At 41.1% G+C, this 144,179-nt stretch overlaps 1 protein-coding gene and 1 long non-coding RNA gene across 4 annotated transcripts; one reads left to right on the top strand and one right to left on the bottom strand.

Moving 5' to 3' along the window:
* Nucleotides 1-40,886: 40,886 nt before the first annotated feature.
* Nucleotides 40,887-130,473, bottom strand: LOC124290082 (ras-related and estrogen-regulated growth inhibitor-like). 3 transcript variants are annotated; one of them, XM_046726769.1, is made up of 6 exons: nt 130,441-130,473; nt 76,010-76,204; nt 48,064-48,120; nt 45,361-45,434; nt 43,330-44,159; nt 40,887-41,653 (listed from the first exon to the last, which is right to left on the bottom strand). In XM_046726769.1, exons 1-5 carry the CDS (start codon nt 130,448-130,450, stop codon nt 43,719-43,721), a joined length of 777 nt encoding a protein of 258 aa, XP_046582725.1. In that variant the 5' UTR covers nt 130,451-130,473; the 3' UTR covers nt 40,887-41,653; nt 43,330-43,718. The 3 variants fall into 3 exon arrangements, with proteins under 3 accessions (XP_046582725.1, XP_046582726.1, XP_046582724.1); XM_046726770.1 differs by lacking the exon at nt 130,441-130,473 and adding an exon at nt 97,856-98,091; XM_046726768.1 differs by lacking the exon at nt 130,441-130,473 and adding an exon at nt 97,918-98,091.
* Nucleotides 130,474-140,554: 10,081 nt separating this feature from the next.
* On the top strand, nt 140,555-143,268 carry LOC124290068. Its single transcript, XR_006901822.1, has 2 exons — nt 140,555-140,660; nt 142,906-143,268. It is a non-coding gene; the product is annotated as an uncharacterized LOC124290068 (long non-coding RNA).
* The last annotated feature ends 911 nt before the right edge of the window (nt 143,269-144,179 follow it).

Raw genomic sequence — 144,179 nt, 5'->3', positions numbered from 1 at the left:
GTGTTATCAAATACTACGCATCATAAAATGATTTAGATGTACGATTTCTAGCTGACATTAAAACACTCGAACTAGCATCCACATCTGTGTAGATACATTGTATTTCTAATGCCAAGATTTGATTTACTATAGTATTAATATTGTTTATCCTTCAATACATCGGATTCACTTCGACAATAAAGCCAGGTACATATAAGAACTCTCCGTTAACACGTAGGTGTTGAGCTAGGATCGAAATGTGTCTCACTTAATCTATAAAGATAGATAAAGAACGGGTATATTACTTCCTGTTGAAATCTCTTCACGACAAAGAGACAATACCCAGATCGGTTATATCACATTTCTGGTCTATGATTGGGATTGAAAACCGGTTCTTGACGATACGGAACGAGTTGCTTGAAATGTCAACCTGTCAGTCATCTCGCGATTCCTCAAAAGAAGTCTAGACGTGCTTGCCGCTGACATGCGCAATGGTGTACAAAAGGTGAATCTGACCTTTCGTAATGGCATGTGAAGATGCGCATGTAAATGTAATAAAATCGTCTTGTGGACTTGATCAAATCATCTCCTGAACACGATGAAATATTGCATTAATTGTACCTATTGACGACATGATATGAAATCAGAAATACTGCAATCGTCGCCGGGGAGAGACCCATGATCAAATTTGAGAATACATTTCTTGGAAATGCTGTAAATGAATCGATCTTGTATATGCCAGCTCACTGTCCATCTTGCAATATGACCATCTCAGTATCATCAGCCGCCGTACAGTGGATTTCTTATTGCAAATTAAAAAATGGGTCCTTTGTCTTCGACAATAGTTTACACAATTACGCACGTATAAAATACATCTCCATCGATTGTTGACCATTTTGTTTTTGTTTTGTTTTTTGCAAATATCAAACGTAGGTTTATCCCTTCAGACATTTCAAATTTCGATGAAACACCGTAATATTGGATCTCGTAAGATCATCTGATTTTCAGGAAGTTTGTAAAAATAAACCATTTGTACCATTAAGTAAATTTGCTCAAGTTTTACCAAAGAGAAAGAAGAGAAAGAAAATTGTAAAATTACCGTGAGAAAGTATTCAGAGAATCTCACCCATGTGTCTACTGATATAAATTATATCAACACGAGTTGATAAAGTTACAAATATCCGAGGCTTGGCGTATTTGGATATGACTGATACAGTAGACACGAGAGTGAGATTCTATTTATCATCACAAGTCACTCTTCATTAGTTTTCAATGAAAAATGTACATCTCTGAACACGGTACTGACATTAGACTTGCAGTGCAGCGATAACATCACAAGTTTACGTCATCAAGTTTTACGACGTCATAGCATTGTGAGTCATGTAATTGATGATGTCAGTGCATTGTACAAAATCTACTGTCAAAACGAAATATCCTAGGTGTGTGATCTCACACAAGCAATATCTCCAGTGGAACACAGTTTTGGGTGATAAATTCGTATATTCCTTTTGCAGACAATGAGTAATGTATGGTAAAGCAGAGAGCAGCGATCGGTACACTGTTACCCGTCCCGAAACATGAAAGACAGTTTCATTAAACTTAGTCCGGTAGTGGATGAGATTGGTTTCCGCCCACTTTTAACAATATTACTTTAGAGGGAGGGACACCAACAATGAACCTAACATACTGTACCCGTTTGTAGAATCAAACCCGGGGTTTCGGTATGACGAATGAACACTTTAACCTTTCGCCTTAATGCCGCTTGAAACCTGTGCTTAATTTTGAGAGGCTTTGCATATTATAGGAAGTTATTTGGTTGTTTATCTGCTGGGTTTCGGATGGAATGTATTTTATGTATTTTACCAACGTAAACGTAGTCGAAAATTATATGATATAATTAGTAAATTATATAATTCAGAGAGAATAGCTGGAATATGACCTTCGTCAAACTGGTTGTACAGAATGTCCATCAATGTTTCGCCTTTTACGTGAAATCCACACATACCAAAAATCATCTTAGTATCTGAAATCAAAACTGGTGCCAAAGTCGTAAATGGATTAAGAGTGAGTGAGTGAGTTTAGTTTTACGCCGCATTCAGCAATATTCCAGCTATATGGCGGCGGTCTGTAAATAATCGAGTCTGGACCAGACAATCCAGACAATCAACAGCATGAGCATCGATCTGAGCAATTGGGAACCGATGACATGTGTCAACCAAGTCAGCGAGCCTGACCACCCGATCCCGTTAGTCGCCTCTTACGACAAGCATAGTCGCCTTTTGTGGCAAGCATGGGTTGCTGAAAACCTCTTTTATCCCCGATCTTCACGGGTCAAAATGACGTTTAAATCAATCACTCCCCGTCTTTTTGAAAAGGTTAAAGATATGAATGATAATGCTACATGATTAAACACACACACGCTGTTAGGTAATTTTTATTAATCAGCGAAATATGGCGAACTGGCCTGCTTTGTGTGCCAGAATATTTTGGAAAAGTACATACATTGTATTTCTTTAACTCCCTTTAAGCCTGCCGGGCTGAGTGGTAACCTAATGGTTCGCTCGTCACTCCGAAGACCCGGGTTCGATTCCCCACATGGGTACATTGTGTGAAGCCCATTTCTGGTGTCCCCTGGCGTCCCCCGCCGTGACATTGCTGGAATATTGCTAAACACGACGTGCAACTATACCACAGTCACTCACTATTAACCTGCCATTGTCCTATTCCCTGAATCTTATGCCCCGAGGTATGGTTTCCATGCCCGATCTATCACAGCTATATCTGCAGTCGTCAGTCCATCTCACGACAAGTAAATAGCCTGTTGTTCGACATAACTCTCAACTTTAGGCAAAGATTACGAACACATTTCATGTTAGTTTAATGTCTACTGTTCGTTTGAGTTGATCCTCTCCCAATCGATTGCCACTGGTCTCGTGGGGAGTAGTACCCAGACCTTAGCCTCGTTCTGAAAGAGCTAAATCCATGGCAAGTAACCAATCAGCGAATAGGTGTTTACACGAGTGAAACGTGCAAATAGACACACTCCCAGTTCGGAGCCGTTGCAAAGGGGTGTTTGGATAAATTGGCAAGTGGTTTAAGCTATCCATTAAGAAGAAAATTTCGTATAAATTGTGAATAAGGCTACCGCAATCCCTGGGTTTAGTTTCAGGAGTTCATTTGCATTCTCAGCAAATGCAGCCATTTTGCGACATATCTTGTTATCAGCAAGACACACATGACTTTTGCAATGTTGAGTGACGCTTGGCATGAAACGACTTCAGTCCTACTCGCATAAATCGATATCTATAATAGTGTTTAAAGAAACCCTTTAAACAGCCTTTCTGATGTGAGTGCTCTCGGAGTTGATTGAAACTTGGATTGAGACTGAAAGAGCCCAATTAGTCCAATTTTGAAGGATAATGCACAAGGATCATAAATCAAACGAAGCGCCGTTGATGGCTTTGTATTTTAAACTGTTTAATAGGGAAATCTTATAGGGCCTTGTTCACGTCAAAGGTTCCAAACTAAGCACAATTTATCTTCAGACAAAATTTCAACTAACGGCACTTAAGATGAAAAAAATATGTCTTTGGCGCATGTGTTTCAAACATGTCTGATTCTACTTACAGACATCTGGGGACCCTCCATTAAGGATTTTATGCATACAGTGTACTGGTTTTGGATGTTGTGATCTTTACCAACACACTGTACTAATAGTTATGTGAATCCTGTAAACTAATTTTGAAGAAAGTAGATCTTTACCAGAAGCTTAACAGTGGAATGGTTTATTTTGTTGAGTGTGTTTAGAAATATTGATCGCTTGAACTCCACATGATATTATGATTAGCATCAGTTGGGATTTTATTAATCGATTCGCAACCGTTACGGCACTGTGTCATTAATAATCCATATAGCTTTATATCGGTAAAAAATTCCAACTATACCTAAAATCACCTGCTAGAGTGAGGTTCTGTTTGTAATGAACACCTGGTGTCAGTACATGATTTCCACTATTCACAGTTCAAATTGCTTGTACCCGCTTTACCTTCCATATTCCATAGTCAAGGCCACCTTCTAGTCTCCGCTTCTGTTTGTATTGAACAACTGGTGTCAGTACATGGTTTCCACTATTCACAGTTCAAATTGCTTTTAACCGCTTTACCTTCCATATTCCACAGTCAAGGCCACCTTCTAGTATCAGCTTCTGTTTGTATTGAACACCTGGTGTCAGTACATGATTTCCACTATTAACAGTTCAAATTGCTTGTACCCGCTTTACCTTCCATAGTCCATAGTCAATGCCACCTTCTAGTCTCACCTTCTGTTTGTATTGAACACCGGGTGTCATCACTCACTGTCACTGACCCCTTTGTTTAATTATGGCCACAGCTGTCTCTTTTACGCTCCATGGAATGCGTTCACATTGTTCTTTGGAGTTCAAATTATAAATGTTCCTATGCTCCAGTAAATATTTGGTAGATTTGGCCAATAAAACGCTTGAAACGGTATATTGCATCAATAAAGACAGTGTTATTTAATTAGGAGTAGTCAATCTGTTATTTAATTAGGAGTAGTGTCTTCTGAAATATATGTAATACTAGTTACTATTACATATTGTTTAGTTGACATGGCAGTTTATACATGGGTCTGGAGTATAAACAGGCGGATTATGTTTAAATGTAAGTATTCAGAAAGTGTGACGGGAATATCATTGATAAGTGCTTACATATTTATCAGCACGTCTGGTTGGACGTAAGCTTGCTCCAAGGATGTACTGAATGCTAAATCAATGAATGTTTCGTAATTCGATCCAGCCTGTTATTTATATTTTTTGAAATTATCATTTCAACTATTAATTATTACCTTAGAGACTTGTGCAAGTCTAGGTGCGATATAACAGTCACAAAATTATTACAGAATTGGTAATAATGCTAGCAAGAAAGGGAAAAAAGTCAAAATGCTAAAAACTGATGATAGATGTCTGAATAAAACCAGTATGAATGATCCATTGTATCCAGCAAGTACATCGTTCCATTGGCGACAGTGTCGCTATGGAAACTTCACTACAGTAAAAATATCTTGTTTTTACACTTATGAATATGACTGAAAAAATATACTGTTGTCATTCTGAGATTGATTGTACGATTGCAATCTTCTTCTTTCATTTCCTTTAAATAGGCTAAAGGACGTTAGAGGCTGTGTGGAAGACGCCATCAATGGAAAAAAAGCAAGACCTATTAAGTTCAACTCAGATTGAAGTCCATCAAATATATATTTGAACTGGAACCTCTCCTTGGTCATTTCAGCACAATGCAAAGTATCGCATTGCTGAACACAAACTATTTCAAGAGCCTTGTGTTGAAAACACATGACTTAACACCATATTAAGTACTGTCATCTCTCTGATCTGGAAACATCGCCTTCCATGTACGCGACAAGTCCAACTAATACACTGATTTGTTTTATTCAGCAGTCCATTGTACCACTCTTTTTGCATGGTTATGGGTGTGTCAAAGGACACCCGGTGTCCCTTGCAGTTACTGTATCTATCATCCGGTCATCATTTGGTACCAGTGGGTTAACGAAAGCTAACATTGAATAATGATTCCACATTGCGAATAGGGCTTTTGCATAAAGGATGACCTCATCACGAAATACGCCTTTCTCAGTTTTCGGTCCGATGTCCTAATTCAAACCTTTTAACTTATGTAAAATATGTAGAACTTCATCGCGTCATCAGGTTCCAAGATCTGATGACATTCAATCATTTTTAGCATCCGGTGTAATAAAGAAACATATTTGCAGGTATTATAAGTAATTAAGTAATTAATGCCAAAAGCAAGTCTTAGTGAGGACTTCATCAACAACGCGTCATCAGGGTCCAAGATCTGAGATTCAACCATTTTTTGACTGGTGGCTTGTTATATTTGTGTTTAACTGTCTGTATATCACCATCTCGGGACGTCGTCAATACGTCACAGCCACCCACAGCCATGGAGAATCAATGGTTGACAGCACCAGTGAGGATCAGCTGTCATGGCTGTCCGGCACCCGTCGCTGTGGAGACCTGTAGCCTGACACTCTGACATAGACACGAGATCCCTGTTCGCGAACAGCAGTTACCTGACGTCGTGGTGTCCTAATCCCTCCGTCAGTGATGGGGCAACTGGGACGTGCAGATACCATCAAGCACCGACAACGACGATGTAGACGTCTCCTTAGATTGTAGTTACTGACGTTCATGGTGTTTCTTAGTATCGATCGTGATACTGGCATCTGGAAGACGAAGCCTCCTTGCTCTGATGTGAGATTCACGTCTTGTCAGATTAATGTTGCAGCATAAGCCCAAGTGATGCAGGTGTGAAACGTGTATCCTCTTGATGAAACCCACCAGCACAGGGCTGACCAATGATCAGGATACGAAGCAGTGGTCAGAGGATCATGGCACTCCCAAGGGACGTAACTCTTCACTAGAATTCCGGCGTCGTAGATCACCGAGCCAGCTGTACATCTAAAGTAGCTCTGTAGTTTCTTCAACATTGTTCGTCACTCAGCGGATTTGTTAATCTCAGAGAGACTTGTACACTAGTATTTGGTAGAATAGTAGAAAATATAATAATAATAATAATAATGAGAGAATTTGTAACGCCAATCTCCACGCCAGCTGGTATGCTCATGGCTACAAGTAAAGTTATTTGGGCGAGAGTCTAGACAAAGTACTTCTTAAATAAAAACGTTTTGAGTAGAGTTTTGGGGAGGGCACACACGTTGTGCAAGCATCAAAGCTTTGGCACATTACAACAGCATCCAGTGATAGCGCATGTGTATGTATGTATATGTGTATGTATTCCCAAGCCAACTGAAAATGTACATAATTATACGAAGCAGTACCTTTAAGAGTATTATAGTTTTACATACATATCAGTGACGTTTTCGTTCGTTAAAGTTATCATTTCCTGTATTATTTTTGGCAATTACACTTGTATTATATTTTGAATGGTATGAATAACTGTAAACACCGTTTAAGCAGTAGATGGTCAGTTGAACACTGTGGTACCAGTCAAATTGTCAGTCATACTGTTAAAGTTTAGTTCTTCCTTAGAGATGCAAGAGCATATATTTAACAAAACAATCACCCCATTCCATTCCAGGTCCACTTAGTTTATGGTAAAAGATTTGAGGCACCTTAATACTGGAGGAATCCCTACAGAATCATTTCTGTTGAACTGTGTGCGTGACTTAATTACAGGAACAAAGTCTTACTTTAAGGGAAGGGTTATGTACACGAATTGAGGCTCCTCAATAATGAATGGAAGGGTTCCCTATTGAATCATTTCTGTTGAACTATGCCCGTGGCTTATTACACGGACACGATCTTAGTTTCAGGTAATTGTTTTGTGTGAAAGATTTGAGGCACCTTAGTACAGAAGGGTTAATTTATTAGTTTTGAACAATGTGCTTGACTTTATTTCACGTGCTACAGATTGGTCTACGGTCAGATGTACCTACAAGAAACACAACAAATCCCTCCTGATTGGCTAAAATAGCTGCTGACCAGCTTTGGATACCTTCGGACATGAATGCCAGTTGCATTGCACATTTGATAGTGCTGAACAAAACTGACCCAGATTCTACGTCCTCAGCTCACAAAGCAGATTGTTTTCAACGAGCTTTCGACAGGTCAATCCAACAAAACATCAAAGCAGTCGTCTCGTGTTCCGGTCAACATGTACAGAGGGAAGTGCTCCAGGTGTTCCAGACTCCGACACACTGACCAATACCTGCCAGTAATGCAACAGCCTACTCCAGCTGAGACTGACAGGGCAAAGCAGGTCATCAGGTCGAGGTGAGGATGGAGCTATGGGCTGTGGGCGCGTGCTGTAACGGTAAACATATCGGTATCAACAGGTGGATGTCAGGTAGAGAGATGAATAGACAGTCTAGCAATTAGCTGCAGTTATTGACGCCTGGTGAGCAAGACATGCTGCTACGGAGCACAGTACGGGAGTACCTGGAGAGTATCGTGTATTTGTAATATGTAATTTATGTTCTCGCCAAGCTTTTGCATGAAAGACTGGATTCACGCTTAGTGTCTGAAAATACATAATATTGACAGAACGAAATATCTCTTTTGAAATTGGAAAGGAGACCAGTGACATGGAGATTTAGAACCAGCACTGGGAAAATCTCGACTCGTTTCATGTTTTAAGGGTATTTGTAAAAAAAAATTTAGGATGAAGGGAAAATATAATGGATCTGGGATTCTGAGATAGACTGTGAAAGAATATGATTAGTATGTATTGATATTCTATTGTTGCCAGGGACAAATAGTGAGAGCGAGGGTCAGGTTTCGTGATTTCAGTTAATTCATACTGACGTCGCTGGTGCGCCATTACTGGTGCGGCCGTAAAACAACATTCGCTCACTTACACGTTCATTGCCAAACTGCAAAGACTGATCAGAGAACATACAACGTTCTCTGTACATGGTGGCTGGCCTGTGGGCTGACCTTCAATCTGACCAAACACCGCTCTAGGATATTCTTCAAGCCGGACTCTCAAGTCGATCACATTGTCAGAACCCTCGTCTTTCTGTCCACTTACAGAGTTCTTGAAAAATGGCTAGTACTTTAAATAAATTAATCACGGTCTGGTCTGTTCACATCCTGAGAACAAGAGGGTGTTGCATGTTACAAAACCTACTGTACGTGAGGGTATTTCTTTTATGTATGAGATATTTTAACTATTTACGAGTCCAGGTTGAAATGAATCAATTGAAATTAGAAAGTGAAATTTTGATGCACGTGTACATTTACGAGACAATGACGTAATTTGTCGTTCGGATGGCGTAAATTACAACAATAAAATCACTTATGATTTTTTCTTAAGTTTGAATAAGCAAACTTTGTAGGTTAATTTTTTTACATACATGTATGTTACAAAGTTTAATATTTCTCCTTTAAAGCATGTTGCATGTTCTGGAGTGGTTAATCATACCCGAGTGTGAGTTTCGCCATATCTACCATTTAGACGATGGGGGTGGTCGTGTGTTGGAGGATGGGGGACGGCAGAGAGACTGCACCATCTGCACAATGCATTCCTACGCATCTAAGTAAGTGTTTACATAGACGCAGAGAAATACATCAAAGTGCTAATTATTGCCATCTTCTAAGCGCGGAGCCGATTAACGATGTGTATAAAGATTACATGTGGAGGTGAAAGGTCAAGGCAAGTGGATGATTACTATTTAGTCCCTAAATATACAAATCGTATTTTATATCTTCGACTGAGAAGTACACGGTATATTTCCAGATGGGTGAATGACTTCCAGAGTTCAATATCAGTGGATAAAGTAATTACATGCTAATCACACGCGGCATGGAAGGGGAGAAAATAGATAATATAATATCGACTGCAGGTGAAGCAAAATAATCAAATAGACGCTCGTTATCAAAACAGTTGCTGAAGCACAACAAACTTTGGGTCCAAAACACAACTGGATACCCGCATGTAATACATCTCTTTCCCAGTTTAAAACGGATACATCATCCGACACAGTATGGGGCGGTGGGGTAGCCTAGTGGTTAAAGCGTTCGCTCCTCACACCGAAGAACCGGGTTCGATCCCCCACATGGGTATAACGTGTGCAGCCTATTTCTGGTGTCCCCCGCCGTGATATTGCTGGAATATTGGTAAAAGTGGTATAAAATTAACTCACTCACTTACTCATACACAATATACTGACTGCGATCTAGTTTTATCCTTTGAATGAGCAGCACTCTCACTCATGATCAAGAAGAAGTATCATCTGATGATATCACTGAGTGAGTGAGTAAGGGTGTGAGTGAGTGGTCCATGTTGGAAATCCTTGGACGTACATAGCGAACGCTTTACCCACGAAGGGACGGTTGGGAAGGAAACCCGGCTCTGGGGTAACTTGGGCCCTTGGGTCAAGAGGTAATTCAATCAGTGAACACAACAGTGTGTATACAACCATGCGCTATAATTGACAGTAAGTGCTGTAAGCCGACTCTCAAACTTAAGACATGCAGAGGGAGAAATATATCAACCAAAATGTTTAATAAAAAACAACGCATTTAATTAGTTCGGTGTTATTTTATCCATTATGCCATTAAATAGCGTCTGTTTGTTTTGCGTGCCAAATTGTTCCACATTTCTTCCGCCAGATTCGCGGAGGAATACAAAGGTGTGCTTTTCTCGCCATGCACATGGTCGTTATGAACGCAACGTATACCTCTTGAAGCCGTTACAGATGTATAAAAATGGCTGACAACTTTATTGCCGCCATGATTTTACCCATTTGAGTCGTAATCCCCGCAGCTTTGCACAGAGATAATAGAATCTTAATACAATAAACAAACAATTTATTTTCAGCGTCGTAAACCACATTTAAGTGGAAGCTAGTTGGAGAAAAGAGGAGTCTTTGATCTCGTTTTCGTTGGATAAAAAGAGTCCGTTTCTTGATGACGTCATTGGTTCATTTAAAAAGAGTTCAAGGTCAAATTGGCGGTATACCCCGTGTGTTTGTGATACCAGATTCTTAGGAACTGCCTGGAAGCTTGTGCCAGGTGTTAGGGTTTTCACAGCTGTGAGGGGAGATAACTCGGGTTTGTGGAATCATCGGTGCTAATTAGTAGCGGTATTCGTTGACGTGTGTTATATTTCTGACGGTAATCTACACCCTGTGGCAAGTGAATCTGCTACAGCGTTAAGCTCGGGCTTGTTGATGTTTGTCTGAAATCTAGCCCGATGTGGTAAGGAGTTGGTTTAATCTTCACAGAAACCATACTACAGTCGCTGGGTTTTCACAAACACCACGCGGAGATCAAAAGAAGTGGAATTCAATAGAGATGCCTGAGGTGTTTGTGGTGGTCCTGCGTTAGACGCAGTAGAGGCCCTTGTACTGTCACTGTAGCCTGTAGATGAGGATTCAAACCGTTTAGACGAACACTTAGACTCTGAAACTATCTACTTGTGATAGCAACAAGAGAGATGAAGGATTCAGAACCCGTGGAAGATCTAGACTTTAGATTTAGGAATGTGTTGCAGACTTGTGTCTGGTGCACGTGGTTTTTGCGTCTTGTGGAAGGATCTACCGGTGTAAGCTTTTCGGGGCCAATAATCAACGAACGCTCTCAAGGATCTTTTTATCACTGTGTGCGTGCTCGTGTGCATGAGTGAGTGAGTGAGTGAGTTTAGTTTTACGCCACACTCAGCAATATTTCTGCTATATGGCGGCGGTCTGTAAATAATCGAGTATGGACCAGATAATCCAGTGATCAACAGCATGAGCATCGATCTGCGCAATTGGGAACCGATGATATGTGTCAACCAAGTCAGCGAGCCTGACCACCCGACCCCGTTAGTCGCCTCTTACGACAAGCATAGTCGCCTCTTACGACAAGCATGGGTTACTGAAGACCAATTCTAACCCGGGACCTTCACGGGTCCATGTGCATGAGGGCTTGTTGAATGCCAGTTTACAGTTTAATACAAAGTATACTGGTATAGGAGGTCGTAGGTCGTGACCTCCATAGAGAACGTTAAAGCAAGACCTTGCTGACCACGGTGCGCTGCTGCATGCACTGTAGCTTGTCCCCGAGTCCACGATGAAAATTATTAATTTTCCTTTCCGCTCAGCATAAAATGCATTACGCTCTAATCCCAAATGAAGTAAGTCTAATTTTTTCACATCACTGGGGCTCCTTTTCAACTTTCATTTCGAACCCTTGATCGCAGGTTTCTGGTACGGCAAGGGTACGCAACTGTACAGAGATGCGCAGTCTTACCTGAGTCAGACAGGAGTATAGGGCCCCGTTTCAGAATGCAGTAGTGCTACGACTGCCGTAAGTCTATGTTAAAGTAAGGGAGTTACGATCGCCTTCCCTGGCCCCGTTCCTCAAAGCGATCGTAGTGCTACGACTGCCGTAAGTCTATGTTAAAGTAAGGGAGTTACGATCGCCTTCCCTGGCCCCGTTCCTCAAAGCGATCGTAGTGCTACGACTGCCGTAAGTCTATGTTAAAGTAAGGGAGTTACGATCGCCTTCCCTGGCCCCGTTCCTCAAAGCGATCGTAGTGCTACGACTGCCGTAAGTCTATGTTAAAGTAAGGGAGTTACGATCGCCTTCCCTGGCCCCGTTCCTCAAAGCAATCGTAGTGCTACGACTGCCGTAAGTCTATGTTAAAGTAAGGGAGTTACGGTCGCCATCCCTGGCCCCGTTCCTCAAAGCGATCGTGGTGCTACGACAGTCGTAACTCTATGTTAAAGTAAGGGAGTTACGGTCGTCTTAGCGCTACGATCGCTTTGAGGAACGGGGAACAGATCAACTCGATGAGTTGTTCACCATAAATCTGCGGGGTACCGAGTTAAAGAGTGAGTGAGTCAGTGCGTGAATGATGAGTAACACAACTGCCATCAATATTCCATCAATCCCAGCGTGAACTATCCACCGCACCATGGATACTGTATAGTAGTATATACTGTATATATACCGCTCACAAGAAAACAAGAACATAACACAGCAGTGATTTGTGTATCATATTTATGGATATCACAGATAGATTTACATCACAGACGGGTGCGATGCTACAGATGGGTGTGATCACATGATCTGGTCACATGATACATCACGTGATCAAGTGTTGATGACCAAGTACATGACGGTGAACATTAACGTACACCACGATGGTGCTGCAACAGTGACGTCATCGTCCTGTATGTCACGTGTGGACTACTCCCGTGTATTCAAGCGTCGTTACCAAATAACTACACAGTCGAGATTAAAATACAAACAAATGTGTTTCGTATACACTATAGGCGTCAGAGCGTGACCCTCCGCTGCTCGAGCCTTGATGCTTGAATTGCTACACCCAGATACTGCAGGATTACCATTAAGCTTAAGAAAACAATGTTAATGATACCAATAGATAGATACCGATATCTGAAATAGGTCTCCGCTGTGAACGTTTCCTATCGATAGAGAGAGAGAGAGAGAGAGAGAGAGAGAGAGAGAGAGAGAGAGAGAGAGAGAGAGAGAAAAGAGAAAGAGAGAGAGAGAGAGAGAGAGAGAGAGAGAAAGAGAGAGTTGAGAGAGAGAGAGAGTAAAGAGAGTAGAGAGAGAGAGAGAGAGAGAGGGAGAGAGCAGAGAGAGAGAGTAGAGAGAGAGAGAGTGAGGAGAGAGAGTAGAGGAGAGAGTAGAGAGAGAGAGTAGAGAGAGAGAGAGACCAAAGAGAGTAGACAGAGAGGAGGAGGGAGAGAGACAGCAGAGGGGTGGGGTCGAGAGAGAGTGGTAGGGAGACCGAGAGAGAGAGAGAGAGAGAGAGAGAGAGAGAGAGAGAGAGAGAGAGAGAGAGAGAGAGAGAGAGAGAGAGAGAGAGATAGAGGGGGAGAGAGAGGAGGAGGAGGCAGAGAGACAGCAGAAGGGTGGGGGTGAGAGAGAGTGGTAGGGAGACCGAGAGAGAGAGAGAGAGAGAGAGAGAGGGGAGAGAGAGAGACACACACAGAGAGAGACAGAGAGAGAGGAAGAAGAAATGGCCTGTGTTATGGTAGACTCATCTCGGACTTTGAAATGTGAAGATTCAATTTCTATGAACGTTAACATATACATAAATGCAGTTCGAAAATTCGGCCTCGTATCAACACTTACCAGCACTGATAGCAATAGATTGGACGAGTTATCATTTGGACGAGACGCCCAAGATGTCTGACTGGCCACAAAACAAGAGCTCGAGACAGCGGACCAACACGTGTTGCGTGTGATGGAAAGTTAGCAATCAGAACTAAACGTGAAAATATTGAACAATTAGAAACGTACCTCAACGCTGAATGGGCGTGGTGTGTTCAGCGTAGAATATTCGAATCGATATGTGCATTCTGAGTTAGCAGAATTTCATGCATCTGATTATTTCGGAACGCACTTTTCAAGAAGATTACTACAAATTACTAACACAGTGATTATCAAAACATAATTCCTAGGCTGATCAATATTTTGTTGTTGATAATTTCGAATATATGAAAAGAAAGAATAAATTAATGTTAACCAAGACAGCGCACAAAATGCCATGAAACGCATCTAGGTTAAACCGCTTAACAATTCAGTCACACCGAAATGCCACAATTTACAGGCAATATTTATTTAGATAACAATTCTGTGGAAATCAGTATCCAAAGAAACGTAGTCACAGACATGATGTCCTGTTATTACGTTTAAACAACTAATTTCTGTGGGAAAATGATATTATGATTAAAATAAGGGAGATTTCCTTAGTTTACTTAAACCAGTCTATATATACAGAAAATATGAAATTATAATACTATAATAAAAAGCTATCATTTTTCCTTTTGAGTTAATGTTTAATAAGTAACATAATTATAGATACATAAAAAATAGTTTACACAGCACCATTCAGGAAGAGCACTATTCACTGTCGAGAAGAGTAGTCAAGTGGTTAAAGCTTTCTCCCGTCACGCCGAAAACCCGGGTTCGAGTTCCCACATGGGTACAATGTGTGAAGCCCATGTCTGGTGTCCCCCGCCGTGATATTGCGGGAATATTGCTAAAAGCGGCGTAAAACTAAACTCACTCACTCACTGTCGAGAAGACCTGTATTCACTTGCAGGACAGCAATCAACATCAAATACGGACATGTCGTTGTCATATGCTAATTGTAACGAAATATACATCTATTCAAGGTGTCCTCAAAAAGAAACATGTAAAATTCGTGATCGGACTTCATGTTACCAAAGAATCAGTGCTAAATAAAGTTTTGCACTGAGTGTTTTCATTTTCTGTGAAAGGAAACATAATACACATATGTGAATCATCGATGTGAAATATTCTGTGCAATACAGTTCGTATTTTGATTGATGTGATCAGCTGATGTATGGCTGACCAAAAAGTGGACGTGACAGAAACATACACTAAAACACAACATCTACTGTTCCAGTCGATGTCGGTGGCCAAGACAGGCGTTCATGACGCTGCCTTCATTTACAATATGTCGAAGGATGGTACAATGCTTGTTAACCATGGAAGACAAGACCGCCTACCTTCCCTCATAAAAAACAGACAATATACAGTGTACAAACATTGCCCAAAATTTACACCAGATAACACTTTCGATATATACACATAGGTATTTGGGATGAAATCCGTATAATCTTCATGACAATTAACGAATATTGAGGAGCATTTGGACGGATACCCATCCATTTCGTACGTTAACAGAACTGAATACAAAGGTAACCGGATTCTCAACATTGTCCACCACTGACTGGACTGAAAACAATTGAACACTGCAATTCAAGGTCCAAATATATCAAATACATCATCATCGAACCACAGGGGCTTGTAACGCTAAAAACTGCCATCAAGGTATATTCTGTCACTGACGGGGTCTTAGTACTATATAAAAGGAAAGGGATGTAACGAGGTCAACACACCAGGTTCGTTTCGAGGCAAATTCAACAATACTCACTGTATTTATCCATTTAAAGTATGTACACATTTCAAGCCAATAGATTTACCTACAAAATGAGACATACAGCATAAAAATCGAAGCAGTACTTTGGGAGCTAGGGTCTTCGGAAGCTCGACAAATCGTGATTTCTCGATTCCCAGCCAAAATCTCTGCTCAGAATTTGTAGTGGTAACTCATCCATTTTTTGTTTATTTCACAGTATACACAAACGACATGCACTAAAACATGTTGAACTGATGGCGCCTGCCAGCGCGCTAGTCGCCATTCTTTCGGAGACACGTCCATCTCACTGTCATAATGAGTTTACGTACATTTATTCATCGCAAACAGAATTGTGTCGTGCCCGTTCGCCATTCACGACCTTGGCCTTAACCTGCAGAAACACGTACTTGTCGTAAGAGGCGACTAACGGGATCGTGTGGTCAGGCTCTCTGACTTGGTTGACACATGTAAACGTATCCGAATTGCGTAGATTGGTGCTCATGTTGTTGATCACTGGACATAATCATGGGCAGGTTTTACGTTGGAACAAAAGCCTTTAGTGACGTCATGTCTTGGAGGGAAGCTTTCATAAACGTGCTGTAATGATTCAGTCTGAATCGTTTAATTTACAGGCATTTCCTGTGATAATATGGTAAAAGTGATATCATATATGTTAGCTGCACATATGAAAAATTTCTTTAGTGATATTACATTAAAGTGTTTACCTTAATATATAAAATCAGGTGATATCACGAAGTATTGATCTAACGTTATAGAATATCAAGACTTAATTGCTTTTGTTCACAATTTCAAGATACATTGGAAGCTGTTATTTCTAGTTGAGCTCGTTTATACGCAAATATATGTCATCAAACAATCTGGAAACAGCCGGGTACAATAATGAAAACAAAACATTTTTGGGGGTTGCCATAGAGCCACGTGTTTTGCCACAAAATATTAATTTTACTTTATGCTCGAGCAAAGAAGAAAAATAAAAAATAATATAAACTTTATTGTCATTTTCACAAACTGAAAAACTTCACCCTACTGTCCTCTCGGGGACAAGAGAGAACATGACCACACAGAGATGGAAAAAGGTCCAAAACTCCTTGCTTCCAATCCCTTCTGTCACAGACAAGTCTGCTTCCTCCCATTGTTTCTGCATGGTTTGTCATCACCCGCCGGGAACGTCCCCACGTTCACATCGTCAAGGACGTCGCTTCCAAGTAATCAGTCAGACACGAGCGCCCGGGGCCAGAAGACGAACAGACATCAAAGCAAAGAGGGCACTGTGTTGCAAAACATGTACATGTCGTGATGTTAGGAGATGATGCCGTGAGAATGTCACTGTCGCCTCCTGGGGGGAATATTTTGGTGAACAAAGAAATTGTAACGGTTTTTGTAATGATGGGAAGTTTTGTTGCATGAGCAAGGAAAGTGATTTTGTTTGTTTGGGGGATTTAAATGTCAGATTGTTTACCGTTATAACGGTATATGACGTTGAGAATTCATCATTTTCATTGCGTGGGTACCCACGTGGTTTAGGTGGTCGACAATCACACTTTCCTTGGTAATTGTCACAAAAGTTGTGGAGCCCATTTATTGTTTCACCCAATGTGACCTCGTCAGGATGCTGAAAGCAGCTTAAAATCAAACCAATCACTAATCCCGATGCAGTCTTGTCGATTTCCTTAAGCTGTATCAGGTTTTTGTATTTTCTCTGTCATCAATGCTTCACATTTTTATATTTCACAGTCAGTACTTACGTCTTTTGTATTCTCTATCATCAATATTTCAAATTTGTATATTTCACAGTCAGTACTTACGGTTTTTGTATTCTCTATCATCAATGCTTCACATTTTTATATTTCAGTCAGTACTTACTGTTTTTGCATTTTCTATCATCAATGCTTCACATTTTTATATTTCAGTCAGTACTTACTGTTTTTGTATTCTCTATCATCAATGCATCACATTTTTATATTTCACAGTCAGTATAGTACTTACCGTTTTTGTATTCTCTATCATCAATACTTCACATTTTTATATTTCAGTCAGTACTTACGGTTTTTGTATTCTCTATCATCAATGCTTCACATTTTTATATTTCACAGTCAGTACTTACGGTTTTTGTATTCTCTATCATCAATATTTCAAATTTGTATATTTCACAGTCAGTACTTACTGTTTTTGTATTCTCTATCATCAATGCTTCACATTTTTATATTTCACAGTCAGTACTTACTGTTTTTGCATTTTCTCTATCATCAGTGCTTTATATTTTTATATTTCACAGTCAGTACCTACGGTTTTTGTATTCTCTGCCATCAATGCTTCAATGGTTTTGTATTTCACTGTCAGTACAGCACGGGTTAAATGTACTGTATCGTTAAACGTCACTGGTTGTGTATTCTGTGTCACCTGTACTTCACAGTTTCGTATTTTACAAGTCAGTATTTACCTAGTTAGGTTGGCTTCATCAACTTGTGCAACCACATTTATGAGGCATACCTAAGTGGGTTAGTTCTTACACATTACTGGTGTGCACCATTAAGCGAATGAAAATAACCATGACACTATTAACTGTGTAATAAAATTGATTAATATTTAAAGTGAAAAAAAGAAGAAAAAAAGTCAATTGAAATTTTTAACTCAAGAAAGAAACATCTTCTGGAATGCAAAAGGGAAAATCATGAGCCTAATACAGAAATACAAAACGGTACATTACGAATCTTAAACAACATTCGCAATATAATATGCAAGAAGATGGGCATACTCGTAGTTATATTTGCGCCTATCTTGTACAACACTATCACCTTTAGGTTATGCGGAGCCCTAACGCAGGTGGAATGTTCAACGTTTGAGACATCAGGATGTTAAAAAGACCGAAATAGCTTTAAACACAAACTTTCTTTGTTCCGAGGTACGTTAGGCACTTACAACGAAACAATGGAAATGGGTTTCAGTCAAGGGTTATCTTAAGTGTTTCGTAATGCCTGTTTCCGATGAATGAGTGTGCCTTGTCTTGCGCTGTATGTTTATTCAAATGTCTCTGTAAAATGGAGGAGCACATCATGCTCTGTCTATAAATCACCTCCACTGACTGTGTCGACCGTTATCTGTAGTAACTGAAATACATGTAACAGAGGGCCTGCCTTGTCAGTTACCGTTAGGTCGAGTGGAGATTCTAACGTGTGTCTGAACTGGATGAGCGATGCCAGTACAATGAATAGGAGTTTTGCAAATTTGTAAAAGTGTTTCTGATTTGTTTAAAGATTATGTTGAATCTGACGTTGAATTATTAGGCGTCAAGGTATGACTCATTGATATAGATATTATAGGACTTACATGCTTCAGAAGGAGAGGCTAGCATTTTTAGGAGTTCCACGTATCGTCTAAACTTTCACAAAAGGAATTTCCTGTGTCCTGCCATCTTCTCTGCTCATCTTGTCTTCTCATTACTCTGCGTTCCTCTGACTAGCCTTGTCTCTCAACTGATTGCTCTATGTCCCTATGCCTCATGGTGCTAGTGTTTCAGTGTCTTGTTTCCCCTACCAATTCCCGTTGCCCCTATCCCTATCACATTCCAACTTCTCGTTGTCTTTTGTCCCTACCAATTCCCGTTGCCCCTATCCCTATCACATTCCAACTTGTCGTTGTGTTTTGTCCCTACCAATTCCCGTTGCCCCTATCCCTATCACATTCCAACTTCTCGTTGTCCTTTGTCCCTACCAATTCCCGTTGCCCCAATTCCCGTTGCCCCTATCCCTATCACATTCCAACTTCTCGTTGTCCTTTGTCCCGTACCAATTCCCGTTGCCCCTATCCCTATCACATTCCAACTTCTCGTTGTCTTTTGTCCCTACCAATTCCCGTTGCCCCTATCCCTATCACATTCTGGGACAACTTCTCATTGTCCTACGCCTCTTCCCCCTTCCCTTTGCACCCTGCCGCCTGTACTTCACCCAATCACACTTATGTGGTTTAAGTTCATGGACAGAATCTAGATTGTGGCTCCCTTGGATCGAACACCATCTGCAGTGAAACCTCTGTCAGCACTGCAGTGATAATGTATCACTTTCTTTGAACATAGTGCGCAGGTAAGCACCTCTGTGTCAACACCTACAAACTAACTGTTACACCATCACTAGAGCCCCACCGCCTGAAGCCAGCACTGACAGTCTTACCGTCTCGTCGCGTCATCGAGTACATTGGTAATCTACAGGCACAACGTTGCTTTGATAGTCTGTCTTCCCCGCCCAACCACCTCCCTGTCCGGGGGTGTTGTATGTGACTGGTCAGTGGGAAGTGGACCGTTTGGGGGCTGCGATGACCCCCGGGAATCACTCCAGTAAGTTAAGGGGACTGATAAAACACGCAGAAACAATCGCATGCACAATCCAGTGACCGAATTGTCTCAGGGACAGACAAGAGGGTGCTGGACTCTGACAAATCAATGAGTGAATGTTATTTTAAAAAGTTACAGTCCGAACATCCGATACATTCGGGCGATTTTAAGCAGCTGTATCACAAGGTCATCGGAGCCAATCACCAAGTGGTGTCAAAAATCAAGGACCATATTTGGGGTGATTCATTAATTCGAACCCTTCATCTTACGAGCATGAATACATTTCACTGTACAGTATGTTCCGACGCGGAGCTGGGGACCGGAAATAAACTGCCACCGTCAGAAATCTAGGTATTGGAAACATTTGACAAGGACATGTTATTCTCTTCCCAGATTTAAGCGTTTCCCTGTCTGATGCTTAGTAATTTTAAAATATTAACATCCGTCCCACAGTCAGTTATATTTCTGTTCCCCTTAGAAAACCATAATACATATACTATACACAAACAGTTTGGGAACATCCTAAAAGTTGATAGTCATATATAAACTTAAATGTGGTGAGGTCATTTAATTTCTAAGGTAAATGCATCTTTTTGTTTGCTAAATGGGCACTTTAAATGACACGCTGGAACATGCACTGAAGCAACTGATTTAATATTCGTTGAGTTTGAGTGAAATGAAACATTGTCAAAATCAGCGAAAAACAAGCTTAAGGGTGCTGAAACACACCAGCACCATGTTTGATTCAAACGCCAAACACAACAGCCTAGTGCATGTGGAAGACAGCTTGTGGCAACGTTTCCTGTTTAAGTTTATATATGACTATCAAAGTTTAGGGTGTTCCAATACTTTTTGTTTGTAGTATATGTTGTTCCCAGATTTAAGCGGTTTCCTTCTCATATAGCTTAGTAATATGAACAGCCGTTCAGAGTCAGTTATGTTTCTGTTCCCCTTCCAATCCTCCAACTTTGCTTTATAAGGGTTGCCTATGCTACTGACCTCTCGAAGTTACAGGCTCGTCAAAAACTGCCACGTTAATTTAATCACAAAATATAGAATAGTCAGTGCCGCAGAATATCACCAGAAACAAATTACTTTTGGTTTCAAAGGAAAATAGCTGTGAAAATTATATAAAGAGATCTCTGAAAGTCAATGACACCCGGTGTTCGCGAAAGGGGTTAGTATGTCCTCCTATATCAGTAGCACCCACCATTCACAAAGGTTGCCTAAAATGGGACACAAATGCCTTATTCTAACTGAAAGACTGACTGACTAAGTATGGTTTTACGACGTTTTTTAGCAATATTCCAGCAACATCACGGCGGGGGACACCAGAAATGGGCTTCACACATTGCACCCATGTTGGGATTCGAACCCGGGTCTTCGGTGTGACGAGCCAACGGTTTAACCACTAGGCTACCCCACCGCCCCCTAATTGAAAGAACCAACCTCAGAACCATGGTGCCACGACATACCTTCATAACCAGGTTACAGAGTACCTCCATATTTGGCAAGGGAGACAGTGCGACAGAGGAATCGGAAACGTGGGCAGCCCGTCAGTTGATGATGACACAACCAGAACAACTGACCAGAAAATGACCACAGTAAATGTCTATTCCTGGTCTGGAAGGCTTACTGATGGCGTCAGTCGATGAGGGAGATGACAAAGTATCAACGCAGGGATATATGACAGCGTATAAATGTGAACTTTGTCATTTGAAGATTACCAGTCTGTGCACCGTACCATACTTCCTTGTGACCTGCATCTGTTTGATGTACAATGATTGGGATGGGCACTTTAATATTCACATTCAAGATAATTGACTGAATTTGGAACATATAATGGTTATTATGAAATAATTACAGTAGACACGACAAATCTGTTACAGTATTAGTGGTATGGTGGTGGTATTCGATACATACGCCATGAAACCATCGAACAGCTTGTTACAGAAATAATGTAACAGTTTTATCTTGATGTTTCTAACAAGACTCCGTGCCACTGACATTTACCTCTGCTATTTTTGAACTAATACCAGGCCTAAATTACATTCCTGTTGTAGGCAACTGCAAAACATCACCTAAATGAATGTCACATTGACCTAACTCGGATCTCTGTCTCTACTCCTAGTTGACCAAAGCATCAAGACGTGCCAGCATAGCGTAGGGGTGATGCTTAACGTGGCCCAGGACGTAGCCATGAACTTTGAGGACTAGCAGTTTATAGAACTGTGTTACTTTCCTAAACCACCGCCTACAGCTGTGGTAAATTTTTCTCTCTAATTTCCAATTGCTCAATATTCTCACATTGTGCACATAGGTCCATGTTTAGCGTGGATATATATATCGACTGGATTCTCACATCTCTATCTCTACCACTCTCTTTCCATCTCTCTACAACTCTCTCTCGCTCTCTCTCTTTCTGTCTCTCGAACACTTTCTCTCCCTCCCTCTCGTTCTCTTTCTGTCTCTCGACCACTCTCTCTCCCTCCCGACCGCCTCCGTGGTGTAGTGGTTAGAGCGTCCGCCCGGAGAGCGGAAGGTCGCGGGTTCGATCCTCAACCGCGTCATACCAAAAGACGCTCAAATATGGTACTTGTTGGTCCCTGTCTGTCGCTCGGCATTAATGGGTACAACAAGGACTCGGTCGGCTCGGAGTCAGTATAATGTGTCTGAGTGGGGTATTCATGCTTCACTGCGGCATGGTATCTCAGTGTGCTAGCACTATAAAACCAGCTTCAGTCTGGGCTAGTACAAGCAGCCGCACATACACATACATACACATGCACGTCGTCATATGAGCGAAATATTCTCAAGTACGACGTTAAACCCAATTTCACCTCACCTCACCTCTCTCCCTCCCTCTCTTTCTCTTTCTGTCTCTCGACCACTCTCTCTCCCTTCCTCTCTTCCTCTTCTGTCTCTCGACCACTCTCTCTCTCCCTCCCTCTCTTTCTCTTTCTGTCTCTCCTTTTACACCGAATGCAATATGTTTCGGCATATACTTGTGGCATGGTATACTCTGATCATGACGTTATATGTAACTTCGCGTCTCTCGATGATAGGGTACAATGTGTGAAGCCCATTTCTGGTGTCTCCCGCCGTAATATTGTTGGAATATTGCTAAAAGCGGCGTAAAATTAAACTCACTCTTGATGATACTATGCATCTGTTTATCAGGCTCTCTGACAAAAACAGTGTTGTGTCTTTGAAAAAGCATGCTAATGTCGGATCCTTCATCTGTTGAGTGGGTACAACAGGTCTTTGTGTTCACTCGCTGACCATTAAATAGCCCCACCATCTGCAGATCAGCTGACCTGACCGACTTGTAGCTGTCATCACGTACTTCTTGAATGGCGGTCACTGAGTTATGTGGCGAACACTTGCTGCTGAAACAGACCGTCTTACATCGTTTACTTTCCCGGAGGAATACAGGCAGGTCGCCAGGTTCACGTGAAGACAGAAGCACTGAAGGCCGGTACTGAATAAATACTACAATCTTCTGAAAAGGCTGGGTGACATCGAACAAGCAATAAGGCGACGAAAACCAACCCCAGTCGTTTAGCCATTTAGGCTGCAAACATTATATTTGTTTGTTGTTTAACGCCGCACACAGCAATATTCCAGCAATATGGCGGCAGTCTGTAAATAATCGAGTCTGGACCAGACAATCCTGTGACCAACAGCATGAGCATCGATCTACACATTTTCGGATACGACGACATGTGTCAACCAAGTCAGCCAGCCTGACCACCTGATCCCGTTAGTCGACTCTTACGAGGAGACCAATATTATAATGTCACATATCAAAAAGTTCTTGACAGTAACGACGATTAGCATGCTGTATTGGATAGGATGCTATATGGATTGCAAAACACATCCCATAAACCTCGCGATATTACATTGACAACAAAAGCGAGCAAGAATGAGCGGAATTAACGGATAAAAAGACGCCCACATGTAGCGATCGTCATCAATCTTTCTGATCCCATGTATCGCGAAGCTGAACTCAATGAAATCGCAAATGAAGAAGAATCGTTTTCCATCATGTGTAATGAGATTTCTTTCTCCCGTTGTCACAATCTTATCCTAGTGCAATAGGAAATGTGATTTTCAAAATATTTTGAAGAACGTTTGTCGACATTTTAGTTTTATACACCTTTGTTTTATATTATACACATAATATTCCATTTAATTGATCCGCACATTTAGCGGTGTGCATATTTTTGTTAGTTTAACTGAAACTCCACATTTTGAATAAATTGCCAGGCAAAGAAAGTGTACATCCACGTTTGTTTTGTGGCTAAATATGAAATTAACACTATTTTTGTTTAATCGATCGTGATATATACTCATGCCAATAATGGTTGTCACCCCCTTCAATTTGTTTAATTGGAGAGGGGGTGTGGGAATGATGTGTCGGGGGGTTGGGGTGGGAGAGGGTGACAACCATTATTGGCATGAGTATATTATATGAAACGTGTATATAGCTTGTTTGGACCTTAATGATATAGTATTTAGGTGAGTTGTTTTAATGTTCTGGTAAAATCCAATTGTAAGTAAATATGTATATTTTAGTAACGGCAGATTATGCTGTTAAATGGTTTTGGAAACTGATCGCTCACGATAACAATATGTATGTTACCGAGGAAGGGTGTCTGTTTCTGTCACTCAACCCGTCGGTGATTGACAGTCTATCTGTTACAGTATGAATGTATCGTCATGGTTTACAACATGATGGACCTGAACACAAATTTGTAATTGGAATAGTAACACGTCTATCCGGCACGTGTATAACTTATACGAAAGGTTTATATGCCACAACGTGACCTGGTGTTCAGTGCATCCAAAAATACCATTGCCATCTGAGATAACTTTGTAGAGTTTCTTATGAGACAGAGAAAATAATGGTTTGACAAAATCTGGCTAGGTGAGAGGACACCAAAATAATACCCTACGATAGAATTTTGAACAAGCCTGTAAGCCGTGTATCTTTAGATGTGTCTATCTAATAAGAAGAGTGATTACGGAAATGAATTATTCATTTTTATTTTTGCAACAATGCTCTAACCACTGACAAATTTGTTTTGACAAATTTTGATTACAGTGTAATTTGGTTATTCCGGACACTTGGCATTCCACTTGATTATTGTGTGGGACGTCTGTTGTGACCTTAACGCTAGAATGGTATTAAGTGTAGAATGACGTCTGCATCTATACAATGGAACGTTTTACTGAGAACCCTCTGGGTGAGTGAGTTTAATTTTACACCGCTTTTAGCAATATTTCAGCAATATCACGGCGGGGGACACCAGAAATGGGCTTCACACAATGTACCCATGTGGGGAATCGAACCCGGGTCTTCAGCGTGACGAGCGAACGCTTGAACCACTAGGCCACCCCATCGCCCCGAGAAAACATGTCATCCTCATATACACATGACTATCACAGTGTTATAGCCACTATATGTTTTACTCTCTGATGTACCCTGCCGAGTTAGAAATATAGGAGATCAGTGAAACCGACTCACGTTTCGCGATCTTTATGCGTTAATATTTAGAGCGGCAAAACACTCTGAAAACACTGTATGCCAATATGGACGACTCAACTTCCCACTATTCTGGCTGCTCCAGCCTTACGTGTCTTCGTTTGGGAGCGGTCTTGTGGTTAATGCGTTCACTCATCACGTTCAAGACCCGTGTTCGATTCCCTACTTGGGTAGAACGTGTGAAGCCCTCTCGTGGTGTCCCCAGTAGTAAATAATATTGCTAAAAGCGGCGTAAAACCATACTAACTCACCGCTCTGTCTGCATTTAACAATTTCAATCACAAATACAATCGAGCAGATTCTCTCTACGAAGAGCACCAAGCAACACTTGCTTAAGACTTGTTTGATAAAGGTTAAAACATTTAACACCTGAGTGTTACTTTCAAAATATTTAATGTAAGGCATGTGGAGGACGTTTCAAATTTGATGTAATCTGAGAGAAAATAAATAAAGGCACACAAAACTTCAAGCGTTCCTTTAATATTTTCGAGTTTTCATCACTAGCTGGGAATAGTGCTGTTGGAGGAAATCTAAGAATAAATAAAGGAGCGCTGCCATAAAGAGGTGTTCTCTTATTTGTTTCCCTCAGTATATAACTGGCCCAGAGGTAGCAAATACAATTTGCTATTTACAATCTTTCCGGTGTTTTTTTCAGGTGGACAATTGACGTGGTACTGCCATGCATGTGTTTATGACGGTGGCCACCATGGAGCGGGGTCAGCTGACCTTTTCGCGATTACATGGTTTCATCACAAGATACATAAATGCTTTTGACAGAGTCAGAATCGTATCATGGTCTCCTCTTCTGGTAGAGTTTTCGTAGGATTATAGACAAAGTTTCGTGGCTTCTATTTGAAATAAACAAGACACGTCTAAACGTCATTTTGATACACTCGCAAACACAACACAGTGTTATCAAATACTACACATCATAAAATGATTTGGATGTAGGATTTCTAGCTGACATTAAAACAACACTCGAATTAGCATCCACATCTGTGTAGATACATTGTATTTCTAATGCCAAGATTTGATTTACTATAGTATTAATATTGTTTATCCTTCAATACATCGGATTCACTTCGACAATAAAGCCAGGTACATAAGAACTCTCCGTTAACACGTAGGTGTTGAGCTAGGACCGAAATGTGTCTCACTTAATCTATAAAGATAGATAAAGAACGGGTATATTACTTCCTGTTGAAATCTCTTCACGACAAAGAGACAATACCCAGATCGGTTATATCACATTTCTCGTCTATGATTGGGATTGAAAACCGGTTCTTGACGATACGGAACGAGTTGCTTGAAATGTCAACCTGTCAGTCATCTCGCGATTCCTCAAAAGAAGTCTAGACGTGCTTGCCGCTGACATGCGCAATGGTGTACAAAAGGTGAATCTGACCTTTCGTAATGGCATGTGAAGATGCGCATGTAAATGTAATAAAATCGTCTTGTGGACTTGATCAAATCATCTCCTGAACACGATGAAATATTGCATTAATTGTACCTATTGACGACATGATATGAAATCAGAAATACTGCAATCGTCGCCGGGGAGAGACCCATGATCAAATTTGAGAATACATTTCTTGGAAATGCTGTAAATGAATCGATCTTGTATATGCCAGCTCACTATCCATCTTGGAATATCCCTTCAGACATTTCAAATTTCGATGAAACACCGTAATATTGGATCTCGTAAGATCATCTGATTTTCTGTACCATTAAGTAAATTTGCTCAAGTTTTACCAAAGAGAAAGAAAAGAAAGAAAATTGTAAAATTACCGTGAGAAAGTACACAAAGAATCTCACCCGAGTGTCTACTGATATCAATTATATCAACACGCGTTGATAAAGTTACAAATATCCGAGGTTTGCCTTATTTGGATATGACTGATACAGTAGACACGAGAGTGAGATTCTATTTATCATCACAAATCACTCTTCATTAGTTTTCAATGAAAAATGTACATCTCTGAACACGGTACTGACATTAGACTTGCAGTGCAGCGATAACATAACAAGTTTACGTCATCAAGTTTTACGACGTCATAGCATTGTGAGTCATGTAATTGATGACGTAAGTGCATTGTACAAAATCTACTGTCAAAACGATATATCCTAGGTGTGTGATCTCACACAAACAATATCTCCAGTGGAACACAGTTTTGGGTGATAAATTCGTATATTCCTTTGGCAGACAATGAGTAAGGTGTGGTAAAGTAGAGAGCAACGATCGGTACACTGTTACCCGTCCCGAAACATGAAAGACAGTTTCATTAAACTTGGTCCGGTAGTGGATGAGATTGGTTTCAGCCCACTTTTAGCAATATTACTTTAATATTAGAGGGAGGGACACCAACAATGAACCTAACATACGGTACCCGTTTGTAGAATCAAACCCGGGGTTTCGGTATGACGAATGAACACTTTAACCTTTCGCCTTAATGCCGCTTGAAACCTGTGCTTAATTTTGAGAGGCTTTGCATATTATAGGAAGTTATTTGGTTGTTTATCTGCTGGGTTTCGGATGGAATGTATTTTATGTATTTTACCAACGTAAACGTAGTCGAAAATTATATGATATAATTAGTAAATTATATAATTCAGAGAGAATAGCTGGAATATGACCTTCGTCAAACTGGTTGTACAAAATGTCCATCAATGTTTCACCTTACGTGAAGTCCACACATGCCTAAAATCATCTTAGTATCTGAAATCAAAACTGTGCCAAAGTCGTAAATGGATTAAGAGTGAGTGAGTGAGTTTAGGTTTACGCCGCACTCAGCAATATTCCATCTATATGGCGGCGGTCTGTAATTAATCGAGTCTGGACCAGACAATCCAGTGATCAACAGCATGAGCATCGATCTGCGCAATTGGGAACCGATGACATGTGTCAACCAAGTCAGCGAGCCTGACCACCCGACCCCGTTAGTCGCCTCTTACGACAAGCATTGTCGCCTTTTGTGGCAAGCATGGGTTGCTGAAGACCTATTTTACCCCCGATCTTCACGGGTCAAAATGACGTTTAAATCAATCACTCCCCGTCTTTTTGAAAAGGTTAAAGATATGAATGATAATGCTACATGATTAAACACACACACGCTGTTAGGTAATTTTTTATTAATCAGCGAAATATGGCGAACTGGCCTGCTTTGTGTGCCAGAATATTTTGGAAAAGTACACACATTGTATTTCTTTAACTCCCTTTAAGCCTGCCGGGCTGAGTGCTAACCTAATGGTTCGCTCGTCACTCCGAAGACCCGGGTTCGATTCCCCACATGGGTACATTGTGTGAAGCCCATTTCTGGTGTCCCCTGGCGTCCCCCGCCGTGACATTGCTGGAATATTGCTAAACTACGTGCAACTATACCACAGTCACTCACTATTAACCTGCCATTGTCCTATTCCCTGAATCTTATGCCCCGAGGTATGGTTTCCATGCCCGATCTATCACAGCTATATCTGCAGTCGTCAGTCCATCTCACGACAAGTAAATAGCCTGTTGTTCGACATAACTCTCAACTTTAGGCAAAGATTACGAACACATTTCATGTTAGTTTAATGTCTACTGTTCGTTTGAGTTGATCCTCTCCCAATCGATTGCCACTGGTCTCGTGGGGAGTAGTACCCAGACCTTAGCCTCGTTCTGAAAGAGCTAAATCCATGGCAAGTAACCAATCAGCGAATAGGTGTTTACACGAGTGAAACGTGCAAATAGACACACTCCCAGCTCGGAGCCGTTGCAAAGGGGTGTTTGGATAAATTGGCAAGTGGTTTAAGCTATCCATTAAGAAGAAAATTTCGTATAAATTGTGAATAAGGCTACCGCAATCCCTGGGTTTAGTTTCAGGAGTTCATTTGCATTCTCAGCAAATGCAGCCATTTTGCGACATATCTTGTTATCAGCAAGACACACATGACTTTTGCAATGTTGAGTGACGCTTGGCATGAAACGACTTCAGTCCTACTCGCATAAATCGATATCTATAATAGTGTTTAAAGAAACCCTTGAAACAGCCTTTCTGATGTGAGTGCTCTCGGAGTTGATTGAAACTTGGATTGAGACTGAAAGAGCCCAATTAGTCCAATTTTGAAGGATAATGCACAAGGATCATAAATCAAACGAAGCGCCGTTGATGGCTTTGTATTTTTAAACTGTTTAATAGGAAATCTTATAGGGGCCTTGTTCACGTCAAAGGTTCCAAACTAAGCACAATTTATCTTCAGACAAAATTTCAACTAAAGGCACTTAAGATGAAAAAAAATATGTCTTTGGCGCATGTGTTTCAAACATGTCTGATTCTACTTACAGACATCTGGGGACCCTCCATTAAGGATTTTATGCATACAGTGTACTGGTTTTGGATGTTGTGATCTTTACCAACACACTGTACTAAAGTTATGTGAATCCTGTAAACTAATTTTGAAGAAAGTAGATCTTTACCAGAAGCTTAACAGTGGAATGGTTTATTTTGTTGAGTGTGTTTAGAAATATTGATCGCTTGAACTCCACATGATATTATGATTAGCATCAGTTGGGATTTTATTAATCGATTCGCAACCGTTACGGCACTGTGTCATTAATAATCCATATAGCTTTATATCGGTAAAAAATTCCAACTATACCTAAAATCACCTGCTAGAGTGAGGTTCTGTTTGTAATGAACACCTGGTGTCAGTACATGATTTCCACTATTCACAGTTCAAATTGCTTGTACCCGCTTTACCTTCCATATTCCATAGTCAAGGCCACCTTCTAGTCTCCGCTTCTGTTTGTATTGAACAACTGGTGTCAGTACATGGTTTCCACTATTCACAGTTCAAATTGCTTTTAACCGCTTTACCTTCCATATTCCACAGTCAAGGCCACCTTCTAGTATCAGCTTCTGTTTGTATTGAACACCTGGTGTCAGTACATGATTTCCACTATTAACAGTTCAAATTGCTTGTACCCGCTTTACCTTCCATAGTCCATAGTCAATGCCACCTTCTAGTCTCACCTTCTGTTTGTATTGAACACCGGGTGTCAGTACATGATTTCCACTATTAACAGTTCAAATTGCTTGTACCCGCTTTACCTTCCATAGTCCATAGTCAATGCCACCTTCTAGTCTCACCTTCTGTTTGTATTGAACACCGGGTGTCATCACTCACTGTCACTGACCCCTTTGTTTAATTATGGCCACAGCTGTCTCTTTTACGCTCCATGGAATGCGTTCACATTGTTCTTTGGAGTTCAAATTATAAATGTTCCTATGCTCCAGTAAATATTTGGTAGATTTGGCCAATAAAACGCTTGAAACGGTATATTGCATCAATAAAGACAGTGTTATTTAATTAGGAGTAGTGTCTTCTGAAATATATGTAATACTAGTTACTATTACATATTGTTTAGTTGACATGGCAGTTTATACATGGGTCTGGAGTATAAACAGGCGGATTATGTTTAAATGTAAGTATTCAGAAAGTGTGACGGGAATATCATTGATAAGTGCTTACATATTTATCAGCACGTCTGGTTGGACGTAAGCTTGCTCCAAGGATGTACTGAATGCTAAATCAATGAATGTTTCGTAATTCGATCCAGCCTGTTATTTATATTTTTTGAAATTATCATTTCAACTATTAATTATTACCTTAGAGACTTGTGCAAGTCTAGGTGCGATATAACAGTCACAAAATTATTACAGAATTGGTAATAATGCTAGCAAGAAAGGGAAAAAAGTCAAAATGCTAAAACTGATGATAGATGTCTGAATAAAACCAGTATGAATGATCCATTGTATCCAGCAAGTACATCGTTCCATTGGCGACAGTGTCGCTATGGAAACTTCACTACAGTAAAAATATCTTGTTTTTACACTTATGAATATGACTGAAAAAATATACTGTTGTCATTCTGAGATTGATTGTACGATTGCAATCTTCTTCTTTCATTTCCTTTAAATAGGCTCAAGGACGTTAGAGGCTGTGTGGAAGACGCCATCAATGGAAAAAAAGCAAGACCTATTAAGTTCAATTCAGATTGAAGTCCATCAAATATATATTTGAACTGGAACCTCTCCTTGGTCATTTCAGCACAATGCAAAGTATCGCATTGCTGAACACAAACTATTTCAAGAGCCTTGTGTTGAAAACACATGACTTAACACCATATTAAGTACTGTCATCTCTCTGATCTGGAAACATCGCCTTCCATGTACGCGACAAGTCCAACTAATACACTGATTTGTTTTATTCAGCAGTCCATTGTACCACTCTTTTGCATGGTTATGGGTGTGTCAAAGGACACCCGGTGTCCCTTGCAGTTACTGTATCTATCATCCGGTCATCATTTGGTACCAGTGGGTTAACGAAAGCTAACATTGAATAATGATTCCACATTGCGAATAGGGCTTTTGCATAAAGGATGACCTCATCACGAAATACGCCTTTCTCAGTTTTCGGTCCGATGTCCTAATTCAAACCTTTTAACTTATGTAAAATATGTAGAACTTCATCGCGTCATCAGGTTCCAAGATCTGATGACATTCAATCATTTTTTAGCATCCGGTGTAATAAAGAAACATATTTGCAGGTATTATAAGTAATTAAGTAATTAATGCCAAAAGCAAGTCTTAGTGAGGACTTCATCAACAACGCGTCATCAGGGTCCAAGATCTGAGATTCAACCATTTTTTGACTGGTGGCTTGTTATATTTGTGTTTAACTGTCTGTATATCACCATCTCGGGACGTCGTCAATACGTCACAGCCACCCACAGCCATGGAGAATCAATGGTTGACAGCACCAGTGAGGATCAGCTGTCATGGCTGTCCGGCACCCGTCGCTGTGGAGACCTGTAGCCTGACACTCTGACATAGACACGAGATCCCTGTTCGCGAACAGCAGTTACCTGACGTCGTGGTGTCCTAATCCCTCCGTCAGTGATGGGGCAACTGGGACGTGCAGATACCATCAAGCACCGACAACGACGATGTAGACGTCTCCTTAGATTGTAGTTACTGACGTTCATGGTGTTTCTTAGTATCGATCGTGATACTGGCATCTGGAAGACGAAGCCTCCTTGCTCTGATGTGAGATTCACGTCTTGTCAGATTAATGTTGCAGCATAAGCCCAAGTGATGCAGGTGTGAAACGTGTATCCTCTTGATGAAACCCACCAGCACAGGGCTGACCAATGATCAGGATACGAAGCAGTGGTCAGAGGATCATGGCACTCCCAAGGGACGTAACTCTTCACTAGGAATTCCGGCGTCGTAGATCACCGAGCCAGCTGTACATCTAAAGTAGCTCTGTAGTTTCTTCAACATTGTTCGTCACTCAGCGGATTTGTTAATCTCAGAGAGACTTGTACACTAGTATTTGGTAGAATAGTAGAAAATATAATAATAATAATAATAATGAGAGAATTTGTAACGCGCCAATCTCCACGCCAGCTGGTATGCTCATGGCGCTACAAGTAAAGTTATTTGGGCGAGAGTCTAGACAAAGTACTTCTTAAATAAAAACGTTTTGAGTAGAGTTTTGGGGAGGGCACACACGTTGTGCAAGCATCAAAGCTTTGGCACATTACAACAGCATCCAGTGATAGCGCATGTGTATGTATGTATATGTGTATGTATTCCCAAGCCAACTGAAAATGTACATAATTATACGAAGCAGTACCTTTAAGAGTATTATAGTTTTACATACATATCAGTGACGTTTTCGTTCGTTAAAGTTATCATTTCCTGTATTATTTTTGGCAATTACACTTGTATTATATTTTGAATGGTATGAATAACTGTAAACACCGTTTAAGCAGTAGATGGTCAGTTGAACACTGTGGTACCAGTCAAATTGTCAGTCATACTGTTAAAGTTTAGTTCTTCCTTAGAGATGCAAGAGCATATATTTAACAAAACAATCACCCCATTCCATTCCAGGTCCACTTAGTTTATGGTAAAAGATTTGAGGCACCTTAATACTGGAGGAATCCCTACAGAATCATTTCTGTTGAACTGTGTGCGTGACTTAATTACAGGAACAAAGTCTTACTTTAAGGGAAGGGTTATGTACACGAATTGAGGCTCCTCAATAATGAATGGAAGGGTTCCCTATTGAATCATTTCTGTTGAACTATGCCCGTGGCTTATTACACGGACACGATCTTAGTTTCAGGTAATTGTTTTGTGTGAAAGATTTGAGGCACCTTAGTACAGAAGGGTTAATTTATTAGTTTTGAACAATGTGCTTGACTTTATTTCACGTGCTACAGATTGGTCTACGGTCAGATGTACCTACAAGAAACACAACAAATCCCTCCTGATTGGCTAAAATAGCTGCTGACCAGCTTTGGATACCTTCGGACATGAATGCCAGTTGCATTGCACATTTGATAGTGCTGAACAAAACTGACCCAGATTCTACGTCCTCAGCTCACAAAGCAGATTGTTTTCAACGAGCTTTCGACAGGTCAATCCAACAAAACATCAAAGCAGTCGTCTCGTGTTCCGGTCAACATGTACAGAGAGGAAGTGCTCCAGGTGTTCCAGACTCCGACACACTGACCAATACCTGCCAGTAATGCAACAGCCTACTCCAGCTGAGACTGACAGGGCAAAGCAGGTCATCAGGTCGAGGTGAGGATGGAGCTATGGGCTGTGGGCGCGTGCTGTAACGGTAAACATATCGGTATCAACAGGTGGATGTCAGGTAGAGATGAATAGACAGTCTAGCAATTAGCTGCAGTTATTGACGCCTGGTGAGCAAGACATGCTGCTACGGAGCACAGTACGGGAGTACCTGGAGAGTATCGTGTATTTGTAATATGTAATTTATGTTCTCGCCAAGCTTTTTGCATGAAAGACTGGATTCACGCTTAGTGTCTGAAAATACATAATATTGACAGAACGAAATATCTCTTTTGAAATTGGAAAGGAGACCAGTGACATGGAGATTTAGAACCAGCACTGGGAAAATCTCGACTCGTTTCATGTTTTAAGGGTATTTGTAAAAAAAAAGGTCCAACAACTTTAGGATGAAGGGAAAATATAATGGATCTGGGATTCTGAGATAGACTGTGAAAGAATATGATTAGTATGTATTGATATTCTATTGTTGCCAGGGACAAATAGTGAGAGCGAGGGTCAGGTTTCGTGATTTCAGTTAATTCATACTGACGTCGCTGGTGCGCCATTACTGGTGCGGCCGTAAAACAACATTCGCTCACTTACACGTTCATTGCCAAACTGCAAAGACTGATCAGAGAACATACAACGTTCTCTCTGTACATGGTGGCTGGCCTGTGGGCTGACCTTCAATCTGACCAAACACCGCTCTAGGATATTCTTCAAGCCGGACTCTCAAGTCGATCACATTGTCAGAACCCTCGTCTTTCTGTCCACTTACAGAGTTCTTGAAAAATGGCTAGTACTTTAAATAAATTAATCACGGTCTGGTCTGTTCACATCCTGAGAACAAGAGGGTGTTGCATGTTACAAAACCTACTGTACGTGAGGGTATTTCTTTTATGTATGAGATATTTTAACTATTTACGAGTCCAGGTTGAAATGAATCAATTGAAATTAGAAAGTGAAATTTTGATGCACGTGTACATTTACGAGACAATGACGTAATTTGTCGTTCGGATGGCGTAAGTACAACAATAAAATCACTTATGATTTTTTCTTAAGTTTGAATAAGCAAACTTTGTAGGTTAATTTTTTTACATACATGTATGTTACAAAGTTTAATATTTCTCCTTTAAAGCATGTTGCATGTTCTGGAGTGGTTAATCATACCCGAGTGTGAGTTTCGCCATATCTACCATTTAGACGATGGGGGTGGTCGTGTGTTGGAGGATGGGGGACGGCAGAGAGACTGCACCATCTGCACAATGCATTCCTACGCATCTAAGTAAGTGTTTACATAGACGCAGAGAAATACATCAAAGTGCTAATTATTGCCATCTTCTAAGCGCGGAGCCGATTAACGATGTGTATAAAGATTACATGTGGAGGTGAAAGGTCAAGGCAAGTGGATGATTACTATTTAGTCCCTAAATATACAAATCGTATTTTATATCTTCGACTGAGAAGTACACGGTATATTTCCAGATGGGTGAATGACTTCCAGAGTTCAATATCAGTGGATAAAGTAATTACATGCTAATCACACGCGGCATGGAAGGGGAGAAAATAGATAATATAATATCGACTGCAGGTGAAGCAAAATAATCAAATAGACGCTCGTTATCAAAACAGTTGCTGAAGCACAACAAACTTTGGGTCCAAAACACAACTGGATACCCGCATGCAATACATCTCTTTCCCAGTTTAAAACGGATACATCATCCGACACAGTATGGGGGCGGTGGGGTAGCCTAGTGGTTAAAGCGTTCGCTCGTTACACCGAAGACCCGGGTTCGATCCCCCACATGGGAATAATGTGTACAGCCCATTTCTGGTGTCCCCCGTCGTGATATTGCTGGAATATTGGTAAAAGTGGCATAAAATTAACTCACTCACTTACTCATACACAATATACTGACTGTGATCTAGTTTTATCCCTTGAATGAGCAGCACTCTCACTCATGATCAAGTAGAAGTATCATCTGATGATATCACTGAGTGAGTGAGTAAGGGTGTGAGTGAGTGGTCCATGTTGGAAATCCTTGGACGTACATAGCGAACGCTTTACCCACGAAGGGACGGTTGGGAAGGAAACCCGGCTCTGGGGTAACTTGGGCCCTTGGGTCAAGAGGTCATTCAATCAGTGAACACAACAGTGTGTATACAACCATGCGCTATAATTGACAGTAAGTGCTGTAAGCCGACTCTCAAACTTAAGACATGCAGAGGGAGAAATATATCAACCAAAATGTTTAATAAAAAACAACGCATTTAATTAGTTCGGTGTTATTTTATCCATTATGCCATTAAATAGCGTCTGTTTGTTTTGCGTGCCAAATTGTTCCACATTTCTTCCGCCAGATTCGCGGAGGAATACAAAGGTGTGCTTTTCTCGCCATGCACATGGTCGTTATGAACGCAACGTATGCCTCTTGAAGCCGTTACAGATGTATAAAATGGCTGACAACTTTATTGCCGCCATGATTTTACCCATTTGAGTCGTAATCCCCGCAGCTTTGCACAGAGATAATAGAATCTTAATACAATAAACAAACAATTTATTTTCAGCGTCGTAAACCACATTTAAGTGGAAGCTACTTGGAGAAAAGAGGAGTCTTTGATCTCGTTTTCGTTGGATAAAAAGAGTCCGTTTCTTGATGACGTCATTGGTTCATTTAAAAAGAGTTCAAGGTCAAATCGGCGGTATACCCCGTGTGTTTTGATACCAGATTCTTAGGAACTGCCTGGAAGCTTGTGCCAGGTGTTAGGGTTTTCACAGCTGTGAGGGGAGATAACTCGGGTTTGTGGAGTCATCGGTGCTAATTAGTAGAGGTATTCGTTGACGTGTGTTATATTTCTGACGGTAATCTACACCCTGTGGCAAGTGAATCTGCTACAGCGTTGAGCTCGGGTTTGTTGATGTTTGTCTGAAATCTAGCCCGATGTGGTAAGGAGTTGGTTTAATCTTCACAGAAACCATACTACAGTCGCTGGGTTTTCACAAACACCACGGGGAGATCAAAAGAAGTGGAATTCAATAGAGATGCCTGAGGTGTCTGTGGTGGCCCTGCGTTAGACGCAGTAGAGGCCCTTGTACTGTCACTGTAGCCTGAAGATGAGTATTCAAACCGTTTAGACGAACACTTAGACTCTGAAACTATCTACTTGTGATAGCTACAAGTGAGACGAAGGATTCAGAACCCGTGGAAGATCTAGACTTTAGATTTAGGAATGTGTTGCAGACTTGTGTCTGGTGCACGTGGTTTTTGCGTCTTGTCGAAGGATCTACCGGTGTAAGCTTCACGGGGCCAATAATCAACGAACGCTCTCAAGGATCTTTTTATCACTGTGTGCGTGCGCATGTGCATGAGTGAGTGAGTGAGTTTAGTTTTACGCCGCACTCAGCAATATTCCAGCTTTATGGCGGCGGTCTGTAAATAATCGAGTCTGGACCAGACAATCCAGTGATCAACAGCATGAGCATCGATCTGCGCAATTGGGAACCGATGACATGTGTCAACCAAGTCAGCGAGCCTGACCACCCGAGCCCGTTAGTCGCCTCTTACGACAAGCATGGGTTACTGAAGACCAATTCTAACCCGGGACCTTCACGGGTCAATGTGCATGAGGGCTTGTTGAATGCAAGTTTACAGTTTAATACAAAGTATGCTAGTATAGGAGGTCGTAGGTCGTAGGTCGTGACCTCCACAGAGAACGTTAAAGCAAGACCTTGCTAACCACTGTGCACTGTAGCATGCACTGTAGCTTGTCCCCGCGTCCACGATGAAGATATTTTTATTTTCCTTTCCGCTCAGCATAAAATGCATTATGCTCTAACCCGAAATGAAGTAAGTCTAATTTGTTCACATCACTGGGGCTCCTTTTCAACTTTCATTTCGAACCCTTGATCGCAGGTTTCTGATACGGCAAGGGTACGCAACTGTACAGAGATGCGCAGTCTTACCTGAGTCAGACAGGAGTATAGGGCCCCGTTTCAGAATGCAGTAGTGCTACGACTGTCGTAAGTCTATGTTAAAGTAAGGGAGTTACGATCGCCTTCCTGGCCCCGTTCCTCAAAGCGATCGTAGTGCTACGACTGTCGCAAGTCTATGTTAAAGTAAGGGAGTTACGATCGCCTTCCCTGGCCCCGTTCCTCAAAGCGATCGTAGTGCTACGACTGCCGTAAGTCTATGTTAAAGTAAGGGAGTTACGATCGCCTTCCCTGGCCCCGTTCCTCAAAGCGATCGTAGTGCTACGACTGCCGTAGTCTATGTTAAAGTAAGGGAGTTACGGTCGCCATCCCTGGCCCGTCGCGATCGTGGTGCTACGACAGTCGTAACTCTATGTTAAAGTAAGGGAGTTACGGTCGTCTTAGCGGTACGATCGCTTTGAGGAACGGGGAACAGATCAACTCGATGAGTTGTTCACCATAAATCTGCGGGGTACCGAGTTAAAGAGTGAGTGAGTCAGTGCGTGAATGATGAGTAACACAACTGCCATCAATATTCCATCAATCCCAGCGTGAACTATCCACCGCACCATGGATACTGTAGAGTAGTATATACTGTATATATACCGCTCACAAGAAAATAAGAACATAACACAGCAGTGATTTGTGTATCATATTTATGGATATCACAGATAGATTTACATCACAGACGGGTGCGATGCTACAGATGGGTGTGATCACATGATCTGGTCACATGATACATCACGTGATCAAGTGTTGATGACCAAGTACATGACGGTGAACATTAACGTACACCACGATGGTGCTGCAACAGTGACGTCATCGTCCTGTATGTCACGTGTGGACTACTCCCGTGTATTCAAGCGTCGTTACCAAATAACTACACAGTAGAGATTAAAACAAATGTGTTTCGTGTACACTATAGGCGTCAGAGCGTGACCCTCCGCTGCTCGAGCCTTGATGCTTGAATTGCTACACCCAGATACTGCAGGATTACCATTAAGCTTAAGAAAACAATGATAATGATACCAATAGATAGCTACCGATATCTGAAATAGGTCTCCGCTGTGAACGTTTCCAATCGATAGAGAGAGAGAGAGAGAGAGAGAGAGAGAGAGAGAGAGAGATATATATATATATATATATATATATATATATATATATATTTATATTTCTACATATATATATATATACATATATTTACATATTCATTACGAGAGAGAGAGAGAGAGAGAGAGAGAGAGAGAGAGAGATAAAGCAGAGAGAGTAGAGAGAGAGAGAGAGAGAGAGAGAGAGAGCAGAGGGGTGGGGGAGAGAGAGAAAGAGAGAGTAGAGAGAGAGAGAGGGGGAGTAGAGAGTAGGGAGAGAGACAGCAAAAATAATGGCCTGTGTTATGGTAGTATGGTAGACTCATCTCGGACTTTGAAATGTGAGGATTCAGTGTCTATGAACGCTAAACATATACATAAATGTAGTTCGAAAATTCGGCCTCGTATCAACACTTACCAGCACTGATAGCAATAGATTGGACGAGTTATCATTTGGACGAGACGCCCAAGATGTCTGACTGGCCACATAACAAGAGCTCGAGACAGCGGACCAACACGTGTTGCGTGTGATGGAAACTTAGCAATCAGAACTCAACGTGAAAATATTGAACAATTAGAAACGTACCTCAACGCTAAATGGGCGTGGTGTGTTCAGCGTAGAATATTCGAGTCGATATGTCCATTCTGAGTTAGCAGATCTTCATGCATCTGATTATTTCGGAACGCACTTTTCAAGAAGATTACTACAAATTACTAACACAGTGATTATCAAAACATAATTCCTAGGCTGATCAATATTTTGTTGTTGATAATTTCGAATATATGAAAAGAAAGAATAAATTAATGTTAACCAAGACAGCGCACAAAATGCCATGAAACGCATCTAGGTTAAACCGCTTAACAATTCAGTCACACCGAAATGCCACAATTTACAGGCAATATTTATTTAGATAACAATTCTGTGGAAATCAGTATCCAAAGAAACGTAGTCACAGACATGATGTCCTGTTATTACGTTTAAACAACTAATTTCTGTGGGAAAATGATATTATGATTAAAATAAGGGAGATTTCCTTAGTTTACTTAAACCATATATATACAGAAAATATGAAATTATAATACTATAATAAAAAGTTATCATTTTTCCTTTTGAGTTCATGCTTAATAAGTAACATGATTATAGATATATATACTAGTAAATAGTTTACACAGCACCATCCAGGTAGAGCACTATTCACTGTCGAGAAGAGTAGTCAAGTGGTTAAAGCTTTCTCCCGTCACGCCGAAAACCCGGGTTCGAGTTCCCACATGGGTACAATGTGTGAAGCCCATGTCTGGTGTCCCCCGCCTTGATATTGCGGGAATAGTGCTAAAAGCGGCGTAAAACTAAACTCACTCACTCACTGTCGAGAAGACCTCTATTCACTTGCAGGAAAGCAATCAACATCAAATACGGATATGTCGTTGTCATATGCTAATTGTAACGAAATATACATCTATTCAAGGTGTCCTCAAAAAGAAACATGTAAAATTCATGATCGGACTTCATGTTACCAAAGAATCAGTGCTAAATAAAGTTTTGCAATGAGTGTTTTCATTTTCTGTGAAAGAAACATAATACACATTTGTGAATCATCGATGTGAAATATTCTGTGCATTACAGTTCGTATTTTGATTGATGTGATCAGCGGATGCATGGCTGACCAAAAAGTGGACGTGACAGAAATATACACTAAAACACAACATCTACTGTTCCAGTCGATGTCGGTGGCAAAGACAGGCGTTCATGACGCTGCCTTCATTTACAATATGTCGAAGGATGGTACAATGCTTGTTAACCATGGAAGACAAGACCGCTTACCTTCCCTCATAAAAAACAGACAATATACAGTGTACAAACATTGCCCCATATTTACACCAGATAACACTTTCGATATATACACATAGGTATTTGGGATGAAATCAGTATAATCTTCATGACAATTAACGAATATTGAGGAGCACTTGGACGGATACCCATCCATTTCGTACGTTAAAAGAACAGAATACAGAGATAACCGTATTCTCAACATTGTCCACCACTGATGGTTGGGTGTCTGGTTTAACAAGGTCCGTATAAAGGAGGTTCCGCTGTATATTTCCAGACGCCGGTCATTTTTCCTTAACGTAACACATTTTAATAATCCGTGACGTATTGGCGTAACAACACAGTAAATGTCTCACGAAGGATGAAGACATTACGTCCGGAAAGTCCGCCATCTTTGTCAGGAGGTTCCACGCATGCGCAGTAAACACCTTACTACCAGCATATCCATCCTTACGGAAGCGGCTGCATAAGTGTCGTGATATTACCTCCGAAACTCCAGGAAAAGTTGACAAATACGCACGGATATAAGATAGACCACACGAATTGTAGATGGTAGACTGTCTCTTAATCTTGAACCATCCCTTTCCCCATCCGGACAGCCCTTTCTGTGACGCAAGAGCAATAAATACATTTTACTCAGATTTCTGAAACTCCCATTTCACTGAATCAATTTCCATTTTAAATGGAAATATTTTTTTTTATCAAAATCATATATTTTCGGAGGCTAAGCGTATGAAAATGGCGGCCATCTTGAATCGGCGTTAGGTGTGGTCTTCTGTTTTCATCCTGAAACAGCAAAATAAATAATATCACCATCTTAACTTTCAAAATCAGTTTCTGTCGCAGAATTTCCGGTAGTATCTTTTGATGTTCCTTCAATTAATTCTTTTGGGTATAATGTTAGTATAACATGTTCCGTATCATACATGTGAATTATAGAGCAATCATTAATATTGTACATATATAAGTCTAACATGTGCGTAGATCGATGCTCATGCTGCTGATCACTGGAATGTCTGGTCCAGACTCGACTATTAACAGACCGCCGTCACAAAGCTGGAATATTGCTGAGTGCGGCGTAAAATAAAACGCACTCACTAAATGTGCACTGCTGTATCAAATAATAAGTAATACTCCATTCACATCAATCAGAAATTATTTCATATCACTCTGTGACGCTCCTCCAGGTATGCAAATCGCCCCAAATTCGCGATCCCAAGTTATTGCCTGCCGTCAGACACGGTTAGAATTCCAAGCTGTGTAGCTGATTTCCTCACATGCTGTGATTATTTGTCCAAGTAAATATTTCAGGTTCATTCGAGGCATCGTTTCACTGTTGTAAGTAATTGTCCGATTCTCTACAGACTACCCGCAAGCTGCATGACATCCACTACAGTTGGCGAAATGCGTGAATATATACTGAGTGTTTGCCCTTACCCCTGAAAGGACCCAGCTGCAGGCCGCTACGACTGGCAGTAGGACCGAGAACCATAACAAGTTGTGGGTCCTGATCAGAATCAGAATGTGACCCTACAGCTACAATATAAGTAATTGCCAGCAAATATAAAATGTGACAACTGACAAACTGAGTTAAAGAGTTTAATTTAAGCTGTCGGCCATAAGGACCTGCAGAAAACAAAAGCTGTGGGTCCGAGTGGTTTCCAGTTTCGGCCTAAGGATCGACGTTAATTTCGAACGCTGACTGAGAGAAACGAATAAAGGAACACAGGAAAATTCGAGTGTTCCTTTAATATTTTCCAGGTTTCATCACAAGCTTTGAATAGCCCTGTGGGAGGAAATCTGAGAATAAATAAAGGAACATTGCCGTGGTACCGGTGTTCCCTTATTTGTTTGCCTCAGTATATGAACAGGAAGATCGCAAGTGTGTTTGACATTGATCGATCAGTTCTAAGTGAAAAATCGTAGCCGCATAAATGGTTCACCAGTTCTCGCATATATCATTGTTCTGGCTATCACATTCCGACATATCCTTTACCATGTAACCTATTTCAACATTTGATATTAATTACCACTATTTTTTCTAATGTTGAAAAAAAGCCAGAATGCAGAAATAAGAAAGGTTTAGTAATGCTGATACTTCACTAAAGCCATATGACGGCTTGAGGATCAACGAACTAGCTTCAATAATGATCATTGCCTTGTTTGGGGGAAATAGGCGAGAAACGCTTCAGCCAGAAGACAGTGCATGATCATCCCTATGTGATTCTAGTATGACTGTTTACAGGGGCGGTGGGGTAGCCTAATGGTTAAAGCGTTGGCTCCTCACGCCGAAGACCCGGGTTCGAATCCCCACATGGGTACAATGTGTGAAGCCCATTTCTGGTGTCCCCCGCCGTGATGTTGCTGGAATATTGCTAAAAGCGGCATAAAACCAAACTTAGTCAGTCAGTTTACATGTTTTGATATCTATGTTGACAGGAGCAATATTCTTGTTTACGTACCGCAGTATTATCTGGAGTCACCAAACTGGGTGAAGGTTCCGCGGGACTGGTTTCCGGCGACTGCTTCGCAAAGAACCTGGCTCCACGTGATGCTCTAATTAAACATATCCTCCGGTCGCCTACGTGTTGTCCCATTGTAACATTGTGAGATCATGATTTCGTTGAGTCGTCTGATGCCCATGTTCAGTGGTCATTCAACATTTAAATATCGAACAATGAAATAACCAATAAATTATTTCCCCGACCATTCCACCATATTGAAATTAATCCATATATGCAGCAAGATGCAGCCGAGTACATCTTGCTTCATATTTCCATCGAATCAGCAGGAATCACGCACACAATCACAGATATACTTTAACAACATCCACCACCAGTTTCTATCGTTGTCACATCGTCGCTGTGCGTTTATTATTGTTCGATTTTCCCGTGATCACCTTCTGAATAGCCTGTTTGAACCTTTGAGAGGAGCTTGTCTTTCGCTGGCGGCCATCTTTGAGTGACCTTGACCGTTTAAACTCTCTGTACATGTCTCTGAAAACGTCTTGAATAACTTCCACTTGCGTCCAATCAGCGGCCGAGACCTCATAAAACCTGCATCCTAACTCGTCGGCAAGTTCTTGACCTTCGATCTCGGAAACTTGACGGTCGTGTAGGAGATCGTTCTTGTTTCCGACCAGAATGCCGGCGAGAGTCGATGATTTCCGAGCGTTTTCCACGCTTTTCTTGATTCGTGTAATTTCGTTGAAAGAGTTTCGATCTGTTATGGAATATACGAATATAAAACTGTCTGCCCATAGTGCATAGCCATCCTTCCACTCAGCACGTATCTGGAATAACAACGAGCAAAATGAGAGATTGGATTTACTCACGTGACCGATGCAACATGGCGTGTCAGCATAGAGAGGGAATATCGGGTTAAGTGACTCAAGGTGTAGTTCTTTACTTTGATTATTTGCAAATTAAGAGAACTGTGTTATTGCTCCTTGCCACCACCATCGGTTGTGATAAATGTGTGCGCCTCTAAAAGTTTAAACTGAAATGTTGAGATGAGTTATGTATACTTTAACACCAGCTCATCTATAGTATTCAGTGTATTGTTGGCAGAGTCCGAATTCTCTATCTCACTAACTCTCTCTCTGTTTTAGGCCGCCTCCGTGGTGTAGTGGTTAGAGCGTCCGCCCGGAGAGCGGAAGGTCGCGGGTTCGATCCCCGACCGCGTCATACCAAAAGACATAAAAATATGGTACTTGTTGGTCCCTGCCTGGCGCTCGGCATTAATGGGTACAACAAGGACTGGTCGGCTCGGAGTCAGTATAATGTGTCTGAGTGGGGTATTCATGCTTCACTGCGGCATGGTATCTCAGTGGGTTAGCACTATAAAACCAGCTTCAGTCTGGGCTAGCACAAGCAGCCGCACATACACATACACACGCATACACGTCGTCATATGAGCGAAATATTCTCAAGTACGACGTTTAACCCAATTTCACCTCACCTCTCTGTTTTTCTGTCGCTGTTTTTTATCTCTCTGTTTTTCGCTCTCTCTCTCTCAACCCCCTCTCTTCCTCTCAGTCCCCTTCTGTCTCTCTACCACTCGCTCTCTCCCCCCCTCTCTTTCTGTCTCTCTCTCTCCCTCATCCTCTCTATCTCTCTACTCCCTCTCTGGCCACATGGGCACATTGTGTGATGCTCAGTTCTGGTGTCCCCCGCCGTGATATTGCTGGAATATTGCCAAAAGCGGCGTCAAACTAAACTCACTCACTCTGTTTCTCATTCTCTTTCTGTTTCTTTCACACACACACACACACACACACTCTCTCTCTCTCTGTCTGTCTGTCTGTCTGTCTCTCTCTCCTCAAGCAAACAGCAACTACACATAATTTTAAAAATAGGAAAGAGTACCAAAACATTCCTCAGTAAGACGTAATTAACTAAATTCAGCTAAGGTGGAAGAGTATTCGGTGAATGTTAAGACAACACTTATTTTTGTTCCTTTTCTTGTGATATCGACAAGCAACAGAAGCTCACCTGTCCGGCAGTGTCGAGTATCTCCAGCTTGACGTCATCTTCATCAATACGTGTGTGGTATTTGTAAACACTCTCTGAAACACAAACCTTACATTTACAAAGCTTACCGAGTTCTCACAAGCAGTACAGGTGCACACGCAAATTGACAATCACGTTATATTGAACCAGTCGTATGTTTTACGTGTATTTCATCCCTGACCCCAACCAGCAAGATAACCGTCGGGTGAAGAAAGTACAAAAAAAAGGAATAAACCATTTTTCACTAATTGTGTAACTTGTTTTATGACATTATACAATTTAGATCACTTGGAAATAGGCTATAAACATATTTATGACGTAGATGAATTTTTTTTATCGTTTTGCTACGGAAACAGTCTTTAAATATCTATAGATGAGGAGAGATCAAGCTGATCTGGTTTCCCTCCAAGTGTGGAAAGGTAAGAGTATATTCTATATTGCACCAGGGCATAAACTTGCACAGCGGCGGGGTTTGAGATTAGAAAACATTTTATTATTTCACGTCGAAATGAACATTCAGGGCGACCGGGAGATGGGAAACACAGGAATACTGTTGAGTACAGCGATAACAAACAAATAAGCTGATATAAGAGCGAGCCAACACACAAAACTATTTCTCTCCATTTTATATGAATACCTTAGTATTGCTAAGTTCGCTATATCAGGGCGGTGGGATAGTCTAGTGGTTAAAGCGTTTGCTCGTCACGCCGAAGACCCGGGTTCGAATCCCCACATGGATACAATGTGTGAAACCCATTTTTTTGTGTTTCCGCCGTGATATTGCTGGAATATTGCTAAAAGCGGCCTAAAACCATACTCACTCACTCAAGGTCAGGACCCCTTAAGACTGAGCGATCGTAGCTCTTAAAATAGATGTAACATCGCCTTCAACACAGCGATCACTGCGTGGAATGAGGCTCAGATCTCTAAAATAGATCCCACATCTAATATTGACAGAGGAGAACAGTAAACGGAAGTGAACATTGTCTGAGACCTTTAATCGTGAATATACAGTATTAGTCGTTAAGAGATCCACCCACTGTTGACATTACGTAAGCCGGTAGTAAATCTTTATTGGGCGCTTAATGTTCGTACGTAAACAAGGGTTATAGCTGAATCGCTAAACCTCTCCAAGCGAAAACGGCATCAAGTGCGAAAATGGAACCTCGCCAAAAGTAAGAACGGCTACTATTGGGTTTGTTGGTTTGTTTTTCAAAGTCGCACTCAGCAATGTTCCCGCTATATGGTGGCGGTCTGTAAATAATCGAAGCTGGGCCAGACAACCCAGTGATCAGCATCATGAGCATCGATATACACAATTGGGATACGATGACATGTGCGAAACAAGTTATTATTATTATTATTATTATTATTATTATTATCAAACACATTTGGCACTAAGTCGTGTTTCCATTGAAACAGCCAAAAAAACCAAAATTCTGAAAAAACTTTAAAATAGCAAAAGGCACATCAATGGGTAATGATTAACATGTGTGTGAAGTTTGGTGAACCTAGCATGTAAACTTTAAGAGATATGCTCCGGACAAAGTTTCGGGACGGACGGACGGACAGAACGAACGCTATATACCCCCGTTACTTCGTAGCGGGGGTATAATAATATATCAGTGAGATATGAAAGAAGTCGAATCAATGCAACCGTAAAAAAAGCATAAATACTACTACGAAATTCTTTTTTTATATTATTTATTGGGTGCGTTTTTCGGTTGGCCTTTCGTAGCCCCATGAAATAGATGACGTTTGAACTCGTAAGAATTTCTCAAACAACCATCAACATTCACTGTGCGTTGTGACATATTAGATGTTTCAGATTAAACTCCATATACATTCACTGTGCGTTGTGACATATTAGATGTTTCAGACTGAACTCCATATACATTCGTCTATGTTAGATTAAATTATATTCATGTCATAAATAGAACACGGAGTTATAATCTTCACAAACGCACATTATATGTGACTTTCGTTAACAACTTACGACGAAAGTGAGTGAGAATGGTCTTACGCCGCTTTTAGCAATACCGCAGCAATATCACGGCGGGGGACACCAGAAATGGGCTTCACACATTGAACCCATGTGGAGAATCGAACCCGGGCCTTCAGCGTGATGAGCGGACGCTTTAATCATTAGGCCACCCCACCGCCCCTTTACGACGAGAAACTATACCTGTCCGTAATTCTACAGCGACATTTACACGAGACAGTTTACGGAGGATTATCCGTCTGTTTCCTTCTGCTTATCACGCTTGTAAAACCAATCTCTCCGCCGGTTGTTACAGACACAATATTGATCTCCTTATAAGGTAAAGGGCCACGTGACGTCACAAACATGTTTTTAGTTTTAGTCGGAGTAGAATAGTCGAAATTATTATTTTGTATCCGGTGTTCGTAATCTGATTTCAGCAAAAATGTCTGTTATTAGATCGATAAGAATGCTGAACAGAGCAATACTCACAGCAACGGAGAAAATACCGATATTTCTTGTCAGGAATGATGTTTGGCTTAGTTAGGGGACATCGCCTGCCCCAAGTATTGTATCCCCATTGCGAACAAGAGGCTGGATATCGATTTTTGATGACATTTACAAAGGCACTAATTGAAATTGGTTTTTGCGACAACATCGAATGACGAAATAGAATTCTTAGAAGACAGACTTGCATGCCTTACCTAATGTTGGACAGTATTCTCCTATGAATCTTCGGGTCAAGTAACGCACCGTGAGAGCTGAAACAAAAATAGTTTTTTAATGATCAAAAATATAACCACAGAAATTGATTGATTGCGAAAACAACGACAGTCTTAGCGTTGTTTGGACATAGAGAGAGGTGAATATCGCTGGGGAATCGGATGGCGACTATGTTTCATGTTTCTTATGAAGCGGGCCTGTGTTTGGACTTGTCCGCCGCTTCTGGAGGAGTGAGTGAGTTAGGTTTTACGCCGTTTTAGCAATATTCCAGCAATATCCCGGCAGGGGACACCAGAAATGGGCTTCACACATTGTACCTATGTGGGGAATCGAACCCGGGTCTTCGGCGTGACGGGCGAACGCTTTAACCACTAGGCTATCTTACCGCTCCGCTTCAAGAGGATTGTACACAGCTGTACTGTTATGTTGACGGGTGACATCACGAGTACAGCTTTTTGTTTTGACGGGGTCATCACATGCTTGAAGCTGTCGTATATTTTGACGATGGACAGATCTAGATGTAGATTTTGATGGGTGACATCACGAATACAGCTGTACGTTTTGATTGGGTCATGGCGCGTACCAAACAGTTAAATATATCGACGCACAGGCAAACTGTAGCGCAAATAGAATTGCGCAACAAAGAGAAAAATGACCAGTCTTCCTTTATGCAAGCGAAGCAAGCAAAGGCTGGCAACGTACCTCCCTCGATTCGGTTCGAAAAATATTTTTAATATCAAAATAAAATATCGTCTTCATCACAGGCAGACACCCATTTCCTCACAGGGTTGTGCTCTCAGATCCCCAACCTCATATTTAATAATTACTCACGTACAATGTATTTTAATTCAACATTATAAGCGCCACTCGTGGCATAACAGATCGTTCTGCGCTTCCATTACCCCTGCCAGCTTCCGGTTTAACGGAGTGAACGAACAAGAATAAGCAGAAATTAAAAAGAAATCTCATATAGCCTAAGTTAACCATTAAACTGTTGGAGATCTGCTGTCGTTATTGTTAGGAGGGGACAGCAAAACCACAGCTGCATTTCGCAGGAAACAGCATTGACACATTAGTATCATGGTCGCCAGATTTGTGTCGTGGTTCTGGCAACCTGGTCCAATCACAAGCCAGAGGACGTGGGGACGGGATGAAATTGTACTCGTGTCACGTTCTGTGTGTGCCTAATTATGCAGATTTTTTGTTTGGTTTTAGGCTAATTATAGTGGCTTGGGATTTCATGAATGGGTTGCAAACATTGAAACCAAATGATGAATTGAAACCTGGCCCTTGTGTGACGAGGGCGGTAGGGTAGCCTAGTGGTTAAAGCGTTCGCTCGTCACGCTGAAGACCCGGGTTCGATTCCCGACATGGGTACAATGTGTGAAGCCCATTTCTGGTGTCCCCCTCCATGATATTGCTGGAATATTGCTAAAAGCGGCGTAAAACTAAACTCACTCACTCACTTGGCGTGACGACATGCTTAAACCACCCGGCCATCCCATACCATAGACCTTTGCCTGAGGGTGAGGACGTTTACTAGAACCGAAACACCGAAAGTCTGTCACAGTGAGTGAGTGAGTTTAGTATTACGCCAATATTCCAGCAATATCACGGCGGGGACACCAGAAATGAGCTTCACACATTGTACCCATCTGGGGAATCGAACCCGGGTCTTCAGCGTGACGAGCGAACGCCTTAACCACTAGGCTACCCCACCGCCCCAGACTGTCACAGGAGTGTTAAGATATTATTTCACAATGAAAAAGATTTTCATAGTCTGTGCTTACTATTCACAATCATGAAGAGCACATTCATCTCAGGTTAGTCTTGGAATGCTTATACCGCATGTATTAATATCGTCTTGGCAACACCCCATTCCGATAATAGACACGCATGTGATAACCATTAATTACATTAATTAAAGAACACATTATACAAAGGTTAACGTAATGCATTGTGATGGTATATAATGAGTCTGTAATAGTGATAGTCGGCTGTATATCCCACTAACACATATGTAATCGAATTTAGAAAAAAATGTTACTTAGCGCTCTCGATAAATATAAAATATTCATTGCTTTTAGGCAAGTGGGAATTATCTAAATACATTTACGTTTATCAAGCCCTCCCATGCATATTAATGAACTAGTGTCTCGAGCTGGTACCTCCCAGATAACCTTTCAGAGAACATAAACATTAAGATTACTTGAATAGTATCCATTACGTTAACAATAACCTGCGTGAACTTGATGTCAGCCGTGCCTCTCGTATTGTACCGTTAGCAAACTATTACTGTTACATTTTTTTAATTTAATAACTTTCGAGCCTGTGATAGGGGTCGTACTACATATTCAAATTATGATTTGAACGGTAACGGATCAGGTCAGATGTGCTTAATGCGTAATTGTACCGTTATTCTGCTTTTTCTCTCGTGTGTGATAAGATGTTATAGTATTAAATCTGAGACCCGTGAAGATCCGGGTTAGAAGTGGTCTGCAGTAACCCATGCTTGTCGTCAGAGGCGACTTACGGGATCGGGTGGTCAGGCTCACTGACTTTGTAGACACATGTCATCGTATACCAATTGCGTAGATGTTCATGCTGTTGATCACTGGATTGTCTGGCCCAGACTCCATTATTTACAGACCGCAGCCATATAGCTGGAATATTGCGAGTACGGCGTTAAACAACCACCAAACCAAACATACTGGAAACGGAGCCGATTTTGTTAAAGTTGCAAATATAAAACGGATCTTTGCAGTACATGGTATTAATTAGAAATGGTAGCTACTCAAGCGCTATGGTGGAGGGCGTAGGGTGTATGTGTGGATGGACATTGGTCCTATGTGGACATTGGTTCTATGTGGACATTGGTTATCCGAATATGTGACCTATGCCTTACGTGAACTGCGTAATCGTGCCACCTGATTAAACCGGACATACACTTATACAGCCTGGTGATCAAGTTGGGCTATTTAAGAGGATGCTTCCCGTCCAGAGAGGTGGTAAGAAGCCCTCATCATCTGGTTTCACGACCGATCTGATACAGTTACATTAGGAAACGTTTATCACCAAACGGTTCTACTTCAATGAGGGATGGAGCTCAGAACTTGGGTTTGTACGAGAACATTCTAAGTGTGTCCGATAAGGATGTATAGGATGTGTTGAGATACTTCCAAACACAAGCACTACGAATACCTCGTAGTACGTAATACTCTTGCATCAGTGTAATGGCTTTCTGGCTTTACTGGAGCATTTCTTGGAGATCTGGTGGCTGCAGTCCTTTCTGGTTATGGACACAGTTGTTATGCTGACTGACCATATGCACCCTCGATAATCTCCAGGGTATACCTTACGATCACTCCCCACTATACCCTGGATTCATTCATCCACGGCTTGGCCCGATAATTATATTACCTCCCTTTGCTGGCTCCGCATTCTCACAATAGCCAATCAGCTAACCCGATGTTACATCCGAGCTTGCCAGTGTCAACAAAGATAGCGGTCGCAGTCGGAAGGTTTGTTCGCAGTGCCACTCATATTTTTTGGGGAAATCATACAGACAAATTGACAGATCTGAAACTTTATAAAAATATATGAAAGAACTCCTTCTACCTCTTTCAGAGTACCTCTGCATCAATTGTGTTGCCAAGTTTAAACGGTTTGATAATTTGAAGCGAAAGTGAGTTGTGATTGGTTCGCTCAACTTCCCAGCGTAGACACTTGATTGGATAAAAAGCCAACAAAGGGAGGTAATAAAATCATCGGGCCAAGCCGTGGATGCATCGAGGGTATAGTGTAGAGTGATCGTAACGTATACCCTGGAGACTATCGAGGATGGACCATATGGTGATGTCTCGAATCCTGTAGTAGTGGTAGATGTAGCAGCAGCAGAAGTGGTAGAATTAGTAGTAGCAGAAGTAGTAGTACAAGTAGCAGTAGGAGCAACAGTAGTAGCAGTAGTAGTAGTAGTAGCAGAATAGCACTAGTAGCAGTAGTAAAAGAAGTAACTGTAGCAGCCGCAGTTGTAGTACCAGCAGCAGCAGTAGCAGTAGTAGCAGCAGCGGCAGTAGCAGTAGTAGCAGCAGCAGCAGTAATAGTAGCAGCAGAAGTAGTAGCAGCAGTAGTAGTAGCAGCAGCAGTAGCAGTAGTAGTAGTAGTAGTAGCAGAAATAGCACTAGTAAAAGAAGTAACTGTAGCAGCCGCAGAAGTAGTAGCAGCAGCAGCAGTAGCATTAGTAGCGGCAGCAGCAGTAGCAGTAGCAGTAGTAGTAGTAGTAGTAGTAGTAGTAGCAGCAGTAGTAGTAGTAGTAGCAGTAGTGGCATATAGAGCTAAATGGTCTATTCTCGACCACGGAGACCATTGTTCAATGGTGAATGGTTGCCCCCCTTGGTTTTGTAAGCATCTGCAGTTATGGGTTCGAATTCCAGATTCACGCAAATTGTGACCTTCCTCTGTCAGTCCCAAACCAATGCTAGTTTCACTAAACATTTATGGACAGCGAAATCTGCCGATTGCTCCGGCACAAAGTTAACACGTCGTGACATAATTGAATTTTCGCTCAAAGACGTAATATTTCACATCACCAAATGTCAGAATACATTCCTGTCCAATTCACATGAAACAATATGTCCGGTTAATTTGGTGTCAATCAATCCTAACCTCTGACAGCCTTCTCAGAAGCCGGCTCGCAAAGTCGGATGTCATTTCCCAAGTGTAAGTTACCACGATGGATTAACGTCAACATTTTCCGCCGCGAGTTACTCACATGACAGATCCGACTGAGTTACAGATGTTTTTTTTACAGCTGGTTAATAACAAAACTAGCTCGTGTACGGCCCATCAAGACGGCCATATTGAACTCGAAAGACAAATTGATCAAAGTGACTTTACATGATACAGATCAAGGTCGTCGGTGACCTACTTGTGCAGAACGGTGAAATTTAACGCCAGGAGCATAGCGTGTTCGTAGCACTTGTCCTTGCTTATGTTTATTGGTTCCATGAAATACCAAACACGGACATTGGTCCTTTCAGGCAGTCGTTATGAGACAGTTGTGGCCCTGTAAAATCAGATAGACTCCTTGTGGTAATTTGGAGTCGTCGGGAGTTTGGATGAGGCCATTCAAGCACTTTGCTTGTCTGCTAACGTTGAATATATGGTCTAGATCAATTCAGCAATGCCAGATAGCTTAAATTACATAAAGACAGTGTCTCACAAGGCGCTAAAACAGACAGTCACTGAAAACGGAAGCGAGACTACGCTCTGGTCGCATCCACTCCTGAAAAACGTAAGCGACATCCTCTTTGTACTTATATATTTTGAATATTTAAGGACGTTGTATAATTTAAAATATCACGTTGATTTGATTTCATTTTGATGAATGTCTATATACCACAAATACCTGCTTAAAGAAGACTGGCTGTTTCTCCAGCATCACAATTTGTACAACGTCGCTATTAGCAATGCCAGATATGCCAAATAAATAAACAATTCCTGGCTAGATAACCTCGTGATTGATATTGAGAACAACGACCAACGGCGTCGTGGTAGCACAGGGTCACTAAACCTGACCAGCCTTAAACGACCAGCATAAACTTGTGGCCTACCTTACCCGGCATTAGCTCTCATACAGCAATAAATGAGTGGGTGAGGTTTTACGCCGCGTACAGCAATATTCCAGCACCAGTGGCACATCAAAAAATGGTCTTCACACATTGAACCCATGTGGGGGAATCGAACCAGGACCTTCGTAACGAGCGAACGCTTTAACCACTAGGCTACCCCACCGCCCATCATACAACAATAGGTGCACAAGATTTTCAATGCAAATGGCAAACAGCCTCTCGTTTGTCAAATCTGACAAACACAATTCACAGCAACTCCAATTTTCAGGATGGTGCTGTTTCAGGCTGTACATGTATGGTCCAGATTTACGAGGTTTTCTTAAATATTCCTCTATTAACGTAGAGATCGCCAGGACAACCAGATTTCCGAAATAACGGTTAGATTTAAAATTATGCTTTAAATAAACACGTATATTATATATATTTTGACCTTACTGTTGTTTTTCTTGCCTTTTCAGCTAATCACGGACAGTACCCAATCGACCTCGGTTTATCAATGACTAAATATACATTTCACAAGTTTAGAAAGAACCTTGAACACTCTCAGAATCGGGCGTGTACGTCACATCCGCTTCAACCGTAAAACAATCCATCGGATGCCACTAACGCCCGCCATAATGCATAGCCCGTTGACGTAAGTGCGAACAGATATAGCTCTCACACTACAAAACAACCCATTCGTTACAATCACACATCAACAGGGACTAGTTATTAGGAGACTTTGTAAGCATGATCGCCTAATAATATATGGATGTTTTCAAAGACAAACTATATTTTTGACGTCCTTTCAAACACCACATCCATTGTGATAATGCCATGAACAGTTCATGTTATTTTTGCGTATCCTCTGCCACAGAAAAACACCTGAATCCTGTTTTCAGCTATAAATATGTCATATTCTTTATAGAGATGGGCGTCGGCGTGTTGACATTGCCGGTGTTGACTGACTGTAAATAGCGAGTTGACGTAACCGGTGGGAACAATCTGATCTCCATAAGAGAAAATCTTGGGATGAAGGTTGATCAGAGAACGATGCAAAACACCTGATGTGTGGGATCCGCAATATAATCCTGGTCAAGGTCCTGCCCTTTAAGCGTATGCATCCCTCAGCCACCAACCCCCACCCTATACAAGCTAGTGACTCGACACAGGAATTAGTACCTGAACTTGATTACCCTCGTTAATCAGGACGGTACCTTTCCGCATAAAATCGTGAGGATTATCGATTTATGGATTGAATGTTAATAATTTGGAAATTTATAATAATTTGGTGCCTTTCCCAATAAAATCGTGAGGATGATCGATTCATGGATTGAATGTTAATAACGAAATTTATAATTTGGATTTTCGAATAAAATCGTAATTAATTATCGATTTATGAATTGAATGTTAATAAATTGGCACCTTTCCCAATAAAATCGTGAGGATTATCGATTCATGGATTGAATGTTGATAATTTGGAAATTTATAATAATTTGGTGCCTTTCCCAATAAAATCGTCAGGATGATCGATTCATGGATTGAATGTTAATAAATTGGCACCTTTCCCAATAAAATCGTCAGGATTATCGATTCATGGATTGAATGTTAATAACGTGGAAATTTATTATAATTTGATACCTTTTCCAATAAAATCGTGAGGATTAATTATCGATTTATGGATTGAATGTTAATAAATTGGCACCTTTCCCAATAAAATCGTGAGGATTATCGATTCATGGATTGAATGTTAATAACGTGGAAATTTATTATAATTTGGTACCTTTTCGAATAAAATCGTGAGGATTAATTATCGATTTATGGATTGAATGTTAATAAATTGGCACCTTTCCCAATAAAATCGTGAGGATTATCGATTCATGGATTGAATGTTGATAATTTGGAAATTTATAATAATTTGGTGCCTTTCCCAATAAAATCGTCAGGATGATCGATTCATGGATTGAATGTTAATCAATTGGCACCTTTCCCAATAAAATCGTCAGGATTATCGATTCATGGAGTGAATGTTAATAACGTGGAAATTTATTATAATTTGGTACCTTTTCCAATAAAATCGTGAGGATTAATTATCGATTTATGGATTGAATGTTAATAAATTGGCACCTTTCCCAATAAAATCGTGAGGATTATCGATTCATGGATTGAATGTTAATAACGTGGAAATTTATTATAATTTGGTACCTTTTCGAATAAAATCGTGAGGATTAATTATCGATTTATGGATTGAATGTTAATAAATTGGCACCTTTCCCAATAAAATCGTGAGGATTATCGATTCATGGATTGAATGTTGATAATTTGGAAATTTATAATAATTTGGTGCCTTTCCCAATAAAATCGTCAGGATGATCGATTCATGGATTGAATGTTAATCAATTGGCACCTTTCCCAATAAAATCGTCAGGATTATCGATTCATGGAGTGAATGTTAATAACGTGGAAATTTATTATAATTTGGTACCTTTTCCAATAAAATCGTGAGGATTAATTATCGATTTATGGACTGAATGTTAATAAATTGGAAATTTACTCAGATTATTCCGCTAGTAGGAAGTAGGAATAATGAGTAGTTAGCATAACTGGAATAACAGGTGTTCGGATAAACCAGGTTTCACTGTATATAACTTGCCACTACCCTGGTTGGCCTTGAAAGACACGTAGGAGAGTGTCAGTTCATCTGTATCAAGTTCAGTTCCAAATTCCTCAGGCGTGTTTCTGATTCCTCATCCTAGAAATTCGGGGAAGCAATCGATCATGGCCAATTATATGCTTCATTCAGCCAGAGGCCAGTGTCCAGAAGCTGGAATGGACAACGCTCCGTAACCCGGCCTTCTGATAGGTGAGGTCAGGTGAAATTGGGTTTAACGTCGTGCTTGAGAATATTTCGCTCATACGACGACGTGCATGCGTGTGTATGTGTATGTGTGGCTGCTTGTACTAGCCCAGACTGAAGCTGGTTTTATAGTGCTAGCTCACTGAGATACCATGCCGTAGGGAAGCATGAATACCCCACTCAGACACATTATACTGTCTCCGAGCCTACCAGTCCTTGTTGTACCCATTAATGCCGAGAGCCAGGCAGGGACCAACAAGTACCATATATTTTAACGCCTTTTGGTATGACGCGGTCGGGGATCGAGCCCGACCTTCCGCTCTCCAGGCGGACGCTTTAACCACTACACCACGGAGGCGGTTTCCTTCTGGTAGGACCAGATGTGAGATATCTGGTAGGACTAACATCTAGTCTCTAAAATGAACATATTTTACAGAAATAAACTGTTCATAAAAGAATAATCATAAAATATAATGAAAAGGAACCCTTTCTTCATTTTCCTGAAACTGTGGAAATCTAGGCTTGCCACATATTCTAGACTTGCATGATCGTTCTTGGCTATATTTGTTTCAGGGTCTGTATGACAGATTAGTCAAAACCTAGTGTGACTTTTAACAGTCTAAATAAACTTAGGCTCAGTATTATTCGTTACACTGCTTATACTGAGCCTAACAAAACCTAGTAGAAGGTCGCGTCAGTTAACCTTTGAGCGACCTATGACCGTCCAATCACATGCGAGACGGCCGAACAGATTTAACCAATCAGACAACGGGTTCGGCTTCGGCGGGACATATAAAATTCCCGGTCACTGACACTGATCTCTCAACAAACGAAAATCCGCATAAAACACAGATATTTGACCTGCAGTAGATATACTTAGGGCTTTCTGATGACATGGTTACCATTAGCTAATATTTCCGCAATTTTCAAAACGCTATTTTCAGCGACTGTTTACTCATTGCTGCGGCGTGTTCCATGTGCATCACTCGGAAGCGATCGTACAAAAATATCATTCGGAATCGTTCGGGTACAAACTTTTTCGAGGTAAAAGTTCAAAAGGTATTTGCGAATGTCAGCTTTCACGATTTGGTAAGCTGTGTTCTGATTAGTCAACTGAAAAGGTTAGCTGACGCGACCTTCTTCTAGGTTTTGTTAGACTCAGTATAAGCAGTGTAACGGATAATACTGAGCCTAACTTTACTTAGACTGGTCATATAATTCCTAAACCACATTGTTTTTCCTCCCTCCCTGCCATTTCAGCAATGTTAAAGCCAATAATGAAGCAAGTCTAGATTTCCCCATGTTAATCTCACTGGGGCTCCTTTTGGATTGACCGCCTCCGTGGTGTAGTGGTTAGAGCGTCTGCCCGGAGAGCGGAAGGTCGCGGGTTCGATCCCCGACCGCGTCATACCAAAAGACATAAAAATATGGTACTTGTTGGTCTGCCTGGCGCTCGGCATTAATGGGTACAACAAGGACTGGTCGGCTCGGAGTCAGTATAATGTGTCTAAGTGGGGTATTCATGCTTCACTGCGGCATGGTATCTCAGTGGACTAGCACTATAAAACCAGCTTAAGTCTGGGCTAGTACAAGCAGCCGCACATACACATACACACGCATGCACGTCGTCATATAAGCGACGACGTTAAACCCATTTCACCTCACCTCACCTCCTTTTGGATTGAAATGGTATTATTTCTTTCCCTCAAACTTACAGACACTAAATGTTAAACTAGTCAGAACCTAGACGTCTGACTGATCATTTGCCTGATTAATGTCGTCCTTATTTATTGATTACTATAAACAGATTACTATGAAGTGATTACTATGCAGTGATTAAGATCTGAGGCAGTGTGCGAATGACAAACCATTGAAATTAACCCGTAATTTGAGGTAATCGCGGGGCGTTGAATATATGGTCTAGATCAATTCAGCAATGCCAGATTGCTTAAATTACATAAAGACAGTGTCTCACAAGGCGCTAAAACAGACAGTCACTGAAAACGGAAGCGAGACTACGCTCTGGTCGCATCCACTCCTGAAAAACGTAAGCGACATCCTCTTTGTACTTATATATTTTGAATATTTAAGGACGTTGTATAATTTAAAATATCAAGTTGATTTGATTTCATTTTGATGAATGTCTATATACCACTAATACCTGCTTAAAGAAGACTGGCTGTTTCTCCAGCATCACAATTTGTACAACGTCGCTATTAGCAATGCCAGATATGCCAAATAAATAAACAATTCCTGGCTAGATAACCTCGTGATTGACATTGAGAACAACGACCAACGGCGTCGTGGTAGCACAGGGTCACTAAACCTGACCAGCCTTAAACGACCAGCATAAACTTGTGGCCTACCTTACCCGGCATTAGCTCTCATACAGCAATAAATGAGTGGGTGAGGTTTTACGCCGCGTACAGCAATATTCCAGCACCAGTGGCACATCAAAAATGGTCTTCACACATTGAACCCATGTGGGGAATCGAACCAGGACCTTCGTAACGAGCGAACGCTTTAACCACTAGGCTACCCCACCGCCCATCATACAACAATAGGTGCACAAGATTTTCAATGCAAATGGCAAACAGCCTCTCGTTTGTCAAATCTGACAAACACAATTCACAGCAACTCCAATTTTCAGGATGGTGCTGTTTCAGGCTGTATATGTATGGTCCAGATTTACGAGGTTTTCTTAAATATTCCTCTATTAACGTAGAGATCGCCAGGACAACCAGATTTCCGAAATAACGGTTAGATTTAAAATTATGCTTTAAATAAACACGTATATTATATATATTTTGACCTTACTGTTGTTTTTCTTGCCTTTTTCAGCTAATCACGGACAGTACCCAATCGACCTCGGTTTATCAATGACTAAATATACATTTCACAAGTTTAGAAAGAACCTTGAACACTCTCAGAATCGGGCGTGTACGTCACATCCGCTTCAACCGTAAAACAATCCATCGGATGCCACTAACACCCGCCATAATGCATAGCCCGTTGACGTAAGTGCGAACAGATATAGCTCTCACACTACAAAACAACCCATTCGTTACAATCACACATCAACAGGGACTAGTTATTAGGAGACTTTGTAAGCATGATCGCCTAATAATATATGGATGTTTTCAAAGACAAACTATATTTTGACGTCCTTTCAAACACCACATCCATTGTGATAATGCCATGAACAGTTCATGTTATTTTTGCGTATCCTCTGCCACAGAAAAACACCTGAATCCTGTTTTCAGCTATAAATATGTCATATTCTTTATAGAGATGGGCGTCGGCGTGTTGACATTGCCAGTGTTGACTGACTGTAAATAGCGAGTTGACGTAACCGGTGGGAACAATCTGATCTCCATAAGAGAAAATCTTGGGATGAAGGTTGATCAGAGAACGATGCAAAACACCTGATGTGTGGGATCCGCAATATAATCCTGGTCAAGGTCCTGCCCTTTAAGCGTATGCATCCCTCAGCCACCAACCCCCACCCTATACAAGCTAGTGACTCGACACAGGAATTAGTACCTGAATTGATTACCCTCGTTAATCAGGACGGTACCTTTCCGCATAAAATCGTGAGGATTATCGACTTATGGATTGAATGTTAATAATTTGGAAATTTATAATAATTTGGTGCCTTTCCCAATAAAATCGTGAGGATTATCGATTCATGGATTGAATGTTAATAACGTGGAAATTTATTATAATTTGGTACCTTTTCGAATAAAATCGTGAGGATTAATTATCGATTTATGAATTGAATGTTAATAAATTGGCACCTTTCCCAATAAAATCGTGAGGATTATCGATTCATGGATTGAATGTTGATAATTTGGAAATTTATAACAATTTGGTGCCTTTCCCAATAAAATCGTCAGGATGATCGATTCATGGATTGAATGTTAATAACGTGGAAATTTATTATAATTTGGTACCTTTTCGAATAAAATCGTGAGGATTAATTATCGATTTATGGATTGAATGTTAATAAATTGGCACCTTTCCCAATAAAATCGTGAGGATTATCGATTCATGGATTGAATGTTGATAATTTGGAAATTTATAATAATTTGGTGCCTTTCCCAATAAAATCGTCAGGATGATCGATTCATGGATTGAATGTTAATAACGTGGAAATTTATTATAATTTGGTACCTTTTCGAATAAAATCGTGAGGATTAATTATCGATTTATGGACTGAATGTTAATAAATTGGAAATTTACTCAGATTATCCCGTTAGTAGGAAGTAGGAATAATGAGTAGGTAGCATAACTGGAATAACAGGTGTTCGGATAAACCAGGTTTCACTGTATATAACTTGCCACTACCCTGGTTGGCCTTGAAAAACACGTAGGAGAATGTCAGTTCATCTGTATCAAGTTCAGTTCCAAATTCCTCAGGCGTGTTTCTGATTCCTCATCCTAGAAATTCGGGGAAGCAATCGATCATGGCCAATTATATGCTTCATTCAGCCAGAGGCCAGTGTCCAGAAGCTGGAATGGACAACGCTCCGTAACCCGGCCTTCTGATAGGTGAGGTCAGGTGAAATTGGGTTTAACGTCGTGCTTGAGAATATTTCGCTCATACGACGACGTGCATGCGTGTGTATGTGTATGTGTGGCTGCTTGTACTAGCCCAGACTGAAGCTGGTTTTATAGTGCTAGCTCACTGAGATACCATGCCGTAGGGAAGCATGAATACCCCACTCAGACACATTATACTGTCTCCGAGCCTACCAGTCCTTGTTGTACCCATTAATGCCGAGAGCCAGGCAGGGACCAACAAGTACCATATTTTAACGCCTTTTGGTATGACGCGGTCGGGGATCGAGCCCGACCTTCCGCTCTCCAGGCGGACGCTTTAACCACTACACCACGGAGGCGGTTTCCTTCTGGTAGGACCAGATGTGAGATATCTGGTAGGACTAACATCTAGTCTCTAAAATGAACATATTTTACAGAAATAAACTGTTCATAAAAGAATAATCATAAAATATAATGAAAAGGAACCCTTTCTTCATTTTCCTGAAACTGTGGAAATCTAGGCTTGCCACATATTCTAGACTTGCATGATCGTTCTTGGCTATATTTGTTTCAGGGTCTGTATGACAGATTAGTCAAAACCTAGTGTGTCTTTTAACAGTCTAAATAAACTTAGGCTCAGTATTATTCGTTACACTGCTTATACTGAGCCTAACAAAAATTCTAGTAGAAGGTCGCGTCAGTTAACCTTTGAGCGACCTATGACCGTCCAATCACATGCGAGACGGCCGAACAGATTTAACCAATCAGACAACGGGTTCGGCTTCGGCGGGACATACAAAATTCCCGGTCACTGACACTGATCTCTCAACAAACGAAAATCCGCATAAAACACAGATATTTGACCTGCAGTAGATATACTTAGGGCTTTCTGATGACATGGTTACCATTAGCTAATATTTCCGCAATTTTCAAAACGCTATTTTCAGCGACTGTTTACTCATTGCTGCGGCGTGTTCCATGTGCATCACTCGGAAGCGATCGTACAGAAAATATCATTCGGAATCGTTCGGGTACAAACTTTTTCGAGGTAAAAGTTCAAAAGGTATTTGCGAATGTCAGCTTTCACGATTTGGTAAGCTGTGTTCTGATTAGTCAACTGAAAAGGTTAGCTGACGCGACCTTCTTCTAGGTTTTGTTAGACTCAGTATAAGCAGTGTAACGGATAATACTGAGCCTAACTTTACTTAGACTGGTCATATAATTCCTAAACCACATTGTTTTTCCTCCCTCCCTGCCATTTCAGCAATGTTAAAGCCAATAATGAAGCAAGTCTAGATTTCCCCATGTTAATCTCACTGGGGCTCCTTTTGGATTGACCGCCTCCGTGGTGTAGTGGTTAGAGCGTCTGCCCGGAGAGCGGAAGGTCGCGGGTTCGATCCCCGACCGCGTCATACCAAAAGACATAAAAATATGGTACTTGTTGGTCTGCCTGGCGCTCGGCATTAATGGGTACAACAAGGACTGGTCGGCTCGGAGTCAGTATAATGTGTCTAAGTGGGGTATTCATGCTTCACTGCGGCATGATATCTCAGTGGACTAGCACTATAAAACCAGCTTAAGTCTGGGCTAGTACAAGCAGCCGCACATACACATACACACGCATGCACGTCGTCATATAAGCGACGACGTTAAACCCATTTCACCTCACCTCACCTCCTTTTGGATTGAAATGGTATTATTTCTTTCCCTCAAACTTACAGACACTAAATGTTAAACTAGTCAGAACCTAGACGTCTGACTGATCATTTGCCTGATTAATGTCGTCCTTATTTATTGATTACTATAAACAGATTACTATGAAGTGATTACTATGCAGTGATTAAGATCTGAGGCAGTGTGCGAATGACAAACCATTGAAATTAACCCGTAATTTGAGGTAATCGCGGGGCCGCACTAGGGTCCGGTTTCACGAAGCAATCTCAGCGAAGCGATCTTCCGACTTTGTACAACATAAAGGTACATGTGAGCTGCGAGTGTTACTGGAAGATCTATAGGTAACGTGGGCGTGCTCGTGGGTTTTACAAAAGTTATATAGGTCTGGGTCTCGTTTCATGAAGCGATCGTAGCGCTAAGACGATCGTAACTTTCATACTTTAACACAGACTGACGAGGATCGTAGCGCTAAGACGATCGTAACTTTCATACTGTAACACAAGACTTACGAGGATCGTAGCGGTAAGACGATAGTTCCTGTCATACTGTAACACAAGACTTACGAGGATCGTAGCGGTAAGACGATCGTTCCTGTCATACTTTAACACAGACTTTCGAGGATCGTAGCGGTAAGACGATCGTTCCTGTCATACTTTAACACAGACTTTCGAGGATCGTAGCGGTAAGACGATCGTTCCTGTCATACTTTAACACAGACTTTCGAGGATCGTAGCGGTAAGTCGATCGTTCCTGTCATACTTTAACACAGACTTTCGAGGATCGTAGCGGTAAGACGCTCGTTTCTGTCAAACGAGGAACGTTGAGCTACGATCACTATGTGGAACGGGGTTTTGGTGCCTTTCAGCGCATGTCAGGAAATCGTTTATCGTTTCCTGGACCAGATTGCTTTTGAAAACTACCGAAAGTAGAGATGAAACACCATGTTGAACCACAAACACTGTGTAAAATTCGGTAGTTACTTCAACGTTTACTTGAGAAGGGTGAGTTGTCTTCGCCGTGTCGACATTTCTGTATCGACTTAATTCGCAATAGATCAATCGCGAGAAAACTGCGGACTATATACGATTCAACTGTCTTTTAATTTAATTTTAATTTAAACTTTATTTTAGGAGTCTAAAACCACAAGTACCCTGATATTTCATCGTTTAAACCATTGCGATAACTTATCGCTGTTACTGTTGATATTCCACTCCAGGAATTCATCGGCCATTATGAACGTGCATTTGAAATGGTAAAAGTGGCACCACTAAAACTCATTATACAAAATAACAGAGTAATTGTGCAAGAAGTCTCAGTATGTTTAGATCAATGTATAATCCTTTGGGAAAAAGAGTGAGTGAGTATGTTTTAGCGTCGTTTTCAGCAATATTCCAGCAATATCACGGCGGGCACCAGAAATGGTCTTTACGCATAGTACCCATGTAGGGAATGGTACCTGGGACTTCAGCGTGACGAGCGAACGCTTTAACCACTAGGCTATCCCACCGCCCTGGTTACTTGATGTCGATGTATATATATGCCACAGGTAATATAGTATTTTGGACATTATGTTTTCTGCGTGTTATTTTTGCCGCAAACAAGGTATTACAATGCTTATTACTTTTAGGAATCCACTGCATACGTTTTTATATCCGTCAGTATATCCTGGACAGTTACAGATTTACCGAGCTACAGTGGCGCTAATTACAACGTCTAGACCACCGAATGTGGGCTTCAGACGGAGCAGGATACTCCCATTTCAGGACAAGGTGAGACTGAGTTATTTTTATGAAAACGGCAGCTGTCCAGACGGGCGTAATGATGAGAAGTAGTTACCGTTTGTCATGACCAAATACCGGCGACAGAACCCTTACTAGTCCGTCTCACAGTCCCTGAACCACATATTTTCCTAGCCCTCCCTGCAATGTTAAGTCCTAAATGAAGCAAGTCTAGATTTCCCCAGGTTCAGGATCTTCCAACTCACTGGGGTTCTTTTTCGAATTAAATGGATTTATTTGTTACTATGTCAATTATCTATATTCAGGGACTAAGCGGTAGTCTAAACCCTTACCATCGTGGGGCTGTGGGGTAGCCTAGTGGTTAAAGCGTTGGCTCGTCACGCCGAAGACCCGGGTTCGATTCCCCACATGGATACAATGTGTGAAACCCATTTCTGATGTATCCCGCCGTGATATTGCTGGAATGTTGCTAAAAGCGGCGTAAAACCATACTCACTCACTTTGCATCATTAGAATAGCAGATTCCATACGACATAAACATGTATGCATGTGATCGTACGTGCCGCGGTAATCGCCATGCAACGAATGGGTGAGTGAGTTTAGTTTTACGCCGCAGCTATATGGCGGCGGTCTGTCAATAATCGAGTCTGGACCAGACAATCAACAACATGAGCGTCGATCTACACAATCGGGAACCGATGACATGTGTCAACCAAGCCAGCGAGCCTGACCACCCGATCCCGTTAGTCGCCTCTTACGACAAGCATGGGTTACTAAAGGTTCATTCTAACCCGGACCTTCACGGGTCGCCATGCAATGAAGAAAGTATACATACGGTTCATCAAGTAATAACAAGATTTTAAATCACTTGGTAAATGAGTCAAATCGTGGCTTTTTTCCCAACAAGAATAAAAATATGTGCAAAGAAATAAGATTCAGCACATTTATCCCGAACTAAGTCCAGTGTAACAAAGATATCACCCGTGTGGTTTGACCCGATACATTATTCCAGATAAAGTGCATAAAAACAGGACAACCTGGTCCAGAGATGACGATGGATGGTTTAAAAAAAGTACTTCCGGAAACCCACGTGATACGTTAGTTTCAGCAGCCATGTTGATGGATGGCCTCTAAGGGACTACTTCCCTGCTGTCTGCGGAAGGAGCGAGAGTTATTCTTACTTAAAGTACGTCCTAGAAAAGACATTTACCTAGAGACAACCATGCATACGCTGTTTGTCTTTTCCTTTTTTACCGATGATTCCGTGACTTACTGAGAGAGAAAAAATACACGGTGACAAAGGTATAGTTTCGATCTTGATTAGGGTCCGGTCATTCATTATGTGGGGTTAACACAGGGAAGGTGACGTGAAATGGGGTTTAACGTCGTGCTTGAGAATATTTCGCTCATATGACGACGTGCATGCATGTGTATGTGTATGTGCGGCTGCTTGTACTAGCCCAGACTGAAGCTGGTTTTATAGTGCTAGCCCACTGAGATACCATGCCGCAGTGAAGCATGAATACCCCACTCAGACACATTATACTGACTCCGAGCCGACCAGTCCTTGTTGTACCCATTAATGCCGAGCGCCAGGCGGGGACCAACAAGTACCATATTTTAACGTCTTTTGGTATGGCGCTGTCGGGGATCGAACCCGCGACCTTCCGCTTTCCGGGCGGACGCTCTAACCCACAGGGAAGGGAAGGAGACCGAATGATACGAGGTGGTTAATCAAATTTAAGCAGTTTACATATGTTGGGAGAGTCTAGATAATATATTGATATCTATTAAAGTATATAGTGCTTTTATTTCATGATTTTCTTTTCACAGCCAGGATCATGAAAAAGACGTACAAATTTGCCAAATAGAAGGGTGCATTTGTGCTTCAAACACTGCTAGTCCAAGGAAAGCGAACGTTAAATCTGTAACAATAAAACATATCACGTTTTTATTATTATTTTCAATAAACATCGTTTTACCTTTTCCCAATGCCATTTATGACACACCTATATGTGACCGCCTCCGTGGTGTAGTGGTTAGAGCGCTCGCCCGGAAAGCGGAAGGTCGCGGGTTCGATCCCCGACCGCGTCATACCAAAAGACGTTAAAATATGGTACTTGTTGGTCCCTGCCTGGCGCTCGGCATTAATGGGTACAACAAGGACTGGTCGGCTCGGAGTCAGTATAATGTGTCTGAGTGGGATATTCATGCTTCACTGCGGCATGGTATCTCAGTGGGCTAGCACTATAAAACCAGCTTCAGTCTGGGCTAGTACAAGCAGCCGCACATATACACCCGCATGCACGTCGTCATATGAGCGAAATATTCTCAAGCACGACGTTAAACCCAATTTCACCTCACCTCACCTCACACCTATATGTGCCTATAGACCGATTCGTGTGATTCATGTGTACCGATATACCTATACTCATGAATCACACTTGGGAAACTCGACCATCTCTGTCTGAATATAATCTGGCGGGTAGGTCAAAGTAATTAATGCACGACGACAAATCTATTAGCGGTTGGCAGGGTAAGTTGTTATCCGAGGTGAGACCACGCCCAGATAGTCTACACTGACTGAGTTTGGTTTTACGCGGCTTTTAGCAATATTCCAGTAATATCACGGCGGGGGACACCAGAAATGGGCTTCACTCATAGATAGTCTAGAACCAGACCCTATTTCCCCTCTATACATAGCTACACGAAGAAGATGCTCTCAGTCTTATCAGTTACATTTAATAGAATTTGAAGTAGTATTTAACAATCCAGCAGGTGAATCTGAAGAGGTTTGTCTAGTTTTACACGGGTCTTATACATTTCGATTGAAAGACATAATTAAAAGGGCTATGACTCATGGACAGATATTAATGACTAATAGTCGTAACCGAGTCAAGTTAACCAAGAGTCCCTAAACCACCATTGACAAAAATCACCGTAAATATTTTGAAAAGTGTTTTGATAGTGACTTACAAACATTGTGTTCAAGTACGTGACTTATATACATAATCAAACATTTTTTCAAAATATTAATGGTGATGTTATAAAATAACCACAGGGTGTATACTTTCTTTTGCACGTCAGTTTAGTATTGCTCATCGTATGTCGGGGTTTGGGTCCTATCACCAAATCATGCATAGAATTTAGTGAACATTGCTATCACTGGTGAGTATTGTGACTTTGCTTATACATTTAAATGATATTCTGACATCTTTTATTCATTTTAAGATGGCAGCAATTTTGTACAAGATAATCAATAATATGATTCATCATATCCTGAATATATTTCGTGATATCCTGACTTATAGAGCAGATACCTGTATTTATCTCTATTCGGGTTATCTGTAATTCATTTGACTGACTGACTGAGTTTGGTTTTACGCCGCTTTTAGCAATATTCCAGCAACATTACGGCGGGGGACACCAGAAATGGGCTTCACACATTGTACCCATGTGGGGATTCGAACCCGGGTCTTCAGCGTGACGGGCCAACGCTTTAAACACTAGGCTACCCCACCGCCCTGTAATTCATTTGAAGATATCTTCAATTCAATTCACGATATCGTATAACATTTTCCAGATATCTCCGAGTTAATTCAAAATATCTTCAAAATAATACAAAATATCAGTAACTGCGAAGAAAATATGCGAAAACTGCTTGCCATAAGACGGGGGACAAGCCTGTGTGTTATAGAACCTGGTATTTCGTCGTGACGAGCGAGAGCATTAACCACTAGGCTACCCCACAACATCAGCTGTAGCAATACAAGGAACATTAATCCGACGTTGTAACATATACATATACTGGCACAGAATCATGATTCATTAACACAGAGAAAAGATTATCCGTTTCACCAAAGTTTCAGCATCCCTCATCGCTTTGCGTGATATTGCTCGAATACTGCTAACTGCGGCGTAAAGTAAATAGAGAATATTATATGAGTGCCCATGTCATACTATGTTTACGACACGAGTGCCTAAATGTTGGTATTTCCCGAGCGAGAACGAGGGGTATATCGATATTTAGGCACGAGTGTCGTAAACATAGTATGGTATGGGCACGAATATAATATTCTGTTTATTACCGAAGTCGTCAAATTGAGGAAAATAACCCAAATCTACTTTCAAACATAGGCTGTCTACCCGCCGTCGCCGCAAGTAGAACGCAACGTTGAACGTCACAGAAGAAACGTGACGTCATAGCATTGTTCATGACGTCACGTCACCATGACAAAGTGATATTTTGCCCTAGGGCATCGTATGAAAAATATGAACCCCGATATGTTCGCCCTCGTAGGTAATAATACTCACTCGCTCACAAGGCATCAAACCAACTTACGCTCTCACCATATCTTCACCTTTCCACATGTTTAGAGAACACACAACGAAAAGAAACCGTTGTGATGTGTTAAACTCCAGTAAACTAGCATTTAGATATCTGACGAAAAAATACGAGATTATATATAACCCTACACCCAAACACTTAATGCGTTGCGAATGTGAGAAGTAGCGACGCGCAGCTGCTGCAGCAAGCAAGATATACGTATACTCACATAGGTAGTGAATGAGAGAAAAACAACATAGGTTCAGGAACATTTCAAACACTGTCGAAACCGTAACGCCGATCACATCAATGAATCAAAACAAGATAACTGACATACTTAGAAATTACGAGTAGGTGCTTTACTGCGCGATATCACCCACAGGGGGCGCCACCTGCTATCCGTAACGACTAAGACAGATGGCCGCCGATACGGGGTTACACGCTGTCGACTAAATCTGGTCTACTCGCTCAAATCGAACAGAATACAACTCTACCTGTAATTCAATACTAGATATCTGGGGATACCTTGAAGTGTATATATACTGTGCGCCACTATCCAGGAGAGACGGACTTCCGGGAACTGAATGGGTGGCTTTTCTGCTACGCAGAAAGATTTGGCAGAATGGATTTGAGTACTTAGCATCAGCCTGGCCTTAGTAAGGTGCTCATCCCACTTTTCCGAATACATTTTACCCACTGCCAGTGATAGGTATATCAGAATGGAAAATGCATTATTCTTCATTTACTAGATTATTAAAGACAAGACCGCGTCATACCAAAAGACGTTAAAATATGGTACTTGTTGGTCCCTGTCTGGCGCTCGGCATTATGGGTACAGCAAGGACTGGTCGACTCGGAGTCAGTATAATGTGTCTGAGTGGGGTATTCATGCTTCTCTGCGACATGGTATCTCAGTGGGCTAGCACTATAAAACCAGCTTAAGTCTGGGCTAGTACAAGCAGCCGCACATACACATACACACGCATGCACGTCGTCATATGAGCGAAATATTCTCAAGCACGACGTTAAACCCAATTTCACCTCACCTCACTAAAGACAAGAATTTTATGGATGTCAACTTCTATATTTTGAGGAACACGACGTTTCACGTGAGTGAGGATATACTCTGACACCTCGTGTTCCTCAAAGAAAGAAGTTGACATCCATAACATTCTTGCCTTAATGTTTAGCACTTGTAAATGCCGTTCAAGACTTTAGATTACTAAACACTTTCGAAACAAGATGTACAACACCGTTTCGGCGTACCGAATTGTATCTGATGTCCCGAAACCTGGACTCAAAATTCCGTGGACCAAACAGGATGTGAGTTAAAGGAGGTATCTTTACTGAAATGCTTACCTGACGTCCAAATATGATATTTCAGCTTGAGAAGAACTGTTTTGATTGGTGGACAAGATCGTGATCCGTGTGATACAGTCGGTTATGACACAGTCATACGTGATGAACTCTATCTCTACATCACGCACGGGCTAACGGCGGACATGCGCATTATGTCAAAGCAATTACGTCATGCCACGTTCAAACTACATTAATGCTCATCTGCACTTAATCAAGAACCCCGGCTATGCACGAGTAAGGTGTGCAGATCGTGTTGCACGTGCTCGTTCTGATCTCGAACTGAGGAGCTGATGATCCACGGACAGAAACGTGGAAATCCCTAAACTTTATCTCCCTCAATATTTGAAATAAGAACTGCAATTTCTTCTTTATATTCCTTATCTCCAGTTTAAAGCTGAATCATTACTGGACTAAAGAACGCATTCAAAAACACAAAATTCATCGACAGCTGGAGGGGTAAATGTGGTATTTTTCCGTGTGAATAATTGTGAATCTTTCCCGAAAAAAGTGAAAGAGCAAACGTTACAAAAATAAATATTCAAATAATGAAATATGATTAATAATTAAATTGGTATAGTCGACAATGAGGCTTTATCTTCGACTACGTGTACGTAAAAAGTACGTAGACGTTTTTTCACGTATAAATTTCAAAATATGTCTGTTAGAAATTATGAGGTCAAAACAGAAGATAAGTTTACATGGCTATTTTTAGCTTCACTTGTTCGGAAAAACGCACTTACCCAGATTTAAAAAAACACATTTATCTGACAAGAAATGTTAAAACGAAACCAGCGCCTTGAGCAAGCACTAGTTGCCTGGATATGCGCTATAGAAATATCGTATAATAATACTAACAAAGGCACTCATTCTGAGCGAAGACATGCGAAGAATAACTGAATATATATGTTGAGCGCTTAGGTGGTTGGTGAAATATTTCATGTATGAATTGTATTGAACACTACAGAAGAGACTGTCGATCACTTAGCAATGAGATGAAAGGTTTACAGTGAACTTTACCTGAAGAGTAAGACGGCAAAAGATGGTCTTCATGCTCTGAGTGAATGAAAGAGGGAGCCGGTGAATTTGTTCCGCCACCTTTAGCACTATTCCAGCAACATCATAGCTAGGAATACCAGAATGCCTCCATACAGTGTACCCATGTGAGGAATCGAACCCGGATCTTCGGCGTTCTGGTGGAACGCTTGAGCCACTGGACTACCCCACCGTCCCTTTGGTCGAGTACATGCCATCGTTTTCTAACGGTACCCCGAGACTTGATTACTTACAGGTCGTTGTGATATAGCTATGGTACTACTAGGAACATTAACAACATTCACTCGTTCATATGGTTCGATTCTGGCATTATCAGACAGGGTTTGCCTGGTCCAGGCACAGTTTTCACACAGCTGTCTGGAACGCAGATACTTTGTGGGGTCCCGACATAAAACACATCTGTAAGTCACAGACATGTAAGTACACAAACAACATATTTTTAAACCCCACACAGATACAACCACCACAGTGAAAACATGTTTTTGTCATAAGCCTAAATACTGACGCAGGCAGATATAGATCACTGACGCCCAAAATAACTCCTCTGACAATCAATCACCGTTTTGAATGTTTCGACATAGTTATAAAAATAGACAATTTCATAACACACAGAATTGGAAAAATATGGAAAAATACGGAAAAAAGGCAAGTCTTAAAGTACACCCATTTTAGATGCTGTGACGAATTTTACACCCTCCGTGAAGTAGACGTGCAAATTTGCGACCAATCTCAGAACGAGACGTGCGAGCTTAGAGACTATTTTCCTGTCAACCTATTACAGTCTCAAACCAAGAGACGGGGGTGTCATGGCCGTAAACTCTCGTTTTAGAATTTCAGTCCGCAGACACTTCTTTAAGTGTTTTCGGGACGCTGCCAATTCCGTGTCATCAGGTGACAAGATGTTTTTCCCCAACCGCCTTGGGGCAATATCGGTGGCGAGAATTGATGAGCTGGGTACATACATAAACAAGGTTTGTTTGGGGAATTAGTTTAGGAGTATTCTGGTTCTGATGTTAATACCCTTAGCAACAATAACACAACTTATTATTGGATCTTTTAAGAGCACACGTGGGTTGCAGTGGCTTGTGTGTCAAGAAAGTTTTCGAAGAACGTAGTTTGCGTGAGATATGTAATATTGTTTTACGCCGCACCAAGTCAGGGTCCAAATATATCGGTTTTTAAAGTTTCCGTTCATCTTTTACATAAGTTATGTAATGTTCAAAGTCAGACTATATTCCGTGATGTATTCTTATCTGAACTGATTGTAAAAGTGAACATTTGTATTGTTAAAAAGAAACGGTGAGTGAGTGAGTGAGTGAGTGTGTGTGTGTGTGTGTGTGTGTGAGTGAGTGAGAGTGAGTGCGTGGATGGGTGAGTGAGTAGTCGAGTGAGTGGGTGGGTAGTTCAATGAGTGAGTGAGTGGGTGGGGTTGGTTGAGTGAGTGAGTGAGTGTGAGTGGGTTGGTGGTTGAAATGAGTGAGTGGGCGAGTGGGTGAGTGCGTGAGTGAGTGGTTTGGTGAATGAGTGGGTGGGAGGGTGGGTATGAGTGAGTGAGTGAGTGAGCGGGCGAGCGCGTGGGTGGGTGATGATGAATGAGTGAGTGAGCGGGCGAGCGCGTGGGTGGTGATGTGAGTGAGTGAGTGAGTGTGTGGTATGAATGGGGGTGGGCGGTGGTGGGGGTGGGGTGGGTGTGGGTGAGTGAGTGGGTGAGTGAGTGGGTGGGTGACCGAACTTATACAGGAACACTCAAACCGACCAGCAAGATCCTCATGGGCTACAAATGGAATATTCTTGAAAGGGACGTGGAACCATTTTTAACTCCACAACCACAATACAGAGGTGTCGCTTACAGTGGTGTGTTCAACAGATCTTGTGGTATTGCTTCAAGCTAAAAGTAACATGACAGCTCTGGCGGTGAGGATTTATCTGTTCGAGATGACTGTTAGGTAAATAGTACCGGTTCTGACCCCCAGCAGTAAGTGTCACGTGGTTTACATAGGGGGGCTAAGTAGATTTGTCGGCCTATGTGAGATAAACTGAAGTAAGAGCTCCGAGGAAAAGATCCAGACACCTACAAACAACAGATATGTGAGATTGTGGCACCTCGAGTGGCTACAGCATTGCCAACCGATGTTAAACAATACTCAGTCATATTGTACACTATGTTTTGTAACTTGGATCTTAGTTAACGCGGGGCGGTGGGGCAGCCTAATGGTTAAAGCTAGACTAACGCTTAGTCTCTGAATATGTATATAATTTCGATAGTAACAAACAATCCCTTTAATTTGAAAAGGAGGTGAGGTGAGGTGAAATCTGGTTTTACGTCGTGCTTGAGAATATTTCGCTCATATGACGACGTGCATGCGTGTGTATGTGTATGTGCGGCTGCTTGTACTAGCCCAGACTGAAGCTGGTTTTATAGTGCTAGCCCACTAGAGATACCATGCGGCAGTAAAGCATGAATACTCCACTCAGACACATTATACTGACTCCGAGCCGACCAGTCCTTGTTGTACCCATTAATGCCGAGCGCCAGGCAGGGACCAACAAGTACCATATTTTAACGTCTTTTGGTATGACGCGGTCGGGGATCGAACCCGCGACCTTCCGCTCTCCGGGCGGACGCTCTAACCACTACACCTGGGAGGCGGTCCAATTTTAAAAGGAGCCCCAGTGAGGTGGTTTGCTTCATTTAAGGCTTTAGCACTGCATGAGTTTTAGTTTTACGCCGCTTTTAGCAATATTCCAGCAATATCATGGCGGGGGACACCAGAAATGGGCTTTACACATTGTACCCATGTAGGGAATCGGGTCTTCAGCTTGATGAGCGAACGCTTTAACCACTAGGCTACCCCACCGCCCCCTTTAGCACTGCAGGTAGGGCAAGGCAGTAGAGAAAATAATGCGGTTCAGGGACTATGACACCGACTCGGTTAAGGCGTTCGCTCGTCACTTAGAAGACCCGGGTTCGATTCCAAAAAACGGGTACAGTGCGTGAAGCAAATTTCTGGTGTCCCCCGCCGTGATATTGCTAGAATATTGCTAAATGCGACGTAGAACGCAACTCACTCGCTTGGTTGACGCAACAATTTAATCAGCAATACTTCAGCGATATGACGGCGTTTTGTAAACAATCGAATTTGGGCCAGACAATCCAGGGATTAAACTCAAGGGCATCGATACTGACATACAATGACATGTATCAACCAAGTCAGCGAGCCTGACCCAAAATATCGGTAGTATGGGCTGCTGAAGATCAAATCTAACCCGGATCTTCACCTAATCGCCAGCACACAAAGTCAGAGAGCAACTGAGAGTCTGGGTTCAAATTCCGGGACCCAACCTAACAAAAGTACTAGAATCTGTATTTTACTGAGAAAGTGTAATCCCAAACTTAACATATGTTACAGCGATCCCGTTAGTCGCCTCTTACGACAAGCAATTGGGCTGCTGAAGATCAAATCTAACCCGGATCTTCACCTAATCGCCAGCACACAAAGTCAGAGAGCAACTGAGAGTCTGGGTTCAAATTCCGGGACCCAACCTAACAGTACTAGAATCTGTATTTTACTGAGAAAGTGTAATCCCAAACTTAACATATGTTACAGCGATCCCGTTAGTCGCCTTTTACGACAAGCAATTGGGCTGCTGAAGATCAATTCTAACCCGGATCTTCACGTGTTGCCCAGTAAGCAACCATATGTTTTATTCATTTTCATCATTTCTGTTCCTGTGCTCGTTGTGGGCACTAAACATATTCATGAAATAAACAGATTTGCTATTAATATTCCTAAGAGTGCACTCCTGGCAAGGGAGATATATTTGAACCGTGTCATCATGACCTGTCCGCGATATCTGAGCTCCACTAAATGAGTCTCATGAAGTTGTTTTATGTTGGCCATCATGACGAAACTAATCGAGTTTTTATTTGTATTGATATTTCTTCAAGTCTCTTAAAAGACATTTTAAGTTCATATTCATGTCAGATCCAGCGTCCGTCTATGTTTGAATATGTAGATACAATCGTTACACGGATATACTGACATTTTCTGTGGAGTTACTTAGCGAGTTCAACGCAGCATCGGCGATCTTGCCCTTCACTTTGGGGATGAGACGTTGAGTATCTTCATAGCGGTAACAGGGGCGGTGGTAGCCTAATGGTTAAAGCGTAGGCTCGTCACCCTGACGACCCGGGTTCGAATCCCCACATGAGCACAATGTGTGAAGCCCATTTATGGTGTCCCCCGCCGTGATACTGCTGGAATATTGCTAAAAGCGGCGTAAAACCCAACTCACTCACCCATAGCGGTAACGTGATGGCGCGTTACGCCTCATGCCCGGGTTCGATTCCTCGCATGGTAATAAAGTGTGACTTCACTGTTCTGATATTGTTGGAATGTCCAATGAGATAGTTGTTGCTAGGCAACAGAAACTGAGTCTCCAGCCAGCAGACGTTACGATATTTCGATAATCTGCTGTAAACGCTACATTCAGCATTATTCCAGCTATGTAACGGCGATCTGTAAAACATTGTCCGTCTGTCAAGTGATTGACATCATAAACAGCGATCTGCGCAGCTGGAATACGATGATGTTCAACCCAAGTCAGCGGGCCTGACCCGATCCCACTAATCGCCTCTTATTACAAGCATGGGTTGCCGAAGACCAAATCTGACCCCTATCTTGGGGGCAGATGATCCACATGTAATGGGCAATTCCTTCACCACAAAGAGGTTAGACGACGGTGTTTAAATGAGGCAAAACTCACCTGTCTTCCCTACTCCGGGCGTTCCCAGGATGACCAGACGACAATGGCCGTCTTTGGAGTCGCCATTAGGCGGTTTCAGTCTGGTACCATTCATCTTGTTGCGCTTCTCTTCCACGGAGTGCCGTCTGAGGACGTTCAGATAGCCAGACGACACTTTCAGGCTGTCGTGCTCCTTTTTGGCGGGAAACGTCACACCTGTAACAGACGAAACACAGATAAGATAACAATCCTGAAAGTAGGTATCAAGTCCAACTAACATGCCCTTGAAGCATTTCAATCTGCATATTACGAGGTTCAGTCAAAAAGTACTCGGCCTCACCTAGAAAATGATACAAATGCAGCTGTTCTATGTTATATTTTTCTACATGGTATCTGGCAACCTCAAGCAAATTGGTTTGCTATGTTCTAGCCTATGTACCCCCCAAAAACGCAAAATCTGCAATAAATGCATCACAAACTTTAGGAAACAAAATATGCGAAAAACATTTTGTGTGTATGATATAGGTAGAAGTTCGCTAGACTTAAACATAGATATTAAAGTGCATAAAAAAGCAATTTAAAATTACAATCGCTTGTTAAAGTGACTCCCTCCTTCATGTTACTGAAAGAGCTTGTTTTGGAGACACTGCGCATGCCCAGCCTCTCTCAGATGACGTAATCATAAGTACATAACGTATTCTAATGTTTTCACTTATTCATACATGATGCCAAGGGTTCAAACTAAATACTAAATGGTCACACAAGTGTCAGCTCTCAATATATTGTAAACAGGACCAGCTTGAATATCTGAACACAATGTTTTTGAAAGACTTAAATGGGGGTGTTATAAACAGGACCAGCTTAAAATCTGCCCTCGTTTTTGAAAGACTCGTCTAAATATAAATCAAACAGTCCAAATCTTTGAACGTGGATTATGACGGGAAGTCATCAGATACTGTACTGAACATATGATATCATCTGAGGGCATACCATTATCAAATAGGTACCAAATGGCAGATCATTTACCATTTTCTGCATTGTTTTTAGAAATAGTATACCCCAATGTGTTATGATGACTAATATCTCGTTAACCGCATTAACCACATATGTGAAATTTTGGATATGACTTTGCTAATGATTCCTTCAAAATAAAATGGAAGCTTTTCAAACCTTGGACATCGAGAATACAGTTAGGCCGAGTACCTTTTGACCGACCCTAGTACATACCCATGGTCAATTGCTTGCCAAACAAACAAAACGTTGCTTGGCAATACCAAACAAACAAAACCTTACTTGGCAATACCAACCAAACAAAAACTATCAAAAAAATACGTAAACCTAATTTATTGCTTGTAAAAATGGATACCCCGCACAACCGACTTTAAAGCCGCTTATTCTAATCTAAAAGTTGCAACTTATAAGCAACTTCAGGTCTAAACTATTTTTCAATTCCTTTACATTGTATGAGGTCGTGTTCGTTTACGCCAGTCTTAGCCGCGCCCAGCAATATTTCGTCCCGGAGACGCCAAACACAGACTCCAACAATGAGTAATGGCTATCTTTATGCCTGTGCCCAGATGGTTAAAGTCGGGATCGAGTAGTCAGGCACTGTAACAGTGTTCCATCGGACGTGCTGACAGATGGCCATACTATCACTCACCGGTTCATCGAGCCAAGCCTTGAATATGATTATTTTGAGCCCCTGTTAAATAGATTTATTACTGTTTGAGCATAGGGCATACACATATATGTCATAACTGAAATATACGTGGATCTCCTCGGCACGAAAGGTCCCTGACATTAGTGTGTATCGGGTGGTTTGTGTGACCTGGATTATGGTCACGGAGCAGTTTTCTGTCAACCATTGCGTTATATGCCTCACAATGCAAAATCTTGATGAAGTTGACATTTCGGATTAAGATGCGAGACACTCCTTAGTCTGTTACATTGAAGAGGTACATATATATATTCGATATTTATATAATATCCCCTGCGGCATGATTGCAGTGAAGTAGTCGAGTATGATGGGCAGCTAAGCACAGTAATGTCACTCGAGAATGAAACTCGTAGCGCTAAGATAGTGATGTAAAACGAGGCTCTGGACGAGGGTCAATTTAGGCAATTTTCAAGCTTCAGCAAGGTCTAATCCCTGACATTGTACCCATTCTAGGTGACTTACAAGTGTTGCAACCAGAGGGCAACCACAACGTCTGAATAAAGTACTGAATAAATTCATCGATCATTTTATACAATTTCAATTTGAAAACGAAATACAAAACCGCCATATCACTATCACGTGACATTGTATGAAATAATATAGCAATAACAACCTCAATCAATACCAAAACGGAAACGATAACAAATCTCACAACGTTTTAAAGACTTTGCCTCAAGGGTTTATATTTCTAACACTTTTCGTTTTAAAAACACAATTTTAATACTTTTTGCGTTATCTAGTAGATTGGCAGCGAAATTCAAATAAGATGTTTGGGTGAAATCATTTCGCCTGATTATCGAAAAAATAATGTCGACTTGCAGAACCGGAATTCTCCTTACAGCTCACATTGCATACTCCATAGCAGCGTTTTTAAGTAAACTACCTCATCCTTCATCCAGGTCTAGAATTTAATTCCGATTAATTTGAAATAACAACGTACTCGTACTTGCGATGTAGAAACTGAACTGATTTGGGTGAATTCAAAGCAAGCAAAAGTGGCAATTATGCGGAACGGGAACTTCACGTTTTCACCGTGAAGCGCTTTTGTGACGGAAAGGCAGAGTAATTATTGCAGCATATTTTTATGACGACGCTGTGGGGAAAAATTGAGGCACTTTACCCAGAATCAATCCAAGCATCGACGACCTCATTAAAGCGCAATCGAACTAAACTCCACATCTGTTGATCGAGCTGACAGTTGCAGGCGCTAATAGGGACGTTTCGCGCTCAACCATACTCATATTGTGAAGTGCTTTTCAGTTAAAAAATTCTGTTAAGGTTCTGGATTTTAATGAATATTATTTTTGTAATATATGAAAAAATAAAAACTGCTTTTTCACAGAATTAACAAGACGATTGACTTTCTGAGATGCATGACTTTCGCGAGCTTGCAAAGCTGCTGTCGACAATTTAAGACGAGCTAGTAATTGCAAGGAAACTTTGGAGGGTCTCTTTTCTCTTATCTAACGAAACTATCAGACAACTGGACAAGCTTAAGTTATTGGAAACCTAATTCCTTTATTACAGCACTCAAACTGATTTCGCTTTAACTTCAAATTTGTGAGTTTGTTTATATTTACAAGCTATTTGTTTGTTTATTGTTAAAGGCAGAGAGTTTAGTTTTACGCCGCACTCAGCAATATTCCAGCTATATGGCGACGGCCTGTAAATAATCGAGTCTGGACCAGAAAATCCAGTGATCAACAGCATGAACATCGATTTTTGCAATAAGGGTACCATGACATGTGTCAACCAAGTCAGCGAGCCTGACCACCTGATCCCGTTAGTCCCCTCTTACGACAAGCATGGGATGCTGAAGACCAATTCTAACCCGGACCTTCACGCGTCATTTACAAGCTAGAAGATGGAGATAAAGGCAAGGGAAGCCATGGCCCTCCTTCCAGTCTTTCACAAATCGATTCCTTTCAGCGTGTGGACATACCAGTCACACAGCCACCGTGTTTGGATGTCAACAAGATGATAAATTCAAGCACTCAGAACAAGCTGTGGATTGCCAATCTAACAAAATACGTGACACTTCAAAATACCCAGCATAAAACCAGTAATGATGTTTTTATTAAAAAAATTAAAAAATCGAAACTTCTCAGCTCCGAACAGTGGTTTGATTGACACACTCAAAGTGCAGTCATTACCACACTATTCACACTTCAGCATCCTTCAGAACGGTTCGACCTTTGCATTGACCTCCAACAAAGATTCTGACACGCAGATAACGGCTATCAACGTAACGTGAGTATTGCCGCTTCTGACGTTTATAAGAAGCTGCTTGTTGAAACAACACTCGCCATGATGCTCTATATTTTGACAAGAATAGTCGATGACGATGAGAAATGTTTTAAACGTGAAATCGACCCTAAGCTGTTATTGCATGGGGGGTTTGCTGGTCGTATTAAGACCTTTCGCATCCCATAGACAGGTGAAGTATTAATGTATAGATTATGTCTCTCGGGATAATTACCGTGAATGAAGTTTTATGTGAAAGTGACAAAACTCATACCGTATTCGTAAGAAATCACTGCTCAAAGAAGATTTTGTAGTATGATTCCGAATATATCATAATAATATGTTTATGAACCACTATGAAACAGTGATGAAAAAGTCACAAACACATGCGTAGGCAGGCAATTGTTCACTTGTTGGTTAGCCGATCTGCATATTATATTAGATTTTTTACCTAGTTATTCGTGACTTTTAGTAAGACATTTTTGTGTCATACTGTGGCAAAATACTAGTGTACCAAGCCTTACCAGAGGCACCCGTCACAAACACATGCGTAGCCAGGGCAATTGTTCACCTGTTGGTTAATCGTTCTGCATGTTATATATTATATAATTATATTTGTGACCAACATATTTGTGACTTTTAGTATGAACATTTTTGTGTCATAATGTGACAAACATAACTTATCAAAGCCCGTGCATGTAATATAACTATTAATATACAATCTCTATCTATAGGTAACATACTTGTGCCTATACCGGTGAAGAGTAAGGGACTTACTTTATCAATGTCCCTGCAGCGGGGAACAACAGGAATGGCCGAGCAGATAATAATCTTGTTGGGAATAAAACCATTGCTTCCACGGAACGAATTAAAAGCGTCAGCCTCTTGACAACCCTGGGTACAATGTGTGAAGCCCATTTCTGGTGTGTCCCCCGCCGTGATATTGCTGGAATAGTGCTAAAAGCGGCGTAAAACCATACTCACTCACTCACTCACTCTTGACAACCCAACCGCTCCTTCACTCATGTAGACCAACACATGCGACACATATGCCGGACCACCAATATTATACGGTGTCCCCCGAGGTGATATTGCTGGAATATTAATATTGTTAAGCGGCGTAAAACCATACTCATTCAGTCACTCCAACACTAACCTGACAAATACAGATAAAACCGAAATATCTGTCAGCTAGCGGAGCAAAACTCAACTCAACGTGAAATGCATTTGTTCTATTGAAGAACACAGATGTTAATGGCGTCAGACTTGAGATATGATAGTGAGATAATTTCGAAACGTGACATGATGTTTGAATGTCATGAATAACCTTTGAACCTTTACCATGTATGTCGATATTCAAGCAAATAATAAAAAAGAACTACCATACATTTTAAGAAGGTTAGGAAAACATAATATCACACGCAATTTCACCTCTTAACCTTTACAAAAACAATCTTAGTCATAACGGATAACCTACATGTACACATAAACGTCAATGCGTCATTTATCATGATTATTATCACGATTATCCATACAGCAATCGAAACTTGATACGAGCGCTGATCCATCAAATGGTTGAGCTCGAACGATTCCATTGAGACTTTTAGCAAGAACATCAATGTCCTAATAGTGAACGACCTTGGCGACCTTGACTATTGATGCCGTATCACGACATCAATTCCCCAGGTTATACGGGGAGGTAATCATTCTTGACAGGCTGGATGTGAGGGGTCTCCCTCCCTTGTTTACATGCTTGTTAGATTAATCTTGGCTTTCCCCGACATCGATCTGTACTACAAGGTATTGGGGACGTGGTCGTGTTAATCCCCTCGAACAACGTCACCGACCTCGACGTCAGTAACGACTAATAGCACCAGCTTTAATACTAATTGATTCTCCCCTTATTATCATCATTATATCTCTTATTATCATCATTATATCTCAAGCCGTCCTGAAGGTTGGGGTAGTTCGATAGACCAGTGGGTAGAGAGTTCGCCCGTCGCGCCGAAGGTCCGGGTTCGATTCCTCTCCTGATTACAACGTATAAAACCTATTTTGGGCATCACCGGTAGTGACATTACTATAGTAGTACTTAAATCCATATTCATTCATAACGTTCTTATCGGTAGTAGCATTCGTCGTCGTCGTCATCATCATCATCATCACCACAAGCACCCTTATCATTGCCAAACCATGGAAACCATATTATTCAATACGTCTGAAAAAAGCGATGAACACTTGGCTTGAGTGAGTGAGTGAGTTTAGTTTTACGCCACACTCAGCAATATTTCAGCTATATGACGGCGGTCTGTAAATAATCGAGTCTGGACCAGACAATCCAGTGATCAACAGCATGAGCATTGATCTGCGCAATTGGGAACCGGTGACATACGTCAACCAAGCCAGCGAGCCTGACCACCTAATCCCGTTGGTCGCCTCTTACGACAAGCATGGGTTACTGAAGGCACATTTTAACCAGTTTTTCACGAGTCCACTTGGCTTGAACAAAAGTGATGAAGTTGGGTTTATCATTGCATTGATTAATGTTTAAATATATCACAGTGAAAGGGAAGAAAGAGAAAATAGCTAACGGTCATGGTGATCAGAGTCAAAACAAAATCGAACCAGCATGACTACTAGGAAACAGAACCAGGAATGTTGGCAACTGGAACAATCTGAATAGCACAGAGAAAAAGAAAAACCAACAACCCGTAATTTACGCGTGCACAAGTCCATTAAACCATGTTGCATTGAATGATAGCGGTTACCAATTACATAATAAGTCACAGCCATAAACTGTACATGCCAAACTAAGGCATTGTGTTATTGTAATTAGAGTAATCATTTATACCTTGTAACATTGTATCGAGTACCATTTTCTATGTATATGTCCAGCCTATTATATGTTAAGAAATAAGTATATTAAGAGCTACTACTATGTACATCCTGACATTTACAAATCCATATCCTTTTAACCAATTCTAGTAAAGTATCTTAGAAATATTACCCATGTATATCTATTACGCTACCACATACAGAAAAAAATTACATTCTCAAAAAATTTAATAATAACTGATCAATTGTTCACTGTATTTGTACTATAGGCCTGAGGCCTCCTTAGTACGGTAATAAATATTGATATTGGATATACAGCATAAAGGCTGAAGATGGGTACCCGGTGGTATAAGGCATATGACTACTAAACTTCTAGCGCCTCACAGGCAGGTTGGGTTATCCGGGGTTATAATGTCCATCATGTTGTATATTGTGGAGCATGTCCCAGCAGCATGGAGTTAGCGCTATAAGTGGCCTTACTATTGTTGTGGAAGATGTTCTCGGCCTGCTTAAAATGACAACTGGTCTGAGTCTCGCTTGAAACATTGTAGCGTCACATCACCAGCAGATATGATGTACTCTTGTCCCATTTATCTTATCTCATGCACCTAATGGTTGGATGGTTGGTTTGATTGTTGTTTAACGCAACCAACCAGCTATATGGATATGGCGGCGGTCTGTAAATAATCGAGTCTGGACCAGACAATCCAGGGATCAACAGCATGAGCATCGATCTACGCAACTGGGACACGGTGTCGTGTGTCGGGATACGGAAAAAAAGGACCTCAGCAAACACGGACCCCAAAAGTATCGAGAAAACGGCCACCGCCCTTGAGAGAACGACCACCGAACCTAGAGAAAACGGCCAACATAGTTGTACCAAGATCAATGGAGATTACATGATTATATAAATTCTAAATAATTGAGATTTACTTTATTGCGGATATACTTTAAAAACTGATTGATTGTCTTGGTTTAACCTTTGAAGATTGATTGGTTGTTACCATAAGTTGCTGAAGACCAATTCTAACCCGGATCTTCACGGGTCTGCACTCAATGACAGACCACTGAATACAGTAAATGGGCTAAACATACATATTCACTTGAAAACTGGATTTTGACACAAACGTTACATGGATTCAAACAGGCTCAGAAACACTGCAAACTGCAATTACCCGTATAAATTTCTTCACTGTTGAATAACCATTGAACGCTGAACTCATTCATGTTAGAACCGACTAACGGGATCGGATAGTCAGGGTCGCAGACTTGGTTCACATCGTATCCCAGTTGCGACGATCGATGCTGATGATGCCAATCACAAGAACGTCTGGTCCAGATTCGATTATTAACAGACCACAATAATACAGCTGGAATATTGCTGAGTGCAGCGTTAACTTACAAACAAACATTAAATTTGGTTAGTTTCATTCTTAGACACCGACGAACATGTGTAGTACTTCCTTTCACCCGGCGTGTTACGACGTAAATTGTAATAGAAACGCAAATTGTAATACTTGCAGCAAATTGTAATACTTGCAGCAAATTGTAATAAACTTGACGTACACGGCGGTTTAGCATTCCGTGTTGGGACTGTCTGGAGGAAGCATGAATTCACTTCATTTAACAATGTAACAAAAATTATACTTGAGTCGTACAACTATGTAAGATGGTTTGCACGAAAGCCTAACATGATAACATGTATTGACAGCTGAAGGAAGCGAACATCCAAAGCTGGGATTTATCTCAAAGTACCTCAGTGGCGTGAAGTACATCTAAGTCATTTGCTGCTGAATCAGATAGCCTGAGTGATGGCCTGGAAGTACTTAGGTATGCTGGATGAGGATGCAAGGCCTCGCGTTATGGTGGACATTGATTTTCTGACTAGCTACAAATTGATAATTCAAATGTTTAGATTTCCCCAAATGACCGGTGACAGTGAATCTGATTTGTTTTCGGTTAGAAACGTCGGGGTCTAATACAGTTTGGATCAGATAGATTGTATTGGTTTTAACTTGGAGCTGCAATGAAACTCAATAAACAAGACACTTATTCGACGGTTACTTCATTTAACTCGGTACTGGAGTTCACCTTGTCCGTTTTCATAAACACCGATGAAGATTGAGTGATACGAATTCAAAGGGTGTATTTGTGTGTAAATAAGGATATGTATTGACAATAATGTTAGGCCTGTAGCGCATATTTGCAGGGCTCGATTTAAGAGATGTTAACCCACTTGCACCAGGTGCAACCTTAGATATAAACCTAGTTGCACCAGTCAAATTCCAGTTACACTGTTTTTATTGCAATATGTAATATCAGAAATATGCTATTGAATTATTTAGATGTTCTATTCAGAAGTGTCCCCACTCAAAAATTGACTTGCACCTAGTGCGAGTTAGACTTATAACTAGGTTGCACTTTGTAATATTGGGTTGCACCAGTGCAAGTAACAAAGCACTAAATCGAGCCCTGTTATTTGTGTAGTTCAGACGTGAGTTTTTAAAAATAATATAAAAAGTGGATAAATAAATCAGATCAAATATAGCAACTACATAACGTTTTCGCACATTCCGTGTCCTAATTACGAAATGTTCACTGCAGTGGATCAGGAAATATTGCATATTGTCAATATCACTGTACGAAACTGATAAGAAAAGTTTATCTCCCCGTGTTCTAATCGTCTAAGGTGCCACAAGTCACCGGGCAGAGATGTTTCCTTAGACATGTCAGAAGCATAAAAAAAATTACGATGGTGGGTTCGAATCCAAAATCATAATTCTCGGTTTGTTAGAACCATGCACTCCATGTGGGTGTCATATGTAAGAGGCAAAACATTTAACAGCTGAATCACTGGCTTTCCGCAACCATCAGGCCTGTATTATGTCAATGAAATACTTTTCAACACAATTATTTAAAACTGTCAGCTCAGGTAAGCGAGTGACCCATGCCCCTAGCTGTGTACTGTGCGAAGAACGAACATGAACCAAACTAATGATTAAACAAATACCAGCTGAAATTAAATGAAATTGAAACAAAATGTCGCGTCCATTGTCTCATGTTTAAACCAATGACAAGATGACATCCGAATCACGCAAATTCCCCAATGATCATCTTCTGAAATACCAGCAGAAGTCGGCTTCACAAAAAATAATTAACGATAGTTGTCAGGAAACACGAACTCCCCATAGCTTATAGGATTACATATATTAGATGGAAGGTCAGAATAGGTAGGACATATCTTATTCTCGCTGATAAGAAAGGGCAGGCATCAGTATCGCTATAGGATACATCTATTAAAACACATGACATATCTACAAACCCATCGTATATCTCTCATGCTACTTTCCTAACGACTGCTAAGATCACGTCACGGCAGGGGGCGTAATCCGAACCGCCTCATATACACACTGGCTCCGATATAGCGATATCGGTGATCGTTATGATTTGTGAATGGGAGTATTTTATGTTGGAATCGCTAGATATATGCTTGATGTAGAATGGGTGTGGGATAACCCCCAGCTTACTGTGGATTCATTAGTTATTTTCATCATATTCACAACTGATCACAGCGGTATAATGACTTTTGGCAACAATTATTCATAAAATCTGAAGATATTGTGTAGTTTAATGCTACACTCTACATAACACTGGTTTCATTTTGACGAATGTCTAATACACCACAAATACCTGGTTACAGCTCGGTAACAACACCGTATGATTCTCCAGATGGTGGCAAGTACTGATATAGTATATGTTTGGGTTAACGCTACATTCCTGCTATTTAGCTGGAGCCTGTAAACATGGCTGTCCGTACATTTGTTGTGTTTCCCATCTCAGGTCGAGTTTTTATTCCAACATGATATAATAGAACGTTTGCATAATTCATGTTCCCCTTCGCGGTGGACAGTAATGATCATATGTGAATAAAACAAAACAACTCGGTCTAAAATAATTTACTCATTATTACCAAGTTATTTAAATTTTAAAATTTCCTAAATTTCCTAATAACACAATTAGAACTTTATATATTTTTTATTTGTTATTTTTTGCCCGTCCGTTCTCTTGCTGGTGGAGGATGGGGATTAGAGTAACATCTAGTCTCTGAAAAGAACATATTTTACAGAAAAATGGTTCCTAACCTATATTCACAACAATTTGAAAAGGAGCAAGGAGTCTTTCTTCATATTCAGATCACTGGATTGTCTGGTCCAGATTATTTACAGCCGCCTCCATATAGTTGGCGTTAACAAACTACCAAACCAAACCAAATCATTTTGGAAACTGTAGTAATCTAGACTGGCCATAACTTCTAGACTTGCATAGATTATTCTGGGTATATTTTTTAGGGTCTGTATGACAGACAAAATGGAGATGAGAAACACATAAAAAGTAAATATGGCCTAATTGAGTCTGGACAAGATATTATGAGAAACGACACACGCCGTCGGGGAAGGTTAACACAATTACAATCTAGCCATCGGAAAAACAGACAACCCGACGTATTACTAGTAAGTCCTTACGTAAAACATGTTGGGGTTGTAAATATTCTCACCAGGATCCCCTAGGGACACAAAACACGTTTGCATGACATGGCATGACACCCCGTAGACTAAGGCTTATAGTCCCTAAATATATACAGTTTTGATAATAACAAATAAACCCATTTAAATTTAAAAGGAATTCCAGTCACTTGGGGGATTCAGGAAAATCTAGAATTGCTTCATTTAGGGCTTTAGCATTGCAGGGAGGGCAAGGCTGTAGGGAAAATAATGTGGTTCAAGGACTGTGAGACTAGGCAACCCGTTGCAGAGAATACTGGCAAATTGGAATAATTGACTGGGTTAAAGACAAAGTCATCAGAATATGTACCCCAATTTAATGCAAAAGTATTAATTTTATTCTAAAAGAGTTTCAGCTATCTCAGCTCCGGCCATTTTGCATATTCCGATAGCGGTCACGTGACCTCGTGACGTCATATATGACTTCGGTCGGCCATAATCCGTTAGACCAAGCGCTACAGTATTGTGAACAGCTTTTTCTGTCGTTTTTGTAATTGGTAGGTGGGGTTTTGTATTACCTGGGATTGCACGGCGTCACTACGGACGATGTAAATAATTTGGGCTGCAGTTTTCGATCGACATAACCGTTACCGTAGACCGTTGATTTGGTACAAAAATAATTAATGTTAATTTCATAATACATGTATTCCATTTACACTGCAGCATTACATGTTACACTCTCAATGGTATTATGATTAAAACAATGATTACATTTAGACCGATTGTGATGACATATATTATTTAAATCATTAAGAGCTTAAAAATATTTCGCTGTAGCGTTCGTTCTGGTTACGAAAAAAACCTGGGTTAGTGTTCTCCTGTAATCACCCCAGTATGCCCGATCAACGTAAATTATGCGTCGCTCAGTGAATGATTCTTCAAATCAGTAATTAATTTGAATACAATATAGTTGACGCAGGCAACTGTGACTGAGTGAGTGAGTGAGTGGCTTTGAGTGAGTGAGTGAGTATGGTCAGCATGGCTTTTTAGCAATATTCAAGCAATATCACGGCGGGGGACAACGGAAATGGGCTTCACACATTGTACCCGTGTGGGGAATCGAACCCGGATCTTCGGCGTGACGAGCGGACGCTTTAAGCATTAGGCTACCCACCGTCCCTCCAGGCAACTATGATTGAGTGAGTGAGTTGGGTTTAACGCCGCTTTGAACAGTATTCCAGTTATATCACGACTTGAAATCTTGATACGGGAAGTATGCCCGAAGAGATACAGGTCCTTCAAACTTTTACAACTTGTCGAGACGCACAAGGACGGTATGGCGCCGAGAAACCTAGCTAAAAATAATCGGGACGAATCGGGATTCGAACCCACAATTGTCGTACCTGGTGCGCCCAAAAACCTTGTACAGCGAATTGCGTCTCAATGCATGAGACGTCTCCCGAATTGTGGAAAGGGTTAGCTAATAGACATAGTGGGTCGTGATGTGTCAATGTAACCTCCGTCATGTTATTGCAATAGGGGTTGGTGGGGTAGTCAAGTGGTTAAAGCGTTCGCTCGTCACGCCGAAGACCCGGGTTCGAATCCCCCATGGGTACAATGTGTGAAGCCCTTTTCTAGTGTCCCCCGACGTGATATTGCTGGAATAGAGCTAAAAGCGGCGTAAAACTAAAATCACTCACCCTGCAATTGCGTTTAGAGGGTTCGGTGGGGTAGCCTAATGGTTAACACGTTGGCTCGTCACACCGAAGACCCGGGTTCGAATCCCAACATGGGTACAATGTGTGAAGCCCATTTCTGGTGTCCCCCGCCGTGATGTTGCTGGAATATTGCTAAAAGCGGCGTTAAACCAAACTCAGTCAGCCAGTCAGCGTTTAGAGAAGAATAAACTCTTACTGACTCACTTCCACAAAGTAAAAACAGTTTTTCATTACAATCAGTCGTAACGACATCAATCCCAGCAAATACACATGTTACAAAAAACATGAAACCACATTTAATGACTGATCATAATTGATGCATCTGGACAAAACCTGCGACCAAATGGAGTCCATTTAATCAGTCACAAGACCATGCTCGTAACAGTTAAAAAGATAATAATGTCAAATTACATGCGGATTAATCAAAGTGGATTGCTTTTCCCCTGCGCTGTATAAACCATTGCTCTGACAGCACCGAGCGGTGTAAGTAGGGAAAGTGCACTGGCAATGACACGGTCAGAAGCGTTGTGTAAATGCAGTAGAACGATTTAAAACAATGACTGATTGAAAAGCTAAATCAGAACACGAGCAATTCAGCAGAGTTGTTATCATAAACGTATTAAACTCATGCATTCATTCGGTAAACGCTGGGTTAACATTGAAGGTATCCCAGTCCATGCAAAGCATTAATTCATCTTTCATTAAAAGTACGAGTTGAATTCCGGCACGTTGCCGTGTACGAGGAAACGCGTTATATTTATAGCAACTCTTCAACTGAAAACAAACAGAATGAGGAGGATTCACAAGGACATCTACTGGGTGAGCGAATGAGTGAGTGAGATTAGTTTTACGCCGCTTTTGGCAATATTCCAGAAGCATCACGGCGTGGGACACCAGAAATGGGCTTAACTCATGTAGGCAATCGAACCCGCGTCTTCGGCGTGACGAGCCAACGCTTTAACCACTTGGTTTGAACCCTAGCATCTACTGATGACAAACTGTCAGCTGTAGTGATGAAAAATTAGAGGCCTTTTCATTCTTATAAAAAAAATTAAAGCTTCTTCTAACAAGTATACAAATTGTATACAAAAAGAAAATATTTACATGGTGGTAAATCAGCAGACATGGACACCTGAGGAAAGGTTTGTAAATATTTATATGCTTCCCCTGCACCAAACAGACCTTATGTGGGTGGTCCACATTGAGAAGATGGTCATCACATGATGGCATTGTACACACAAAACAGTAGTGAGAGAGAGAGTCTACTTTTACGCCGTTTTCAGCAATATTCCAACAATATCACGGCGGGGACACCTGAAATACGCTTCACATATTGAACGGATGTAGGGAATCGTACCCGGGCCTTTGGTGTGACGAGTGAACACTTTAACCACACGCCTACCCCACAAAAAAGAGCATATTAACAATTCATTGCCGAAAATGTTTGAAAAGGCTAATTGACAACATTTGTTTCGCCGGCTAAGAAAACACATTAAACAACATCTCGACCCCCGACCCCTCCCCAATCTTTCAACACACACAAACACACACATGACCCCAGCAACACCCTCCTTCCAGCACCCTCTCCTCCAACCGCCCCTGTAATTACCAATTATATAAGTACACAGTTATAGCTATTCACCAGATCCAGGTAGACGGAATCAAACCCCTCGATCAGAATCAGCTCCAGCTATACAAGCCTCGTTTTGACATATTGGCCAACAAGCAGAGTGCTCGCCCTTCGTGTATGTAAACATGGCCACACAACACTTCCAGACAGGGTCGAGTGTCAGGATCGTCGTACACTGACACCCCCCAGAACTGCTTGGGATATCATTAATTCTCCAGTAATTGTCAGCAAATCCTATACCATATGGCTTTAGCTTGCAATTACCGGGCATTAGACCACGCTATCTTGTTCAGTGCACAGGTCGAGAGACACAACAGACGGATACATTGTATATAATTGGTTCAATGATCACGATGTTTATGCCCGTGTATGCCCCGCCACGTCAGCATATATCGATCGATATACCTACCAGAGTGCCATGGTCAATCTTGCTTGCACGGTATACCATATGTAGACCAGTGGTCAGTCTTTGAAAATGTATGGTTTTGACTATTAATAGTAATAGTACATTTGTCATGCGCATTTCTCCGTGCACAATGCATGCTCGAAGCGACCAATGAATTATTATGACCCAGTGTTGATAAACCAAGCTGCCTGTTAGGCGCAAGAAGGTTATAGTCACATAACTTTATCCCACCGGGTACCCATTTTCTGCTGGGTGAATAGAGGCAATTTTGAACACACTCATTTGCCTGAAGTGACCACATGTATCATTTGTGCTTCGTTGTGGGACAGGACTGAAGTCCTAGAAACTCTCTGAAAACCTGGGTGAGCTCAAAACACAGGACCACATAAATACATTTCAGCGAGTGACGAGTGAGTATGGTTTCACGCCGCTTTTAGCAATATTCCATCAATATCACAGCGGGGGACACCAGAAATGGGATTCACACATTGTACCTATTTGGGGAATCGAACCCGAGTCTTCGGCGTGAGGACCGAACGCCTTAACCACTAGGCTACCCCGCCTCCCCTAGCATCTATTAATATCAGTGGGGTATGAAGTTGTCACCAACAACCTATGGCAGACGTTAAAGGAGAGTGAGTGAGTGAGTGAGTGAGTGAGTGAGTGAGTGAGTGAGTGAGTGAGTCTTTTAGCAGTATTTCAATCCTTCCACGGCGCGATTACCACTTCGGCGAAATGACCAATAACTGCCATTTGTGTGTGGGGGCCAACGTGAGACGTGAACCACTGCAATAATCATTTAGTTTAGTCATCGTAATTTAACATAAACATTTTCAACCCGATACAGTACACCTGTCTTAAGTCACATTGCGCGTTATTCTATCATTATGACATTATATTGCTCATGCCAGCAAAAGCAACTTGTCTTCAGGGAAAAACAAACTAGAAATCCAATATAAGTGAAGAAGAAAAAAGCTGCAAGGAATTCGAAACGTCAGGTTGAATATTTCATTCACCATATACACAATTGTTTGGCAACACTATAAATTCTAAAGATTGAAATTCTTGAGATTCTAGACCGCTGTTACCTTGTGTTAAACTACTGCTTCCCTACCTTCCGTGAAGGCAACAGACTCCTAAAACAAGCATTATGATGTCCTGTTAACTCGTGAGTTAAACCATTAAGCTGACTTCCCAGTATTGTTCTAAACCAGGTTTGTTGTGTTTGTTGTTTTACGCCGCACTCAGCAATATTCCAGCTATATGGCAGCAGTCTGTAAATAATCGAGTCTGGACCAGACAATCCAGTGATCAACAGCATGAGCATCGATCTACGCAATTGGGAACCGATGACATGTGTCAACCAAGTCAGCGACCTGACCACCCGATCCCGTTAGTCGCCTCTTATGACAAGCATGGGTTACTGAAGATCAATACTCTAACACGGATCTTCACGGGTCGTTCTGAACCAAGAATTCAGCGCCCGTTGTGAACGTGCTTTTTCACAAATACAACTAAAGCAGCTGTATGTGGTTGTGCTGACTTATAGAGAAATTACATATCAACCATATTAGAATATACTATCAACAAAGTAATTCTCAAACACTACAAGGCATATGATTAAAATGTGACAGTGTAAAATAAGCCTCGTGGATTCTGCTTACGGAGTCAAAAGATTGTCGGGACTTATCCAGTACTATCCATAAAGCGAATTCTTTGTTTTTCAATGCCAGATTCGTTTACAGTTTCGCATTTTCATTCCGACCAGAAATACGTAGACAGCGTTTCAGAACACGTTCTTTACATCATTTTATGTATGCAGTATGGAATAAAAGTTGGAATAGTTGAGAAACTGAAACGAACAAATAATACTATTAAAGTCCAGTAATTGGAAAATCATTATGAGACGTGATTCCAGACATGGATATCCAGGTATATTTGGTCTGAAAGACTCGTTAGATATATCAATCTGAGGAAAGAGCTGGTACCTAGTATATAAGAAAACGGTAAAGAGAATTTATCAGCAATTTGCAAACATTCGAGTACATGCAGGTTCTACATCTACAAATGTTGGACGGAAACTGTGAGACAGAGTACTTCAAAGGGCGGAGGAAGCCAACAACAAGTCGAGGAAGCAAACAACTTGTCGTAAAGAATACCTTCAAAAAACCGTCAAACAAGGACTCGGTCAGCGAAGCCTTATGAACGCTGTCTGTTTGGAGGTAGCTGTGTCGAGGAAGTGATTTCATACCTACATCTGGTTAACCCCAAAGACGCTTGTCAGTCACTTTAGAAAATGGATTGGAAGCTGGTAACGTCAGTGACACGAGTGTGTGAGTAAGTTGTGTTTTACACAGCGACATTCCAGCAACATCACGGCGGGGGACACCAGAAATGGGCTTCACACGTTGTACCCGTGTGGGGAATCAAACCCGAGCCTTCGGCGTAACGAGCCAACGCTTTAACCACTAGGCTACCCACCGCACCTTAACGACATGACTGACTGACTGAGTTTAGTTTTACGCCGCTTTTAGCAATATTCCAGCAATATCACGGCGGGGGACACCAGAAATGGGCTTAACACATTGTGCCCATGTGGGGAATCGAACCCGGGCCTTCGGCGTGACGAGCTAACGCTTTAACCAATAGGCTACCCCACCGCCCCCCTTAACGACATGAGTTGGTCAAGATGACAGACATGGAAAGAGACGAGACACTGAAATATCATTCTGCCAAATTTCCCAACCCAACTGCACATTTACTGAATTTTGTTTTGTTCTTACCACCCAGTAGGAACATTAAGATATTGGTCTTAATAAAATTCGTGATTTTGCTATTTTCTTGCAGTTTTAAGTGGATTACCGACAATGACTTTGAAAAAAAAAATATTCTCGGAAATTCAAAACGCCAGAGAATAATCATTTTCCAATATCTCCGAAAATAGGACTTCAGAAAATACATATTGATGGAAATGACAAAAAAATGGATCACTGATAATCAGTGCTTACACAAGGCGTTCGTGTAAAAGGTCAGCATGTCCTGCTATAAGGATTGCAACCGCTAATCGCAATGTCACGAAACAGCCATTCGTAAGTCCGAGAGATTTATCTCGAAGAAACCTCGACAATGACCACAGCAAGCTAACTTGTAACCAGATCTTATAAGTAATGCATGGTCTCAGGCCAGCGCGGTGCAACCGACAGGCGTCTCACACGGTGTGGTGCGTTAATTTAACTCCGAGCAGTGAAAGAACTGGCTTAAAATGAAACACAGGAGGTAATACAAAAACGAGAGGTATATTGTTTTCTTGGGGGAGAAGCTATTCTGGTAGTCGCGCCTGCTTCGCTTCGAGCAATTATTTGAAGTATTTCTCGATATGGTTACAAGCGCCAGAAACATACAGTACAACCAGAAATTATTGAGAATTTAAGATTGTAATTTTTAACAAAATTTCACTCATTACTCACGTATTTAATGTGAATATTAGCAGAACATAACTCCAGATTCAAAGACAGGTGAACAGTTAGTATTTTGTCAAGTCACCATGGGCAGCAATGCAGGCTTCAATGCGGCGGGGCATACTACTGATCAAAGAAGTTCGAAAGTCGTGGTCCAAGCTGTCCCAATATCGGACCACCTCTTCTTTCATTTCAGCAATATTTGTCAGATTTTTCTTATTGACACTTTCCTTCATAAGTCCCCAAACATTTTCTTTTGGATTTAGGTCAGGGCTATAGCTTGGCCAATCTAATAATGTCATATTTTGGGTCCGAAACCAGGCCTGTGAATGCTTTGAACGATGTTTTGGGTCGTTGTCCTGCTGGAAAATCCAAATATTTCCATAGAACACGTGAGCAGATGGAAGTAAATGTCCCTCGAGAATATCTGTGTACCGCTCACTGTTCATATTCCCTGCAAATACACAGAGGGGCGTTGCCCCTAACACAAATATGCCACCCCACATGTTAAATTTCGGACTGTACTTTGGGCGCTGATACAAAGGTTTTTCAGTTTGTTTGGTCCAGAATTTCAGTGTATTAGGAAACAGTCACACAGAACTTTCATCTGAGAAAATCCCATTGTCCCAGTTAAAATTTCTATGCTGTAAGCACCAGTTCAACCTTCGCTCCTTTTGTTCAGGTTTCATGATCGGTGATGGAATTCCTCGACTTTTCTGCCAACCCATTGCATGCAGCTCAGTTCTAATTGTCTCCTTACAGACAGCCACAGTTCCTCTAACAATCATATCCAGCCTTAAGTTTTCTAAACTCCTTCGTTTGTTGTTAGAAACAAGAATACCAAGCCGCCTCCTGTCACCGACAGTCAATTTTCTGGGCCTACCTGCGCCTCCCTGGTGCTCAATTCCATATCCATTTGCAATATTTTTCAAAACACGATAAACAGTGGACAAAGTCATGCCTGTTCTACTTGAAATCACTTTAGTTGACCTGAAGTCCTTGTTATAATACTCTTAAATCAACTTTCTCTTCTCTAAATCATCCATACTGAGGATCACTGAAAATGTCGTCTGCTAGCAAGTAAACAAACAGGGATAACTCTTCACAAACTAATGAAAAAGGATTAACGGAGTTGTCTCTCTTGAATGAAACCAAGCACTTGATAGCTGGTCAAGGTTGTTTATACTAGAAATCCATTTAAACATATTCCTAAAATTCTCAATAATTTCTGGTCATACTATATATGAAATACTGTGTAGGTTAGGGTGATCCCAGATCACAGCTGTTCATTCATGCCAATAGGTTACTGGGGTGGATCAAGCTTAGACTTACAGTGGATCATATTTATCGACTTGTGCACTACAAAATTCCTAAATTACATTGCGAATCTTGTTTATGTGTTATTCATGAAGTGCGCGGTATTATAGCTTTCTACAAATTCCACATCAACAGATCACAAAATAGTGAGCGGTGTATTGCTTTTTGCAAATTCCACGTTAACAGATCACATTAAAATTTTTACAGGGTACTTGGCATTAATATAAGAGATCTGCACTTCGGCATATGTTGGAATGCTAAAAGATGATCATGACACGCTAACATGGAAATGTGATACTTGCTTTGACAAAGATTGATATTTCAAAGTTGAGTCTAAGTGACTTGACTGCGGGAAATACACCAGGGTGTGGTCTGGGAGAGCGAGTGGGCTGGAGCGTGTTGTTAACGTCAAACGTAACGCTACAATTACTTCCACTTCAACGCGGGGGCAACGTAACGTGCTTCACACCTCGAACTCGTGTGGGACAGAACGCCGGACAAAGATAACAGAGCCTGTAGATGACACTGTGTTACGCGTATGGCGGTATGTGGGAATGGTGTGTGGGAGGGGTGTGGAGGGGTGTGTGCTTCTGGCTCTGACTAGACTAACGTTCACTCTCGAAATATATAAAATTCTGATAGTTAAATAATCCAATTTAAATTGTCAAGGAGCCCCTGTGAATCTGGGGAATGAGTGTAGTTTTACACCGCTTTAAGCAATATTCCATCAATATCAGAAATGGGCTTCACACATTGTACCAATGTGTGGAATCGAACCCGGATCTTCGGCGTGACGAGCTAACGCTTTAACCATAACGCTACCCCACCACCCTAGTGAACCTGGGTAAATCTAGACTTTCTTCATATAGTGTTTTATATAGCATTGCAGGAGGGCCAGGCTGTAGTGAAAATAATGTGGTTCAGGGACTGTGACACAGGCTAGGCGATGACGTTCAGATGACAAACACGTATCCCAGAACAAGCTCAGAAAACGGAAACAATTTGAGAAGTGGTGACTATTTTCAGTTTACGATGTGGCGTTTCAATCTTCTAAATTGCTTTTCTTTTTCATTAGAATTTCGAAAAGTCTTCGGATTTAATTCCCATGCACTAAATTTGTTCAGCTGGTCTGAAGTGAGTTTTGGGAAGAAACAGGGTAAACTGCTGATTGATTGTTTTATTGACGTTGCATTCATTTAGCTTTGTAAATAATGTAATGAGTTTGAACCACACTGTCACAACACGCTTAACAAATGCCGGACATACTTCTGTACCATCGTAAGCGTCATTTAGGAAGTTCAAATTAACCTGGTTTATCTTTGCTTCAAATGATTGAATAGTTCCAACACAAATATTTTATCTTATGCAAATGGTATAACGAATTAGGCAAAACACGCAAGGCAGCTCTGGAAAGCATGACATTTCAATAATACAGACTTCAACTATTGGTAATAAGCTCATCTTTTAAAGATGAATTAGGAGGAACAGTACAAAGATCACATGGAAATGGCAAAATGATAATGTAGCTCTATGCATATATGCATTACAATGCATGTGGGACGTGACTATGTGTCCAGGTGTCCATGCTAGTAGAAGGTGCGATATGTCAATCTGGGGAAGTATCTCGGGAGCGTTGATATATTTTTTAATAAAGGTCGGCACTAGGTTAGCCAGAGAGGCAATTATCGTTATGGCTGAAGGAGAAAGTCTATATATAAAACAACCCTTACACACCTGGTAAACGTGTTAACGATTACCCCAGTACTTCTATCATGGCAAGTGTAGGGTTAGAAGTGTTTATTGATGTAACGTCCAGAATAATGCAAAAATATATGGTATATTATTGACACAAACGTGTATATGATACTTGCAAATAATACAACCAAAATTGACAATAAATAAACTGAAATGATTGCATGAACAGGCTTTTGACGAAACAAAGTAGAATGCAAAACTGAGATTAATCAAACATCCCATCAACACCTGTGACAATAAAACGAAAATGAAATAAATAAAATGCACGTGCATGTGCATACATACTGCATGTGTGACAACAATGGTGCGCTCACGAGACATGTTCACAGACTACATCATCATCTCACATGGTGTAACCGCCATGTCGTCTGCTCCTCCACCGGATATCGTCTGCTACTCCAACTGTCGTCTGCTGCAATCCAGTAAGTCCAGCCTAGTGTGCGATCAAGGCTCTGACTCGCCGCTCGCAGCTTCCACTATCGACTGTGCGCTAACATACCTCCTCACACTCTGCAGGTTGAACTAGGCTACAACCAGATACCTTCACATCGGTCTAGGCTCCGCACAGGGAGCTTAGTCGCTAAGGAGGAAGCGCTTTGGAGGCTACAAAGCAAACAACCGTTTCGATGAGGTGCAAAGACGACAATCTAGTTTGTAAATAAGTAGTGTTACTTCATGCTGCACAATAGGTCGACGAGTGGGATTATCCGGGTCAATGTTTGCTTGATTCAGTCGACCATGGATTTAGGGTAATGGAGAAAGCTAATCGAATCTGTCAGAACATTTGTTCGTACTCTATCGTATTGTCAATCGATTTGAACATAGGCATTTCTGATATGAGTTCGCCTTAATTAAAACCCGAATGGAGTCAAAAGTGACTCCATCTATTTCATCGATCACACGATCATACGTACACCGTTGTGGAGCGTTATTTGTTCTCATGGAACTGACATTTACCAAGGGTATTAACAAGGATGGTTTAAGTAACACATTGTTGTATCCAGATACATTAATAGGTTAGCAGTGTTCAAGACTGTCAAACAATACCCAACTCCCACTTACCAAAATATTTGCATTGCAACTCTTTGAAGACTGTTAGATACATATCAGCATGACGTCAATACAAGGTTTGTGACGTCATTTCTGGTAACACCTAGGCCTATTTTCACCTGTACTGAACCGTCAATGAAGCGCGCAAAATTTGTTTCCCAGAAAATACATTTCTGTCTCAGAGGATCACTACTTGGGCTGAGGGTTGGGGATAGGTATGGAGTATATGAGTGAACGGGTGGAGTACATGTAAGATGAACATATAAATATCAAAGTAAAAGTTCTGCATAGTGTCATAAGGGGGCCGACCAGAAGAAACCAATGGTTGATATTGTGAGCTTCGGTTCTGGTGATCAGCATAAGGTATACGCTTGACAGGAGAGAGATGCAAGATCTATGTCTTAATAATTTACACATTATATTAGCCAGTATTTTACAATAGATATGAGAAATATGGAGTGAGTGAGTGATTTGAGTTTCCTGCTTTGTCGTTGGTATATGATTGAAAGATTGTTCTTGCGACGTTAGGTTTAAACTAACGTAGTCTCGCTTTGAACTGTAACAGTGTTCCAGAGTGCCACACCAGTTTCAAATTATTGTAGGACATAATAATGACGGTGTCAAACCAAGGGTTAACTTCTTTGAGTGGCATTTTAGAAGTTGGGAAGTACAATATATACTCATGCCAATAATGTTTGTCATCCCTTCAATTTTTTAGTGGAGAGGGGTGGGAGGTGTGAGGTGTGTGGGGTTGGGTCGGGGAGGGGTGACAACCATTATTGGCATGAGTATAGAACAAACTTTGTGGATAACAAGGGTTAACTGAACCAAATCAAACCTAACTGACAGACAAAACACTGAAACCATGCTTTCGACTTCTGAAACACCAGTCCCCCTGTTGAACATGAAACAACCAACCGCCATTGTGACCAACTGATATTACCGTCTTCCATTAAAACACTAATCCCCTAGATGGGGCTGTGGGGTAGACTAGAGGTGGAAGAGTTCACTCGTCACGCCGAAGACCCGGACAATGTGTGAAGCCCATTTCTGGTGTCCCCTGTCGTGATATTGCTGGAATATTGCTAAAATCGGCATAAAACCATACTCACTCACTCACTCACTCACAAATCCCCGAGAGGGAACGCCGTGATGTATATAACTTGTCACATTGGATGGCAGTGTTCGCACCTTCGCTGCGATTTCTGGCAGCACTGTCGGAAACGTAAGCCAAACGCTGTCATCTCGAGGCATCGCAGGGATTCAATTCGAACAAAAACACAGCTCATCGATCAAGTTGTTTTCAGTAAAAGCTAACCGAGCTAAAGAAGCAATCTGAGACAGCGACAGCGTGTACCTGCAGTAGTGATATTGTTGAGATTCGCTCCATGAAACAGGTGGTGGGGGACGGGAGGAGTTGAGAGCTCACTCTAATGTGCACGATCATTTAATTAGCCTCAGTGAAAATGTCGGAACAGAAAGACGCGGGGAATTGAGGGGGGCGTTTGGGAGTTGGAGGGAGAGAAGAAGGGTGTAATCTAAGAGGGGTTTGATAGCTGAGCTAATTAAGGTCTGAATTTGATTTAGTAATTATATACAATGCTGGTGGCGATTGGTTGATTGCTACGGTAATATTCATGAGTGATTGAGTGAGTGTGGTTTTACGCCGTATTTAGTAATATCACGGCGGCTGCCAGACATGGCTTCACACATTAAAAGTTAGTTAATAGCACAGGTGGTTAGTTGGTTGAGTGAATAGTTGAATGAATAGTTGACAGGGTACGTGAGTTAGTAGATGAGTTAGTAGTTTGGTGAGTGGTTGAGTGAGTGCCAGAATGAGTAGCTGAGTGAATAGTTGAGTGGGTGAGTGAGAGGTTGAGTGAAAAGCTGAATGATTGCCTGAATGAATAGTTCAGTGGTTGAGTGGACAACTGAATGATTGGCTGAGTGAATGGTTGAGTGGGTACTTGAATTAGTAGTTGAGTTAGTAGTTGGGTGAGCGGTTGAATGAGTAGCTGAGTGATTGAGTGAGTGAAAAACTGAATGGTTGGTCGAGTGAATAGTTGAGTGGTTTAGTGAAAAAGTGAATGATTGACTGAATAAATAGTTGAGTGAGTGGTTGAGTGGGTAGTTGAATTAGTAGTTGGGTGACTGGTTGAATTAGTACTTGAGCGAGTAGCTGAGTGATTGAATAGTTGAGTGGTCAAGTGAGCAGTTGAGTGAACATTTGAGTGAGCGGTGGTATGAGTAGTCAAGTCAAGAGTTGAGTGAGTGAGTGATTGAGTGTATGTGTGTGTTCACGTGGGTATGGGCGTGTTTAGGTATGTGGGTGTACGTACGTGTGTGTGGGAGATATGTGAGGTGTGTGTGTATTGGGGATGGGGTGTCCATTATGATTATTTCAAAAGATAATGAAACAATAAGGCAAAGTTAAAGAAACGAGATAAAATGTCTTAGTCTAAAATAATCAGACTGAAAGTGGAAACAGATTATTAGAGATTGAGATCAGAAAGGAAGTAAAAGATGTTTAATTGTGGTGTGTGACATGTAGGGCTGAGGCAATATGTCCGTCACACCACAGCAAGATATTTTGCATATCAACATTTATCTATACTGGGAGTCGAACCCCGTCCTCGGCGTGCCGAGCAAGCGCTTTAACCACCCGGACATCCGTCATAGTTCGGTGTTGGAGAAGACGGCAATGTACGGCTGGTCGGGGGACCTGGTTGGGGGAAGGGGATATAACGCCACATAGTCTGTGACAGCATTGGATTTAGCAACGTCGCCAGCTGTGTCAAGGACTGTAGGATCTGGAAGTGTCTTGTCTAATCCCGCTGGATCTCGTGTCAGATTAGAGCCTTCGTGAGCCCTCGCTTTCTTGTCTAATCACCACCAGCGTCATAGACCAGTACCATGTCGCGTGTGTCAAGTGCCTGTTTGCGGTGGTTTTACCGGATAAATGCGCCAGGAATACCTGCGCTGCGTGTGTTGGGGAAATATCAAAGGTGAATCGTGCACAATTTTCTTGAAACAGATGAATATAAGCGGATCCGAAAACCGAACAGATATGAAAAAGACACGATTTTATACACAAGAATGTTTATTTTCAAATCTAAAAAATAGCTTTCATTCAGATATGTTTACCAATCCAAAACAAGAGTTATGTTTTCATTTAATGTTCATTATATTGGATCAAAATACTGTAAGCGACAAAAACATGACATTTTAATGGGTAGTTGTTTTGAGCAAGAAAATATAAGGCAAATGATCACAGAATCTTTCCCAGATAAGTACTTCATAGCAATACTAGGTTTAATTGCACTTGTATATAGACACCTACCATTAATTTCAATATATACTCATGCCAATAATGGTTGTCACCCCCTCCCACCCCAACCCCACACATACCTCACACCCCAACCCCACACCCCCTCTCCAATTAAAAAAATTGAAGGGTGTGACAACCATTATTGACATGAGTATACTATAGTATGATTTAACTAACAAAGCGATGAACTGGTAAGAGGTACACACGTTTGGTCAAGCATTCAAGCTAATAAGATTTACTTCGCAGAAGGCCGTCAAGTACGATGGACTGGTAAGAGGTAAAAACGTTTGGTCAAGCATTCAAGCTAATAAGATTTACTTGGTAGAAAGACATCTTGGGCACCTTAAGATGAACTGGTGAGATTTACACACTGTTGGTCAAGCATTCAAGCTTATGACATGTACTTCACAGCAACGCGCCCCAAGCTGGTATCTTGTCGCTGACCCCGGTCAAGTCGCACATGGTGTTTGTCCAAGATAGCAGTGTTTGAAACTGATAAACTCCAATCTACATTTGTAGCACGTTAAGAAGACATGGCATTTGGTAAGTACGCGTGTTACTGTTGACATTCTGGAAAACTGACGCCAGCTTGTGGTTATGGCTGTTGTTTCCCATTCGGAACTACTCGGACGTTTCCGTAACACACGTACATCGTCGGACTGTTCCCGTAGTCTTCCTTACCAACCCTGACCTGTATTATTATACTGCCATTGTATCTATATTTCCATTGTATTTCTACTGTCACTTTCTTTCGTGCCATTGTATTTCCTTTGCAGAAATGTGTATTGATTTTTAAACTTCTATTTAAAATACAATTGTAATAGGTACAGCATTATTTTGCTGTTTGTTGGTCTCATACCAATTTCTTGTAAGAAAAGATTCCTAGTATACTTATACTTGTAACAGAAAGTATAACAAAACCAAAACAACCACCTCACCCCACCCCCGTCCAAAACAAATGAAATACAATAAATATATAGTAAGTACCAAAATATAACCAACCAAGACAAAACAAAACAAACGAATAAAACAAAAAGGAAGTAAACCAAAACAAAGCTAAATATGCTCTAATTAAGGCCCTAATTTCAGCCCAATCATCAATTTTTTACCCTCATTTGTGCACCGAAGGGGAAACTGCGCATCTGTCACTTTCCTTTGTGCCATTGTATTTCTACTGTCACTTTCTTTTGTGCCATTGTATTTCTACTGTCACTTTCTTTTGTGCCATTGTACGTATTTCTACTGTCACCTTCATTTATGCCATTGTCTTTCTACTGTTACTTTCTTTTGTGCCATTGTCTTTCTGCTGTCACTTTCTTTTGTGCCATTGTATTTCTACTGTTACTTTCTTTTGTGCCATTGCATTTCTGCTGTCACTTTCATTATGCCATTGTCTTTCTACTGTCACTTTCTTTTGTGCCATTGCATTTCTGCTGTCACTTTCTTTTGTGCCATTGCATTTCTACTGTCACTTTCTTTCGTGTCATTGTATTTCTACTGTCACTTTCTTTCGTGTCATTGTATTTCTACTGTCACTTTCTTTTGTGTCGTATTTCTACTGTCACTTTCTTTTGTGTCATTGTATTTCTACTGTCACTTTCTTTTGTGTCATTGTATTTCTACTGTTACTTTCTTTTGTGTCATTGTATTTCTACTGTCACTTTCATTATGCCATTGTCTTTCTACTGTCACTTTCTTTTGTGTCATTGTATTTCTACTGTTACTTTCTTTTGTGCCATTGTACGTATTTCTACTGTCACCTTCATTTATGCCATTGTCTTTCTACTGTTACTTTCTTTTGTGTCATTGTATTTCTACTGTCACTTTCTTTTGTGCCATTGCATTTCTACTGTCACTTTCTTTCGTGTCATTGTATTTCTACTGTCACTTTCTTTCGTGTCATTGTATTTCTACTGTCACTTTCTTTTGTGTCATTGTATTTCTACTGTCACTTTCTTTCGTGTCATTGTATTTCTACTGTCACTTTCTTTCGTGTCATTGTATTTCTACTGTCACTTTCTTTTGTGCCATTGTATTTCTACTGTCACTTTCTTTCGTGTCATTGTATTTCTGCTGTCACTTTCTTTTGTGTCATTGTATTTCTACTGTCACTTTCTTTTATGCCATTGTATTTCTACTGTCACCTTCATTTATGCCATTGTATTTCTACTGTCACTTTCTTTTGTGCCATTGTATTTCTACTGTCACTTTCTTTTATGCCATTGTATTTCTACTGTCACTTTCTTTCGTGTCATTGTATTTCTACTGTCACTTTCTTTTATGCCATTGTATTTCTACTGTCACCTTCATTTATGCCATTGTATTTCTACTGTCACTTTCTTTCGTGTCATTGTATTTCTACTGTCACTTTCTTTTATGCCATTGTATTTCTACTATCACTTTCTTTTGTGCCATTGTATTTCTACTGTCACTTTCTTTCGTGTCTTTGTCTTTCTACTGTTACTTTCTTTTGTGTCATTGTATTTCTACTGTCACTTTCTTTTGTGCCATTGCATTTCTGCTGTCACTTTCTTTTGTGCCATTGCATTTCTACTGTCACTTTCTTTCGTGTCATTGTATTTCTACTGTCACTTTCTTTCGTGTCATTGTATTTCTACTGTCACTTTTTTTGTGCCATTGTATTTCTACTGTCACTTTCTTTTGTGTCATTGTATTTCTACTGTTACTTTCTTTTGTGCCATTGTATTTCTACTGTCACTTTCTTTTGTGCCATTGTACGTATTTCTATTGTCACCTTCATTTATGCCATTGTCTTTCTACTGTTACTTTCTTTTGTGTCATTGTATTTTTACTGTCACTTTCTTTTGTGCCATTGCATTTCTGCTGTCACTTTCTTTTGTGCCATTGCATTTCTACTGTCACTTTCTTTCGTGCCATTGTATTTCTACTGTCACTTTCTTTCGTGTCATTGTATTTCTACTGTCACTTTCTTTCGTGTCATTGTATTTCTACTGTCACTTTCTTTTGTGTCATTGTATTTCTACTGTCACTTTCTTTGTGTCATTGTATTTCTACTGTCACTTTCTGTGCCATTGTATTTCTACTGTCACTCTCTTTCGTGTCATTGTATTTCTACTGTCACTTTCTTTTGTGCCATTGTATTTCTGCTGTCACTTTCTTTTGTGTCATTGTATTTCTACTGTCACTTTCTTTTGTGCCATTGTATTTCTACTGTCACTTTCTTTTGTGCCATTGTATTTCTACTGTCACTTTCTTTTGTGCCATTGTATTTCTACTGTCACTTTCTTTTGTGCCATTGTATTTCTACTGTCACTTTCTTTTGTGTCATTGTATTTCTACTGTCACTTTCTTTTGTGCCATTGTATTTCCTTTGCAGAAATGTGTATTGAGTTTTAAACTTCTCCTATTTTAAAGTACAGCTGCAAAGCGTACAACATTTCTTTGTAGTTTTTTGGTCTCATACCAATTTCATACAAGAACAGGTTCCTAGTAAACTTATAAACTGACGTTCAAAAGAAAGTACACAGTCACCTGATTCTTTGGTAAAATGTTTTCTTTAAAACAGCATTAATATTTTAAAAAGTGTTTTGATTCTGCCTTGTCACAAACATTGTGCAAGTGTTTCCAAAACACCAGATATTGTACCCAGTTACAGCATTGCTAGCGAAATATTTATGGTTTTAATGGGAATAGTCCCCACACACCAGGTGTATTTCTTGTGAACGTCAGTATAGTTGTAACAGAAAGTGCAACAAAACCAAACCAACCACCTCACCTCAACCCCTTCAAAAACAAATGATATACAATAAATATATAGTAAATACCAAAATAAAACCAGCGAAAAACAACAAAACAAAACAAAAACGAATAAAACAGAAAGGAAGTACATGTAAACCAACACAAAGTAGAATATGCTCTTATTTAGGCCCTAATTTCAACCCAGTCATCAATTTTTTACCCTCATTTGTGCACCGAAGGGTATAAACTGCGCATCTCAAAATATGTATAAAACAGATAATGTTCAAGAGACGTAAACAAATTAAGTGAATCTATATTGTTCTACGACTAATAGAATAATCACGATTCCATTAAGAAAGAAATATGTATACACGTTTTCGATTTCTCAGAAAACATTTTAACCACGATTGTTAACAAGGAACTGATGAACTCAATGCGCCATCACTGAGACGAATACATTTGCATCCACAACTAAAAGCAATCCTTGGTATGTCTTGGCGAACTGATTGCCCATACACTCAGGAAGCATAAAACTCTGCAATCGGATGATGCATAAGATGACTTTCTGTGATAAATTACTAATCTCTTTCCAGCATATCCGTATTTTTAATGTCCAACAATGTGGTTCCGTAATTCCATTAGACAAAACTATAAATAACGTCAAAAATAGGAAATCGTGGCCATTTACTGTCACTTGAAAGCTTTTAGCTTTAAATGTGAGATGATTTTCACAAAATAAATATCCATAATGCATACGGGAGATGAAATACACTAAATGCTAGGCGTACAGTACGTCATTGTACGGAGATTATCCAAACAGACACATCGGTAGTGTGTTTATAAGTGGGGATTTTGCCGCTGGGCCGCCGAGATATGGTACATCATCAAGGAAGTCTGAAATCTCCAGATTCGGGTCCTTTCGGTTTGTTCCGTAAATAAAATAAATTACTTATGTGATACCTCGACAATTGATTGTATATTCCCTTATATATATACATACTTACATTGAAGCTGATTTCTAGATAGGCAATTGAACAATATTTGTGTACGGGTCATGACCCATATTACGTGGGACTTGGAGTAATGCAACATTCATGTGAAGTAGTGAAACTAGAGAATCCATTGTGGATTGTTGGCCACGAGTGAGTGACCCACTAACACGACTTGGTGCAAACATCCAAAGATCGTTAATCAGTTCGAATCTGAGTGAGTGAGTGAGTGAGTGAGTGAGTGAGTGAGTGAGTGAGTGAGTGAGTGAGTGAGTGAGTGAGTGAGTGAGTGAGTGAGTGAGTGAGTGAGTGAGTGAGTGAGTGAGTGAGTGAGTGAGTGAGTGAGTGAGTGAGTGAGTGAGTGAGGAGTGAGTGAGTGAGTGAGTGAGTGAGTGAGTGAGTGAGTGAGTGAGTGAGTGAGTGAGTGAGTGAGTGAGTGAGTGAGTGAGTGAGTGAGTGAGTGAGTGCTTTAACCCCTAGGCTGCCCCACCGCCCCCAAGCCACGATGAAGTGTGGACTTGTAACATTCGCTCACTCAGGGAAGGAAATGGATAAACCCTCATATCTACTTTTTTCCCAGTAGAATACAAGTGCCACTGTTGCAAAGACGTTGGGATCTCAGATTCGAATAGGGCGGTGGGGTAGTCTCGTGGCTAAAGCGTCCGCTCGTCACGCCGAAGACCCGGGTTCGATTCCCCACATGGGCACAACACGTGAAGCCCGATTCTGGTGTCTCCCGCCGTGATATTGCTGGAATATTGCTAAACGCGGCGTAAAACTAAATTCACTCACTCACTCACACACTCACTCAGATTCGAACTGATTAACGATCTTTGGTTGTCTGCACCAAGTCGTGATTGTGGGTTTAACCAATTTAAAAAAATAGCATGAGTTAAATAGTCGTATCTGTCCCATACCATTCATTCACCTGATAAAGGAGTAAGGATATACCCCAAAACGTTGTCTTCCTCGTGATAAAGAAGTTGACACTCATAGAAACCCTCTTCCTTATCAAATAGTCGGTTCCTCATACAAGTACAAGTGTACTGGTAATGTTGTGTCAGCAGGTAGTGGTTGGTGAGGTTGTCGGTGGAGTTGATGCTGATACGGAGTACGGAGATATCTAGGTTATCCTGATAGCTGACCAAGGCATGCCAGGCATGCTTGTGGTGTGGGGTTCCTAGGTGCAGGGGAACTACATAGTGATAAGGTGGGCATCAGTGACGGCGTGTAACGACGTTTTGATCTGGATATGTTGCGGATGTTAGTGGCGTTTAGGTGCGTAGTGGATACAAGGTGTTTTATATGTGTAGTTGTAGTGGTGGTGGTAGTAGTAGTGGTGGTGGTAGTAGTAGTGGTGGTGGTAGTAGTAGTGGTAGTGGTACATACATACATACATACATACATACATACATACATACATACATACATACATGTGGTGGTAGTGGTAGTGGTAGTGGTAGTAGTAGTGGTAGTGGTACATACATACATACATACATACATACATACATACATACATACATACATACATGTGGTGGTAGTGGTAGTGGTAGTGGTAGTAGTGGTGGTAGTAGTAGTGGACCAGACAATCCAGTGATCAACAGCATGAGCATCGATCTACGCAATTGGGAACCGATGACATGTGTCAACCAAGCCAGCGAGCCTGACCACCCGATCCCGTTAGTCGCCTCGTAAGACATGCATGGGTTACTGAAGATCAATATTCTAACCCGGACCTTCACGGGTGGTAGTAGAAGTAGAAGGAGTACACAGTGTGTATATGTGTAATAGTAGCAGAAGCATAGGTAGTATAAGAAGTGCGTGAATGAGTTTAGTTTTACGCCGCACTCAGCAATATTCCAGCTATATGGCGGGGGTCTGTAAATAATTGAGTCTGGACCAGACAATCCAGTGATCAACAGCATGAACATCGGTCTGCGCAATTAGTAATAGTAGTAGTAGAAGCAGTAGCAGTCGTAGTAGTAGCAGTAGTGGAAGAAGTAGTGTGGTGGTAGCTATAAGAGCATTACTAGTAGTTGTAGTAGTAGTAATGAGTGAGTGAGTTCAGTTTTACGCCGCTTTTAACAATATTCAGCTATATCAAGGAGGGGGACACCAGAAATGGGCTTCACACATAGTACCCATATGGAGAATCGAACCAGGGTCTTCGGCGTGACGGGCGTACGCTTTAACCACTAGGCTACTCCACCGCCCTAGTAATAGTAATGGAAGTAGTAGTTGTGGTTGTAATAGTAGTAGTGGTAGCTGCAGCAGAAGTGGGAGGGGTATACGTGTTCGTAAATTAAAGAACACGAGGTCTGCCTGACACTCAAAGACCTATGATACTGTTAGGGGCAATCAAGGAAAGAAAAAACACAAGTGCCCAAGTGCATGGAGTTCGCAGAACAGGTATTATCTACAGTTGAAGACCATTGTGCCCAATCAGTCCTCTATCTCCATCACCTCAGAAACATCAGTAATAAGAAATACGTAAACTTGAGTGAGTGAATGAATTCAATTTTACACCGCTTTTAGCAATATTCCAGAAATGGGCGTACTCATGTAAGGTAAGGGCTACCCTTCAACTCCTTCATTAAGTGAGTGAGTGAGTGACTTTAGTTTTACGCCGCTTTTAGCAATATTCCAGCAATATCACGGCGGGGGACACCAGAAATGGGCTTCACACATTGTACCCACGTGGGGAATCGAACCCGGGTCTTCGGCGTGACGAGCGAACGCTTTAACCACTAGGCTACCCCACCGGCCCGCTTCATTAAGCCTTAACTCATGTGCTTGAGGATTAACTGTCCAAATTTGAAACGATCACCTTGTTACGTTTTAGACGCTTCTGACACTTCAGACTGGAGACAAGACACACAGTTTGCGTCTGTACGAGGTCCAGTTCCACACTGTCGACTGACTCTGTCCCCAGACGCTAAGCCCTCAATTTAGCCTCCGTCACAGCGGGTCCCCAGAAGTCACCGCAGCAATGGAAATTAAAGAATATCTTAATTGGAAACCTGGAAGTTGCCTTCTAACAGTGGTCTACATTTAGCTACAAGTCAGGGCTTTGATGGCGCAGACACTTGTAGCGTGGAAGGGTTCGCTTCTTTGACTTGCTGTTATCGTAATTGGTCTCACGAGATGAAACGAGACTTCATGCCGAAGCGCGTGACGCGATCAGCCAATGAGATGTCATTTATATGAATAACCCATGCTAACACACGGGTTCCTGGATGTAATTGGATTTTTAAAAACTACAGAAGAACATGCACCATTCGTTGAAAAAAGAAAGCGAAAGGTCACCTTTGACATTTCAAACCCGACCTTGACGCCGAAGCTGATACAGACGAATTTACCTCTGTTGAAGCTTGCATATTTGCGGGTTTGTGTTCCAGACGATGTCATTACCTAGAGATCCGTCAGCGCCATGACTTTGTTTCAAAATCACATTACGCTGTTTAAACAGGTTAATGCTGAGGTATAATCAGCATTGCATTGACGTGCTGTACATGACGAAAATGACATCAGCTGTTTAATACCAAGGTTATTCTAGTACAGTACAAAGTGCAGTGCACATAGGGCAGATCCTATTACAATGCAGGGGTAGCCTAGTGGTTAAAGCGTTCGCTCGTCACGCCGAAGAACCGGGTTCGATTCCTCACATGGGTGAAGTAAATGTCTGGTGTTCCCCCCATGATATTGCTGGGTTATTGCTAAAAGCGGCGTAAAACTATACTCACTCACAATGATAATGCACATTCGTTCGCTGGGGCCCGTCCCACAAAGAGCCGCGACTGTCGTGGGTCAAATGTTCTGACTAACATTTTGTCTCTGAAATTAACATACAGTAAACTATGGTTGTCACAAACTCAAACAGACTACTGAGTTCAGTTCGTAATAACCGTAGTTCGTTATAGGCATTTCGGCTAAGATATACAGTGCTGGGGACCCCCAAAAAAGTACAGACAGACATACATACATACATACATACATACATACATACATACATACATACATACATACATACATACATACATACATACATACATACATACATACATACATACATACATACATACATACATACATACATACACACAGACAGACAGACAGACAGACAAAGCTTTATCTTTAATGAAGCAAGTCTACATTTTTTTATTTTCTGAATCTCCCCTTTCGCTGGGGCTTTTTTTTGGTTTACATGCCTTGTATTCACTTGTTTCTATCAAAAGATTATGTTTTCAGAGATTGAGCGATTAGAGCAATAAACTGCAAAGGGAATGCTTGTGGTCAAGTGGTAGATGGTCAAGTGGTAGATGCACGAGGCATGCGATTCCCAACACTGGTACAAACAGTGGGTAAGTGAGTATGGTTTTACGCCCCTTTAAGCAATATCACGACAAAGACACCAGAATTGGGCTTCACATATTGTACCCATGTGGAGAATCGAACCAGGGTCTTCAGCGAGACGAGCAGACGCTATAACCACTAGGCTACACCACCGACTCGGTACAAACAGTTAGGCCAGTTCTATAGGTGACCCAACTGGGATGTTGCAATGACATTGCCAACAGCAGCGTTGAGTCACCCTCCCAGAGTGACTGATGGGCAGTTGCCTTAGATTCCTGTCTTGGGTTTTGTTACATATACTGGCACTTATAACCTCAACGTGGGATCCGCATTCTTTGGATTTTCCGCTACAGTCATACAAACACACCAAACAGAGATATTGCCCAAGTATAATTATGATGGAGTCTTGAGGATAATTCCGCGCTAATAAGCGCGTGTGTTCATAATAGTCTGTACATTCGGACCTGAGGCATACTCGCGGGGAACACTGCACAGGACCTCGCGGTTGATACTACACACGCGATACTCGCGGCTCATGCTACAGCCGGAGTAATTAGCGCGCCACTGTTTCGACACACTTCCCGGTGCGAAAATGTCAAAAGGGAATTATCATACCTTCTGAAGTTGGCGGATTATCAGATATTCCTGACCAACCGAAGACTGGTAGGAAACAACGTGTGCACAGCTGCCAATACACAACGTCGCATCTGTTTGAGGAACGTCGCTTGTTCCTTCTGAAGCAACAAGAAAATGTGTTCATGATGGGTCTGAACGAAAGAGGTTCAGAGGTATCCTTGGAGTGGCTTCCAGTATTTATGTTGTACCTTCCTCATCATTAAACCGTCTAAGCCAACGAGAAATCTTTCCAAAAGATCCTCTTGGCATCGCACCGAGTCTAGGTCTGTGTAGCCTTGCGTCAAGGTTGTATTGAATGCTAAGCCCATGGGTGTATACTAATTCTATCCTTTAAGTCTAGATAAGATAACTATACATCTAAGGGCGCCAGTCTGTTTGAGGGATATTAATATTTTTTAGAAATAGAGCCTGTAAGTTTCGCGAGGCGCTACTCCCGGTACTAAACTGGTTTCCGGCTCCCCTTGCGCGTGCAAACTTGCGATATGCAAGACGGGACCCAGGTTTCTTCCGGTACCAGACAAGCGTATAATACAAGAACTTGTTCTGGTTCCAAATTGCGCGATATAATATGACTTTAGTAGACCGGACCAAGTGTACGTTGTTTGTCACCGGTAGTACTAAGGTCTCGCGAAGTGCCGTGACCTACTTACGGGCCCTATTATCGTTTAAACTATTAATTAATACCTTATAGACTTGTGCAAGTCCAAGGTTTGCGGTACAACCGCCCCAGTGTGGCGGGTCAGTGGCTAGGCAGTCCTACCCAAACATTCTCCATGCAACGTTAACGGAACGAACAGAACAGAACACTGACAGGTTCAGCAACATGGTGTGTGTCACGGGGCGTCCAACATATTTTCACGAACGAGAAACAATTTGCGTAGAACTCCAGTCTGATGTCACGAAAATACGCATGGGAACTGTGAAAAGTTAACCCTTCTGGAACGAAATCAGGGTCCCGATTCACAAAGCGTTCGTAGCACTGTGTCATTCGTTAGCCTATGGTAAAGTATAGACTTACGATGGATCGTAACGTTACGACAGCTTTGTGGATCGGGACCCAGATTATGAATAACGTTTGCTTTATGTGTTTCGCCCTGTGGACGATATCGTGAAGTGTGTTTTCCAGACCTTCGTGAATAAATAGCTCTGAAATTTACAATTGTGGACTCCATCTGGATTTTTATGTTGTATTTTGTAGAATTTGTATATTTTAATGCTATAATTATATTTCTAGTTAACTTTAGTCCAGATTCCATGGCATGAGACATATTTATTTGAAATAACAATGAAAAAGTAGAATATGGCTATTTTAACCGAACGCGAAGCTGATGTTGATGTTATGTGTTTGATAAACTCGGAATTTCACCCCGTCATCAAATAAGTAGCCCAAGGCTGTGTGGGGCTTTGTTACTCAAACCCAATACATTCCGTAGCAGTAAATCTGTGTTAAGCCTGCAACGAAAACCACAAAGTCTTCCAATTGAACGAATTGAAAACCTTGGAACACAATTAAAAAGCACCGGTAACTCCAGGCTCTTCTTAAATTAACCCGTTTTTCTGCCTCTCGAAAGGTCATAAGGTGTTTCTCGAAAAGATCGAATATCTGTTTCTCATTGCCTTCAAATATTAACAGAGAGATATTAACACAGAGATATTAACTGCTCGTCTTTCGCTAATGTTCCTAGCTTTTATGTGATGGAAACGAGTGTGCTTGTCAACATTATCACGGCATTGGCACAACGCTGGATGTCATGACTTGTCCTCGCACATTGTAATCATGTTGGTAGTAGAACCTTTGGTGTCTCGAGCGATAACGGACACCACTGGACCATCCCAACGATTCTTAAATACTTAATCTGACATTACGAATCGTATACACACATATGAGTGAGTATGTGACTATGATTTTTTACGCTGCTGTTATTATTCCAGCAAAATTAACTATGGGTCGGATGGTCAGGCTCGCTGACTTGGTTGACACATGTCATCGGTTCCCAATTGCGTAGATCGGTGCTCATGCTGTTGATCACTGGATTGTCTGGTCGAGACTCGATTATATACAGACCGCCGCCATATAGCTGGAATATTGCTGAGTGCGGCGTAAAACTAAATTCACTCACTCACTCACTCACTCTGTCCCCTGCAAAATTAAAGCAGAGGACGCCAAAAACGAGCTTGACGTGAAATACACGTAGGGAATCGAACCCAGACCTTCGCAGTGACGAAAGAACGCTTTACACAGTTGTGACACAAAACCACGTCACCATCCCATATAAATACGTACACTGCCATTCAGTAATTAGCAAAACCGTTCGGCATTTACTTGAGTTGTTTTTCGTGTGTGCAAGCCCCGTTTTTGGATTGGACAATAGCAGTCTGTAGTAAGTGAAGAGAAAGTATATTTTGACCCTGAGTTTTTCACTTTAAAAGACTTACACATGTACTTCCAAAAGTGGTTGGCCTTTCAATCTTTGTCCAATGGATTAAATCACTATTCAGACATTAAAACATAAAATTGAGAGTATGATTCGTTTGAAAGAAATTTAAAGAAAATCCCAGAGGCGTTACCACTAGTTAGTTACAGCTTTCATGATCTCCATATTGAATCATAAAGACACTGTTGAATCTGAAGAGAAGACAGAATCTGTCAGATGTTGATTTTATATTACGGAAGATAAATATGACGTTTTACTTGTTTGTCAATTTCATGCTGACATCTGAATCAAATTCATAAACTATCATTTGTTCAAGGACTCTCTCTAGTACATATTTCACTTACTAATGAAGACTAATGAAGACTAAAAAAGCCAAAATGTTTTTAGAATTGTTCATTTTCCTTGTAATGAATATTCGAAAGATCTACTCAACGACACGGAACAGTCGTTATGGTTATTGATGTATATTCTACTCGCTGAACTACTTTGTACACAATACTGTATTCCTCTCAGTACTGGGAAATGGAGACTCGGTCTCTGACTGTTTTTTACCGTAAGTGGATTTCTGATGCTGGAAGAAAAAACATGAAATGAAATTTGACAAATGTTCACTAAATTAATTAGGTCGCAAACAAAACATTACAGGAATTGAATAGAACAGCCTTCACCCGGACGCACTAAACTCACTTTAATCGATCGGACTCTTAAGTTTCTAAAGAAATTGTATGTTCTATTTGAATCCGCAGGTGTAGAATTACTTCGTGTTTTTTCTTAATCCGTATTTGTACGTTTTAATGTTATTTGCCCTAGCAAGAATCATTATGTCGTGATCAATTCTTGACGATTGGCACACCATTGTGACAGAAAGCAGTAGTGATGCAGGACAAGGCACTGTGAGGGCACTTCTTGCCCACAGGATCTGCTCAGCCTAAGAATTGGGCAAAATATTGAGGTCTCTTTATGAAAGTTATTGAATATTTATATGAATGTGAAGTATGTTTGTTTTTTCATTTGACGTTTGGGATACATAACACTGCAGGGGCGTAGGAACGGTTTTCAGAGCGCGGGGGGGCTAATTTATAAAAGTATTGGAAATCAAAATGAAATTGTAGTTGTGGTAAGATAGATATGGTTACGTCTTGAAAACTGTTCCTACGCCCCTGCACTGTCGTAGTTGAATGCTCTTTAAAGGTTCAGTAGTATAGCATCACTTATCTCGTCGTCTTAATTCCTCCATTCGGTTGGAATGTCAATGAAGTTGATATACAGATTTCAAATCTACCTACTACTTTGAAAAATTGATAAGAAACAAGATTTTTTGTGGCCAAACACACGTGTGTTGTTTGGAGATTCCTAGCAGCTGGGTACCATTCTGTGTGGCGAGCACCGTCTCTCTGGTTTGGTCGGTAGATAGTTACGGGTATCTGAGGTCGGCTCGGAGATGCAAGACGTTAAAACATGCTACTTGCTTGTTAACCCCCCCTGCCGATCGGAATTAAGGACACAAGGACAGTCAGTTAGATATGTGCGTCGGTTATGACAAGGACGAGCAACCACACACTTACACACAGACACATGCGCCTCGCTTGATAGATTATCATGCACACGCTTTTGCGATCCACTTCACCCCACCCCACTTAACCACATCACACCCCACTTCACCACACCTTATCCCACTTCACCACACCTCACCCCACTTCACCACACCTCACCTCACCCCACTTCACCACACCTCACCCCACTTAATCACACCTCACCCCACCTCACCCCACTTCATCAAACCGTACCCCACTTCACCACATCTCACTCAACTTCACTAAACCTCACTCAACTTCACTACATCTCACCAAACTTCTCAACACCTCACTTCACCACACCTCACGCCACTTCTCTACACCACTTCACTACACCTCACCCCCCTTCATCTCAGTGACAAGTATAGACGTAACCATAACGTTACAAGGTAAATGTTTATCTGCAGGTAGATCTACAAGACGTACAGTGCTGCTGGCGGGGAGAGTGGCCTAGTGTTGCTCCATCCATCAACGTTGTGAAGATGTTTTCAGTCATAGTTGGCATATTTCTCCTATATATTAATCGTCAGCACCATACCTGCCTTACCCATCTGTGTAAACACTCTCTTCTGAACTGCTCGCATTGTAAATACCAGCTGTCTCCCCCCTGGGTTGTACGGCGTTCCGAGTATAGGTAATTGTATGTTACAGCACCCGTGTATCGGATCCCGTAGATACAGCAGCCTTATAGACGCTACAGACACAAACATCCGAACAACCGCTTCTGAATTTCAAGAATTCTGCTTATGTTAATTTTCATAATGTGTACAGACGGCTGCATCCTTTCGGGCCAACAATTAAATTTGTGCCAGAAAACAGAAACAAGAACAGGTAAATAATTTAACTCAGGTGTTACGCACCTAAAAATAGACATGAAAAACATGTTTGGCCTGGACGCTTTTTACGATCACCTTTCACAGAAAGGGCAGTTGCTTTTAAGAAATGACTATTATGCCTCCTCAAAACATTCTCAGAAACCCTTGAAAATTAATTGTCGGTCATTACCTGTAACTGTTTGTGGTTTAATGTTGCACCCAGCAATATTTCATCTATGACGACGGTCTTTAAATAATCGAGTCTGGACCAGACAATCCAGTGATTGATATCATGATCATAAAACCTACGCTACTGGGATATGATGACATGTGTCAACAAAGTAGTGGTGGTCCGATTAATTGAAATAATCGAAGATTGGTCGCAGTTACTAAACGACCAAGCAATCGAACATGTTTTCTCATAATCGAACGCAACCAATCTTGGAACACTTGTTTGTATCAACAATATTTTTCACAAGGTTGGTTTTGTCTGCGTCATTAAATTTACATTTCATAAGCACTACAAGCTCGTTCCAAGTCATGATTGAATTTATCTTAAAGAATCCAGGAAATCTGTGTTCCTAACATACTAATAATCCTTTAAATATGCAAAATTTGCAAATGGATTTTGTTTAATTTGAAGAAAAACCATAATCACTACATGTTTTTTCTTCTTTTTTTTACAAAGACAACAGGAACATTTGATAAATGACGCTAACCAATTATTTTCGATGATTGGTCGGTTGTAATGGACCAATCATCAATTATGAGATTTTAACCAATTCCCAACACTACAACCAAGTCAACGAGCCTGTCCACCCGATCCCGGTCGTCGCCTCTTACGACAGACATGGGTTACTGAAGATCAGTTCTAACCCGGATCTTCACTGGTAACCTGTAACCAATGTCGTGTAGTATTAATACTATTAGTTACACGGTGTTTTAAAGGGTGTACGGGAGTGTAAGACCCTTGTAAATTCCGTATTTCCTGAGGCGCATCGTGACGAATTTATTACCTTTAATATATTTTCATTTAGCTTATCTTTAAACAACAACATTCAATCATCGGCAGAATGAGACGCAAAACGTTTCGCCATGATTTTTCCCGAACGGTCATAAAGGGAGATAACTTAGGATGGCTTAGTTTATGATAAAATTATCAAATTTGAGTTTTTGTTAAACGACAAGTGTAATGCAGAAACATTTAATTTTTTAGGTATATTTATTGACACAAACAAATAAGAAATTATGGCAACAATTTTATTACTCAGGTTATACTCATAATTGAATACGCCAACTCTAACATTTCGAAGCAATCAGCCGTATGGCAGCCACATTCAATCTAAGGTCAAGGTCATTCGTACAACCCGCGTAGTGTGTCACATGACAGATTTGACGGGGTGTACGACTCGTACACCCTGGCAAATCCGCCTGTACATGGTTTCGTATGCTTTGACTACTGACCAATCAGAATTCGACAAATGTATCTTAAGGGGTAGCAAAATGGCATATATTCGGTTTATCATCTCACCATCTGACCCAGTATGTAAGTAAAAGAAGAAAATTGCTCAAAAGCTGTTTGCTTTGCGGAATATATTTGACATGAAACCGAACGCAAACCAATTACAATCGGGGAGAGTAATACCTGGTAACCTTACTATCTTAATTACAAGCAGCATTCAATATCTCTTTTAACTTCAGTAGCGTTCTTCAGTTTGGCATTAGGGGTGTGTTCAGTTGTAAAGATAACTGACGAAAATGTGTCTTAAGGCAACATATTAATTATTACTTTTTGCGTGGTCATAATGCAAACACAAGGCCTGATGAAATGAGGCTTTTGGTAGACTGACCGATCCGACCTTCTGATGGTCGGATTTGAGGGAACGTGATTTCAGATACATATTAGTTGAGTACCCAGTTGTTTTGTTATGTCGATGTTCAAGTACAACGACTTTAATCTTTACTTCTTTTCAGTCTTCATATAACAAGAAAGTAGATCGATGCTCATGATGTTGATCACTGGATTGTCTGCTCCATACTCAATTATTTACAGACCGCCGTCACATAACTGGAATATGGCCGAGTGCGGCGTTAAACAAAACGCAAACAAATCATTTTACAAGATAAGAATTCAGTCGACATCTTCTTGTTCACAAGGACTTTGTGTACTCACCAGCAGGTGCCATGTTGATTTCAAGTAGTGATCATGTGACGATATAGTAATCAGTTCCATGTGAACAATCCTTTGCATTGTTAGGTCAGCATTTAAATGAATTATTTTGAATCGTTAGATGGATTAACCATTCAAATATGAAATTTCTAAATCCTATTAATACATGTAATTGTAAAGCAGTAAAATACAGAAAAAAATATTGTTCTTGTAACATCTTGTGTAAGGGTCCGCTTAAAGTCTAGTGCAAACATTTTATTGTATTATAATCTGGAAAAACATGACGTTTAACAAAAAGTTCTGGGTCTGGAACCAGTGGCTTTCCGATCCTGAAACAGTTAAGGGACATAACTCTACACCGCGGTTTGAAGTACATGTTCAGTGGACTCGGAAGCAGTCTAAAGAACATGAGGTTACGTTGTTTTATAACCTTTTTGTTTACGAAGTTGCTATAGGCCGGTGAAGATAATGTATCTGTGCCAAATTATCAAATTTGAGTTTTTGTTAAACGACAAGTGTAATGCAGAAACATTTAATTTTTTAGGTATATTTATTGACACAAACAAATAAGAAATTATGGCAACAATTTTATTACTCAGGTTATACTCATAATTGAATACGCCAACTCTAACATTTCGAAGCAATCAGCCGTATGGCAGCCACATTCAATCTAAGGTCAAGGTCATTCGTACAACCCGCGTAGTGTGTCACATGACAGATTTGACGGGGTGTACGACTCGTACACCCTGGCAAATCCGCCTGTACATGGTTTCGTATGCTTTGACTACTGACCAATCAGAATTCGACAAATGTATCTTAAGGGTAGCAAAATGGCATATATTCGGTTTATCATCTCACCATCTGACCCAGTATGTAAGTAAAAAGAAGAAAATTGCTCAAAAGCTGTTTGCTTTGCGGAATATATTTGACATGAAACCGAACGCAAACCAATTACAATCGGGGAGAGGTAATACCTGGTAACCTTACTATCTTAATTACAAGCAGCATTCAATATCTCTTTTAACTTCAGTAGCGTTCTTCAGTTTGGCATTAGGGTGTGTTCAGTTGTAAAGATAACTGACGAAAATGTGTCTTAAGGCAACATATTAATTATTACTTTTTGCGTGGTCATAATGCAAACACAAGGCCTGATGAAATGAGGCTTTTGGTAGACTGACCGATCCGACCTTCTGATGGTCGGATTTGAGGGAACGTGATTTCAGATACATATTAGTTGAGTACCCAGTTGTTTTGTTATGTCGATGTTCAAGTACAACGACTTTAATCTTTACTTCTTTTCAGTCTTCATATAACAAGAAAGTAGATCGATGCTCATGATGTTGATCACTGGATTGTCTGCTCCATACTCAATTATTTACAGACCGCCGTCACATAACTGGAATATGGCCGAGTGCGGCGTTAAACAAAACGCAAACAAATCATTTTACAAGATAAGAATTCAGTCGACATCTTCTTGTTCACAAGGACTTTGTGTACTCACCAGCAGGTGCCATGTTGATTTCAAGTAGTGATCATGTGACGATATAGTAATCAGTTCCATGTGAACAATCCTTTGCATTGTTAGGTCAGCATTTAAATGAATTATTTTGAATCGTTAGATGGATTAACCATTCAAATATGAAATTTCTAAATCCTATTAATACATGTAATTGTAAAGCAGTAAAATACAGAAAAAAATATTGTTCTTGTAACATCTTGTGTAAGGGTCCGCTTAAAGTCTAGTGCAAACATTTTATTGTATTATAATCTGGAAAAACATGACGTTTAACAAAAAGTTCTGGGTCTGGAACCAGTGGCTTTCCGATCCTGAAACAGTTAAGGGACATAACTCTACACCGCGGTTTGAAGTACATGTTCAGTGGACTCGGAAGCAGTCTAAAGAACATGAGGTTACGTTGTTTTATAACCTTTTTGTTTACGAAGTTGCTATAGGCCGGTGAAGATAATGTATCTGTGCCAAATTATCAAATTTGAGTTTTTGTTAAACGACAAGTGTAATGCAGAAACATTTAATTTTTTAGGTATATTTATTGACACGAACAAATAAGAAATTATGGCAACAATTTTATTACTCAGGTTATACTCATAATTGAATACGCCAACTCTAACATTTCGAAGCAATCAGCCGTATGGCAGCCACATTCAATCTAAGGTCAAGGTCATTCGTACAACCCGCGTAGTGTGTCACATGACAGATTTGACGGGGTGTACGACTCGTACACCCTGGCAAATCCGCCTGTACATGGTTTCGTATGCTTTGACTACTGACCAATCAGAATTCGACAAATGTATCTTAAGGGTAGCAAAATGGCATATATTCGGTTTATCATCTCACCATCTGACCCAGTATGTAAGTAAAAAGAAGAAAATTGCTCAAAAGCTGTTTGCTTTGCGGAATATATTTGACATGAAACCGAACGCAAACCAATTACAATCGGGGAGAGGTAATACCTGGTAACCTTACTATCTTAATTACAAGCAGCATTCAATATCTCTTTAACTTCAGTAGCGTTCTTCAGTTTGGCATTAGGGTGTGTTCAGTTGTAAAGATAACTGACGAAAATGTGTCTTAAGGCAACATATTAATTATTACTTTTTGCGTGGTCATAATGCAAACACAAGGCCTGATGAAATGAGGCTTTTGGTAGACTGACCGATCCGACCTTCTGATGGTCGGATTTGAGGAACGTGATTTCAGATACATATTAGTTGAGTACCCAGTTGTTTTGTTATGTCGATGTTCAAGTACAACGACTTTAATCTTTACTTCTTTTCAGTCTTCATATAACAAGAAAGTAGATCGATGCTCATGATGTTGATCACTGGATTGTCTGCTCCATACTCAATTATTTACAGACCGCCGTCACATAACTGGAATATGGCCGAGTGCGGCGTTAAACAAAACGCAAACAAATCATTTTACAAGATAAGAATTCAGTCGACATCTTCTTGTTCACAAGGACTTTGTGTACTCACCAGCAGGTGCCATGTTGATTTCAAGTAGTGATCATGTGACGATATAGTAATCAGTTCCATGTGAACAATCCTTTGCATTGTTAGGTCAGCATTTAAATGAATTATTTTGAATCGTTAGATGGATTAACCATTCAAATATGAAATTTCTAAATCCTATTAATACATGTAATTGTAAAGCAGTAAAATACAGAAAAAAATATTGTTCTTGTAACATCTTGTGTAAGGGTCCGCTTAAAGTCTAGTGCAAACATTTTATTGTATTATAATCTGGAAAAACATGACGTTTAACAAAAAGTTCTGGGTCTGGAACCAGTGGCTTTCCGATCCTGAAACAGTTAAGGGACATAACTCTACACCGCGGTTTGAAGTACATGTTCAGTGGACTCGGAAGCAGTCTAAAGAACATGAGGTTACGTTGTTTTATAACCTTTTTGTTTACGAAGTTGCTATAGGCCGGTGAAGATAATGTATCTGTGCCACCATTACTCGCCATAACACACGTAGGCTAGATTACACAGTCGAGCCACTAACCGATAAAAACACAGACACGCTGTAGGACCCCTACAGACACTCACAGCAGTGAAGACCCACATACGTACACACAGTGAAACACTCAGTAATGGCACCTCCGGACGGTGTTAACACGACCCGTCTGTTTACCTGAACGCGAGGGTACTATCACCTGTATCAGATGTGTATGGAGTACTACAGAGGCGCATAGGGATTTGGGCAGTCTGTCTCACAGTCCGTGAAACACATTATTTTCCCTACTGCTTAGCCCTCCCTGCAATGCCAAAGCCCGAAATGAAGCAAGTCTAGATTACCCAGGTTCAGATTCTGAATCTCCCATCTCACTGGGGCTCCTTTTCAAAATAAATGGGTTTGTTTCTTACTATCAAAATTAATATATTCAGAGACTAAGCGCTAGTCTTGGGTTGGGGGTGATTCAGGAGGGGTGGGGTGAGGGAGGTTAGCCATTAGCCAGCTACCTTACAGCATTCCGACCCAGATAGACTACAGCTGTGGGAACTATCCACCATGAGATACTACAACGACGTCGGTGTTGATATGAAGAAATTGTACAAATTGCTGGGTTGTGTGAGGTGGTGATAATATAATTCAAAGTTGAAATGAAACGTTTTATTATCATCTTGGTAATTTAGTAATTGGTCCCCAGCAAGCGAAACATCGGAACAAAAGAAGCATTAATGTTTGATGGTGGCTCAATGAAGCAAACAATATGTATCGTCTAAACAAAAGAATACCAGCCTCGACTATCCTCAGAAACACACTCAATTTGGTGTACAGGGAAACGGGCTGTGAAAGATATATGAAGAAGTCAAAATCAATGAAGACACCAGGTGTTCTCGTCAATGGTAATCATGTCCTACCCTACCTGTACCCAACGTCGACCTGAAAACAGCCAATCAAGTGGTCGATGGAGCGGACAATCCAGTTTGAGTTGGTCAGTTAAAAGTTATCGGCATTGTTTCAGCCATGTAGCGACAAATCTAGTCTGATCCTTTTGAATTGCGACTGTTGTGTAGAAATGCAGAGATTCCAATATTATGAGTAATAATAATAATGTGTGGATTTGTAAAGCGCCAATTTCCACTAGGTATGCTCATAGCGCGAACAATAAACGCACAGCACATTATTACCCCGGACACGACTTATACCACCGGGTACCCATTGTCTGCTGGTGAACAGAGGCAATTTTGAATAAACTCGCTTGCCTAAGGTGCTTAGTACTTCGTTGTGGGGAAGGACCGAAGTCCTGGAAGCTCTCAGGAGTCAAGCTGCCAAACACGGTCACCCATCCAAAGACTCCGAGCCCAACGTTGCTTAACTTCACTTGATTTGTGACCTGAGCTCTGTGCACAGGACCACACACCACCACAGTAAAGAAAAACGTTCTGGACATAGATCTGTTTCAGAAGAAATGTCACTATGCGGCGTAAACACAAAGGTAAAACGAACGAATACAACAAGAACGCTGTTTCAGAGCTTTGGAGATACAGATAAGTTGACCAAAGAGTAAGACCTGTCACGCATGCGCGGTGACCGTAAGACCACACTGTGTTTTTGAACTTTTGTTTTTATTAATGGAATCTATCCAGTAATTAAACTAACCATGCATTTAGATATTCAGTGCTGATTTTTTTAAACATGATAACTTAAGCTGAATACAACCACAGACATTATTAAGCGGATGACATTTTGTGCGGAACTGGTCTGTTTAGCTTCATGTCAGCAGTGGAGCTGGGTATATGACGCTGGTCATTTTTGTTTTGTTTTCATTGCTGCTTTAAAGCCAGATCGAAATAGCTGTTAAGGGCCTTTTGGTTTTGTTACCTGCATACTCCGACCACCCTTATATTCCAGAACTCAGAGAAACGTAGGCAGTAGCCCATGTGAGATACTGGCTGTGATAATGCCCTGTTGTAGGTAGATGTTGGCATTCAACTTCAATTACAATGAAACACGAAAATATATGTAACGTTAGGCTGGCGTACAATGTCAAAAAAGATATCCTTGGAGAAAGTTGTAGACAGTCGTTCGCCAGAAATCGATAATATTATTCAAAGACTCCTCTTGTTCTTAAATCAGGATGTTCAATATGCATATAGATTGAAGGATAAGACAGAGAATCTATTTCCAATCAAGAAACAACTTAAAAACTTGCAATGACCAGATCTCATTCGGGTTTACTCTTCCGAGGACAGAGTGTCTGAATGCATATAGTTTTACGCCGCTAAAAAACATACAAGCATTATCAGGAACATAAACTGCACCAATTGCACACGGAAAGGGTTCGACCCAGCTGTGTTGAGACGCAAATCCTTTCATCACAAGCCCGTGAGTTTAGTACTGCTTCATCCATATTCCTTGTTATACCCAATTGCAATGACCTACTGCCTCAGACACCTACACCGCGGTCCGTGGGTTGACGATTGGGAGTCATCTGTGTTCGCGCTGTGTTATACAAGACAGGTTCTGGTCTTTGATACTTGCATTGCTATTTCTAACCTTGTATTGATAGTATCCGCGCGTGGTGCGCTGCGTTAAGTCGCGTTGTGCGCTAGTTTTGGTTCTCTGCCTGTCTTCAGAACAGAATAATTTATATTTTAGACAGTGAGGCGTCACTTTGACGTCAGTCTTCTAAATTGAAGAACATAGATACAACTGAATAGGCGTCCACATGTTCAGATGCTGTTTAGCTGGTGTTTAGGCTGTGTTTAGGCTGTTCAGGTAGAGCATTCGTCGACAGGTTCAGATCTAAACATGTATTATTTGTGTTTACGTTCTAAACACATTTTTTACAGTGTATGGCTTCAAGTCAACATCCCTAGCCGGTTAAATGAGTTTCCGGAAGTCTTATGAAGCTGTAGAATTTGTGACCGAGGTCCAACGAGATATAACGAGGTTAAATGAAGACCCAACGAGGTTTTACGAGACTGGACATCTGCATGAGCCACCCAGTGAATGTAAACACTTCTTGATGAAAACGGTGCACTAGTACTCACCCCAGGGAGGAGTGGAAATGTCGCAAACGGTTATGCAGTAACGGTCAGTGACCTTTGCGTGAAAATTAATATTGACCACTGGATGACTGTGGAGGACGGACACTGCCCACGGGGCGAGCGTGGGCAGTGCAATTGACATCTCAATTGCATTGTCTGATCTCGAGGGGACCAATCTTCAGTAATATTTGCCACGGACCCACAGTGCGACACGGGGTTTGCTGGGGGTAATTAGTGGTCAGTGATAATAGGGGTAGGGGGTGGGGATAAAGCCGTTGGGTCTGTACCTCAGTAATTGTGTGTGAGAGAATACGGAGACACTGTCCTGTTCGTGTCGAGAAAAATGTGTGAATGTGTGACAAGCATTGCGATGAACTTCGATAGTCATGTGTACTGGTGGACATTATGATTCAAAACACTGGAGGTGTTACGAACACTATTCAAATAGTTAATTGGTTGGCAGGTTGGGTTATTGTTTAACGGGGGCGGTGGGGTAGTCTAGTGGTTAAAGCGTTGGCTCGTCACGCCGAAGACCCGGGTTCGAATCCCCACATGGGTACAATGAGTGAAGCCCATTTCTGGTGTCCCCCGCCGTGATATTGCTGGAATATTGCTAAAAGCGGCGTAAAACCAAACTCAGTCAGTTATTGTTTAACGCCGCACTCAGCACTGTTCCTGCTTTTTGATGGCGGTCTGTAAATAATCCAGTCTCTACCAGACCCCCCAGTGGTCAACAGCATGAACATCGATGTGGACAATCTTGAAGATTCTATATCCCCATATAGCTGGGAGTCTGCTGAAGGCGGCGTTAAACAACAAACAAACACCGTACTATATATCACTGCCGTGTGTAATCATGTGACCAGTCACGTGACTTTGTATCGACAGGGGTCGCTACCTTCAGTCTTGCTCAATGTACTCCCCACGAGCAGACAGATGTTTGAACCGTGAACGTTTGAACGTTGCTTAATTGAGCATGTGCGAGAAAAAGGGAAGCTCATTTCACTTCGAAGAAATTTCAGCTCAGTTGAGAAGCATTCTCCAGCGTCAGGAAGACCTGGAACGCCGGTTTGATCAGACTTTCAACGCTTGCGGCCCGTCAATTTCAGCGCCGGCGGCTTGACGGACGTTAGGCCTAATACTACTGCAACTTCCAGTGACCGGCATCAATCCGTTCAGTCGTCTGATGTTGACTTCGTGGATCAGGACTATCAAGGCCAGTTTCAAGCTATAAGGGGAATCAGACTACCTCCACTGAATTTGTACTGCTACTCTATTGTGTAGTTCCATTGTGATTCTTTGGCAGTGATTTGTATAGTTTGTAAATTTTAAAATACAACTCTTAAGTGGATAACGTGTCCTTGTTGTTTGTTGGTTTCCGGATTAATTATAATGTATTTTCAATGTGGAAATGGACATGTAACAAACCACATGTTGAAACTGACTCTTTAGCGAGATGAAAGATTCTGAACCTGAAGAAAATATAGAACTGCTTCATTTAGAGCTTTTGCATTGCAGAGAGGGGTGGCGAGACGGAAAATAGAATGGTTCAGTTGTTGTAAGAGGGATGAGTGCATTCCAAAACAACTTCGGTTACTTCCCTTTGTTTCTTTCACTCCGGGACTGACATTAGGCATTCACTCCGGGACTGTCATACGTCATGTTATATTTCAGCTAACGTCATCATAATAAGGTCAAAAGGGGTCCGAGTAAACTATTGACAGACTCAAAATTTCATAAAGTTGTTGACATGTTCAGTTGTTTAAAGAAGATCAATACAACAATACCATGCTAGGGTGAAATGGACATTGTTCATATGGATTCGAACCGGCTGTTTGCTGGTACCAGCGAACACTTCAACCACCAGCTACCCTATTTCCTACCTCTGGAACGTGGAATATAACAATAGTTCATCATGCTTGTGGGCGATAATGTATATTTACACTAGCCATCGCAATACCACTGATTGTACCCATGTGGGGAATCGAACCCGGGTCTTCGGCGTGACGAGCGAGCGCTTTAACCGCTAGGCTACCCCACCGCCCAACTGATCCTACCACTAAGGCAAGGCATATCTACAAGAATCGGGGCAATCGTTGATTTTTTGCTATCCTTTTAACGATTTCCACCTCTATTTTGCCTTCTACGACAGTTAAATCTGTTTTGAGATTATTTTCTGTCGTTAACGTCTTGTGTTATTATTTTCTTCTGTGTATTGCAAAATAAAAATAGTAAATTGATATGATATTAGTAAGATGAGGCTTTTCCTGTAAATACAAAGTTGCTTGTTGCCAAGCTCCGTTGCTGTTAGTAGCAATGTATCATATCGCACCGAAGTCATGAAGTTGACATACTCAGTTTACCTACATACTGAGCTTCCCGGTCAGTCTGGAAACTTGAAGCCACTTACAGAAGATGCTAGCGATCGAGGAGACAAAAAATCCTGCACAAAACCAAATTTGTAATCGGTTACCGAGACGCTTCTTGGCTCTTGAAGATCAGCCGTGGTTAAATCTGCTGAGTGTGCAGAATGGTAACAATTATGACTTCAAGTAGAGGGTAAGTGCTTGACACAACTACACTCCTCATAACAATGTGATGTATTTCGATCAAGAGCGGAAATAAAAGATCTATTGCGAGGCAGGTTATCGGGGCTAAACCGTGACAGCGACATATACTGGGTTTTTATTGCACCCTTGTGGTCAATGTCCTAGCGTTTGCAGCAACGGGAATATAGCTGAACCGTCTTGAGATCATCGCACAACGTCAATAGGCCCTCGTACCTGACTCGGGGATATATTATCGAGGAGTTACATTTCAGGGGCTTTAGATTCCCCATTAACAGAATTTGATTGATGACTCAAGGTCATCTCGAAATTTGAAATGCATGTTCGTGCAAGACTGTTTCAATCTCATTGATTGATTGGTGTTGTATAAGTCGAAATGGATTTGGCAATGTTTAAGGGGATCAAGTGGCCTTGAAAGTTTGATCGATATTCATGTACGTCATAGTAGACCCCCCATTCCCCTCAGACCTATATAGAGGTCAACACTGATCATTTTAAGAGTGAGTGAATGAGTATGGTTTTACGCCGCTTTTAGCAATATTCCAGCAATATCACAGCGAGGGACACCAGAAATGGGCTTCACACATTGTACCCATGTGGGGATTCGAACCTGGGTCTTCGGCGTGACGAGCAAACGCTTAACCACTAGACTACCCCACCGCACTCAGTTTAAGAACCAGCACTATCTGTCCATAATACGTTTTGATTTTCGTATCTTACTGACTTACTTATCTGTCTTATTGCAACTACATGTACATGTCAACCATTACACATATATGAACTATTTAGTTATTTATATATACCTCTGTGTTTTGAATCTTTGGCTGTCTCATAATTCCATGATTTCCTCTTCAGCGATAAACGTATATTATAATATAGTTGACCCATTCGTAACTATTCGTGTAATTCCGGCAAGCCGGATGGCGACTTGTACCCCACTCGTGGCCATGTTCACGACTGGGCCATGGTCTAAGCGCAAACAGGCACGGAGATGAAAATAGTCTAGTTCTATTTCCAAGGAAAGATAACTCTGAATTTCAAAACATGGCTACTCCAGTATAATCCCACATACTGTGGTCAAAACAGCTATACAGTCATTCCCTTCGTGAGGATGTTTCAGTGTTTAAAGTTGCTGATCCTTTAGCTTAAAGCTTATGTTTAAATTGTGCTTTGCATAGTTTACAAAGTTTCAAAGTTTGACGGTGCCGCCATTTTCAAGCTTCGAAATGCGTTTTACTACGCGCGATTTGATTGGTTTGCCACGATTTTTGGCAATAATGCCGTACTATACAGGTGCGACGAGTCTTCTTGTAGGTCACGGAAAGAGGCAAGTAGTTACGAATGATAGTTGAGTTAGTTGACCCTCATTTATCCGACCTTCCCAAATCAGGATATCAATTTTACCATTCCACTTTGGTAGTATGGTTCGTGCAACCGTTAAAGCTACAGTCCAACCTATTGTTACCCCGTGCCTAAGGCTGCATATACATAGTCACGACTACCATCAGTCATGTGATAACATGCACGTAAACGAGTGAAACTTGCAATATGGATTCCTTACGAACTGTCTGTGAAATCGTTAATCAATGGACGTTCTCTAAAGTCTGTTTAGATAAAAAGAAATAGCTGACAGAAAAGGCTTTTAGTTGAGGGGTATTAAAAGGGAACCTTATTCTGTTCACTTTAACATATACGTGTATTGAAATCAGGCAAAAAATACTATGTAAGATATATAAAATATTTGATATATTTAATATATAACTGCAGAGGTACAGATAAGCTGCGTATCTGCGTAAATTACGCAAACATTTATGTGAAAACTCTATTCCTATTATGTCTGTTGCGTACAAGAACGCATGGATATTTGTAAATACTCAATAAATTTGATCTTACATGCGTACACACAAAAATGTCCAATCTTAGCTCGGGTGTTACTGAGGATAGATAAAATAACTGAAATATATTGAGAGGTTTTCTATTTCAACACATGAACGTGGCGACTTGCAGTATTTCTTATGGTTTCTCAAATTACAGATAAACTATAAATAACAAACATGTAAACCAACATATGAACTTTATTATACTTTATTTTATTTTTTTTAATTAATGGAAAACAGCAAAATACCCAGTGGAGTTTGATTCAGGTGGGTACAATTTATTTGGTTACTCAAAGGAAAATTAGGATACCCAATTGAGAAGAACACAAGCGAGTCCATAACTCAATGACTCAAAAAGTTTACTAGCTCTGTATAACCTTAAACTTGATGTGTGCTTGTGTGTGCTTGTGTGTGCTTGTGCTTGTGCTTGTGTGGCTTGTATGATTGCGTGTGAAAGTGTGAGATTGTAAGTATGTTTTAAGGATGAGCGTGCGTTGTTGTGTACGTGCCGTTGGTATATTCCTACGTATACCCCAATTGCGTGGATTTGATGCTCATGCTGTTGATCACTGGATTGTCTGGTTCAGACTCGATTATTTACAGAACGCAGCCATATGGCTGGAATATTGGTGAGTGTGACGTTAAACAACAAACCAACCAACCAACCTACGAATGCCAGCGTATCTACCGCCATGTTCTACGTACCGTCTTATCTGTCGATATTGCATTATATTCTACAGATGGAATGTTTGCTATTCAAAACAATAACACAGTTACCATCTATAAATATCGGTGTTATTAAGAATGATAATTGAAATATGATCTACAACCTTACCTGGCATCATGGACGGGTGAATGTGGTGAACAATGATTATATCACGGATGGTATTTATGCAACCGAGGAGGTCACGACCTTATCGCGTCACGTGATATCCTCGCAGATTAGAGGATCGTTTGAGGTCAGGCTATCTGAGCGACAACACGAAAATAATATATTTACATAATTTAATATCTCTGAATTGTGACGGAATTACTTTAGCGCTAGGTGATCACGCAAGGCAGCTATCTTAAAGGTTAAAGGTGAAAATTGATATCAACACAAGGCGCCAAAGATTCACATTACATGACCATACTCGTGTTTTACTAACGTCTGTGTTACAACATTACACGTCGATTCCTCGACAAACGCTTAGTCCCTGAATATATATAATTTTGATAGTTACAAATGGACACATTTAAATTTCGGGCGGTGGGGTAGCCTAATGGTTAAAGCGTTTGCTCGTCACGCTGACGACCCGGGTTCGATTCCCCACATGGGTACCAATGTGCGAAGCCCATTTCTGGTGTCCACGCCGTTTTATTGCTGGAGTATTGCTAAAAGAGGCGTAAAACTAAACTCTCTCACTCACTCACTCACCATTTAAATTGAAAAGGAGCCCCATGAGCTGGAGGCCTGAATCTGGGGAATCAAGACTTGCTTCATTTTGGGCTTTAGTGAGTGAGTGATTTTAGTTTTACGCCGCACTCAGCAATATTGCAGCTATATGGTGGCGGTCTGTAAATAATCGAGTCTGGACCAGACAATCCAGTGATCAACAGCATGAGCATCGATCTGCTCAATTGGGAACCGATGACATGTGTCAACCAAGTCAGCGAGCCTGACCACCCGATCCCGTTAGTCGCCTCTTACGACAAGCATAGTCGCCTTTTGTGCAAGCATGGGTTGCTGAAGACCTATTCTACCCCGGATCTTCACGGGTCTTAGGGCTTTAGCATTGCAGGGAGGACAAGACAGTTGGGAAAATAATGTGGTTCTGGGGCTATGAGACAGACTAGTCGATTCCTTGAACTTTAATCTGAAATGCCGTAGTATTTCACTCTTTTCCATGGCAACGGGTAGGAGTGTTAATAAGTAATGCACGCTCGCCTCAGAAAGGTTAGAACAGGATTCTTAGCTTTTGAAATATGAATTTCGGTGGCTGCAGTAAACAGTCTGGGTGTCGGGTGCGTTCATAATGGAAATACACTGTCTGGAACAGAAAAATAAAGACAAAAACGTATGTACTTTATGCTGCAGGGGTTGGGTTTGTTTAGATTAGTATTCGTTTGTTGACGTTCGCAATAGGGTCATGTAAGTGTGCGACGCATACATGAAAGGGTTCTGAGGAGACCTTGTTTCCCTGTGTACCGCGCAACCTGGTGATAATGATGGTATTTATCGGGTAATTTAAAAGATGTTTCAAAATTTGATAGAAAAATGAAAGAAAAGAATAATTGTTTCGTTCGTGGCGTTATCATTATGAAAAAAAAATTAGCAAAAAGAACTTAGTTAAATTAAATTTGGGTTCAATGGGGTTATTTCTAATGGATATTAGATGGACAATTTTCTCCAATGTGATATGGGATTTTAAGACGCACGCAAGACGTCCAAGTACCTACGCCGCTCAGTACAACACACCCAGAACATACTGGTTAGCAACAGGTAAGGGACTTTGACATTTATAAGTCAGTAATGACAACTTCGCCAGCTGGTGCGGCCAATATGTTTTTGTTGAAATATAGACGTAAAGGAATTGATTGGTTACCCAATTAAATGCTATTGAATAACATAAAAATATACCGCAATCCATTTATAACATTATCATTCTGAACACAACAGATTGGCACAATCGACTTGAGGTGGCTGGCAGGAGAGCGGGTTTGCTTGTTTCGGAATGATGTATCGAGTTTGCTTCAGTATTCGTTATTAAGGTAGTTCTAAGTAACCTGACCCGTGAAGATCCGGGTTAGAATTGGTCTTCAGCAACCCACGTTTGTCGTAAAAGGCGATTAACGGGATCGGGTGGTCAGGCTCACTGCCGTGGTTGACACATGTCATCGTATACCATTTGAGGATGTCGATACTCATGATATTGATCACTGGGTTGTCTGGTCCAGACTCCATTGTTTACAGACCGCCGCCAAATAACTGGAATATGGCTGAGTGCATTTTTTCGCACTTGACCTTTCTTCGTGTGAGGCATTCTCATACAAAATGTTTTGTTTCAAATGCTTATTCCTTAGCTCTGCAGTTTGATTGTGCAATTGTTTATTTCTTTCGGGAATGAGTAAGGGGCGACTAACGGGATCAGGTGGTCAGGCTCGTCGACTTGGTTGACACATTCCATCGTATCCCATTTGCGTAGATCGATGCTCATGCTGTCGATCACTTGATTGTCTGGTCAAGACGCGATTATTTACAGACCGCCCTCATATAGCTTGAATATTGCTGAGTTCAGCGTTAAGCAACAAACCAATCAATAAACATAAGCATTTTTTTCAAGGATTTACGGTATTCGCTTACAGCTCTCCACATCAAGCTGTGATATAAGTAACCGGTAAACATGGGGTTAAACCTCTTAATAACATTCTCTTTAAATTAATCCTGTAATTAATAAAACAACTTCATCATGGAGTATTAAATAAAGAAATATTTTCAAACACATTTGTTGTTTGGTATAAACTAGTCATTCCTGGTGTGAACAAACACGGACTGGAGCTCGCACACGTGACATCGTCAAGTAAACACAACATTCTTGTGATAGTTATATGTGTCAGATCTTGACAGGTTAAAACTTTATCTGTGACGGCGTTCCTCGGGGGATACAAGTACCCCTTGTGTGAATACTACAAGTACATTTTAACCTTGCAGACCTGAATGTTTTTTAGTCATTTATAAACGCTACAGAATCCTGATTGTTTCGATAAACACCAAAAAAATGTTTGAAAAAAACTAAACAAAATATAAACGAGTAGGTAACATTACTGTCTGTTTTACTTGGTTTACGTATTACATTCTAACATTCCGGGGATTTAAAACAAACATTATATTTTGGAGGAGGCATAGCCGTATATATTTTATTTCGTTTTTTCAAAATTGTTTGTGATTTAACGCTGCACTTAGCAAAACTCCAGTAGAAACAAAGAAAGTATGTAAATAATCGAGTCTGAATCAGACAATCCAGTGATTGACGTCACGGGCACCAATTAGGAAATTAGGACAGGAATATCTGTATTGACGAATACTGACGCAATTCAGCGTTAAGCATTTGTTGGTTCCCCGTCAGAGTCGCTTCAATTAAAGTATTTATTAATATCAAATATTTTGATAAGCGGCAATATTTGATGATTATAAAATGGTCATTAGCAAACGTCAAATCATTGTTTGATTATCAGGTATTAAGTAAATAAATACTTTGTCTATAAGTTTTCGATGTGACTTAACCGGTCGGTGGAGTGGCCAAGTGGTTAAGCGTTCGCTCGTTCGATTCCGGGTTCGATTCCTTACGAGGGTGCAATGTGTGAAGCCCATTTCTGGGATCCTCGGCTTTGCTGGAATTAATATTGCTAAAAGTGGAGTAAAACGTACCATCGACTGAACTAGCCACGAAGAGCTGCAGGGTTATTGCCTAAGCAGCGTTAAACAATACTCACTCACACCATTGACTATCGAAATGATGTCTGGATATGCAATTTAATGTCATCCCTTTCACTTATCAGGACGACACTCGAGGAAGCATTTAAAAACCATTATGTTTTCGGGATTAAAAAAAAAAATGTGTTTCTTTTTTCACGCCGCACTCAGCAATACTCCAGCTATATATGCCGGCGGTGTTAAAATAATCGAGTCCTGACTAGACAATCAAGTGATCAACCGCTGGAGCATCGTTCTACGCAATCGGCATACGATGACATGTGTCAGCCACGTCAGCGAACCTGACCACCGGATGCCGTTATTCGCCTCTTACGACAAGCATGGGTTGCTGAAGACGGGTGCTAAAGATCATCACGGCTCAAAAACCCTTCATGAAAGATTCTTAAGTTAACATGGCCAATAATATGTTCAATGTTTATTAAACGTCTACACCTTGGACTGTATATTACAGTCACAGACAGTCAGTTGTTTTAACCCCTTGAAGAATAATCCGCACTATCTGGACACGAGGGGTAGTGGGTTAGCCTTGTGGTTAAAGCGTTCGCTCGTCACGGGTTCGATTCCCAACAAAGGTACAATGTTTGGAGCCCATTTCTGGTGTCCTCCGCCGTGATATTGCTGGAATATTGCTTTAAGTGCACTCACTCACTCACACGAACCAGCTTCACACAGTACAGTTTACGACTGTTGTAAGCGCACCTGATATTCTGACCAGACTAGCTACTGTCCGAGGATCGATTGATAGATGTCTGCTCGAATGGTCATCATCCATTATTCAAACGTTAGAACAACAACCCCAAGTGTAAATGGCTACATCGGACAGCCATACAATGTGTGAAACTGACCAGCGTCCAGACGGGCGGGAGTAAGCCGTCTTGATCTTGTAATCAGATGATGGATTTAACTGGCTTCCAATATTGACCGAGGTTTTCGAACATCGAGGCCATCTGTAATTCGGAAACCATCGTGATTTTCCGTCAATGCGCCACACACACATATCAAGATAACCTTTCTACTATTCAACTTAACTATGATGATACGGACACCCGTGAAGGTTCGGGTTAGAATATTGGCCTTCAGTAACCCATGCTGGTCGTCAGAGGCGACTAACGGGATCGGGTGGTCAGGCTCGCTGACTTGGTTGACACATGTCACCGGTTGCCAATTGCGCAGATCGATGCTCATGCTGTTGTTCACGGGATTGTCAGGTCCAGACTCGATTATGTACAGACTGCAGCCATATAGCTGGAATAGTGCTGAGTGCGGCGTAAAACTAAACTCACTCACTCACTCATAGATATCAGATCAGCGGGGAATCTAAACTCACTCACTATGATGATATGGAAACGGTAAGCTCACTTATCTTGATTACATTCCTTCAGTTTTTCTCTGGTTATTTGAGTAAAAATTGACGACTAGATTTAAGTTCAGAAAATAGACTCTTTTTATGAACAATAAAATGGTAGAGTAACCATAAATATTCCGTTTGGCTCTCATTTAAGTTTTACTGCGTCTTATCTCTAACTTCCACCGTAAACCAAACTAGTTCACAACATGTTTTGCAGTCCACTCATCTGTTCCTTATTGGATATCAGTTGTTTAAATGCTTCACTTCTGGCGGACTGCAGTGATGTCTGCCATTGTGGACTGCAGGATTTAAAATGCAACAAAAATAAAATATTGAAAAAAGTCCTTGTTCACCAGTCTCAACTGTTATTGTGAGTGAGTGAGTTCAATTTTACGCTGCTTTTAGCAATATTCCAGCAATATGACGTCGCGGGACACAAGAAATGGGCTTCACACATTGTACCCATGTGAGGAATCGAACCCGGATCTTCAGTGTGACGAGCGGATGCTTTAACCACTAGGCTACCCCATGGCCCTTCTACTGCTCACGTTCGGTTCCGAAGGAGTCGCCATCGTGTTCCACTTTTATTTCCGGTTCTTGTTTTTATATGGGATACTTTAAAGTCTACTATTCAAGAAGAAAAATATACCTGTTTGGACGTAGAGTAACCCTCAGCAGTGAAACATAGACAAGAATGAATATCACACAATAGATTGATGAGGTGATACGATAATTATATAACCGCAGAAACGTATACACATGTTTTTCTTTCTAATAGGAGGCAGATTTGTATCACTGACCCTTTATTTTAGGTGTTGCTCACATATTACCGGCCTAAAGATATCAATAAGCGAACATGACTGGCCAAGCAGTGATTCCTGTTACAGGGTTTTAATAAGAAACTGCCGGACAAAAGTAAGTACTCACTTGAAATTTGGATGTGACAACAAATTACACACGTTAATAAGCTGAAAGAGTCGCCAAAACATTCTAGTAAAGTCCAAAAACATCACTTTAATACCCCTATCAAATACATCCCCATTCCCATCGAATGATCAGTTGTATATCAGTTTTAGACACCATATCTTGAAAGATGGGCGTACACTCCCTTTTGTCCGTCAGTGTACGTCAGTATCGAATGATACCGCATGAACGTTTTATATTCTTTTTACCATGTCCGCCACGTTCCAACATGGTCGCCCGTGACATCAGAGGCGCATCACCTTCGGTGCAACCCCGGTGTGTTCCGATTAGTGTGGCGCACAATCGACTGATTTGGAGTTGTTGGACAAGGCGGTAGGGATACAGCGGTAGTATGTTTTTGCGTCTTAACAGGAGAGAACAAACATATGCTTCACATACCTCCCTCGTGATGCTTGTAGTAAACAGGCTCAGCTAATAACTAGGCTTAAGCTGGAATGTGTATTTGTAATCGTATTTGATTTACACGATTACTCATTACTCCATTGTCCGAAGTGATCTTAGTATAACCGAGAAACGTAATGATGGTTAAACCAGCGAATACTTCCGTATTTAGGGATTCATAAACACGAGCTTATAATAAGGTTGGATTCGTGTAAAGGGTTTGTCTATTACGAGTAATTTGCAATGCTTAATGAAATGGTATCGCTGCTTCTATAACCTTCCTCTATCACATGTATTCCGAGCAATATATCGCTATTCCGTTTTGATGAACACTCAACTCAATACCACAGCTTTGTTTATAGCCCGGTTCGAATGATAAGACGCTAAAATGGTCACCCAATGAAATTGCTTCCACCAGTAGTGCATTTCTGTGCTGCGATAGCGACACGAGGGAAGGGCATGGTGACAAACGAGTGAGTGAGTGAGTGAGTTTAGTTTTACGCCGCACTCAGCAATATTGCAGCTATATGGCGGCGGTCTGTAAGTAATCGAGTCTGGACCAGACAATGCCGTGATCAACAGCATGAGCATCGATCTGCGCAATTGGGAACCGATGACATGTGTCAACCAAGTCAGCGAGCCTGACCACCCGATCCCGTTAGTCGCCTTTTACGACAAGCATAGTCGCCTTTTATGACAAGAATGTGTTGCTGAAGACCTATTCTACCCCGGATCTTCACCGGTCGGTGACAAACGAATTGTTCTAGGGTAATCATGGAATAGAACCTGTATGGAGTGTCAGTCAGTTATGTCAATCATTGGATTGTCAAGTTCAGATACAATTGTTTACAAATCGCGGGAATATTGCTGAGTGTGGTGTTAAAACAAACAAATGTATTTATTTACGTAAGTGGGAATTTAAGCTACAGACAACAAAGTAAATCATAAACACATTTTAAAAGGGGCAACTGAAATGGTACATACAACGCACAAGCCAATCTATATATGGTTCACACATTTAAAATAAATACATAAGCACAACGTTCAAGATGCTTAAAATATAAAAGGTTTAAGAGTTGAAAATGCTATTACTAAAGAGTACAAAAGATTGTTTGACACGATTGGTCTTAAATATTAGCACTTGATAACGGCAGCCAGACCTTAAAGAACATATTTACAGTTAAGAACATGGGAAGTGTCTGATAATAGTTTAGAAACGTGGGAATGGAACTGTGTCCTGGTAGACTATTCCAGACGTGGTAAAGGAGTGCTGACTATTTTGCTGGCCTGATTTACAATTCTGTTTAGTTTATTCTTACTTGGGATGGACAGATATTACATCATGCTTGAATAGCGAAAGTTAAACGCTTTTGATAAAACACATGTAATATATGCACGTACAGTCATGAAGTTAAGTCTTTGCCGTAATTTTGCATAAAGGGGGTCAGTATTATCAGACCTGTTCAATTTAGAGGCTTCTAAGATATTTACACTGAGAGAATGTTTCCACCTGGTCATTGGGATCAAGAGTCTCTTTCTTCGAAAGTCAGTGACGAATTCTTTTGTTTTTGTAATGATTTTGATGATTTTGACATTTCTTTGATGAGTGTATTTCTTCTCTGTAGATGCCATCACAGTCTAAGAACTGCTACAAGAGCCGCGCAGTTAGCACACTTGATGTGTGAACAATCAGGATTATGTTTGGTTTGTCAGCTGTTGCATCGACCTACGCAATTGAGATATGACGTGTCAAATAAGTCAGCAAGCTTGACCACCCAATCACGCCTCTTACGACAAACATGGGTTGCTGAAGACCAATTCTAACCCGGATCTTCACGGGTGACCAGGGTTATGCAGTCCTTAGTATATTTTGCGAATAATATTGGGAATAATACGCATCCTTGTAGTCCCCATGCATTGGTAATTAACACATTGGCATTCGTGTTATTTCGTGTTCTTTCTGTAAGTGAGCCCTATACCCTACGTGATCAGTTTTGAGTTAATTTCCATGTCAATCAATGAGGTTTAATGGTGGGTAAGAGTTTTCGAGATGAGTGTAAACATTGTCTAAAGAGTGACGACGTAGTGGTGAACACTGCGATTAGCACCGTATGCAAACAGAAGCTGGTCAAGTTATTCTATAAACTCCCTCACCCACAACTCCTTAACCGTGTGCCTCTCCCCACCCTTGTCCCAGCCCCTCTCTGTGTCGTACTACCTCACCCCCACCCAATGGCCTGCTTTCCGACCTTATGCTTTTTTCTCTCTGAGATTCTTTACCAGTCTTGACATATCATCCGTATGCACAAGGTACGTGTGTGTAAACACCCAGATATAGCCGGCAATCTCATATCCACCGTCCTGCACCAGCTAAGCTTTGAACGTCGGTGTTATTTGCCTGTTCATATTCCCTCGTTGTTTTAAAACTGAAATGTGCCTGTTTTGTGCCCGGCAAGGTAGAGTTCAGTCGGTAAGCAGTTTGAGCCCAAAGAAGCTCACCTTCTCTAGCAGTTTTTTTTATCAGCACGGACGAAAGCGACGTGATCACAGCATCTGTCATGTGTATTTGATTCAGAGCAATTACCGATAGGAACACCTAGGATTGTTATATCAGACTTGACGTTAGGGTCTGTGTTATTTATAAGCCGTAAATCGGTTTCAAATTATTATTATTATTTATTATTGGATATTTATATAACGCACATATCCACGCACTAGTGCATGCTCAAGGCGCTGGTATTTGTTCCCTCGATCATTAGATGTCAATATCAAAGGTGTATCTGTGACTGGGTAGCGTATAACAGTCACTGTTACAGGCATGACGTCATGGAAAATATGGGGCGGTGGGGTAGCCTAGTGGTTAAAGCGTTGACCCGCGTTCGAATCCCCACTTGGGTACAATGTGTGGAGCCCATTTCTGATGCCCCCAACGTGGAATATTGCTAAAACCATACTCACAAATATAGTTTTTACCGTTATTATTTCGAATGAGTAATGAAGCAATTTTTGCCAACCCGTTTTTTCAACAGCAATGTTTACTATTATCACAGGGGTGTGGAAATATGCTAAACATTTTGTACCTAAATATATATTATCTACACGACCACCACAAGCGGCTGAGCTTATGTTCCCCTGACTGTGAAACCGATTGCACTGTTGCCATTCTGGTTGTGACCCGTGAAGATCTGGGTTAGAATTGGTCTTCAGTAACCTATACTTGTCTTAAGAGGCAACTAACGGGATTGGGTGGTCAGATTTGCTGACTTGGTTGACACATGTCATCGTATCCCAACTGCGTAGATCGATGCTCATGCTGTTATCACTGGATTGTCTGGTCCAGACTCGATTATTTACAGACCGCCGCCATATAGCTGGAATATTGCTGAGTGCGGCGTAAAACAACAAACAAGCAACAGTCATTCCTATTGTGGTTGAGATACTCTAGATCTTCTGGTCTCAAGGTGATAGCATACTGGCAACCGTGGCACCAACAGTACGTAGTGTTTGTGGATTCTGACACAAGGGAATCTGAAGGTCACGCTGAGCTTTAGTTTGTTGAGAGTTTAGACATGGCCCCCATCAACTCAATTGCATTTGTCTGTATCGAAATACATGATTGCTGAGTTCTGAACCTTAAGGAAACATTTTGTCAAAGAGATTAGAATGACATATTTTCAACACAATAACCTTCATCACTGATATGCATTTGCCAACGGTGTTCCAGATGTGTCGTCCTAGTTTACCTTCCTTCCATTGGTTATCCAAAGCTCATCCATAGTTGCTATGACGTCTTCGTCTTCATGGGTTCCGGCAAGAAACCATCATGCTTAGGACAGATTGAAGTCTGGCAGGTGAATAAGTGCTCAAGGTTGGTCTTAATTTCATTCCACCATTACCTAAATATGCTTCGTCTGATATCTGGCGTTTTAAAATATAGAGGACCATGACATCCTCGGCATTCAAGATCAAGGACTATAACCTTTCCACTTAATGAGCGAGTGAGTGTAGTATTACTCCGCGTTTAGCAATACTGCAGCAATATCAAGACTGGATACAACAGCAATGGTCTTTGTTCAACCTTCTGGGACCTTTTTTGAAATAGATGTTGTTCGGACGTCGGCTACAAGTGGCGAAGTTTCATCAATAGTCGCAGATCGTTACAAGAACCTTTATTGGTCTCTTTTAAGCAGAGCAGGATATTCTCACTAGACCTGTGTTTGGTGCGTTACTTCAAAATGTTTTTAACTTAAGGAGCTGATGGAATGGAATGGACTGGGAAATATGAAACTGTCTGTCCCCGGTCAGTCATCACCATATGGCCCCAGCTCTTCCAGTTCCAGTTCCAGTTCCAGAGTGTTCCTCAAGGTTCTCCCTGCCTTAACGCTTAGTTTCTTCCCCAGAAACAAAACGCAAAACAAGATCAAAGAAGACCATCAAACAACTACGTGTAAACAAAAGTGAAACATACCTGTCGTTGTCAACACATAAAACTGGTCGGAAGTTATTTTCAGCGTGTCGTCAGGCTGAATTTGTGTCATCGTGCCCCGTGCGTTGTGTTCAAGTTATCGACCACTAGTTGAAGGGACTGAAATGATTTCTTGGCAGCTGATGTGATATCGCTGTCGGCAGCCACAGCCATGAACTCACTAATTAACTTAAAAATATAGATGAAACTGAGAACATGATTGAATGATTGAGTATGGTGTTGCCCCTCTTTTAGCCATATTCCAGAAAATTCATAGCAGAGGACAATAGGGGATCAAACCTTCAGCGTGACAAGGGAACGCCTTTACCATCAGGCCACCCCATCGTCCAGGAGAATACATCCTCTTTATCCCAAGGGCTCCCATTTCGGTAAACATTTTTAACTCCAGAATCCATTCCAATAGTTCTCAGGCGGTGGGGTAGCCTAGTGGTTAAAGCGTTCGTTCGTCACGCCGAAGACCAGGGTTCGATTCCCCACATGGGTACAATGTTTGAAGCCCATTACTGGTGTTCCCTGCTGTAATATTGCTGGAATATTGCTAAAAGCGGCGTAAAACCCAACTTACTCCCTCACCCCGATAATCCTCGTCGCCTCGTGCGAACCCTGGACATATCGAGGCTGAGAATATGAAATAAAATCAAATAATATTCATCTTGAAATTTCACTTGACGATGAAATCAGATTACCTAAATCATTCATAAAAGACAAGGCTGGAACACAAGACCTGAAGTTAGGTTTTAAACTACTGTGAACGATGTTTCAGAAGTCACACTGATCAATATGTGGAGGATTATACTTCTTCAGTGCGCCTGGAAAAGTAACAAAACGCTGTTCGTGCTGACGATATTTTTCAGAACGCAAATTACAAAGTGTGCTGTTTCAGCAGGTAGCTGAAAATGGAAACTCGGTGTAAAGATAATAAATAAAAGATTTGAAAACCGAGAATTAAATGTCTCGAGGAACGAGGGTATTTGGATAAACATATATGGCTTTATATACTTTATGTATCTCAGTGGTATGCCGAAATGGTTCACCTTTTAAAATTTGAAAAGCCCACTGGAAAGCTGGACAGAACGTATGTGGGAGACTTTGCAAATGTCATCGTCCACATCACTAATACTGTAACATCACCCTCTGTATGTCCAAGTGGAGTCGAGGGCGGTGGAGTAGCCCAGTGGTTAAAGCGTTCGCTGATCACGACGAAGACCCGGGTTCTATTCCCCATATGGGTACAATGTCTCAAGCCCGGCAGTGATATATATAGCTGGAATATTGCTAAAAGTAACGTAAAAACCTACTCACCCCAAGGGGAGTAACTTATTGGTTAAAATGTTCGCTCTTCATGACGAAGACCCAGGTTCGCTTCCCAGCATGGGTACAATGTGTGAAGCCTACTCACTGCATCTCCAGGTCTTATGTTTTTTGGTAAACTTTCCTTTCCCCTGATTCTCGGAATCTCCAATTACTGAAATGCGAGCCATAGAGATGGAGTAAGACACGATGTCGACAAGCGCGTTCAATAATTGTAATTTCAGAATTGCTGCAAATGTTGTCAAGACGTGACAGACGACAATATTTTAACAAATTGACCTATCTGGCATTCATTTTAAAATGTTTGTCATGTCAGGCGGCGCCTGCAGCACGTGACAACTATGACGTCGGGTTGCCAAGGGGTATGTCACATGCCCTTGGATCTGTGAGAACACCAGCCTTCCAGTCTCAACTATTTGGAACAGTTACAATAGATTTGTTCATATAAATCATACTCAAATGAAATTCGCAGAAACCGTTCAAATCCATATTCTATTAATGGATCAGTATTGTGTGGTCAGCTGACATTTCAGCGTCCCTGAACCACTGATCAGCTTCACATAACCAGTAGTACCATATTACGCAGAAGACAAAACTGATCCATGGTCAGTATAAGAGGAGTTAAGTTTGCATCACGAACATTCTTTATTACCTTGAACAAACTACAATGATATCTAAACCTCTTGTCAACTGAACATTCTGTGTGTGGGGGTGGGGGGTGGGGGGTGTTTTGGGTAATCGAGTGGTAAAAGCCCACTTCCGGTGTCCTCCGCCGTGGTATTCCAAGAATATTGCTAACAGGTGCGTAAAGTCATACTCTTACTCACTCATTGTATGTGGACAGGACAGAGCTTGAGCTATATGTAGTGGACGAGCTCAGAAAGGGCTATGAGACATATATTCATATACTTGAAGCGATTTTCATCAGAATATAACATGGAGACTGAGTTTTAGATTGAGCAAGTTTGTCACTGTTTTACATGAGGATCGGGTTATGTTTGTTTGTTTGTTCAACGCCGGACTTCACAACAAGTAAATGATATGCCGGGATGAGAAACATCATGTACTCATTTATGGAATAAAACAATCAAATACATGCCTTTGAGGGCAGCTGCTTGACACCAAGGCAACAGCACCTGTAGACGGAGCAGCTGTCATCACGTTTTATACATTAATGAAATGACTGACTGAGTATGGTTTTACGCCGTTTTTAGCAGTATTCCAGCAATATCACGGCGGGGGACACCAGACATGGGCTTCACAAATTGTACCCATGTTGGGAATCGAACCCGGGCCTTCGGCATGGCGAGCGAACGCTGTACCCCTAGGCTACCCCAACGCCCCCATTAATGAAATGAAGTCTTCCTTTTACTTATACACTTATCAGTCACGACATAACAATTATTTTATTGCTGTTGAACGCCGCCCTCAACAATATTCCAGCAATATGTCGGCGGCCTGTAAACAACTGAGTCTGGACCAGACAACCCAGTGATCAACATCATGAGCAACGATCTACGCAATTTGGATACGGTGACATGTTTCAACCAAGTCAGCGAGCCAGAATACCCGATCCCGTTAATCGGCTCT

The sequence above is a fragment of the Haliotis rubra genome, unplaced genomic scaffold (genome assembly GCF_003918875.1).
Source record: "Haliotis rubra isolate DU_JTF1 unplaced genomic scaffold, ASM391887v1 Scf456, whole genome shotgun sequence".
NCBI lineage: Eukaryota > Metazoa > Mollusca > Gastropoda > Lepetellida > Haliotidae > Haliotis > Haliotis rubra.
Note: the sequence above shows the minus strand (reverse complement) of the source record. Positions and strands in the feature narration are given on the sequence as shown.

Bases quoted from the DNA above. Each gene is read 5' to 3' on its own strand.
- LOC124290082 (XM_046726768.1), bottom strand. The intron at 48,121-76,009 runs GTGAGTTTTGCC...TTTTTGTTTCAG, and splicing joins GCCCGGAGTAGGGAAGACAG to CTCTCACGGTGCGTTACTTG. The intron at 44,160-45,360 runs GTGAGCTTCTGT...TTGTTATTCCAG, and splicing joins TACTCGACACTGCCGGACAG to ATACGTGCTGAGTGGAAGGA.